Source organism: Haemaphysalis longicornis, unplaced genomic scaffold (genome assembly GCF_048455015.1).
Source record: "Haemaphysalis longicornis isolate Haplotype H1 unplaced genomic scaffold, Haemaphysalis longicornis Haplotype H1 scaffold_2, whole genome shotgun sequence".
NCBI lineage: Eukaryota > Metazoa > Arthropoda > Arachnida > Ixodida > Ixodidae > Haemaphysalis > Haemaphysalis longicornis.
Genome location: NW_027526295.1, coordinates 39,272,930 through 39,417,108, shown reverse-complemented (window position 1 = coordinate 39,417,108; position 144,179 = coordinate 39,272,930). Strand labels below are relative to the sequence as shown.

General features: G+C 47.1%; 2 protein-coding genes across 2 annotated transcripts; both read right to left on the bottom strand.

Annotated features, from left to right (window-relative positions):
- Nucleotides 1-12,306: 12,306 nt before the first annotated feature.
- Nucleotides 12,307-13,349, bottom strand: LOC144167915 (uncharacterized). The gene is made up of 2 exons (XM_077697046.1): nt 12,402-13,349; nt 12,307-12,345 (listed from the first exon to the last, which is right to left on the bottom strand). The coding sequence occupies exons 1-2, from the start codon at nt 13,347-13,349 to the stop codon at nt 12,307-12,309; spliced, it is 987 nt and encodes a 328-aa protein (XP_077553172.1).
- Nucleotides 13,350-53,758: 40,409 nt separating this feature from the next.
- Nucleotides 53,759-112,974, bottom strand: LOC144168836 (uncharacterized). Its single transcript, XM_077697819.1, has 5 exons — nt 112,902-112,974; nt 110,263-110,319; nt 99,373-99,479; nt 75,571-75,758; nt 53,759-54,922 (listed from the first exon to the last, which is right to left on the bottom strand). Exons 2-5 carry the CDS (start codon nt 110,286-110,288, stop codon nt 53,987-53,989), a joined length of 1,257 nt encoding a protein of 418 aa, XP_077553945.1. The 5' UTR covers nt 110,289-110,319; nt 112,902-112,974; the 3' UTR covers nt 53,759-53,986.
- Between the last annotated feature and the right edge of the window lie 31,205 nt (nt 112,975-144,179).

The following is a 144,179-nucleotide window of genomic DNA, read 5'->3' as shown; positions in this document are numbered from 1 at the left end:
TACATTAAGGATGCCTTGGTCCATAACCAGTTTTGTGGAAGAGTGTTTTTTGACATCGTGAAGGCTTATGACACCACTTGGCGTTACGGGGACCTCCATGACATCAAGTCATTCGGGGTTTCGTTCAAAATGTGTGACGGCCTTTGCAGTTATTTGTCCGATAGAACCTTTCGTGCGAGAGTTGGCAGTGCACTCTAAAAGGGTGCCACAAGGAGAACGTTTAAGATGCACACAAATCATAGTCGAGAATGGCTTTCTTGGGAGGGCATTGCCACCCACCATTTACCATATTATTAATGAAGACAACGTCCAGATATGTTTTACATATTGTAGTACGTCAATCTGTGAATGCCATGTCGAGCGTGGTGTCAGCAACCTTGGCCGCTCTTTCAATTTGAATCCTTGACAATCCCTGAGGTTGTGTTCTCCAGGAAGGGTGAGGTCCACCCGCGGAACAAAATTAGTCATAATTGCTTGTCGATTCTTGTGAACAAGGAACAGAAGTTTGTAGGTGTTGTCTTTGATTGCAAACTCATTCCTCGCGTCAAAGAGCTTCAGCGTAAATGTCCGAAACAGTGAATATTATTGCGGTCCTCTCACTCCAATCCTATAGTTCCGTCAAGAACTCTTGCTGTGCCTGTATACTTATTTGGATAGATGTCGCCTCCACAATGGGAGTTTCGTGTATGGGTCGGCGACAAAGACGGCATTGAGATTGCTTAATCTAGTGTTTCAATTGAAGCTCTGCCTTACTTCGTGTGCTTTCAGCACTAGTCCGGTCCAAAGCCTGTAGAATGCCACAGGAGCGGCCTAGAGGACGAACGAGCATACATGAACTTGCGTTATGCTTTCCCAATTTCATCATTGAAAAACAATCCGTCGAAATTTGTCGTGAATAAATAATCCACATAACAGCTGTTTGTAAACAGCCCATTCATTTCTTTGATGTTCTTACTTAGCGTTAGATGAGCAGAAGACAAGGAAAAGATAGAGATGTTCAGACCCGAAGGTATGAACATCTTCTGTTTAGACGTGAGTGATCATCTTTTACTGAAGTTTAATTCTACCTGCATACTGTAACTGGTCTTTCATAAAAATAGATAAAACCAGAATACCATGGACTTGGATGTCAGCATTTCTTGTCCTAACAGTGTAAATATAAACGGGCAGAGTTTGGCAGCGATGCTTCGAAAACCTTCACTGTGGTATCTTGTGCTGCGCATGAACTAAACGTTGATGCGTGCTAATCCATGAGCGTACTCACCACGATTTTCTCAGCAGAAGCATATGGCATGTTAATCAGCGCACGCAATATGCTTCAACAAAAAATTCCGAAGTCCAACATATATACAGACCATGTAATCAATATAGTATTTAAAGCTATCATGCCTGCGTATACTCATAAATTGACCTGGTCCTAAGCTCGGTTTGAGGTCACGCTGGTATAGCTGGCAGCCAGGTGGCGGGTAAAAGGGCCTCTGTTGCGGTACTTCAAAAAACTGTACCATTAACAATACTACCAGACACAAACCTCAAGCAAAATATAAGACATCGTAACAAATGGCAGGTACACTGGAGTGAACAGACAGACAACAAACTACTTGTAAGAAACCAACGTTCGCGATGATACACAACTGACTCCCACAACAGATTCACTGAGGTTATATGATGCATGTTACCGATAGTTCTCACACTAGCAACACACTAGATAGTTCTCACACTAGGGTGTGGGAACACTTATCCGCGATTCGCACACCAATACGATATAAGGCTCTCAGCCCAACACGCCACATACAGTTCTCACACATCTACAGACAACATATTCTCCCACACCCATCATACGGTTTAACAGATGATCACATGATTCCTATTCAGAGGGTTTCTAAGCATTTACTAAAAGTCAATTTCTTGCAGCTTATTTCATATCACATGTAATCACCGCTAAACCCTTGACACGGACTATCATTATAATCTTACTCTCTATAACTGACCTAGTTTAGGTTCTACACCACTAGTTTATGCCTCTATTTTCCGGTTAGGCCCTCTCTGCCCTCGTTAGCCTTGCGTCCTTAAAGGCACCCTGCAACACTTGCCATCGACAACTGGTAATGTATTTTTGGATAAAGTCTATTGTCCCAGAAATCTCCCGCAAGAATTATGAAAATCCGTTCAAAATTAACGAAACTACGCGCGATGAGAAATCGCGCATAATCGTTCCCTCTCAACTCGACCGCGGACAACACGACGAAAGCTGCGCACTCTCTCTCCCGGAGAGGGGGGCGGCTCGCGGCGTTCTCTTCGGCGGCCTTCGATATATCACATGCCGAGTAGTTTTCTTCTTTTCTCCGCAACGCGGAGGGGCCCATTTCTGGTCTGGTGCAACAAAAAAACAGGCATGGGTGCCTGTTCGCAAGTGCGCGCTCGGGCTTGTAGGGCGTTTTTGAAGCAATAAACGATTGTAGTGGAGTGGTCCTGTTGAAAGGGAAGTATTGAGCTCATCACTCAAACTCCGCGCGCACTCAAAACACAAAAGAAACGGCAAAACTGAGACTACAGGTTCAGGCATACAAGAGGTTCGTACGCAGTGATGACGACGACGGAAATGGAAGAATCTAGCCGCGAAGTTGACCAGTGACAGCCGATCGGACAGCCATGGCCTATTTGACGTCCCTTAGGCCATGCCAGGGGTTGCATAATGACGACAACTGAAGAGAGAGCGGTTGGTTTTTCCGCGTCTTTCACATCGATTTGCGCGCGCACCGCTTCACGTGCACGTGTAATATTTGGCTCAGGTATTCCTGGCAGTGTAATCTAAACGTCGAGCAGGTTTACTTGCACTGCTCAAAGAGTGTTGCAAGGTCCCTTTAAAATATAGTCATCATCAATTTCCAATTGAGCATGCTTGTTTGTCTATAAGCTGAATGAAACTTGTATTTACTCGAGCTTTATTCTAGCGGATAAACATGGGTTGTGTAGGCATCGTACCCGCCGAGGCATCTTACTGTTTGTTTAACACACCAAGCCCAACCCCTCGATAACGCTGGACAGCAGTCATCTCGCATTGCACCGTGAGATGTTCACGTCAAAATCTCCCACCAACACATCATCAAGGACAGCCTAGCTTCGCATTCATGTCACTCCCCCGTGCACGCATAACTGGACAATCGGCTGATGCGGGCCTACTTAAACCTGAAGAGGCTCGCTAAACGTCACTCACAAAGATATGCAAGCTCAACTAGAGTTATGTGCTTAAATCGGCGTTTCAAGCCAGCACCTTCGCCATTTACCCGCATGGGGGATGGACTCGAGCCTTATTCTAGCGGATAAACATGGGTTGTGGAGGCATCGTACCCGCCGAGGCATCTTAGTGTTTTTGTAACACACCAAGTTTGTGTAACACACCTTGCAGTGGGCCGTCAGTAGGACACGCTGAACCCATTCCTGAAGCAATTCGTGCCGCAAGGTGGTGAATAGTCTGGGCCAGCATAGGACTACGGCTCACTAACCGTAGTAACGGACTGCTTGAACGGCACCGGTGAGAATAACAATGGAAGCTCCGGGCCGCAAAGTGAGTGTGGTAACAGCCAGGAGAGCCTCTCGAATGGCTACAAGTTGCGCACAGAAGGATGCTGGAAGCTCCGCGACCTTACATCGGGATGTCTTACTGAGGGCTGGGTGGCTAGTGCAATGAATGGCACTGGAAATCAGTGTCTTCAATGCTGGCATTTGTATATGGACTTAATCCGTCATGATCGTCGGCAACGTTGCATACAGCTTCCTTACCTTCAAGTCTTACGCGTTTGCGTGAGCTTTCTTCAAGTATTTGTAAGACACCAACCTAAACCGCTTTACCACGGAGGGCAGCACAAAGTTCACATTCTGACTTGAGAAATTCCCCTCGGTTTCCCTGCAGCACATGAATATGTCATTCGCGAGGCCATATAAACAAACTGCTTATGCACTGCTTCCTTATGCACACGTAAACTGCCAGCCGCTGATGTGGACGGGCTTAAACATAAAAAACAACAGGAAAAAATGAAATATTTCTCCAGAAGGTGCTCGAGCCCATACCATTTCCTCACGTCGGCGTTTCAGCAGGCAAGTTGATTTTGATCCGGGAGGGACTCACAGCTACTCGATCACAAAGAACTAGAGGTGGCAGCGGTGGCTACTGCGGGTTTGGGGCTGCGGCTTTCCATTTTTTCCGCGCACCTCCGCGCTTTCATGCGTACAGCCCCTCAGAGCGAACGACACGCGTCCGTCCAATGGCGAGTAAATGCGATACTGCTGATATCTGTGCTAGTGCTGCCGCTGTCGAGAAGCAACCTTTGGTCACTGTCTACGACTGCGTCGACGTCAGGAGCAGCACCTTCAGAGTAGACCGTGATCATCACGCTTACGCGGTGTGGATGGGTGACATGATCATCAGCGATTCTAACAGCAGCACGGTGCTCGGGGTTCAATTCCAGCGTCATAGAGCACTCGGGGGAACAATTACACCATCTTCCCGTAGGGGAACCCTGAGTAGTATGCGAAGCATGCATGGGGTTGATTCAAAGTGCCCATTAGTTTTCACTTCGTAATTTCCGTGAGGTTGAGGTACATAGCTACCGTTTTACTTACTGATTGGTTTTCATGTTAATTACCGCACTTTTCACTTACCGGAACTACGAAATGAGAAATTGCGTTGACGCCATACCTGTTTCGCACACTACTCGGGGTTTCCCTACGGGAAGTTGGGGTAATTTTATTGGAGGGGGGTGAGAGTGGGGAGGCATAACGAAAGAGAGAGAGAGAGAAGTTGTACGTGGTACGAGTTTGTCTTTATTTATGCATTATCATCATGCTCTAAGTAGGTAACGTTGATCTGTGGTTGGCGTTCTGCTTTGATTATGACCGCCTTATGGTCTTGTAAATGTATAGTCAAGGGATGTTGTAGTCGATGAACCCTAAAGTTGCTGAAGATGAGGTCGATGCACGTTGCCCGGATGATTGTGGGCTGCTTGAAATCACGGCCCTCCGAGACTCGCCGACGCAGCCACTGCCGAAGACGTTGAAACGTCGAAGGCCCGTGAAGTGTGCTCGTCTCGTGCCGACCAAGGAAGACACCGGCAACACTGTCACTCCAGGAGGTCTTAAGGGGGAAGCGTGCTCGTCTTGTGCCGGCCCAGGAAGACACCGGCAACACTGTCACTCCATGAGCCATAGAAGGGTAAGACACCACCGGGCGTACAGCAAGCCGAGCATGCGCAGTGGGGTTGTGGACGGCACAATAACGACAACGACAAGGGAGGGACATAGCCCTGACTATGAGATGCTTCGCATCTAAAAGTGATCGACTTGGTCGGCAGATTGATTATTGCACCGATGTCCGCAGCAGGGTACACAGCAGGGTACGTCATTCCGTCTATTGTGACGCGTGATGTGCACGTTCCACTTGGCGTTACGAGATGGCCTCCTGCTATGCGTATGTGCGGACCGCTCCATCTGGTCGTAACTTTCTTCAGCTTAGATGCGAATTATCCGGTCATCACAGAGAAGTCCGCTCTCGTGTTTATGAGGGCGACTACATCAAAGCCGTCGATGGACAACTGGACGTCGCACGCCACCTTCCTACAGTTCCGGTTGCGTCGGGGAGTCGTATCTTGGCTTGTGCGTCTTGACGGATGAGCACTATGCGTTGTCGTTATCGTCGTCTTCTCAGCGGCAGGCTTGGTCATGCATCGCGCCGATTCGTTGTCGCCGTGTTCGGGAGTCACGTCCGGGTTAGATCGAGTCGTCGCGCTCAGGGCATGTCGTGAATCATGATCTTCGGCGAGTGGTTGCTTTGTTGGAGGGTTTTCATTTTTCCGCCGTTTTGCAATTTCACCTCCAGACGTTGCTGCTTTTATTTTCCCCCGCGTGGGCTGGGGGACCTTCTACGTGCAAACTCAGCGTTTCTACGGTGGTTCGGCGACTCGTATGGGTCCAGGGCGACGGCGAACGGTTGAAACGGACGGGTCCACGGCTGGGGTTGGACAGGTATACTTCCATATCAGATGGGCGCTGGCCGCGTCGGGTTCGTGGTGCTTCAACGGAGAACCCGCGCAAACGAATCCTCTTGGAGGGGCAGCGACGGTAGATGTGGTCCGCCTCTCCGAAGTCGAGCGTCGTGCGTTCGCCACACGTCGGTTTCCCTTGGGGCGGGGGGTTGTAACGCAGGTGGTCGGGCCGGGGTCAGGGGACGACGGTACGGAGGCTCGCGACCATAGGTCGCAGGTGCGCGAGGGCGACGGACAGCAGCCGCGTAGGCCATGGCGTGCCGCTCGTGAGGTGCTTTTGGCGTCGTTGAAGTTCCGAGCGCTTGCTGCCTATTTCTAATGACATCGGTCTATGAAGGGACATGTGGTTGTGGCCGCGTTGGGAGCATTTTCTGCAGCTCCTGTAGCGAAAGAAGACCGGCGTCGGGATTCCTATGTGGTGATCGAGTCGATTAGCGAGGCAGTGAGCGCCCCCGATCCTGCTCTTCCTTTCCTCCTAATGGCGCCCCCTGCCTGCCCATGCTGCCCAGCCTGCCTGCCTGCCCACCCATCCAGCTGCAATGTCTCCTCACTGCACGTTCCCTCTTGGTGTCAACCCGCCACCCTTGTATCAGCTACCGTCCATCAACGAGTCAACGCCATACGATGCTCCGCCTCCTGACGTCATGCTGCTGCTGCCATCTACCACCACAATGACTGTGACGTCATCGACTGTTCTTCTTATAAAGGAATCCTTGCACAGCTTTCACTTCAGTGGGAACGGCGGGTTCGGCATGAACATGGCCCTAATCAACCGTTTTGTCTGCTTCATGCAGGTCAGTCCCACCTACTGTTCCATAAAAAGTGATGGTCGCTTTTTGTTAGTCCTGCCGTGCCCACACCAGTGTTCTGCTATTGCATACAACAGTTTTTCTGTTCTCAAGTTATTTTTGTGCGGAGATATTGAGCTAAATCGAGGGCCTAACACGGAGCAAATGTGCAAGAAAATTTTGGAAGGGCAAAATGAATTACGAAGGGATGTGACTAACCTGCTTGCAAAAACGGAAAATCTTATAGCTGACGTTGGCAAAAGATTTCTTGAAATCGAAAACCATATCTCTGAACCTAAACTAAAGACAGCGAAGTTAGATGACCTGGACAACCTAATAGTCACCCAGAAATCTATTGATTTTCAAACAAGAAAACTTGCGGACCTCTAAGATAGGAGCAGACGCTCTAACGTGGTAGTTTTCGGTAAATCCGAAGATCCTGCCGAAAGTAAAGCTGATCTAAGGCGCAAGGTTATCACGGATACCTTTGAAATAAAGCTCAATGTAAAATGCGATTCCATAGCCCGGATTCATAGGCTGGGTAAGGCAGCTACTAGTAGACCTGTGATCATTTACTTTCAAGACTACAACGAAAAGACGTCCGTAATGAAGAACGTTAAAAAACTTAAAGGTACTAAAACCTTCATTCAGAACGATTATTCTCAGCAGACCCTCCAAAAGCACAAGCTTCTTTGGGAGAGCGCTAAGGCAGATAAATCCCAAGGCAAAACAGCTTTCCTTATTCATGATAAGTAATGCGTTGGCGACGACCTTTTCATCTGGAATGAAGCGAAAAATGAGAGGCAAAAAATTCACCGTAAAACCACTCCGAAGCCCACTGACGATTTGGTTAGCAATGCTGTTAACGCCTTCCCTGAGCAAGATACGGCGTGACGGTTATGTGACAACCGTTTTAGGCTTCTCAATATAAATGTCCGAAGTATTGTGAACAAGATAAATCAACTCTAAGCCGAACTTTTGTTACGCAGCCCGCACAGTGCTCTATCACAAAAACCTGGCTTCACAGTGCTATACTTGATGAGGATGTCGTTCCACCCGCTTATAAAATATATCGCAGGGACCGTGACACGAGAGGTGGGGGTGTTGCTGTCATTTTTAAACAAAATATGGACGTCATTACCTTGACGCAATCTCCGGACTCTGAATGCCCGTGCCTCAAGGTTACTCTTAGTGGTCGTGTTTTTATTTTGTATACCGTTTAGAGACCTCCTGACTCGAAACCTGATTTTCTTACAAAAATTCAAAATCACATGAAAAAATTCAACCACCAAAAACTGATTATCGCGGGTGATTTTAATTTGCCGGGCATAGTGTGGAAAAACCTCCGTTCACTTGCTGATTCTTCAACCGACATTAGTTCACTTTTCGACATTATGCTCGATAACAACTTAGTTCAAGTAGGGCAACAGCCTACTCGGTTTACCACCAACTCATGCTAATTACTCGATCTTCTGTTTTTACATCGTTCTATTATCGATTATGACGTTGCTGTGGAGCCTGGAATATCCGATCACGAAGTTGTAATGGTATTGTTACGGGGATAAGCAGGCGAGTAAGAGGCGAAGTGGGGTTTATTCACAGTAGTGGCGGTGGTTCACCGGAGAGCGTGCAGCCAACATCGATTCCGCCCGAAAGAAGCGCTTCGTTCCCTTCTTCATCGGCCGTGCAGCTGGCGGGGAGGATTTGCCCGTACAGTGAAGCAGTCCTGACATTTTGTGTAACATTTCCCCCTCCGCAGACGAAACCCCCTGGGAGAGTCATTCAGCAGCGCGCGGGTTGTATGTTTTAAGGCGTGCAACATGTACAAGCTGAGTCTTGCTTGCCCGGCGTCCGGTCGCAGTGAGACGGGAAATGACGTAGGTGACATCGCTGACACGATCCACAACGACAAATGGGCCAGTGTAACGGGACAAAAACTTCGTACACAAACCGCGTTTCCTTAGCGGTGTCCATAGCAACACCAGGTCACCTTTACAAAATGCAATACTGCGGTGGCGAGCGTCGTATCGGTCCTTAGAACGGCGCTGCGAGGACAGTGTACGTAGACGGGCTAATTGGCGGGATTCTTCAGCCAGGCAAAGGGTTTTGGCAATGGATGCCTCGTTGTGCAAGGAAAATGGTAGAATGGTGTCGATAGGCGTCCTAGCTGACCGGGCGTAGACGAGGTAGAAGGGACTGTAGCCGGTGGTTTCGTGCTGGGCGGTGTTGTAAGCGTAGGTGATGAATGGTAGTATTTCATCCCAGTTTCTATGGTCGGAGGAGATGTACATCGAGATCATGTTGATGAGTGTGCGATTCGTGCGTTCCACCAATCCGTTCGTCTGTGGATGGTACGGGGTAGCATGCCGGAACTGCGAAGTACAAAGCCGGAGTAATTCCTCCACAACATCCGCAATAAATTGGCGGCCACGATCACTGATAAGCACACGAGGGGCGCCGTGTCGAAGAATAAGGGCATGCAGCAGGAATACAGACACAGAGGTTGCTGAAGCAGTTGGAACAGCTGCGGTTTCCGCATAACGCGTCAGATGGTCAACACAGACGATAATCCAGCGGTTGCCGCCAGGCGTTCGTGGAAGTGGGCCTACAAGGTCAACCCCAACCTGCTCGAAAGGAGGAGTGGGTGGTTGCACGGGATGAAGAAGACCGGCAGGTATGGCGGCAGGACGCTTGTGACGCTGGCATTCTGTACAGGTGGCGACGTATTTTTCAGTCGTGCGCCGCATGTTGGGCCAGTAAAAGCGCTCTTGGGCGCGGTGTAATGTCCTAGCGTAACCAAGGTGTCCAGACATCAAATCATCGTGCATAGCGCGCAGTACGCAAGAGCGCAGACTCTCTGGTACAACCAAAAGAAACCGCGCACCAGATGCTCCGTAGTTTGCCTTGTAAAGCAGGCCGTCCCGAAGAGAAAAGCGATTAGAAGGGGCGGATGCACGAGCGCAGGTGAAGAATGGGGCCAGCTTGGGATCGTTCTGTTGCTCTCGTCGAAAGGTTTCCACGTTGGGAAATTCCTCAGATAGTGGCGCGAGGTAGTCGTCGAAATTGTCCGCGTCGCACGCAGTCGTTGAAAGTGGTAGCCGGGAAAGGCAATCAGCGTCGGTGTGACGGCGGCCGCTTTTTTAGGATATAACGAAGTCGTATTCTTGGAGTCTGAGAGACCAGCGGGCGAGTCGCCCGGATGGATCACGTAGTCCAACCAACCAACACAGAGAATGATGATCCGTGACAATCGTAAAAGGACGTCCGTAAATGTAAGGGCGAAACTTCTGCACAGCGAAGATAACCGCCAAACATTCCTGCTCGGTCACAGTATAGTTTCTTTCTGACTTGCTGAGTGTGCGGCTGGCATAGGCGATGACATGTTGGGCCCCGTGATGCCTCTGCACGAGTACTGCTCCGAGGCCGATGCTGCTGGCATCCGTATGCACTTCCGTCGAAGCCGATGGGTCGAAGTGGCGAAGTATCGGGCCAGAAGTGAGCAAAAACTTAAGTTGGGAAAATGAGTCCTCGCACTCTGGCGTCCAGTTGAAAGGCACATTCTTGTGCAAAAGATAGGACAGAGGAGCAGCCAGCTCTGCAAATTTAGGCACGAACCGGCGGAAATAGGAGCATAGCCCCAAGAAACTTCGAAGGTCACGCACAGACTGGGGCGGCTTGAAATGGCTGACGGCTGCGATCTTCTCCGGGTCAGGCCTAACGCCATGTTTGTCAACTAGATGGCCCAAAACTAGTGCTTGGCGTTCACCGAAGTGGCACTTTTTCGAATTCAACACAAGACCGGCCTTTCCTAGGCAGTTCAGGACAGTGTAAAGGCGTGTGTTATGCTCTTCAAAAGTACGGCCGAAAATTACCACATCGTCGAGGTAGCACAAGCAAATCTCCCACTTCAAGCCTCGCAGAATTGTGTCCATGAACCTCTCAAATGTAGCAGGAGCATTACAGAGGCCGAACGGCATGACGTTGAATTCGAAGAGTCCGTCGGGGGTAACAAAAGCCGTTTTCTCTTTGTGGTCTGGATCCATCGGAATTTGCCAGTAACCAGATCTTAGGTCGACTGACGAAAAATACGAAGCAGAGTGCAGGCAGTCGATGACGTCGTCTATTCGTGGTAGTGGGTAGACGTCCTTCTTTGTGATTGCGTTCAGGCGCCTGTAGTCAACACAAAATCGCCAAGAGCCATCCTTCTTCTTTACAAGAATCACCGGTGCTGCCCACGGACTGGCTGATTCCTGCACAACACCCTTTTGCAGCATTTCGTTGACCTGGTCGGCAATAATCCTTCTCTCGCTCGGAGAAACCCGGTAAGGCTTCTGTCGCACTGGCCGGGAGGTTCCGGTATCGATGGTGTGTCGCGAGCGGCACGACGGAATGTCGATCTTGGCGTCTCTTTGCGAGAAGTCAAACACCGATGCATGTCTGCAGAGTACACGAGCTAGTGCCTCCCTCTCGGTAGAAGAAAGACCCTTGTTTATCATTTGCAGGAATGGTCCGTCGAGGGTAGCCGAGCTCCCACCAGAATCACAATTTTCTTCGGTCACTGCTGCCAGGGATACTCTCACATCTTTTTCAAACGCCGCTAGTTTCATTCCCCGCGGCAAAACAGTACCAGCCGCTGAGCAGTTAACGGCCCATATAAGACTGCGCCTACCGTTTACCGAAATCAAACAATGCGGTAACAAAACATCTTTCTTGATGCAGTTTGATGCAATGGGCTCAGCTATAGCGCAAAAGGTAGGCTCACCAGCACCGCGGGCCAATACGGGAACAAGAGACGCTGAGCGGGCGGGCAGAAGCGTGTCTTCGGATACAACCAGAACGCGTTCTTCGCAGAGAGAAGGCTCCTCCGCGAGTGCTGAATGGAACATGCTGTTTATGGAGAGCTCGCCCGTCGCACAGTCCACCATAGCGCCACATTCACGGAGGAAGTCGATACCGAGAATAACATCATGTGTGGACCTCGGAAGCACTGCAAATTCAGCCTGTAAGTGTTTGCCGGCTAGGAAAACGTCAACCACACAAATACCGATGGGGCATAATGACTCGCCCCCAACACCTCGAAATATGGCACCACGGTCCCAGCTGAACATCACTTTAGGCCCAATACGCTCCTTAAAAACCCTACTCATAACGGAAACTGTTGCTCCAGTGTCAACTAAAGCCATCGTCTGTACACCATCAATAAACACTTCCACTTTGTTCTTGACCATAAAGACGGGCAGAGGTATGTTTCCTAGAGACTGTCCGGCGACCTCACCCCCATCGGCCGCGCCGGCTAGTTTCCCGGCGGCGGTGACAAGGGGCGCCGCCGAGGCGACGGGGATTGGCGTTGGCGTAGGGGCGGTGGCGTCAAACTCCTGTCGGAGGCGGGAGAGCCGTTGCGGGGACCATTAAGATGCTGGTTGTTGCCAGTGGGTGGAAATGGTGGCGACCAACGGTTAGGGTTATAATTATTACCCCTAGGCCAGGTAAACCGCGGGCCCGCGCTTGATCCAGGGCTGCGACGCCGGCAAAACCGCGAGATATGACCGGCGACCCCACATCGGTAACAAACAGGTGGCTCGCGAGGAGAGTCAAACCGCCCGGATGGGAATTGGCGACTGGAAGGGCTTGAACGCCGATAGTCGTCCGGGTGGTAGGCGTCCTGTGGACGATGGAAACGGCCTCGTGATTGATAGTAGCGATCTCGTGTCGGGCTAGTATACATGTCACCTCGCCGGTCGTCAACGAAGTCGGCCACGTTGACAGATGGTCGTAACGATTCCACGTGCCTCGGAGGTGCCTCGTGCCGTAAGTCGCTGTTGTGAGATGGGGTCCAGGGACGGGCAACGTCACTGTGTCGGAGCAGCTCTTCACGGACTATTTGCCGTATGGTCGACGCAAGGTCGACAGACGAGTTGACGTCCACGCTGGCGACCGTTGTGACGTTGGGTAGTCGACCAAACTTTGGCGTTATCCGACGCATCTTGAGCGCTTCAAACCTGCGACAGTGTTGGATTACGTCAGAGATGGTGTTCAGGTTGTCCTTACTGATGAGAAAATTAAAAACGTCTTCCGCAATGCCCTTAAGTATATGCCCAACTCTGTCGTCCTCCGGCATCCTAGCGTCGACGACCCGGCACAACTTCAGTATCTCCTCTATGTAGGTCGTGCATGTTTCCCCGGGAACTTGCGCTCTCTGAAGGAGTGTCTGCTCGGCTTTCTTCTTTTTCGCTTCCGAATCACCAAAGGCCTTCCTGATTTCCTCGACGAATCCGTCCCATGTGGTCAACTTTTCCTCGTGGTTTTCAAACCACGTCAACGCTGTCTTGTCCAAGGAGAAAACGACGTTCGCAAGCCGGTCCGCAGCGTTCCAGCGGTTGTACTTGCTCACTCGTTCGTAATGGGTGAGCCATTCATCGACATCTTCTTCGGGTTTCCCTTCAAACTTCCGCGGCTCCCGTGGCTGCTGCCAGCCGTTGGGCGGTGTCACCGAAGAGTTGCCTTGAGTCGGAGGGGCCATGTCTTCTCGGACGGGCGAGAGGCCAGCTACGCGACGGCTTCGACGAAGATCCAGTGACGCCGTTGTCCGCTGGGATTACCCCGCACCTCCACCAAGACTGTTACGGGGATAAGCAGGCGAGTAAGAGGCGAAGTGGGGTTTATTCACAGTAGTGGCGGTGGTTCACCGGAGAGCGTGCAGCCAACATCGATTCCGCCCGAAAGAAGCGCTTCGTTCCCTTCTTCATCGGCCGTGCAGCTGGCGGGGAGGATTTGCCCGTACAGTGAAGCAGTCCTGACATTTTGTGTAACAGTATGTTTTAGCTTAGGTGGAATTAGCTCTCAGGTTGTGCCTTCGCTCAAAAATTTGAAAGATTACTCGCGTGCAAATGACAGAGCTGTATTTGCATATCTTGAAAATAATCTTTTCGACTTTGGGCCTGATGATGTTACATTATTGTGGGACAAATTTAAGAATATCTGTTTACAATGAATCGACCACTTCATTCCTAGCAAAGTTAAAAAAACTGCGAAGTATACACCATGGATAACCATTTCGATTATACATCTGAAACGCAAGGCTAAGCGCCTACGTCGCAAATGCAAAACCTCCCCTAAGCTTACCGACATCCGCGCTGCTCTGTCAGATGCAATTAAACATGCAAAAGGGCACTATTTTAACACTACTTTGACTAGCTTCATAACAGATAACCCACATAAATTCTGGCGTTTCATCGCTGCTCGGAAAAAAAGGGTTAGCAACATTTCGCATAATGGTCACCTCTTTGCCGATCCCAATGTTATTGCTGACCACTTCAATAGCTACTTCCACAGCGTTTTTTTCACATTCTTCTCTGTCAGTCGAAAAAAAGCACGCTTTGTTTTCCTCCAGTTCCAAAGTTATCTCCTATTCTGGTGTCCTGAACACGCTTCTTAGATTGAAAACAAAATCATCCCCTGGTCCCGATCATATACCTAACGCCTTCCTTCAGCGTTATGCAGAAACCTTGGCTTGTTTTCTCGTTCCCATATTCCAGGCTTCACTTAGATCAGCTACTTTGCCTCCTGACTTCAAGATAGCCCTTGTTGTTGCCGTTAATAAAAAGGGTGATCCTCTTATCATTCCTAACTATCGGAATATTTCAATAGTCTCTTCAGCCTGTAAACTTCTTGAACATATTGTAGCAACTTGCATCTCTGATTTCCTGGACCAGCACAAAATACTGGCCCTTTCCAACACGCATTCTAAAAATGCCTGTCTACAGTCACTCAACTATCCACAGTAATTCACTCTATTGCTTCCAATCTAGATAAGCGCGGCCAGGTTGACGTCATTTTTCTTGATTTTAGTAAGGCCTTCGACTGCGTTCCACATGACAAACTAATTTATAAGCTACGTTTAATAGGCATTCCTCCTTTCCTTGTGGCATGGGTTTCTTCCTATCTCACTAACCGTAAGCAGTATGTGAGCTTCAATGACCACTTTTCCGATGTCCTCCCAGTTTCATCTGGTGTTCCACAGGGTAGCGTACTGGGCCCCTACTTTTTCTTATCTGTTGTAATGATATTGTTGATGTTGTTGCTGAACCTGTACAAATACGTCTGTTTGCCGATGATTGCCTTCTGTTTAATAACATCCACTCTTTAGATGACCAGACAGCCCTAAATTCTTCACTGAACAGTATTCTTTCTTGGTGTACGCAATGGGGTATGAGAATTAATTACGAGAAATCAGTTTATCTTAGAACTACCAATAAAACTCAGCCACTCAAGTTTTCCTACATGATTTCCAACAATCCCTTAGCCTAGGTTAATGAATATAAGTATCTCGGTGTTACAATTACTAACAACTTAAGCTAGAATACCCATATCAGCAACATTTGCGCTTCAGCGTTCCGTAAGTTATGTCAACTGAGGCATAAACGTAAAGATGCCCCCTCTCATGTTAAATACCTGGCCTACACAACCCTCATCAGACCTAAATTAGAATATGCTTGCACAGTTTGGGATCCGCACACTAAAGTTAACATTAGCAATCTCGAGAAAATCCAAAGAAGAGTTGTACGTTTCGTGTATTCCAAATATAGACGCCTTGATTCGGTATCTCAACCAATGAACACGAATAACATCCAAACTCTTGAACTAAGGCGCAAATTTCTTCGCTTGAAGTTTCTGCACCAACTGGTTAGTAAAAAGCTCGGATTAGATAGTAGTTTGTATGTGAATCCACTCTCAACCAAATCCCGTCACACCCATGAAAAATCTATAACCCAATTTTTTGCTACGACTAACATTTTCAAATTTTCATTTTTTTCCCCGAAATATTGAAGGATGGAATTCGTTACCCGTTTCTGCACTTCCTACTGTTGAATCCCTCGAAGCTTCTTTTACCCCAAATGCCACTGTGCTGAGCTAATGCCTTACCCTTGTTAAATGCATTGTTCTCTCTTTTATGTTTTTTTTTATCTTTATACCTTGTATTGTTCCATGCAATTGTGACTTGCAATTGTGTAGTTTCTTAACCACTCCTGCGTGGGCTGTCAAGCCTGCAGTATTGAATAAATAAAAATAATAATAAAATTTCTTAACAGCTTCTCCCTCACCATTTCGCGGATAGTCTCGCGTAGGCTATCTGCGGCAATGCACATGCTGACGACGCAATTCGCATTGGCCGTGCCAACAAAGGTGTGGTCATAGTGCTTAGCACGCATTTCGAAGGCTTTCTGAAAGTTGCTGGCTGGAAACAGTTCCTCCTTCACATCGCGCATTAATAGGCGTAACTTCTTTTCTTCCCTCATGCGGGGGTCAGCACGCCTGGAAAGCCTCTTCATGCCTCCGGCAAACACAACAAGGCTTTCGTTAGGGTGTTGTGTCCGCGTTTTCAGCAAGGCCTTGGCACCCTCTTTTCGCACAACCATGGTGAAAGTCGTTAAAAATTGCGTTCTGAAATCCTTCCAAGTATGTAGGGAGCTCTCATAGTTTACGAACCAGATACGTGTTGAGTCGTCAAGGTAGAAGAACACTTGCCTCAGCGTCTCTGGGTCGTCCCATCGGTTAAGCCGCCTGAACCGTTCTACTTGCTCCAACCAGTCTTCGGGATCTTCAGAAGTTGACCCATGGAAGCATTGTGGCTCCCTTGGTTTCTGAAGAACGAGGGCAGGATTGGAAGCACTGTTCATAATGCCTGCGTTGACCATGGTGGTTTTCACGACATGCTAATTTTTTCTTCACGTCAACCTGAAGCACTCCAAACCCTGGCTGGAGACCTTGGTGTCGGCGGCTGACACGAGTTGGTCTTGATTGTCGGCTTGACGATGGCTTAGGGTGCATGTATCCAGCACCTCCTCCAGATGTCACGTAGAGAAAGAGGACGCCGCTCTCTTAAAAGAAAAACAAGTTTATTGGAGCGAACTTGTGCTCCCCACACAACTCAAAGAATACACAGGCGGCGAAGAAGCAGTCAACAAAGCGACGTGCGTAGGCGAATCTTGGCGAATCGAATGCCGTGGCGTCAGCTCTGCGGGAATTCATCTTTGTGCGTGAGTTTCCGGAACCGTCGAATTACATCCAGAACAAAGAAGGTTTTTCTGGGTGGTTCACGTTAGTTCGGAACGGTCTCCCCATTAGAAGCGATAGCACGTGCGCATAGAAAAAAATAAAACACGCGCTTCCCTTGGCACACAGATAACAGAAACCGACGCCGCCAGGCGGTAAAAGCAAAACATAAATAAACAACTTCAATACATAGCTCACGGCAATAGCAGTGGCGGGTAAAGTCAAAGTGAGTTTTATTTAGGTTGCTATAAAAACAAAGCGGGTGGGCCTGGTCAAAAAGTGAAAAATTCACTTTAGGGACACCCGCGCCCCTCTGTACAAAGCATACAGCGAAAAACGTATAGAGCGTATATGAAATTATTATGTCGAATGTTTTTAGAACAACCCAATCTCAAATAAATTTACAAACAGCATAAAAATAAAGGAGGAACAACACAGCATAAAACTAACAGGGAAAAGGCTGAATGCAGGTATGCTTAACGAGACAAAGAAAAATATGTAAACACAAGATCACTAGATCACAACAGCACTTCTAAGGTCAACTAGTGAGCGTCTTTCGCGAATTACACCATTTGACAACAATGTATTCAAATGAGAGGGCAGGGTGCGTCGGAGCATCTGTTGTCCGTACAATGTACAAGAGAAAGGAATGTGCGTAATTTCTTTTTTGCGTAAAGAATGTTCTGAGAGGTTTTTGTCCGAGACACGGTGTGTGAAAAAACCTTAGTCGGTTGTGTCGGATACATCACTTATTTTATAAGGCTAAATATTAACTAAAGTTTAGGTTTGGGCTAGTTGGTTCATATTTAAATTGGAAACAGCGCTTTAAACAAGGACAGCGAAGAAGAAGACACAGACACTAGCGCTAAATATTAAAAAAGGCTAAATATTATTCATGCGTCGTGTTAATCGGTGATATAATAAACTGGTAAACAGTTATTCTGTGTGAGCAAGGTAGACAACGTTTGCAATATAGTGTACGGCTTTTTGCTGAAGCATGTATATTTAATTAATACCTATTTTAGTGGTGGCGCACCAAACCAAGAAACAGTAATTTAGGTGCGATACAAAAAGATAGTGTTCTCTTCGGTAAGAGAAAGACGTGGTCACAGCCACATGCAGCTTCAGTGAAAAGGAATGTCGAATAACCATCTTGGTATTCAGAGTGTTTTTGAAATTTCCTCGAGCTTTTAACCCTACCCACCGGGTTTGGAGGGGAATTTTACTTTGACTTCCTCTCCTGCACAAGTAAAGGCGCATTCCCACGGAGGGGGATTTGCCAAGCCTTGCGAGTGGTTTCGTTACTTAAAGATATTTGCCTTAGAGTTACATCCTGTTCGCAGCTATTTCTTGCCCTCTTTCGCCATTGACACTATTCACTCCCACAGGCAGATTAGTGCTCTCCCCGCTCTAGGATCCCCACAACCTGCATTCCTTTCCCCTCCTGCCTGTTCATCGAACGTGCCACCAAGTGCACTGGTCACGGAGCACAATTTACGTTCATTCCTCTTCCGTTGATCCAGCGTGTCGGCTTAGTGTTGCTCTCGTGACCCAGGTGAAAATATTACTCGAAGTCTTTTTTTTTCTCTACAGAGCAGTGACCATTTTGAAGTATTCGTCGTGACAACGAAAACAATACTACCACAGGCAATTTTTGCGTTTGTACAGACCCCTGAGATTTTGTCCTTTGTTATAGACGCACGACACTAATGCGACGGAATGGAATTGACCACGTATCCCTAGCACACCGCAGTTCATTATTACTGAAGTTGTACACATACACGGATCAGTACTTCGAGGTGAGCACGAGTAATTATACTACTGCCCGGAAATAAATGCTTGCGAAAAATCGGCCTGAATAGAGTACTCTTACTGCGGGTCATTAGGGCAAGTGGGATTGTCACAAGATGCCTAACCCCACTGCGCTGGCTTTACACCACAGAGCGAGGCAGCGTCGCAATGCCTCAGAACTGGCGCCCTGTACAATGCAGAATATTCATTTCCATTCAGCTTGTGCACGTGTGAGGAACCAGTTTAGCACCATAGATACTTTCGCTTCGCGGACATGCATCTTTATTCTGTATGACTGGGACACAAATGTATCGTCACAATAAATAAAAAGTAAAGTATCCCTTCCCATGCCGGGAACAGGAGTGCATGCGAATCTTGTGTAACCATGTGAAACTAATGCAATGAGAAATCCCTGCGAAAACCAAATGCCCAACCCATTTAGCTACCCATCGTTGTCGTTCCGCCTGTCGTTACAATTGGCTAAACTCTGGATTCGCTTTCAGAGCACATGCAGGTTCATGGGCCCGCTCCCGTTATTCTTTCATAGCTGCCTCCACTTCGGCGGTACTGTACAAATGCTGCATATCCATGGTCCAGCTGGCCTTGAAGTGTGGACAAACGGTGTGCGTGTAAAGAGCTAACCTTTCCCCTAGGCCAGAGGGTGGCGCCGCCTGTGGTCGTCGGGAAACAGGGCGAACTTCAGCCGCCAGCTGGTGGTGAGTAGTAGGAGAGGGCGGTGAAGAGAATAGTTTCGATATACGATGCCAAAAGAATTATTGACGACAACACAAGCCACCCCGTACAAGCTTCGCCTGAAGAAGCCGTATTGCCCCTATAATTTTGTCTACGGCAGCGAGAATCTCACCGTAACCACAGGCTCGACTGAACCATGTACAATCACCTCACGCGTATGTCTAAACCACTGCCCCACTTCCGAGTTTTTATTGAGGGCCCGGTTTAATGCGCCGACGCAACACAGGCGATGAGGGGCGCCGTAGTTCATGGCTCCGGATTACATTGACCACCTGGGGATCTTTAACGTGCGCCGAAATCTCGTACATACGGGCATTTTCGCTTTTCGCCTTCATCAGAAAAGCGACCGCCTCCGCAGAGAAACGTCGCCGCGTCTGTGGTTCCGGCATATGTGGATGGCATTCGCACCTACGATTGTGGTGAAGCTCCATTTTCTGGTGTTACACTAAGCTTTCTGCAGGTGGTTCAAGTTACCCTCGGGAAAAAAATTCCCCGCATTTCCCCGAGGGGGAGAATGTGAAAGTGCGAATGCACGAGTTGAATTTGCGCGGTTCGGTTGTGCTCGCGAAAGAGAGATCACACACACACACACACAACTACAAATCAAGAAAGATGCATTTATTCACAGACACCTATTTGTGTTGTCGTTGTACTTGATTGCTAGAGCGGATCTCAGCTTTGAAATTTCGTGTCTGTACTCCTTTAAGCGGGTGCATTAGCCCTTCTCACGCCCGATTCTTGGCCAATCCCCCACGTAGGTATGTGCCATGTCAGCGGCCAGGCAGCGCGCGCCCATCTCCCCCCGTTGCCAAGGAATGCGAGGAGATTCCTGGCCAATCCCCCACGTGGGTATGTGCCATGTCAGCGGCCAGGCAGCGCGCGCCCATCTCCCCCCGTTGCCAAGGAAGACGAGGAGCGCGCGCACCCGCAGCTGTTGCTATGCGGACCGCGGCGGACGCTTCAGGCTCGCTTAAGAAGTGCATTCGCACTTAAAACGTTCTCTGTCCACCTTGCACATCGAGTACTTCTTTCTTCCAACGACTGCAACAACCTCATCCAGTTGTCTCGTATCGTCCGCTTTTTCGGGCAAAAACGCGCCTTGTGTAAATTATGATCGATGCAGAGGAAAAGTGACCAATCGGTGCATTGGTCGTTGTCTTTTTTTTGTGAAACTGGTGAATTTCGTGTGTTTTTTCAGAGAGAAAACCACGCTGCTGAAGGGATAACTGTCGGGAACTTTATTTGTAGTAATTCGGTTAAGAGTACATTTACCTTCATTGATAGGGATGTTTTTGTTTCCCTCTTCAATGTGTACGTTCCCAAGTAAGTAAGCGAGGATTGACCCAAGAGCTCGTTTCTGAAACACGTTTTTGTTTTTATGTTCTTACTCATTAACAATGCAGAAATTATGCATTTCTAGTGTGTATTAGGACAACTAGGCCTGAAAATCAAATCATGTGAGAACCTCCAACTTTGAAAACAGTTTATCTTCCTTTATATAACCATTATTCTCAATGTGGCTTGCCTCAAACTTGGCGGCAAGTCAAACACCCAGTTCATTGCTGTCCTTTAGCGGTGTAGCGAAAACATTGATACCCTTCACGGATAGATTTGGTTGATGATTTGCCCAGTCTTCCTTTTGCGTTTCCGATTGGGCAAGGCACAGCTTCACCTTATTCGAAAAAGGACAATCAAGCAATTCGTCATATATGCCTTTGTGCAACTGAAACAACAAGTAAAGGTTCACATGGCCATCCTCATCTTTCATATGAATTCCCCAAGATAATAAATAGTGCTGTATAAATACTTTCTCGCCCATTTCCAACTCCTAACCTCTTTCTATTGCTTTTGCTTTGTGTCCTGCATATCCTGTTAGAGTCCACCGGTGTGTTTTCGGATTAATTACCACCATCGATGATCCTGACGATATCGCCCTCGTCATTGATTCTGTTTTTTCATTCAAAAGGGCTTTCACCTCACGTGCCTTACTATCCACAGATTCTAAACTGCTGGCGGTGGCTGCTCTCAATTTCGCCTGGAGTGCATCGTTGAAATTATTGAGCTTGTTACCTGCAATGTTACCTGCCTTGTAACATTGTTTTCAAACAATTCCAGTGGTTCATTTTACTTTTCGCCTGCCACGGGTGGTTTTTCTGGCACTGAATTCTCTAAGGGCGCCGTACATTTGAGTGTACATTCGTCGCGACATACTACGGTTTCAAAGCATAGGGAAGAATTTTGACGGGTGCTGTAGCGGAGAATAATTAGCGGCTTCTTCAGCTGGGAGGATTACTCGGCAGCCGCTGGTTTCGTCCCGGCAGGGAATCTGTGGAATAAAGAGAAAACGACAAAAGTTGGTATAGAACGAACGTACAGGTCCTTACTGTTTTAAGTACAGGCTGTTTGCAGGCACATCTTGCCTTGCGTTCGTGGTCTTGAAAAAGTACTTTTTGGCAGCGCCGGGCTTCGAAAAATAAAAGAGTGTAAAACGTTTCGAGGGGAGCTATTACAAAACGATTCTTTGCATATTTTTTTTTGCTGGGGGTGGGGGCGCTGAAGGAGGAAGGGGGGCTGGCTGTAACGTTACGGGGCTGGGATGAGGAACAAATTCACTGCCTGCACCATGCTAAATCTGAAGGTTCAGGAAGTTCGTGCATTAAAAAAAATAAAAGCTCAGCAGCCACGACGCAGAATACAGAATAAAAAGACTAAGTGCTCACTTAGTTTAATGCTCAACTAATTTAATTCAACAAAAGGCAATGCTTTTTATTCGCAAGCATTTAACCGAAGAGAAAAACAAAAGAAAGAAACACCGACGGCTGATTAGCGAATAATTCTGAACAAGAGCGCGTGGGTGGTTTCTACTTCAGAAATTAAAAGGCAACAAAACAGGGCAAGTGGTACTGATACAAAATTTTGAAGGCGAGCTAACTTCGGATATAGGTTGGTGTGAACATGCATACATAGATTATCTGCAAAATATCAGTGGCAAATACAGCCTAGTGTCACGTGAACGGATGGTGGGGTGGTCTTCACCAGCTCAGAGCAATGGACACAGGGAAGCCGTTGACGAGTTTGACATAACACACATTTAATGTACACTGGAAAAGCTCAAACGCAAAGCACTCAATAATTAAATTAAACACAAACGATAAACACACATCCCTAACTAACAATCCAAACATACAACTCAACTCTAAATCCGAAAGTCTCTACAATAAAGTTCTACACCATTCGTCCGAACCAACTAATTCTATCAACCCCTAGGTGATCTCGCTAAACCACAACTTCCTAGTTGTGTCCTATGCATGCGTGCCTATTGGACTGGCCGACCCCGGTCGTCGGCGCTGACGTGTCGCACACTTGCGTGGCCGCGACTCGGTGGTAGCCGTCGTCTCGCTTCGTCGGGGCCGGCGTTCGATGCGCGCGGTCACTTGTTGGACGGCGTGGGCTCCGCGCGTCCTGACGTTTCCTCTGCGGCTACTTCCTGGTATCCGCTGCCGCTGGATGTCCTTGATGCCGGCGTTCGATGCGCGCGGTCATCCTTCGGCGGCGTGCTTCCTCTGTGGCTACCCCCTAGTAGCCGCGGCCGCTGGAGGTTACAGGTAGGCTCGGCACGAACGTCGCCTTTCGGGGCCGTCGAGAAGAACGTCGACGGAGCGTGGACGCTGGCCGCTGGTGCCCGACCGATGCCGCTGGGGCCACGAAGACACGGGTTCGTGGTGCAACTAGGATGACGGTGCCGATGCGAAGTCCGCCCGCTCCCGCCCAGGCTCGGATGGCGTGGTCGATGGCCTGGCCGCGTCCCCCTGGCACGTTCGTTGAAGCGCACGTGCTCCGGACGCCTCCTGTGTTCTTCTGTTTCTTGCCTCCCCGTTCTCTTTGTGCGCCCCGCTTTTATACCCCATGGGCTCTCCCGTGGCGCACTCCCATTGGCTTCTTGCTTCCTCCCTGTCCTTAAATGGCCATCTCGCCACTTCTCACCTGCGTGGCCTTCCCCGATTGGCCGACCAGTGTGCTGCCACCTTTTCCCACGATTCCTTGGTGCGTCGGCGCTGGCGCTTGCTGATTGGCGCGCTCCTGGCGCGCACTTCAAAATTCTCGTTCCTTTGTTCTTTTCTTTCATTTTTCGGGGGGTTTCATGCATCCCCTCTCGGGGGGTACCCTGACACATGACACCTAGAACATCATTAAAACTAATTCTCGAAGTGTGCAATGCACTACGGAGCTATTAGCGGAGTCCCTTACACAGTCGACATTCCCCGGATGTTTTGTAACTAAACTACATCCAAACCCGTTACGTGTTTGCGTTGGCCGCTTCCGCACTACAGAAGTTTTTATCCGGCTCGCCGCTCCAATCGGAGGTCGCAGCTGCTGCTCTTGAGCAACGAACGATCGGATCGTTGGCGGCGGAGGCGACGGAGGCGCCGTGGTTTCCTTGACTCATCGGGCAGCTGGCCCGACCTTAATTCTATAGCAATTCCAGGCGCTCTATTAAGTGCGAATGCACTTTATAAGCGACCCCAAACCATCCAACGCCGGCGGCGGCGGCGTCCGCAGTGCTCCTCTATATTTAAAAAAGAAACAGCATCCGGCGCCAGGTTTCGATCCGAGGACTTTGCGGCCGCAGCGCGACGCTCTACCGACCAAGCCACGGACGCGACGGTGATGTCAGTGTTAGTGACGCGCCTTATATCTTTAACGCATTCAAACTACGTCGTCAGCGGCGTGCGTTGGCGACTCAGCGGCGTTATAGCGGCTTGATAACTGCGTGGTGTACACGTGATACTACAAACCCGATGGAAGAGATGGAAGAGAAGGCGGCGAGGCGGTGGGCTGCGGGGGCCGAGCGCAAGCGCCGCAAGCGGGCCGACAGCCGTGCATTCGCACTTTCACATTCTCCCCCTCGGGGAAATGCGGGGGAATTTTTTTTATTGTTTTTTATTACGCTGAACTAGAAAAAAGGCCGGGGACACGAAATGAGCACTGAGCGCGGTCGCTGCGCACATGTTGCCACGGCCGCGAAGTGCGCAGGCCAGCTGAGTTAGCACGAGTGATAGCTAGTTACTGCAGCACGAATTGTGACCCAAGTCCCAAACATTGCAGCACATATGAGAAATGAGTTAATGATGCGATGGCAGGTTATATTAAAAATCGTCATCCGCCCCGCTTACGAGAGCGGCAATCGAATATCCTCCGGAGTGTTAAGCTGAACACATTTGTAGGCGGACCTGTAGGCCGACCGACCGGCTGCTCCGAGCGCGCGTCTCCCCAACAAACGTCTCGAGTGTCGCGCGTCGTTTTCGAACCGCGCAGCAATGTGCAGTCGCAGCTAGAGCGTCACGTCCATTGTAGCTTTTTAATTAAGCGGCTCACGAGATCAAGACGCGGGGCATTTGCAGAAACTACCGGGGACGCGGATTCGACAATGCTACTGCAGCTCCGCTCTGTCATACCCGTCCGACGGTCACGTGGACAGCTTTGTTTATAGAAAATCTCACGTTTCGCGGCACCCGCTCAAACCCAAACTGTGACTGACCGCATTAAAACGCATCTAATTACACTACTGTCACAAGCTTAAACAAAAGAGGTTTCCACACGTGATAAGTAAGTCATTTGCAACTTATCAAAAAAAGCGAGATGCAATATTTTTGTGTCAGTGCCCCTTTAAGATAAAAACAGTGGATTAGTAGAACGGACAGTGAAGAGAGCTTACAATGAAAGAGAACAGAATGCACATTTAAACGTTAGTCGACAGTGTTCAGCTGCAGGAAATGCGCTCATTTTACGAATTGTTTATGTGCGGAGTACTTTTATGGCCTGCGTGGTCGTTAGCTCGCCCAACGGAGCACGGCATCATGATGTCACGAACCCGAACAGAGGCCTCGTACAGAAAACCACTTCCCCTCGTCTGAATAAAACGTCGTCCCTCGGGACTCGAAGATAAATCCTATCTCATTGCACCAAAGAGGTACAAGGTATCATTTCCACAGTGTTGGGGGTGATCATTGCACTGCACGGGCCCTTTGGTACTCCACAAATGAGCAGACAGTTATAAAAATCATGAACCCATCATGAATTAACCCATAATTACCCATTAGTATTGAAAACGCCATTTCGTGTTTTTTTTTCAACGCTAAACGGACAACGAAACTAATTAAGCCAGGGCGCCACAGGTGCTCTGAGGAATCACTGCTCCAAGCATGAGAGTTTTCACATTGAGGTCGATATTGTTCAGCTGCTTTTGGTATGGCCGAGAATCTAAATATACTGTTCTCGCAACTATTAGTTGTACAAGGTTGAACACGCCAGAAACATGAAAACAGGTGTCGACGCCCCACCGTACGCTTTAGAGAGAGAGAGAGTTAGAAAGAGAAAGAGAGAAAGGTTTATTGAATTCTGAAAAGTTTGTGCCCCACAGAAGGGACAATAGGAGGGAGAAGTAAATGAAATCAGTTCGGAAGATCGAAAAAGTTTACAGCTTTAGGAGGAAAATAGTATATCAAGGTCCAAGAACCTCAAATAAACCGGCCTCAATCAAAGAAGATATAAGAGCATTTGTTCCTTTAGCAGCGTCAGTGGGATTTTGCCGCGGACCAAAAAAAGTGGTGCAGTTGCAAACAGTTTTCACGTAGCATTCGTATGCACTACATTTCGGGACGTCTTAAAAGTTTGGAACCCCGCGAGCTGATTGGAGAAGCAGCTATATATGGTTTTCCTAAATAAATGATACCTATATACTTTACTACGTGAAATAAATTTAAATGAAAACTTTCCGCGAGCTGATATATTCTACAGGTTCGGCCATTATGGTTTCAGCATCATTTAAAACAAGCACTGGTGTGCTATACTCGGTGACAACTTAAGAACGGCACCAGGAGTTGCCGCTGTGCCTTATCACCGTAGCCGGATGTTTCTCCGCGCGGTGCAAGCAGGGCGTTACTGGGAATATTTTGAACATGGCGTGAGTCGTTCCCGTGATTTTTTGGACTTAATATGCTTATAAACGATTCCAGTGACGACAAACAAACTGCGTGAGACAAGGCAGACGATATCACGCATTCATAGCAAACCCCTTTCAAAACGCGCGCGCACTGACGTCACGGGTCCGGCGCTTTGGCGGAGTGATACACTACAGGAGGTGGTGCCGTTCTTGAGTTGTAACCGAGTATATTAGCTAAGTCAGTAACCTACCACGGTGAATTCACGAACTTCTGTAAGCAATAAGCCCGACAGGAAGCACTAAAGAAACAACATGGTCTGCAGGGGGTTACGCGACCCTCCTAAGCTTCTAATCCGTTCTCCGCGCGCGAATGCTACTATCGGTACAGCGTGACCGCGCCCGGATCGAACCTTGCTGCCCTTCGAAGCTTAGGCTACGTACTGCAGGGGGCTATCCGACCGATACGCAGTTGCCATCTTTCGTTTCACGCGAGCTGGTGTTGATAACTCCTCCCTAATTGGTGTATCCCTATCTGTACCCTTGTTATGTTTTGGCAGGGCGGAACCGCGGACTCGAGGACTAGTCGAGACGGCTGCGGTAAGCGAGTGTATCCTGCACGATAAATTAGTGTATCGCGCGAGAGGAGAGAATATAAGATGAGCGTGAGCGCCAGACGACGTGATATGAAGGCTCTCGCTTGAGCGACGCCTAGCTGGGCAGCTGCCCTTGCCGGATATTTGAAACTGCGCTGGTCGCTGCTTCGCTCGTGGCCGGTGTCATGGTGTTTGGGTGGCCGGTGTTGGAGGTCACACCAATCGCTCGAGCGGAGAAAAGCAGTTCTCGTAGGTAATAAATATTAAAGGGCAAGCCAGCCTTATGAGTCGAAGAAACGTTCTTTGGGGTCAGCTATGGCCTGGTGACGTAAACGCTACATTGCCAGACCAAGAGCGCCTAGCGCCTACCGGTTTCGGCTTACACAACACTGGTACCTCCTTCCTCCTTTGTGACGCGATGTCTACGTCACAAAAAACAAAATAGGTGAGGCAGAGAGAAATTCCAACAAGTTTCGTAGAAAATAACGTATTGCTGCTAGTCGAACAAAGGATGAGAGTGCTAGGAAACCTGTGATCTTTCAGTTGAGACAATATTTCATTCGGCCTACAGTGTCCCTTTAAAGATCTTGCGACGTCGAACGAAAAGTGCCTCGAGGACGTATCTAGCAAACTCAAACACTTCTACCTTCAATGAGCTACATTAGCCAATTCCTTTCGAAAGCCGATAAGCATTTTGATCCTGTCAGGAATCCCCATGTGGACGTTAATGATGGCGGTCTGTCTACAAAAATCATACAATTAGCTGAGGAACATTGAATCAAAGCAAACATAAGCCGAGTCGTGTTTCCTTCAGGCAAGTACGACTTCTCCCATAAAATCCTACAACCAATTTTTAACGTGCACCACTACGCGAACTGTAAAAAAATAGGTATTCTAGAATACAAATGAGTGCGTACAAAACTTGGGTGTTCTTTCGCTCGGTCTGATATAGCGCGCTACAGAGTATGCCATTATACCGACTAGATAACATAATACTAAATCCCTGTAATATTCTAGCAACAATTTCAACACAATTGTGTTGAAATTGTTGCTGAAATTGAAACATCGACCTGATAGACAAATACCAAAAAAAATCGACCAGCACACATACGTGCTTGGCTAAGTGCCCGTACTTTCGCGAGGCAATGAAATATCATTCAGAAACTTGGCGTCCGGTGGCGGTTCGACCTTGGAAGCATGGGCTTGCCACGACAGCTCGTTCTCCAAGTCAACGCCGTCGTACTTTGCAGTCGCCACTTGATTGTACGGCTCGTGGCTATGCCGGCCCTCCTTGTTTGCTGGGGGGAGAGAGTTCAGTCAGGCCAATGCTACTTTTTCTAGTTTCGGTTCTATTATTGCGCGCCTAGAGGCAGTGGCGCTGGGGAAACGGGAAACACTCCTCCTCTCATTTTTTTTCTTTCCGCTTCTTTCCGGCGCGACTGGGGGCGCGCATGCGCGATAACAGCATAACGGTCACCGAAGTTGCTGCTTCCGCACGGCGAGCAGCGAGGCCGACGCGCGTCTCGTGTAGTGGGCGACTTCTCGTATGTGCTCCCTCGGACATTACGGTGCTGCAAATGGGACGCCAAGAACACCAGGATGAATCGTAACGCGAAGACTCTTTGAGTGCTGTTAGCAAAAGGTGAGAACGTCGTTCGTGTGCCGCACGTGAAGCTGAGCTGAAGGATAGGACTTGTGTCGTGCGTGTGCTGTGCTTGAAGACAGACAACCTTGTCTGTGTTGTATTGGTCATCGGTGTTTCTCGCCGCACGTCGCGTTCGCGCACGTAACGCGAATAAAGTGTTCAAGTGATATTCGAGCTGGCGTCGTTACTGCTCAAGCGGCGTGGCTTCGTGCCGTCGGAGCTAGGCTTGCCCGTTGGAGGCAGCGGGGTGGCGACGGCGGTTGCCGGGTGGGAATGGGGGGGACACGGGGAGGGGGGGAAGGAATCCAACCGGCATGATAGGGGAGAGGGTTACCTCTCCCCCACGCAAGCCGCGCGCTCTCGCATTGTTGCCATGGCAATTACAACGCCTTCAAGGCCAACATGGTGGTGGCGTTGCTAGGGCAACAACGCAGTAATGTTTCCCCAGGCTCACCAGGGGAGAATATGCCGCATGAGTCGCAATTACCCCGGACGCTGGGTTGAAGGCTAAGAGTCCGCCTCCTGGTTCAGTATCGTGAATAAAGACGACATCGTTACACTGCCCCAGATGTGTCCTGGTTTGCATTTACTTGAGTCAACAATAGGGTTCATGATTCCACTTAAGGAATGGTTCGAAAGAGATGCAATAAAACCTGAAAAATAGACCCCTACTTCTGCTTTGTCGAAGCTTTATTGCAAGAAAATTGTGTTTTGTGTACACATTCTATGCGTGCTTTTCTTGCTTTGCTTGCAAGGCCACTTTATTTTCAAAGCCTGCAACGATTGCTGCATTGGGGGTTTCGGTTTCGTCATCTTGTCAGCCTGGGCGTTGTTAGCGAAGGTTTCGCAGCTTACGGTACGTTAATTTTATAATATTCCTCGATGTGGCAGCTCTACTACAGAATAAGGTTTTGTTAGCAGATTATAGCTATTGTGAAATAGTGAAAGCAAACATCTCAAATTAGTTTCTTTAAGAATTCAGAAAAGACGTGCTAGGCGCTGCCTTAATCATATAAGCGAAGCTTTTGAGAAATATTGTAATTTTTCGGGTGCCTTTGTACAGAAAGTGATAAATCTTAGAAGCAAGCTTCTTCAACGTTACACAAACAGTTTGCTGCCAGAGAAAAAGAGTGAACTTCATTGAGAAAAAAGGAAAGGTACAATCACTACCTTACTCATGCGTGATAAGGGCTAATTGAGCTGTATAGTTTATATAGTTCAGTGGTATTCTAGGCACATCCACAAATACGCGATAACATCATTACATTTATAAGGAATAAAGATAAGAAACATCCAGTCATGATGCACAATTCTATGGATATGGAGGGGGGTAGCATTTATATCGTAAACCGCCGCGGTGTACAGCGGTGAAGGCGTTTTTGCGGCTCAGCACGAGGACGCGGGTTCGATTTCCGGACGCAGGCGGCCGCTTTTCTGATGGAGGCAAAAAGCAAAAAAAATTACACCATCTCCCCATGGGGGAACCATGAGTAGGACGCGAAGCAGCATGCGGGTTCAATGAATTTACCATTTGTGGGTGCCGTTGGTTCGGGGATATTAGTTCCATCCGAACTCATCCCACAGCATCGGAGCAGAACCGGCGCACGCGGTGCCTCGGAGCAGACTGAACGCCGCGCAGGGCGCGGACCGGCGTTTATACAGCTCGGGAGAGTAGAACGGAGGATAGGCACGCATGCGCAGTGGTATGCAGCTGGAGGAGAAGAGAATGGAGGAGAGACGTGCATACGCAGTGTTGTGCGGACGGCGCACGCGGGACATATCAACCGCCAGAAGCTGCTCCGCATCTAAAACGCCCGTGCGTAAGAGATTTCGGCGCAGATTGATGATCTCCAAGTGGTGAAAATTAATCCGAAGCCCTCCACTACGGCGCACCTCATCGCCTGCATTGAGTCGGCCTATTCAACCGTAAAATCAATGAATGAAAAATGGAAGGAACCAAGAGCGTGAATATGGGTAGAAACTGATTTTTACTGCGTTTTCTAGTCTTTTCTTTCATAAACCTTGACAGAAACAACCAAAAATGGTTTGAAGGAAACTAATTTATCACAGGATATGTGAGAGATATGAATACCGCCTGTCAATGGCATAGCGTTTTTGTTTTTGCGTAGAAGTAATCCACTTTCGTAACAAGAAGGGCCATGCGTACAGAGGATATTGAATTTTAACTTGCGCAAGAGCTACCTTAAACTAACAGCTACTGAGACCAAAAAAGTTGATCCGTTTCTAGGAGATCCGTTTCTTCGCTGTTCTCACTTAATGTCAGAAGAGAAGAAGTCAAGAAAAACAAAGATGTTCAGACCCGAAGGACTGAACATATTCATTTTAGACATTTCGAGATCATCTTGTACTGGTTTTACCTGTCTTGGCAATTCTGCCTGCATACTAAAACTTGTCATTTGTCTTTGAAGAAAATAGATAAAACCAGAGTTCAACGGACTGATATTTTGCAGCACTTCTTGTCCTACTAGTATAAATATCATATGCGCAGAGTTTTGCAGTGATGCTTTTAAAACCTCCCCTGTGGTATCTTGTGCTGCTCATGAACGAAACATTGATGCCTGCAAATTCATGAACTAACAAATCACATTTTTCTCAGCAGGAGCACTTGGCATGTTAATCAGCAGACGCAATATTATTCAACAAAAAATTCGAAATCCCACCAAATATTGCCGCGAACCATGTATGAGCTTGCTTATTTATTGTTTATTCTAACTGCCGGGCCACGCCCGGCTGTGTTATCTGCGTTCCAAGCAAAGCGCGTCTTCCATTCTTTATTTTTATGCCGCACGGGCTATCACATTCTGATAAGCAAACTGTTTCGCCCTAACCTCGCTAGCCCAGAATAATCGTATGTGATCTACAATGTTCTGGATGTGAATCGACGGTTCCAGAAACACTCGCGCCGAAAGATAAAAAGCCTGCAGAGCAGACGCCTCGGCATTCGATTCAGCGACGCTCGCCGCCGCAAGTCACTTTGTTGACCGCTGCTTCGCCGCCTCTGTATTCTTTTGAGTTGTTAGGGCAGCACAAGTTCGCTCCAATAAACTTGTTTCTCCTTCATAACAACTGCGTCGTCCTTGGCTTGGTTACATGTGGTAAGTGCGGGGTACTCACTCTTTATGCTCTCTACGACATCTGGAAGCCGCCAAGACAGCCCAACCAGATAAAGCCGCCGACTGCAAGGATTGCTACCAGAGTTCGGTTTGATGCCAGAATGGCCCAAGAAAAGGAACACTACAACCGACACCACGGTGCAAGAAACAACGTCGCCAATCGTCCTGCAGGAGCCACGGGAACCGCCATCGTTCCGGGGAGCCCCCGCTGAAGACCCCGAAGAATGGTTGTAGAAGCTGGAGCGCGTCAACATCTTCAAGAGGTGGGACAACGAAGAAACTTTCCGGCATGTCTTCTTTTACTTAGAAGATGCTGCTCGAACTTGGTTCGAGAACCATGAGAGTTCTTTGGCCGACTGGACTCAATTCAAAAGGGAGTTTCTTAGGGCCTTCACTACCGTTATGAGAAAAGAGCGAGCTGCGCTTTGGTTGAAACTCCAACGCAGCACCCCAACGAAGGTGTCGTGATCTTCGTTGAGGAGATGAAGCGACGTTTTCGCCGTACGGACCCCGAAATGACCGAAGAAAAGAAGCTGAGGTTTCTAATGCGAGGAGTGAAGCAAGACCTTTTTGCTTGTCTAGTCCGTAACCCGCCGAAGACGGTGGCTGAATTCGCGTCTGAGGCGGCCGCGATTCAGAAGACGCTAGAAATTCGAACGACGCAATACGACCGCCCTGTCAACGCGCTGTTCTCGGAGACCATCGTTGCTGCAACTGGAAGCTCCTATATATTGCGCGAGACCATTCGAGCAGTGGTCATGGAGGAGCTTCGGAAGCTTTTTCCAACAACGCCGCAACCTCAAGGGGCTTCTCTGACTAACGTCATCCGTGAAGAGGTTCAACAGGCACTGGGAACTTCTATGCCTTCAGAAGCACCCCGTCAGCGCCAAGCGATGACCTACTCCGCAGCTCTTCGTCAACCCCGCCCTGTTCCAACCCGTCGTCAAGTGGCCCAGCCATACCGCCGTTCAATGCCGCCCGCCCGACGCCCTGTTGACCAATACCAGACACCAAGGAAGACTGACCTGTGGCGAACGCCCGATAATCGCCCGCTGTGCTACCACAGCGGAGAGGCCGACCACATCTACCGTCGCTGCCCTTACAAGAGGCTTGGTCTGCGAGGATTCCCCGTCGACGCACCACGCCCCCGACCCGGCCAGCGCACTACTGAGATGTACGAATACCTGTCCAACACGAACCGAGGACCTGCCCGCTTCAACCGTTCGCCGTCGCCCTACCGGTACCAGTCGCCGAACCGCCATAACACCGCTGACTTCTCACGTGGAAGGTCCCCCAGCCCACGCGGGGGAAACTAAAAGCAGCAACTTCTGCAGGTGAAGTTGCAGAACGGCGAAAAAACGAAAACCCTCCATTGGCGCATGGCCGCACCAAACACCGTACCTGCAGACCAACGACTCGATCTAACCCGGACGAGACTCCCGAACCCGACGACGACACGACGCGACGCGACCCGTACCCGAAACGACAGAGCCTGCCGCTGAGAAGATGACGAGAATGACAACGCATGGTGCCCGACCGTCAACACGTACAAGCCGAGATACAACCCCCCGAGGCACCAAAAACTCCAGGAAAGCGGGCTCCGACGTCCAGTTGTCCATCGACGGCTTTGAGGAAGTCGCCCTTATCGACAAGGGAGCCGACTACTCGGTAATGAGCGGCTCATTCGCGTCGAAGCAGAAGAAAGTTACGACAACATAGGACGGTCGGCACATACGCAAAGCAGGAGGCCATCTCGTAACGCCAAGTGGAACGTGCACATCACGCGTCACGATAGGCTGAGTTCGTTATTTTGCCTAACTGCTCCCGCGACGTAATTCTCGGAATGGACTTCTTGACGGACAATGGCACAATAATTGATCTTCAGACCAAGTCGCTAATTTTTTCCACCGATCACTCCACGACGCCGCAGCCGAACCCCGATCACCGTGCTGCTGTCAGGATCGCCGACTATTACATCACCCTGCCACCCCGCGCAAGCTTGATAATCGCCGTCTACTGTGAGGACGCTGCTTCTGACATCGACGCTCTGATAGAGAGTGATCGAAGGTTGCTTCACGACCGCGGTGTCTCCGTCGCAAGAGGCATTGCGCACTTTAAGCAACGGCAATTTTACGGTTTGGTCACTAATTTCACCGAAGAGTACCAGCATTTAAACAAGGGAGCTGCAATTGCGTTCCTCGAAAAAACGCAAGCAGCAAGAGACGTGATCGCGGTCGCCGACTTTTAACGCACAACCGATGACTCCTTCAAGCTTCCGCACCCCTTCGGCGTGAATCCGGCGCTACCGCAAGAAAACAGAACAAATTATTGGCTTTGCTGCGTCGCTACAGCGAGTGTTTTTCGTCGAGTTCAAAATTACGTCAGACACCCTTAGCGAAGCACCGTATTATAACTGAAGATGGAGCCCGACCTACCCTGCAGTCACCATACCGCGTCTCTTCCCACGAAAGCGAAGCCATCCGGATTGAAGTCGACGACATGCTCAGCGACGACATTATACAGCCATCCAAAGGCCCCTGGGCAGCGCCGGTCGTACTCGTAAACAAAAAAGACGGCACATTAAGGTTCTGCGTTGACTACCGGCGACTAAACAAAATCCCCAAAAAGGACGTGTATCCCCTGCCACGAATCGACGACGCCCTTGACAACCTCTGCCATGCCAAGTACTTCTCATCGATCGATTTGAAGACCGGCTACTGGCAAATTGAAGTGGACGAGAGAGACCGAAAGAAGACTGCGTTTATAACCCCGGAAGGCCTATACGAGTTCAAGGTGATGCCTTTTGGGCTGTGCACGGCGCCGGCAACGTTTCAGAGAGTCATAGACACTGTGCTAGCTGGCCTGAAGTGGCACACGTGCCTCGTATCGCTCGACGACGTTGTGGTATTCGCCCGGAATTTCGACGAACACCTTGCAAGGTTTGAGTCTACTCGAGGCCATTCGTTCATCGGGGTTAACGCTGATCCTGAAAAGTGTCGTTTCGCGTATGAGGAGCTGACGTTCTTGGGCGACGTCGTCAACGCCGCGGGAGTCCTACCTGACCCGGCAAAAACTTCGGTCATTGCGAACTTCCTAAGGCCGAAAGACAAGAAGGGCGTGCGAACATTTCTCGGACTGTGCGCATACTACCGGCGCTTCGTCGCAATATTCGCCCGCATTGCAGAGCCACTCACTTGGTTGACGAAAGATTGCACGCCTTTTAGCTGGGAAAACGACCAAGAAAAGGCATTCTGCGAGCGTAAAAACGCCTGCAAAAAACCTCCCGTGCTCGCTCGTTTCGACGAAACCGCCGAAACAGAAATGCACACCAACACCAGCGATATAGGCTTGGGTGCCGTTCTCGTCCAAAAGCAAAGCGCTGGCGAAAAAGTAATCGCCTTTGAAAGCCGTGGTCTGTCGAAGGAGGAGACAAATTACTCAGCTTCTGAAAAAGAGTGCCTCGCAATTATATGGGCCATTTAAAAATTTCGCCCATACGTATCTGGTAGACCATTCAAGGTTGTCACAGACCACCATGCGCTGTGTTGGCTCTCCGATTTGAATGACCCCTCTGGCCGTCTTGGGCGGTGGAGCTTGCGCCTGCAAGATTTGGACGTTACAATCGTCTACAAAACCGGAAGGAAACACTCCGACGCCGACTGCCTGTCCTGCGCCCCCTTCGACCTGCCACCACTAGACTGCGATGAAGACAGCGCGTTCTTCGGAGTCGTTACGCAGAGCGACCTAGCCGCCCAACAGCGTGCCGAACCCGACTTGCGCGTCATAATCGACTACCTCGAAGGACGAAATGTCGCGGTGTCTAGGTCGTTCAAGCGGAACTTGCCAGCATTCAGACTCAAAAACTCAGTCCTCGTGAAGACGAATTTCAGCCCCGGAACGAGAACGCATTACCTACTTGTGATCCCTGCAGAGCTCCGTGACGAAATTTTGGAAGCGCGCCACGACGACCCGTCTTCCGGACATCTCGGCACAGCTCGCACTATTGCAAAAATCAAGGCTAAGTACTTCTGGCCCCGCCTTACATCCGACGCCACCCACTACGTTCGGAGTTGCCGTGACTGCCAGCGACGAAAAACACCGCCGACACGACCCGCCGGCTTTCTGCAACCGATCGCCCTCCCGTCGAGGCCCTTTCAACAGATTGGAATGGACCTTCTAGGCCCGTTCCCTACGTCACAATCACAGAACAAGTGTATTGTCGTGGCGACAGACTACATGACGCGCTACGAAGAGACCGCCGTTCTTCCGAGGGGCACTGCACAGGAAATCGCAAAGTTCTTCATAAGCCAAGTTGTGCTGCGACATGGAGCCCCGGAAGTCCTAATCACGGACCGCGGAACGGCCTTTACTGCGGAGCTGATGCAAGGAATATTACTCTACAGCAGCACGGATCACAGAAGAACGACGGCGTACCACCCCCAGACGAACAGACTAACAGAACGTCTCAACAAGACAATCGCAGATATGCTGTCAATCGACGTTGATGTTGAAGATAAGACTTGGAACGAAGTGTTCCCGTATGTCACATTTGCGTACAACACGGCTATCCAGGAGACGACGCAACTGACGCCGTTCGAGCTTGTCTACGGAAGACGGCCAACTACGATGCTCGACGCCATGCTTCCGCACGTAGAAGACGACGACCTCAACACCGACGTCCAAGGATACATTAAGCGTGCAGAGGAGGCCCGCCAGCTGGCTCGAGTTCTTACTACGCGCCAGCAGCTCGTGGATGCCGGGCGCTACAACCTCCGACGCCGGGACGCCGAGTACCACCAAGGGGACCGTGTTTGGGTTTGAACTCCCATCCGACGACGGGGACCCAGTGAGAAGCTTCTGCGACAATATTTCGGACTCTACCAAATTCTATGACCTGTCGGCCAACTTACCTACGAGGTGATGCCCGATGGTGATTCCGGAACATCACGACGACGCACGCGGCCCGAAGTCGTCCACGTGGTTCGCTTGAAACCTTCCTATGCAAGATGACGGACTTTTTTTGTTTTTTTGTTTGTACGGACTGTCCTTTATTTTAGCATCGGGTCGATGCACTCTTAGAGGGGTGGTAATACCGCGAACCATGTATGGGCTTGCTTATTTATTGTTTGTTTTTACCGCCGGGCCGCGCCCGGCCGTGTTATCTGCGTTCCAAGCAAAGCGCGTCTTCCATTCTTTATTTTTATGCTGCACGGGCTATCACATTCAGATAAGCAAACTGTTTCACCCTAACGTCGCTAGCCCGGAATAATCGTCTGTGATCTACAATGTTCTGGATGGGAATCGCCGGTTCCAGAAACACTCGCGCCAAAAGATAAAAAGCCTGCAGAGCACACGCCTCGGCATTCGATTCTGCGACGCTCGCCGACGCAAGTCCCTTTGTTTACCGCTGCTTCGCCGCCTCTGTATTCTTTTGAGTTGTTAGGGGAGCACAAGTTCGCTCCAATAAACTTGTTTCTCCTTCATAAAAACTGCGTCGTCCTTGGCTTCGTAACAATATACAGACCGTTTAAGCATCGTCGAGTACTATCATCTCAGCAGCCTAACCAAAACCCCGTAAGCTATCTAGTATTTAAGGCTAGCAGGCAGCTGTCTGATAAAAGGTCCTCTGCTGCTGCACCTCTGAAGACTGTAGACATAACAGCACTACCACACCAGACCTCAAGCCACACATATGACATCTTCGTAACAAATGGCAGGTTCAGTGGAGTAAACAAACAGACAACAAACTACGTGTAAGAAACCGACGTTCGGGACGATACACAACTGACACCCAGAACAGATTCACTGAGGTTACATATTATGCATGTTGCCGATAGGGCACACACGTGTAACACACTAGCACCTGCTCATTGGATCTCCAAGACCCCTCAGCAGAGGGTGTGGGGTACCCTTATCCAAGATTCATACAGTATTATAAGGCTCTCGGCCGAACACGACACGAACACTTCCCACAACTCTACGGACAACATATTCTACCTCACCGATCACACGTTTTAACAGATGATTCCATGTTTTTTTACTAGACGTGTTTTTAGGTATTTATTAGAAGTTATACTTCTTGCAGCTCATTTCATATCACATGTGATCACCGCTCAACCCATCATACGTACTATCATTATCATCTTACTCTGTATTACTGACCTAGCTTTAGTAGTACACCACTAATCTATACTTTTATATTCTGTTTTACTGCTATCCGCCCTCTGTTGGCCTTCCGCTATTAAAATACAGTCATTATATATTTGCCATTGAGCATATTTGTTTCCCTATAAGCGGAATGAAACTTGGATGTACTCGACCCTTATTGTAGCGGATAAAGATGGGTTCTGGAGGCTTCGTATACGCGAAGACATCTTACTGTTTGCGTAACAGACGAAGCCTATCCTCTCGAAAGCGGAGGACAGCATCCAGCTCGCATTATGCCATGAGATGTTCGCGTTCGAAATCTCCCACCAACACATCAATAAAGGCATGGGACTACCTAAGGTAAGGACGCGTACCCTAGCTTTGCGTGGATGTCCCTCTCCAGTGCACGCACAACTCGACAATCGACTGATGGGCGCCTACTTAAACATAAAGACACTGGCGAAATGTAATTAACAAAGCCCTGCGAGCTGCACTAGATTTATAGGCTTAATTTTGCGTTTCAAGCCGGCACGCTGGCCATTTATGCATGGGGGGCGCAATCGGAACTAAAAGATAACATTACACTTGATGCGTCAACATAAGCAGCTATACGCTCTGTGGCACCAGCTTTGCATCATTTCAGAGCCCAATAGCGCTTTTGCGCGCTCCGACACTCCTTCAGTTCTCGCTCTTCTTCTCCCAAGCCAATACCAGCCGTCCGTTCCATAGCAGAATAAAACGTGGAAGGACAAGAGCTATATCTAGCAGAAAAACATGGCGCTTCCCGTGTCGATCCCGCATCGTAGTCACCATAGCGTTTTAAGAGTGAAACTCTTTAGCAAGGCGCAATTTTCCGTGTCTGCAGTTAAAACTACCAAGAAATTGCCGAGCATGCGTAAGTCAGCGCGGGCCTTGCGGCGACCGAGCAGCAGCTAATGAAACCAAGCAAATGCGTAGCGTTCATGCGCCTCTGCTTCACGACGATCGCCCAGCGTCCCCTGCGCATGTTTGTCAAGCCAAGCATCCCTTCTTAGAGAAATTGGACAAAATTGTCGCCACCGCACGGCAGTTAACGAAACCAAGAAAATGCCCAGAGCTCGTGTATTCCTGGCTCGCGAGGACCGCCCGGCGTCCCCTGCGCACGTTAGTCAAGCAGAGAATGCCTACTTCGGGAGATTGGTCAAGGTTGCTACGACCGCGCGGCAGGTGAACATCCAAGAAAATGACGAGGGCTCGTGTGTACGTGTCTGCCGGCGGCAGCCCAGTGTCATCGGCGCACGTTTGGACTGCAAACATAATTGGCCAAGATTGGACAAAAAAACTCCAGCGCTCGCCTTTATCGTGGAAACACTTGCTCGGACCGAGTAAGACAGGTCATAGCATACGCCCCTCCAAGGTGATGTCCAATGATTATCTCTACCAAAAATTGAAGGAAGCTCGCACTTATAGCAACAATGCTGGAGTAAAGGTCGTTGCGGAAGAGACGAAGCAAATCGGCAGCACTCATGGACTTAAACCGTCGTGATGGTCGTGAACGTTGCTTACAGATTCGCTACCATCAAGTCTTAGTGCGTTAGTGTGAACTCCCATCATGTTTTTGTAAAACACCATAAATCGCTCGAACACGGAAGACAGCACGCAGTTCACCTTCTGACGAGATATTCTCGTTTGTTTCCCACCAGCACACAAATATGTCATTGGCGAGGGCATGTAACCTCGCTGCCCTTGGACTTTCTGCATTTCTATACACGCATAAACTGAAAACCGCTGTCAAACATGGAGAACACAAGGAAAAAAATTACACCATCTTCCCGTGGGGAACCCTGATGAGGATGCGAAGCATCATCGGGGTTCTGTGTGGTTTCTTTGTGTTGCCGTTATGTTGAGTGAACTGGTGTTAAGTAGCGCCAGACGGAATTCCACGTCCGGGTCCCCACCGGTGGCAAAGGCCCGCAAGTACTGTTGTGTTACGGTGAGTGGGCGGTGGCGCTCGAGGCGCCGAAACTCGTCCATCATGTTCTTGTCGATGTCGTCGTCTCTGTGGTAGAATCGGTAGTCTCCGTCAACGTTGGTGAGGTAAAGGTTGTTGACGTTGGTGCACTGGCTGAAAGCAATGAACATGCCCTCATCTTAGCAGCTTTGTTGTTGTTGTTGTTCCTTCACTATAATGGCGCATACCCAATCAGGGCATCGGCCACACATCAGTCGCTAATTCGAATGAGATTGCTGCCTAGGTAGATGATTCGAGGAAAAGTTAGAAAATTTTGGAAGCTTTTTCCTTCTTGTGTTTGAGCAATCGAGATCGGAAGTTAGTCAATATTGAAACAAAGTAAATAAAGAAAGAAAGAAAGAAAGAAAGAAAGAAGAAGAAGAAGAAGAAGGAGCAGGATGATAATAATAGTAATATAATAAAAAAACGGCAATAGATACGTTTGGAGGGATCTGGTGGGGTTCCAGAAAAAGATACGAATTAGGTTGTGAATCTTTTGGAATTTTCTATGAAGCGCAGAAAAGCAGAAAAAACATCCCGGTGGCCATACCCAGTTTCTGAAGCCCCAAATGATAAAAGAGCCGGCACTGATAATGCCAACCCCAGGCGATGAAGCGGCACCTCAAGGAGCTGACGTCTGAGGTTTGAAAATTGTCGACAGGACAAAAGGAAATGGTCGACAGACTCTTCTTCATTACAGTAACTGCACATGGCAGACTGCGCCAGACGAGACCTGTGGAGGTATCTATTCAACTGGGGCACACGACATCGAAAGCTCGTTACTATCACCTCCAGGTCGCGTGAGGGGCACCAATTCAGTTTCCAGGAGAATTTTAGATGACAAAAATCTCGCATCGAGAATAGGACTGATTCGTGCTGCCTTTGCAGTTTCAACAATCTACGCAACCTTGCGGCGGCTTTGTCTTCTCCTCCTTCTTCTTCAGTGGTTCTCCTACAAGAAGATGACGACGGTGATTGAACGCGAAGCTATCTTGTGATGAATTCTTCGGTTGGCCAATCCCTCGGGTCATTCTTGCAAAATCTTCATCAGAAGCGCCACGGACGGGAAGAGAGCAACGCACACACCCTCCTCTTCGCAGCTTTGTCTTATTCTCCTTCTTCGTCTTCAGCGGTTCCCCTACGGGAAGATGACGACGGTGGTTGAACGTAAAGCTATCTCGTGATGGATTCTTTGGTTGGCCATTCCCTAGGGGTATCCTGCCACAACCATCATCAGAGGCACTGCGGACGGGGCACTGACACGGGACATCCCCCTCTAACGTTTTCAGTTTGTTTCCGTTGACGTTCAGCTTCGCGTGCCTTCGTTGTATCAGTAGCTTCTTGACGTAGTTTGAATGAGTCGACGACATAAGGTGCGTTCGTAAGACTTGCTCCAGTCTCGGTTTTCTAGCACAGTGGGAAGAGCGCCGCGTACCTCTCGTTACGGCCAGAAGGTCGTGGAATCAAAACCGGGCGCCGCTAGTTCTTTTTTATATAGTGTAGGGGGAGAGGTGCGGACAACGAACGGACACAGGACATAGCCCCGAGCAAGAGATGCTTTGCATCTAAAACTGTTGCTCAAGCTAAAAAAAATTTCTCGTGTAGCCGTTCCAGCAGGTAAGTTGCTTTTAATCTGGGAGGAATTCACAGCTACTCGATGATCAAGAACTAGAGGGGGCTGCCGTGGCTACAGCGATAATTGCGGCAACGGCTTTCCTTTGATTTCGCCCAGTTCCGCGCTTTACGCGCACCGTCCTCTGAGCAAACGACAATCATTCTTCCAATGGCGAGTAAATGCGAAACTTCTGATATCTGCGCTATCGCCGCGATCAGCCAATAGCGCTACTTGTGGAAGAGGAATCACTGGTGGCGATGGGTTTAAAACATGTGAAAAAAGAGTCGCCGGTACCTAGGAGCAGACAAGCGGTGCTGAGTAAAGCGGCTTTATCGTATTGAAAACCGAGTGGTTTAACCACGTACACTTTCCGTGTACAAAGCGGTACAGATACCATGCCCACACTGTTTTACCTATTATACTATACACATCCATGTACAGTGCGTTAGTAGGTAGAGATGTGCTGAAGGAAGTGAAAAAGGTGCAAGTACCGGGTTAATGTTCAACTATTTTAAACCGTTTTCTTGATGGGAGTGATGACGCCCCTGACGAAAATGAATGCATTTCCACACAGACTGCATTTCCTCATTTCCCTCTAGTTTGAATAAAAATGAGGGAACATCATTTTAACGCGTAAGATTTCAAGATAGTGAAGCTCTACGCGAGCTTCATGACCATGACCGCGTTTTAGTCAACAATTGCCGCTGATTCGCTTTTTCTTGGCTGCCGCAATAACTTTCGCTCCATCATTCTTGGCTGTGAGGAGGCGCTGCTCAACGGACAGGGGTCGGCAGGTCGGAGCGAGGAAGACGAGGTGTGTGCGAAGGCCGAAGAAGGGTGCGAGAGGGAAAGAGAAGGAAGAAGAGGTGGCGAGCGCTGGAGGCAGGAAGCAGGTGGTTCCAGAAGCTCTCGGCTGGGCGAGAACGCCTAGGGGGTCTTCGTCACGGAGCCGCACATTCCTCCTGGAAGCTCTCAGCTGGTCGTCAACGCCCAGGAGATCTTCAGACCGAGCAACACCTGGTCTCTTCCAGTCGAGTCTGTCCACGGAACACCCGGGCCGAATACGACGTGTTGTTCATCGGGCACAGCACCGGCATCGACAAGGGCACCGAGCCCAGCGCACCGAGCCTTGCGCACCGAGTCAACTCCCCAACTGTGACCTACACGTGAGCGCGAACAATTTGGAGTGGGACTTTTCGCAGGGGACTTTGCTACCATAGGACTGTTGTGATTAGATTAGCTGGATTTCATTTGTGCGCGTTATTTTGTAATTTGTCCCGTCAATATAACTTGGTCTTTGTCCGTAGCCAAATCGTCTCTACTCTTGTCCGCCCGGTAAATTTTAACCTCCTCATCCACAAAACAACCTGCATCACATTGGCATAAGCGTGAGATTCCTTCGATTGAATAGCGAAGCTGTTTTGCAAATCGTAATTTATGCTGTGCGAAGTAAAAATACCAAGAAATTTCTGTGCGCCCACACGTACGCGGGGGACTCGCGGTGACAAAACCAAGTTAGCGAAACCAAGAAAATGCCTTGCGTGCGTGTTTGCGGGCCTCGCGGTGACCGCCCAGGGTCCCCTGCGCACCGGTGGCAAACCAAGCTTACCCACTTGGGGAGATGAGCAAAGGTTGCGCCGACCGCAAGGAAGTTCTGACCAAAAAATTCTGAAAGAGTCAGAAAAATTCTGACCGCTCGCGTGTGCGTGTCTCGCGGCGACCACCCAGCGCCATCGGCGCACGTTTGCTGGCCAAGCATACCCACTTCTGAGGCTGGTCAGGACTGGCCAGAAAAAAATGTCCAGCCTTCACCATTATCGTAGCAGCCCTTGCTCGGAACGTGAAAGACAGATCATAGAGCAGGCCCTTTATGGTGATGTCCCATGATTATCACTTCCAAGTGAGTAAAGCTCACACTCATTGCAACAGTGATGAAGTAAATGCGTCCTCTTGTTTGTTGTGTCCTTGCACATGTTAAAACGGTGATTCGAAACCACTTTGCCCCGATTTCATATTTCCTCCACACACATCCGTCGTATTCCCGCAAAGCATTCAAAAACCATATAACATGATTTTGGTAATTCCAGGGGTTTCATCCGCATACAAATGCGCCATTACGAAATGTCGGCTCTTTTTACCGTCAATTTTGAAGGGAGACCAGTAATGATGAAGAGAAAAGGTATGTGCGACGAAGTTCCAGCTCAAATAGAAAAGCAGAAAGTGAACTGATTAAGGGACGCGGAGAGAGGACACTACGCTATATATTAAAATAACGAAGTTGCTGCAATGGCGGTATGTAATACGGTTTGTGGAGATGTTCAGAAATTGTGAAAAGTGATAAAGTAGATCACAGTAGATGATTGCAGAGATTATTCAAGGAAGAGCAAGGAGGAAGTAAGTGAAAGAGTGCGGAACTTTATTGAGACGAGCTTAAGGCAGTAATGGCTGGGCACCCAATAGGTTGGAGCGTCTTCTAGTCCGGGAGGACCTGGTTCGCGCTGGCTGGCCTGGCGCTGTCCACCAGCCTACGCTGGATCGAGAGATCGGTGCTGGCCAGCTGGAGTGCCCACTGCTCGTCGGTTGAGTAATGATTGGGGGTGAGGGATGACGTTTGCACACCCCTGTGCCATGTGGTACAGGTTGCCCGGTCTGGGACATAATTACAGATATGACACAGGGTACATGGCATGGAGGTGAGCGCTGCGAAGATAGTTCATGTGAACTAGGCCAAAGCCAGTCGCCTTGGCTCTGGATAAATGGTGATGTGGTAGAAGGAACTTTCGTCGTTCGTGACAGCACTGCGATAGGATATTGGTGTTTCATGAAAGAGATATATGCTTGGTTGCGCAAAGGGGCTATTTGTAGCCGATTTTTTGAGAAACGGCCTAAAGGGAAAGAACGCCGCCAGCGGCATGTTCCGCCTCGTTTCTATCGAACGGCTCGTGTCCAGGGATCCAGAAGATGTGTGGTAGCCGGCAGGGAGTACACCTTTCGCCGACTTTAGAGGCCCGCCCGTGATATGCCACCGAGGAGGAAGTAGCGGCAAGAGGCTCTGTAGTCGTTCCTTACAGTAAGGTAATCGGTACCAGTGGTGGCGGCCAAAGCAACGGCGAGTTCTTTTGCTGCCCGAGTGAATGTTGGAGTAACTGTACTGTACGTCAGTTCTGCGCCGTTGTCGTCGGTTACAAACATTGCATATGCAGGGCGTAGGTCATTGTTGCAGTTGATCATACGTTCAAAGCACTTCTGGTATACCTATGCCCATCCACTTCATATTTCATTTTATATATCTACCTACATGGACCCCCACGACAAGCATCCCAGTTCGCATGGTTTTTATCCTACCCCTTCCCGGACGGTACGACTAAACGCACCAGCGGCGCTACATCAGTATTGGCTGACGGCCGGCGTTTTAAGCAGGCACACTTCTCTTCAGTTGGGACGAATTCACAGCTACTCGACGGGAGCGAACTTAAGGATGCCCCAGCGGTGGCTCCTCATGCTCTTGTGGCGGCTTCCCGTTGTATTCGCACTTTTCGAACCTCTTTTCGTTTACGCTTCTTCAATTATTGCTCTTCTCCCTCCAAGCGGAGGAAACACTTTCGTCAGAGAGCCAGTTACAAGTGCGACTACTGATAAAGGCGCTAGCAACGCTATACGCCGATTGTTGTAATTGTGAAAGAGATCTTGGTGGTTCCGAGGAGCAGTTTAACAGCAGTGACGAGTAAAGTAAAATTCACAGCGTGTTTTATTTACATCGCCCGAAAAACGATGCGGGGAGGCCCGGCCGGAAAGTAAAAAATTCACCCGCATTTCCCCGAAGGGGAGCATGGGGAAGTGCGAATGCACCGGTGATGCTATGAGGGGGAGTTGTGTTGAACTGTGTTGGCATTCGCCCGTTAGTTGCATTTAACACCCCGCGTGATCAAGTGGGGATTCACACACCCCGTTAGTCCCTCTCTGGAAATCTTGGTGAATTAAAGTGTATGTTCCAGAGGGAATGAAATCGCACGCACGCACGCACGCACGCACGCACGCACACACACACACACACACACACACACACACACACACACCCACACACACGCACGCACGCACGCACGCACGCACGCACGCACGCACACACACACACACACACACACACACGCACGCACGCACGCACGCACGCACGCACGCACGCACGCACGCACACACACACACACACACACACACAAGTAAAGTGCCACAGTATTTATTTCCACATCAGCACCTACCGGTGTTATCGATGTACTCGACCGCCACGAGCAGCGCTTTATGGTCGCTGATAGGCGACCGATCTCGACGGAGGCGCGCGCTCGACTGAACTGCCGCGTGGCGCGCCGAAGAGCGCGCGACAGCAGGCGAGCGAAGGGGAGAGAAGGCGAGAGTGCACGACGTTACGTGGCGTACTACGTCATTGCGCCGTTGCTACACACGCTCCCCTCCGCTCCGCGCCGTTGCCATGGGCGAGGAGGCGCGCGATAACACCTGTGCTGCGGACGGACGGCGGTCGACGAAATTCAGGGTCGTTTATAAAGTGCATTCGCACTTAAAAAAATCACTTCAGGGACGACCGAGCCCCCCCTGTATCAGGCATATAGCGGAAAACGCACAGAGCGTAGATGACGTTATTATCTCGAATATTACAGGAACAACACTACATCAAATAAAGTTACGAACAGCATAAAAACAAAGCAGGGATAACATAGCATAAAACTAACACGTTAAACGCTGAATGCAGGTATGCGTAATTAGAGAGGAAGAAAGAAAGAAAAATATGTACACAACATCATATTTCAAAAGGTAAGGTCAACTAGTGAATTTGTTTCGGGAATTACACCCTTTGACTACAATTTATTCAAAAGAGAGGGTAAGGTGTGTCGGAGCACTTCTAAGGTCAACCAGGGAGTTCAACTTTTTTTGTGCTTAAGCTTCTTCAATTACCGCTCTTCTTCCTCCAAGCGGACGAAACACTTTCGGCACAGAGCAAGTTACAAATGAAACTACTCATATCGGTGCCAGCGACGCTATATACCGATTGCGCTAATTGTAAAAGCGACTTCAGTGGAGCCGGAGAGGAGTTAATAATGTCACGTAGACAAAGAGGACGCAGCTGTCCTAAAGGAAAAACAAGTTTAATGGAGCGAACTTTTGCTGCCCTAACTACTCAAAGAATACACAGGCGGCGAAGCATCAGTAAACAAAGTGACCGGCATAGGCGAATCTCGGCGAATCAAATGGTTCGTCGTCGGCTCTACTGGAATTTATCTTGGGGAGCACGTGTTTCCGGAACCGTCGAAAAACATCCAGAACAAAGAAGATCATTCCAGGCGCCTCACGTAAGTTCGGAACGCTCTCGCTATCTGAAGAGATAACACTGGTGGCATAGAAAGAAAGAATGAAAAAGGCGCTTTCCTTGGCACACAGATAACAGAGATCGACGCAGCCGGGCGGTAAAAGCGAAACATAAACAAACCCAATGCATGGTTTGCGAAAATTCCCCTCTAGGAGTGCATCGACCCGATTTTAACATAAGCGGCAGTCCGAACAAATAAAAATAAACGTTTATCATCGTGCGTAGAAACATTTTCAGCGAACGACGTGGACGACTTCGGGCCACGTGCGTCATCGTGACGTTCCGTAATCACCATCGGGGATCACATCGTAGGTAAGTTGACCAACACGTTGTAGTATCCGGTAGGTTCCGACATATCGTTGTAGAACCACGGCATCGTATGAGAGTCCAAACCCACACACGATTTTCTGGGTGGTACTCGGCGTCTATGCGTCGGAGGTTGTAGCCTCTCGCATTCACTATAGGTGCTGGTCCGTTAAGTGAACTCGAGCGAGCTGGAGGGTCTCCTTCGCACGCTGAAGGTATCCTTGGACGTCGGCGTTGAGGTCGTCTTCTTCCACGTGCGGAAGCATGGCGTCAAGCATCGCAGTCTGCCGTTTCCCATAGAAAAGCTCGAGCGGTGTCATATGCGTAATTTCCTGGATAGCCGTGTTGTACACAAACGTGACATACGGTAGCACTTCATCCCCGGTCATGTTCTACGTCGACGTACACAGAGAGCATATCCGCGATCGCTTGTTCAGACGTTCCGTGAGTCCGTTCGTTTGGGGGTGGTATGCCATCGTTCTTCGGTGATCCATGTAACTGTAGCGGAAGATTGCTTGCATAAGATCCGCAGTGAAGCCAGTTCCGCGGCACGTGATTAGGACTTGAGGGGCTCCATGTCCCAACACAACTTAGTTTATGAAGAACTTGGCGACTTGTTGTGGAGTCCCCCTCGGAGGAGCGGTGGTCTCTGCGTTGCGCATTATCTAGTCTCTCGCTACGACAATCCACTTGTGCTCGGATCGGGACGAAGGGAACGGGCCCACGGGATGCATTCCAATCTGTTGAAAGGGCCTAGATGGGACGGCGATCGGCTGCATCGGCACGTCCGGCGGGTCGTGTCGGCGGAGTTTTTCGTCTCTGGCTGTGACGGAAGCTTCGAACGTAGTGGGTGCCGTCGGATGTAAGTCGGGGCCAGTAGTACTTCACCTTGATTTTTCTAATGGTGCGTGCTGTGCCGAGATGTCCGGAAGACCAGTCATCTTGGCATCCTTACAAAATGTTATCACGAACGTCTGTGGCGAAGACGAGTAGATAATTCGTTCTTGTTCTGGGGGTAAATTCTTCTTCATGAGGATGGAGCTGAATGCTGGTAAGTTTGGTTTCAACGCCCTAGGCACGGCGATATTGCGTCCTTCGAGGTAGTCGATCATGACGCGTTAGTCGGCGTCGGCACGCTGCTGGGCGGCTAGAGAACTCTCCGTTACGACTCCGCAAAACGCGCTGTCTTCATCGGAGTCCTATGGTGGTAAGTCGACCAAAGCACGGGACGGTAGTCGGCGTCAGAGTGTTTTCTGCCGGATTTGTAGGCGATTCTAACATCGAACTCTTGCAGGTGCAAGCTCTGACGCCCAAGACGGCCAGAGGGGTTGTTGAAATTAGCCAGCCAACACAGCGCATGGTGGTCTGTCACAACCTTGAGTGGTCTAACATACCCGTTTAGGTAAAATTTGAAAATGGCCTATATTTGAGAGGTACCCTTTCTCAGAGGGTGGGGAAGGTTTTTCTCCTCCATCGACAGATCACAGCTGGCAAAGGCGATCAGTTTTTCGCAACCGCTTTCTTTTGGACGGGGAAGGTACCTAAGCTTGAATTTCTGACACCCGTGTGCATTTCCGTTTCGGCGTTTTCATCTAAATGAGCGAGCACGGAAGGATTTTGCAGGCGTTGTTGCAGCTCGCCGAATGCTTTTTCTGGGGCACTTTCTCAGATGAAAGGGGTGCTATCATTGGTCAGGCGCGTCAGTGGTTATGCAATGCGTGCAAAGTGTGCGACGAAGCGCCGGTAGTATGCGCGCAGTTCGAGAAATCTTCGCACGCACTTTTGTTTTTCGGTCTTGGGAAGTTCGCTATTGCTGAAGTTTTTGCCGGGTCAGGCAGGACTCCCGCGGTGTTGACGACATAACCCGAAAACGTGAGCTCCTCGTAAGCGAAGCGGCACTTTTCAGGCTTCAGCGTCAACCCTGACGAGCGAATAGCTTCGAGTGAAGACTCAAGCCTTGCAAGGTGTTCATCGAAAGTCCGGGCGAATACCACAACGTCGTCAGGTATACGAGGCAGGCGTGCCAGTTAACGCCCGCTAGCACAGGACGCATGACTCTTTGAAACGTTGTTGGCGCCGTGCCCAGCCCAAACGGCATCACCTTAAATTCGTATAGGCCGTCCGGGGTTATAAATGCAGTCTTCTCTCGGTGTCTCTCGTCCACTTCAATAATCCAGTAGCCGGTCTTCAGATCCCTCGATGAGAAGTACTTTGCATGGCAGAGGTGGTCGAGGGCGTCGTGGATTCGTAGCAGCGGATACACGTCCCTCTTGGTAATTTTGTTCAGTCGTCAATAGTCAACGCCGAACCTTAATGGGCCGTCTTTTCTAGATGCGACGCTTAGAGGAGCATCTCTTTCCGGCGGCCCTTTCCTGCGTGCGTCCGTCGTCTACGTCCGCACAGCTGCGTCTCTCCTCCCCAAACCTCCTCTCCTCTCTCCAATAGCGAACACTCTCTCCCAACATCTGCAGTCCCGCTGCGCGGGGCACCGCGCGCGGCTGCGCACTGTGTGCATGTGCAGTACTCTCTCTCTCCGCGTTCTCCTCTGCTTCGGGCGCACTGCGCATAGAAGCGAAGTGCCGCGCTCCGGCCGGTCTCTTAGTCGACGGTCGTCCGTGCTTGCGCGTGCGCTTGATCTCTTGCCGTACACGACGATTGCTTGATGCGACGCGAATAGAACCACCTTCAGCGTCGCATCACACCAGGGTTCCCGCGAGGGGAGGTGGGCGTAATTTTTTTTCTTCACCAGTACGACCAGCGCAGCCTGGGCGCTTTGTGATGGCTGTATAATGTCGTCACTGAGTATGTCGTCGACTTTGCTCTGGATGGCTTCCCGCTCGTATGAATAGACGGGGTATGGTGTCTGTTGGGTAGGTCAGGATCAATCATCGGTATTATTTGGTACATCGCTAGAGGTGCCTTACGTAATTTTGATCTCGACAAGAAATACTCGCACTACCGACGCAGCAAAGCCAGTAATTTGTTCCGTTTTTCTTGCGGGATTGAGGTATTCAAGTCGAAGGGTTGCAGAAGCTTGAAAGTATCTTCGGATGCGCGTTGAAAGCCTGTGACCGCGATCACATCACTTACTTCTTGCGTTTATGCGATGAACGCAATTGCATTGCCCTTGTTTTAATGCTTGTACTCCTCTGTGAAATTATTTGCCAAAACGTGCGATTGGCTTTGCTTAAAGCACTCAATGCCTCTTGCGACGGAGACACCGCGGTTGAGGAGCAACCTATGGTCACTCTCTATGATAGCGTCGACGCCAGGAACACCATCTTCAGAGCCCATCGTGATCATCAAGTTTGCGCGGGATGGCAGGTTGACATGATCATTGGCGATGCTAACAGCAGCACGATGTTTGTGGGTGGGTTCCGGCAACATGGAGCCTTCGGCCGAAAAATGGATTGACGTGGTCTGCAGATCAATTATTGCACCGTTGTCCGTCAAAAAGTCCATTCCCAGAATCACGTCGCGGGAGCAGTCAGACAAAATAACAAATGCAGCTCGGTACGACGTGCTGTCTATGGTGACGCGTGATGTGCACGTTCTAATTGGCGTTACGAGATGGCCTCTTGCTGTGCGCATGTGCGGACCGGCTATCTGGTCGTAACTTTCTTCAGCTTAGATGCGAATGATCTGCTCATCACTATGTAGTCCGCTCCCGTGCCTATGAGGGCGACTACATCAAAGCCGTCGATGGACAACTGGACTTCGGACACCACCTTCATCGGGTTGCGGGAGCGTCGGGGGGTCGTATCTCGGCTTGTGGGTATTGACGGTTGAGCACTATGCGTTGCCGTTATCGTCGTCTTCTCAGCGACAGGCTTGGTCATGCATCACGCCGTGTCGTTGCCACCGTATTCAGGAGTCATCCCGGGTTAGATAGGGTCGTCGGGCTGAGGGCATGTCGTGAATTATTATCTTCGACGAGTCGTTGCTTCGTTAAAGGGTTTTCATTTTTCCGCCGTTGTGCAACTTGACTTCCAGAAGTTGCTGCTTTTAGTTTTTCCCCGCGTGGTCTGGGGGACCTTCCACGGGTAAACTCAGCATTGATTCGTCGGTTCGGCGACGCGTATGGGTAGGGCGTTTGCGAACGATTGAAACAGGCGGGTCCACGGCTGGTGTTGGACAGGTACACTTCCATATCAAATAAGCGCTGGCCGCGTCGGTGGCGGGGTGCTTCGACGGAGAACCCTCGCAAACGAAGCCTCTTGTAGGGGCAGCGACGGTAGATGTGGTCGGCCTCACCGCAGTGGTAGCACTGCGGACGATTGTCGAGCGTTCGCCACACGTCGGTTTTCCTTGGGGCGGGGGGTTGCAACGCAGGTGGTCGGGACGGGGACAGGGGACGACGGTGATGACGGGGATCGACTCTACATATGTATTTTTTCGAAAGACTGTTTCTGAATTTATAGATTTGTTTTTTTGTTGTCATGACATATATTAAGGGCACTATTTTTTTCGATGAGCAGTTCAGCTTATCACTAATATCTGTATGCACCACATCGGCTGTAAGTAAGTTGTTCGGGATATTAGTTAATGAACACATCAAGTGGAGAACTATACCAATCGTAATTCAAGAAAAGATTTTTATTACATTACTTAAACCACGTCCATTTATGGTAGACTGGAAGTCTCTCGGTACGTTTGTATATGCAAGCATGCATGCCAATAAACGGCACCAGCACGTTAACCCTGCATATTGCAGACGAAATACCGATAGCCATTTGGACAGTATACACTTCGGATGCTGAAGTATACGACCTCTCTGTTAATGCTATCGCGGTAAAAGTTACGCCAAACGTTTCAAGTAGTGTTGCCATGTCATCTACTTTATCTGTCAAAGACCGCACGTTTAAAAAAGAAAAAAGCAAACGACATAGTGGGTATTTTCGTGTTTACTAATGTTTGGATTTCGGTCGGTTGAATTCCCAAATTTTGGTTCTTGCTTGGAACACACGGAATATGCGTTCCGTGCGTTCCAAACAACATGAGCGAGATTTTTAGAAACAAAACCGGAAAACGTCTTGTGTTTTGGAACCATGCGTGACTACAAAAAAGAATACTGCTGTGCAGTAAATTCACTTATGCATCACCCCGGGCATAATCTCCGTCAAAAATTCAAAGCACCAGTAACTACCGTAAATGGCACCGGTAACTACTTCTACCGTTCACCTGCATTGGTGTGCGGTAACTGTTTTATTAAACATCACACACAGGCTGCGAAGGCCGAGTTCTCGTCCTCTGCACCCGCCCGCGCCAGGGAAAACGGCGAAACGGCGAAAACGGCGAAACAGCCTCTTCGGAATTACGCTCTCTCCGGGCGATTGGAATGGCCGGAGCAACGGCGCACCGCCGGTAGTTGATCGCGGAGGCCACGAGTGAGCAAACATTTTTACTCGGCGAGAGGATGGCGGTGCTTGTTGTCGTTCCGGTATATGCCGACATCCGGCCGCCAGCTGGGGCTGAGCAGTAGAAGAGTGCGGTGAAGGGGATAGTTTCGACATATGATGCCAAAAGAAATACCGACGACAACACGAGCCACCCAGTATAAGCTTCGATTGAAAAAGCCGTATTGCCCTTATAATAGCGTCTACGGCACGGAGAAGCTCACCGCAACCACAGGCTCGACTGAACACTGTATAATCACCTCACGTGTATGTCGAACCCACTGCCGCGTTTTTATTTATTGTCGGGTTTACCGCGCCGAGGCAACGCAGGCGATGAGGCGCGCCGTAGTGTATGGCTCCAGATTAATTTTGACCACCTGGGTATCTTCAACTTGCGCGGAAATCTCGTACACACGGGCGTTTTTGCTTTTCGCCTCCATCAGAAACGCGACGGCCGCTTGCATTTCAGTTCAGGCTTATGCGGATGGCATTCCCACCCTCGATTATAGTGAAGCTCCATTTTCTGGTGGTGGTGGTGGTGCCAAAAGAGATGGCTCATACCCACTCAGGGGGATTGGCCAGGAAAGGGGCGCTCACAGAGAGAAATTACAAGGTAATTAAAGAAAGACATTTAAGGAGGTAAATAAAATATGAGGGAAATATATACAGAAAAAAAAAAACTGCTCAAACATGAGACGTAGCAACAGGAAGTGTTGAAACCAACATAAAATAAAATAAAAAAATAAAGGAAAGAAAACATGAAAAGTACGTAGAGAAATAAAACAAGAAGGGAAGCTGGCGAAGGAGAGGCAGTGGGCGGGAAGGCACTGATAGTAGCGATCATACACGCAGGGATCTTTTTGAGGGAAGCCCGGCATGGCCTGGGGCTAGCACGGGAGACGGCCAGATTCTGTGTTACACTCAGCTTACTGCACGTGGTTCAAGTTATCCTTGGGAAAAATTTCTTCTTTCACCTTGCCCGAAAAGTACTTTTATTTTACAACGACTGCAAGGACCTTATCTAGTTGTCTAGGATCGTCCCCTTCTTTGGCCCTAAACGCGCCATGTGTATAATATGATCGATTCAGAAAGAAATTGACCAATCGGTGCATTTGTCATTGTCTTTTCTGTTGGACTGGTGAATTTTCTGTGTTTGTTTTCAGAAAAAAAAACCACGCTGCAGAAGGTATATTTGTCGGGAACTTTATTTGAAGTAATTCGGGGCAGAGTACATATTCCTTGTTTAATGAGATTGTTTTTGTTTCCCTTTTCTGTGTGTGCGTTCCCAAGTAAGCCACGATTGACCCAACAGCTCGTTTCTTAAACACTGTTTTGTTTTTAAGTTTTTCTTCATTATTCATGCAGAAATTATAAATTTTTGGGAAGTATTAGCAAAAAATAGGGTCTCAAAATCAAATCATGTGAGAACCTCCAACTTTAAAAATAGCTTATCTTCCTTCGTATAACCATTCTCCTCAATGTAGCTTGACTCAAACTTGGCGCCCTTTAAATAAACCCGTTCATTGCTACCCTTTAGCGGTCTAGCGAAGAATTTGATATGCTCCCCGGCTAGGGTTGGCTTATGAGTAGCGCATTCTTCCTTTTGCGTTTCCGGATGGATAAGGCACAGCTTCAACCTATTCGTAAATGGCCAATCAAGAAATTCATCGTTTCTGCCTTTGTTCAGCTGAAACACCAAGTAAAGGTTCACATGACCATCCTCAGCTTTCATATAAATTCCCCAAGATATTAAATAGTGCTTTAGATATGCTTTTTCCCCCATTTCCGACTTCCTACCTGTTTCTATTGCTTTTGCTTTGTATCCTGCGTATCCTGTTAGAGTCCACCGGTGTGTTGTCGGATTAATTGCCACCGTTGATATTACTGAGGATAACATCGTCGTCATTGCTTCTGTTTTTTCATTCAAAAGAGCTTTCACCTCACGTGTCTTACTGTCCAGAGATTCTAAAGTGCTGGCTGTGGCTGCTCTCAATTTTTTCTGGAGTGTGTCGTTGAAACGGTTGAGCTGATGGCCAATTTCTACAAGTTTGTTCTTCTGGGAATCAAGCTCCTCTATTAGCTTCGCAAGCTTTACGTCTAGTGCGTCAACCTGGCTTGTAACATTCTTTTCAAACTTTACCAGTTGTTCACTTTCCTTTTCGGCTGGGACGAGTGGTTTTTCTGGCACTGAATCCTCAACAGGCGCCGTACATTTGAGCGTACATTCGTCCCGACATACTACGGTTGCTAAGCATAGGAAGAATCTTGACAGGCGCAGTAGCGGAGAATAATTAGCGGCTTCTTCATCTGGGAGGATTACTCGACAGCCGCTGCTTTCGTTCCGGCAGGGAATCTGCGGTATAAAAAGAACGCGACAAATGTTAGTATACAAAGAACCTACAGCTCCTGACTGGTTCAAGTACAGGCTGTTTGGCAGGCATTTCATGAATGCGTTTGTGCTCTTTAAAAAGTTCTCTTGGCAGTGCCGGGCAGCGAAAAATAAAAGTGTAATACGCTTCAACGCGAGCTATTACAAAAAGATTTTTGCATTATTTTTTATGCTGCGGAGGTGGGGGCTGGAATGTTGCGGTGCTGGGATCAAGAAAAAAGTTACTGCCTGCACCTTACCAAATCTGAAGCTTGGTCAAGTTTGCAAAATCAAAAATAGAAGCGCAATAACCACGACGCACAAGACAGAACAAAAAAGTGCTCACTTACAACTCAATTATTAAACCGGAGGCAACGCTTTTTATTCGCAAGCATTTACCTATAAGCAAAGCAAAGGAAAGAAACACCGAAGGGTGTATACCAAATCATTCAGAAGAAGAGCACGTGGGTGGTTTGTCCTTCAGAAATAAAAAAACCACACAACAGGGCATGGAATAGTAGACCGAATTGTTGAGATAGCCCACAAAGCAACAGAACAAACTACGCCTTTTTACGTCAGTCGGCAGTGTTCAGGTGCCGGAAATGTGCGTCTTTTCCTGAATGTTTTATTTGCGGGGAACTTTACGGGGCCGCCTGAACCTGCTAGCTCGCCGGTAGCCGCGCAACCAAACGGATCAAGGCATCATGATGTGACGAATTCGAACAAAAGCCTCGTACAGAAAACCCCGTCACCTCGTCTGGTTAGAACGTTGGTCGCTCGGGTCTCGAAGCTAAATCCTATCTCATTGCACTGGAGAGGTACACGGTGCGATTTCCACTCTGTTGGGGGTGATCTTTCCACTGTATGCGACCACTGGAAATCCGCAAACAACAAGAAAATTATAATAATCATGAAGCCATCTTGAATAAACCCGTAGTACCCATTTCTATTAAAAACGCCCTCTAGTGTTTTTTTGTTTCACTTCCCAGTAGCTGCGGCGTGGCCTCTGGACTACTGTCGAATTCAACGCTGAACTTATACTGAAATATAATTAAGGGTGCCACAGGTGCTCTAGAGAATCACTGCTCCACACGTGAGAGCTTTTACGTTGAGGTCAGTATTGTTCAGCTGCTTTTGCTAAGTCGGAGTAAACGCTCCCTGATAGAAAATAAGCAATTGTCACGTGCGTACGCGGTGTGCGATTACCCGCACCGGTCATTGCAACAGCGCACAGGGAACAAAATATAAATTCAGCATGCGTACAGGTATCTCGTGAATGCTGCAAAGTTTCATAAGTTTTAAGACAGATGTCGCGGCGAAAAGTTACGAGCCGCTGGGCAGAGCCAATGTGCAAAGGCACACGGACGGGAGGGGGTGCGAATCAGGAAGAGAGCAAAGGAAAAGCGATGCGGCAGGCGCTGCTAGGACATTATCTGCACCCGAAAATGTTTTCTTCCGGGCAGCAGTGAGCGCTTGACTCTGTCTTGCTCGGTGGTGGAGACCCTATCTAGAGTTAGCGTATCATGTCCAGGTCATGCTTATGGTTACATTTTAAGTGTCTGCTACTTGGCGTCGGCCCATGAAGACCGTGCCCGGTAAGTCGTGAACGCTATGGTTCACTGTGTTTTAGCCCTTGTGTTTGTCTCGTCTTTGCCCTCTACTGTGCAACATATGGTTAGGTTGTAGAGCTTCGCGTACAGCATTTTCCAACCCCTTTATTGTGTTTGAAATTTGTGTGCGTGCGACTGCGCGCTAGCCCCACCTCGAACGATTGTGTTACTTTCTTGTCGCTCATCCCCTGTAAATGACTATAGTAGCGTAAATCTTACGGTAAGTGTTCTCTGGCCTGCCTATGTGTTACATGGCTTATATTAACCCTTTTCTCTTTATCCAAATTTTGAGCATGCGTCAATTCTCTCTCACTCCAGTGACATCGGAACACCTGGTCTCACGTGGGCGGACCAACCTTGCAAAGTATCAAATAAGGCGTTGAGCACCTCTTGTTTGTGTATGCGAGGTGGAGGATGTGACACTTTCTTGTTAGAACTGGCCTCTAGCAAAGTATGCACACACTGTTAATGCGCAGCGCCTAAGCACTTGGTCCGGTAGTTTCACCGCGCGTCTTAAGTCGTTAGGGCCGAGCGAACGAAGGGGACACCGAAGACGAAGGAAATAGTACGAGCGCCAAAGCCAAAGGAGTAAAGAATGTCTATAGTTTGAGGGAGAGGGTGCTATGCCAACACCACGCGAGACATTCTCTCCGGCGGCGTCGCGCCACGAGAAACCGAGAGATCAAAGAGGCCACCGAAGATAGAGCGAACAGAAAAGCTGTGGATCAAAGCGTGGCGAAAGGCACGAGTAATTGCCCCGCCTTGGCGACGAGCTACGAGAGAACGGCAGAATACTGTTATGGTGCAGCCTTCCTTGGCGAAGTGGTGAAGCCGCTGCTATAAAGGGAAATCCCCCTGCAAGACATGAGGCCAATCGTGGAGGACGAGAAAGACGACAATCGGTGTGGCGCCCGGCAGGAGCTAAAATGGTACACTGCTGTGTCTCTGATTTTCCCCGTTTGCAAATACCGTAAATAGCTCTAATTCTAACCCCGTCTACACCGTCTTATCTTGGTGGAGGTGCTACAAAGATTCCGTGAGGCGACGAAGCTTTGGAGCGGATGCCAGCTCTCTCAGGACACCACGCCTACCGGTTCTGGGCAGCACTATCAACCGGCCATGCCACCATCTATTGTGTTTACCTACCCCCGCGATACTGGATTTTTCTACGGCACCGGCGACGTCTACGTGGACGACTGGCTCACCACGTATGAGCGTGTAAGTCGCCATAACGACTGGGGTCCATGGATCATGCTGGCAAACATCGTTCTATATCTCAAGGGGATGGCCGTCGCGTGGTATAATACCTGTGAACATGAGCTCACTAGCTGGGATATGTGCAAAGAGAGGCTAAAGCGGGTGTTTGGGACGCCCCTCGGACGTCAGCTCAGTGCCAAGCAAGAACTTTCCACACGTGCTCAGATGTCCAAGAAGCCGTATGTAGCATACATACGAGATGGCCTTTCCCTTTGCGCCAAATTTGCGCCAAGGTCGATTCCACAATGTCTGAGTCCGACAAGAGAGGCCATATATTGAAAGACATTGCCGATGGCGCCTTTATCTTGCTTGTTATCAAGAACTTCTCGACCATGACAGAGTCCTTGCTGAGTGCCGACGCTTCGAGGAGGCGAAATGCCACCGCATTGTACAGAACTTCACTAGGTTCCCCAACACAGAAGCCACGTCGTCCTGCGAGAGCTCACCACTTCTTCGCCCGAAAATGTGGTACGCATTGTGCGCCGGGAACTAGAACCAATGGATCCGCCAACTTTCATTTCCCCACCAGACCACGTAACGCCCACACTATCCCTGATCCAGACCGTAGTACGCCAGGTACTTGATAATCACGGCCTCGGTTTGTTGTGCTCCCTAAGTTGCCCTTGCACCCGCGATCTTCTGCCCACCAGTTATCTCCTTACCCAGTACATGCACCCTCGATACCGCAACCCGGATGAATGGTGCACTCATGACGACAAACCAATTTGCTTCACCTGTCACCGCGTCGGGCATGTTTCTCGCTACCATACAAGCCGATGACCACCATGACCCTGTCCCGGCTTTTATTGCTACCAACACCCAATCACGACCCGATCTTTTGTCCCTCGCCAAACCCAGGACGCCGCGGATTCCCGCTCTCCTGTCGAACAACCTATTGGCCACCACAGTCGCTCACCGTCCCCTCGCCGTCGCCTATCGCCGTCGCCCCAGCCCCGCCGTTTCTCTTCTCCCTCTATCCTCTACGCTCCATTCCGGAAAAATAGACGATGCAGCGCCTAGCGGTGATGCCGTATTGACGACCCCGCACGAAAATCCTCTTTTGACCTTTGCGCCCCGTCCTAACCTTATAGAGATAACTGTCGATGGTGTATGTATTCAGGCGGTAGTGGACACTGGTGCGCAAATTTATGTAATAAGTTCTGACCTTTGCCGACGGCTCAAAAACGTTCGCACTGCTTCTTCGTCCTGTATAGTGCGAGTGGCCGATGAGGGCACGCCAGCCATTCCTGGCACGTGCACCGCTCGTATCACCATCGCAAATCACCAAATCCCTGTATTGTTTCATGTCCTACCGCACTGCCCTCCCGATATCATCCTTGTACTCGACTTCCTTACAGAAACTTCTGTGCTCATCGATTGCTCCACGGGTGAAGTTCGACTTGCCCTGCCGATTTCTCATATCACTCATGAAATAGAATGTCGACTTCAGTCAGAGAAGTTTACCCGTTTGCCACCAAAACTGTCACATACGTTAATCGTTTTTCTACTCCTGCCATGCCCGATGGTTGGTATGTCCTTGCCCCGATCACTGACGTTCTGCTGTTATGTCAGGTGAGTCTTCCTCATTCCCTCGTTACAGTCACCAAATATCACGCCAACCTTGCGCTTTTGAATTTTGGTTCTTCCCCACAAGTCGTCTACGAATGAATGGCCTTGGCGAACTTGCGTTCTCTTGACCACAGCCACATTCTGACCTTAACGACTGATGGGTATTCCGATTTCCGGGATGATATTCCGAACCGCGAGGACTGATTTGATGAATTCGTTAACATGATTGGTCCTGATCTAACACCACATCAAATTGACAACCTTTAGACCATTTTGAGCTCCTTTCCAAATATTTTTGACTTCGACGACCACCCTTTAGGCCAAACCAACTTGGTGAAACAACGATTCAACACTGGTGACGCCAGCCCCCTCCATCGGCGGCCATGTTGTGTTTCCGCCCCTGAACGCCAGGTCATTCAAAAGGAGGTCGATGAGATGCTTCAAAAAGACATCATTGAGCCTTCATCCAGCCCTTTGTCTTCGCCGGTTGTCCTGGTCAAGAAGAAAGACAACACCTGGAGATTCTGTGTCGACAATCGTCACCTCAACAACACTACTAAAAAGACGTTCACCCATTACCCCGAATAGACGATGCCCTGGACTGTCTCCACGGCGCCAAGTATTTCTCCTCCACCGACCTTCGCTCAGGCTACTGGCAAATCGCCGTCGACACTTGGACAAAGAATAAACTGCTTTCATTAAACTGGACGGACGTTATCAGTTTAAGGTCATACCGTTCGGCCTTTTCAATGCACCAGCGACATTCGAGCGCATGATGGACTCACTCCTTCACAGCTTCAAGTTGTCCACATGCCTCTGTCACCTTGACAATGCGATCGTTTTCTCCCCTACTTTCCAGACTCATTTTTCTCGTCTATGGGTCATCCTTGCCGTTTCCCGCAAAGCCCACCTCCAGCTTAACTCCTCGAAGTGCCACTTCGGCCTCAAAGAAATATAACTACTGCGGGAAGCTGAAGATGAAAGTCTGATAATGGATTTCACGGAGGAGATGCTTGCCGTACGGTTATAATTGAATTGAACGAACCTAGCAGAGGTATTTTATGCAATTTCAAGAGCATTAATTATATCATCGTGGCAGGGGTCCGGCACTGGAGCAGCATGCTGTATTTTTGACCTGATTAGTGTTTTATAAAGCAAAAGTTTCAATGAGGTTGGGAAGTTCGAGAAGTTTGCGCAGATAACCCTGCATGTGGTTAGCTTTGCTAATTATATGTTCCTGGTGTAGCATCCAATTTAGGTTAGCTGAAATGTGGAAACATAGGCACTTAAAATAATGTAGAAACGCTACGAAACTTTGTTCAAGTAGTATAGAAGGGCGCTGTTAATACTCTTCGATATGCGCATCACTTTACATTTAAAAACGTTTAGTTCTATAACCCATTCATGAAAACAGTTTGTTACCTTGTCAAGATTCGACTGAAGTAGGTTTCCGTCACTTTCAGTGTAATTACGCGAAAAATAACACAGTCATCTGCAAATAATTGGTTGTTTGAAGATGCGAGAGACGAAGGGTTGTTAATACAGAAAAAAACAGGAAAGAACCAAGAACCGATCTCTGGAGAACTCCAGAACAAAGAGGGCACAGAGAAAAATTAAAATTGTTCACAGTGACGAATTGTGATTGTTTGAGAAGGAAATAGTTGATCGACTTAAGCACGGTAGGGTAACGTTTTAGTCGACTTAGCCTAAAAGTAACAGCAGGCAACATATCTTGTGAAACGCTATGAACCAATTGAAAAAAGCCGCGTACAGGGAAATTCGAGTCAAATCCTGCCGTATCCGGCATGTAGTAAGTGAAACGATCCTGGCCAATCCCTCCAGTGGGTATGCGCCACAAACTGCGCAGGAGGCCACCTGGTTCTTGCTGCGGCAGGAAACTAAACATCCCCCTCGCGAGGGGCACCATCAAATGCAGAGAATTTCCGGGGGTTACATTAATGTTGTTGCACTTGTTGCTGTTGGTTGTTGTATTGTAATTAAATGAGGAGACGTAATTACGTGCTCACGTGACATTATTTATTAGCAGGTGGGTATGATTATTGTAGCGCAGTGGGAAGAGCACAATGTACCTCGCGTTCCGCCCACAGGTAGTGAATGCGTCGTATCAGCAGCTTCTTGGCGTAGTTTGAATGAGTCAAGGATATAAGACGCGTTCGTAGCCCTTCATTCTATGTCGGCTTTGTGGCTCAGTGGGTGAGCACCATGTAACTTGCAGCCAGGTCCGTCGAATATACGGCACTCGCCGTCCAGCAGCTCGAGGCTGCTCTCGCCAGGCAGAAGCGGAGCGAGTCGCACACGGGGGGGAAAGGGACGAACTCCCGAGTACCTTTCGCGCACCGCTCACGCCGACGCCGGCGGGGCCTAGTCCCGAAGATGTCGTGAACGTGGGTGGAATGTGGAGGCTCTGCGCATCCCGACCTCCCACTCCCTGCTGGCCATAAATAAAGTCTTTCTCTCTCTCTCTCTCTCTGTAACTTGCATTCCGCTCGCAGGGTCGTGGGATCGAAACCAGGCGCCGGTAAGTATTATTTTTTTATATAGTGTAGGGGGAGTGGTGCGGACGACGATGGACAACTAGAAAGGGTGACATCGTGAGGTAAACAAATGCTCTGCATTTAAAATGGAATAACATTGAGAATGTCGGTGTAAAATACCATCGTACTGGAGAGTAGACGGTATAGAATGACACTCACACAAAAACGATTTTTGAAACCAATGTTGTGCTGAAGGAAAAAATAGCTTAGAATTAAAGACAATTTTTAAGGTTGGTGAAAATTACGTGTTCAAACAATTTGCAACAAGTACTTGTTAACGAAATGGAGCGGTAATTCAATGGGAAAGAACGTTTTTGCTTTTTTTCAGTGAACCAATTTCTATTTTTTTCACTTGAGCATGAAAACTAGATGTATTGAACGATTGCTAAAACATCTTGGTCAGTATATCAGAATAAATGAAATTGTTTTTTTAGAAATTTTGCATCAATACAGTCTTGTCCATTAGATGAATGGTGTTGGAATCTGTCAATCAACGAAGTGACGCCGAGTGCTTATACAAGCGCAGGTAGGATTGCGATGTGAAGAAAGCAATCTGCAGTATGGTACACAATATGAGGGCATATACCGAAGGATTTAACAAGTGAGGGACTCAACACAACTCCGGATTGAGGGATTGAAATGGTACTGCCTGATGAATCTTCTAAGACTATTTTCTCTTCAGGGGCGGGGTAGCTAATGTAGAGATTTTTAAAACGTCAGTGTCCAGTGTGGATGGGAGGGTTTTCAACAGAAATTAGTAGCTTTACAGCTGACACACAAACGTTGGAAGCGGTCCTATAGGCAGCCCAACTAGAATTACTAGGAGTCCGTCATGCTGAAGAAAAAAGGCTTTTCTTATTACACACATATCTCAAATGAGAATTATGCAAGGGTGCCAATGGCTTTAACAAAACAGCGCTAAGAACAGAACCAAGGTAAGGCGAAGACTGCACAAGCGCTGTGTAGTCTTCGTCTTCCTTTAGTCCCGTGCTTAGCGCTGTTTTGTTGAAGTTATGTACCAACTTGCCCAAATACAAACCCTGGTTTCAATGAATGAGCAGTGATGCTGTGTTGCGGAATATATATTATCTGTTAGTTCATTCACTTTAAAGGAAAGACATTCAAGTTTTTTAACGCAGCGTCCGTCAAAACCTGCCAAGTAAGCGTCAAAGAAGGATGATAGCGTTAGGTTAATTGCTTCAACATTCGGTTTCTTGTAGTCGTGTCTGGTTTCACCTGTTTTGTATCTCTACGCAACGAAATCGCATTTGAAAAGCTGAGTATTGAGTTATCGCTGATTCCTGGCACGGACGTATTCGGCAAAGGAAAATGGGGATGTTTTGTCAGAATCAACTCAAGAGCGCCGGCAGAACTAGGTGATATTCTGGTTGCAATAATTTGTAATTGAGAGAAGAAAAAAGGTAGAGCGAAAGTTCCAAAATTCCTCAGCTGGTCCAGGAAAGGTTAACACCGAAACAGGTTTTGGAGTGCAAAGTATTTTGTGAAAATGGAAATCACCCAGCAAAAAAAATGGATTAAAAATAATGCTATGCAACAGTGTTAACAGCGTCGTGAAGTTCATTTACAAATGAGGGGGTTGAAGAATGAAGCGTTATTTGCTAGGAAGCGGTCCAACATTGTAAGCAAAGCTAAAAAAGACCCTGCGCAGCATTGCACAGTAAATACGAATGAGAAGTAACTCTAAATAAGTTGAGCGCTACGTGAAAAACGCCGTGTCTATACCTGGCTAGGAATAAGGATGATGATCCATGGTGACCCAGGTAACACGGCTTAAATTCGAATACCTTCACAACTCCTTGGGGCATAGAACAGTTAATCCACTTGCTCCGACCGCCCGAGCAATGGCTAACTATATATTGTCGCAGTATAGAGGAGAGCTCGGTTTATTGGAGATCGTTATTGTTGTTTGCAGGATACAGACCAGAGGCAACTGCCACAGAACCACTTCTTCTTTACGCAAAAGACCATGCCACTAGCTTAAAGAGTGGGCTTTATAACTGCCGGCGCATACCTCTGAGTGGTAATTGACCTTTGTAGTGTAGCACTACCTCTTCCCCCTCTACGAAAAGCATCTCCCCGATGATATGAAGAAAAAAGAAGTAATTCTGAAAAACAAAATACACCCTCTTCCCGAAGGGGAACCATGAGTAGTATGCGAAGCAGCCATAGGGTCGACTGAAGTTCCCATTAGTTTTCAGTTCGTCGTTTCCGTTGACGTTCAGCTTCGCGTGCCTTCGTTGTATCGGCAGCTTCTTGGCGTACTTTGAATGAGTGAAGGACATAAGGGGCGTTCGTAGCACAAGCTCCCGTCTTGGTATGAAGCGCAGTGGGAACAGCGCCACGTACCTGCCTTTGCGGCCAGGGAGTCGTGGGATCGCAACCGGGTGCCACCTAACTATTTCTTTTTATAGTGGACTGCGCTGACGTCAGCCCAAACGCTGACGGGGCTCAAGAGACGCGCACGCGCAGCAAAGTGCGGACAACGGTCGACAAGGAAGGGAGGGACACAGCCCCGAGCATGAGATGCTCCGCATCTAAAACAAAACAAATCATATTTGTATACAATTCCCAGGCCGAACAGGGAGTGTACTTGGAGCGTTCACTGGTGGGCTAAATTGGCTTGCACTCGGGGAGCTTGCGAGGAACGTCTGTGGCCAAAGTAAGTTACATGACTAACGCAATTGAAGTCACCACCATCAATAAATGCGAATAGTAGGGCTTCATTCTAGCAACATAAACGACTTCGGTAGCAGCCCTTCGGCGAGATTGCACTGTTTCTTCTTGAAGAACCTGGTAGGTAACTACTCAGTCAACGCACGACTTTGTAAGGACCAAAGTAACGCCGTAAATGTTTTTCTGAGCACCCGTAGAGACGTACAGGTTTTCAAACCCATACTTGGTCACCGGACTGGTATAACATTTCTCTGTAACGTTTGTTATACCAGTACGGGTCGACAGACTGTTGGTGGCGCATTCGCCATCGTGCAAAAAGCCGAGCTGTTTCGGCACAGCGAACGAATTCTTTAGTGCCTGGATGGAGCGCATTCGTTTTATTGGGTAAAAGCATGCCATTATACATAGTCGTTTCTTCTACACCGTGAACTAGACGGCAATGGAAGAAGCCTGATGTTTCTTGGACCGCCGGGTTGTATGCAAATAAACGTAAACTAATACGTCGTCTTGTTGTGTTTGACGTTTACAAACATGGAAATTATGTCCGCGATGGTCGTGTGGAACGCCCCAATCAGCCCATTTGTTTGCGGATGGCAAGCAGTTGTTCTACGGTGGTCGGTGCAGGCAAAATTCATCAATTCTTCGGTAAAGGCCGAGGTAAATGCTGCGCCCTGTCAGTGGTTACGACGGCCGGGGCACCATGTCGAAGAACAATACTATGGATGCAAAATTTCGCAATCTCAACTGATGTTCAACTGGGTTGTGCGTTTGCTTCACCGTATCGTGTATGATAGTCGTGTGCTACCACAATCCACTTGCTGCCAGTAAATGAAAGAAGATATGGGCCCAGCAAATCCATGCCAACCTATTCTAACGGCAGGCGTGGTAGATCAATCGGTTGCAAGAAGCCGGCTGGCCTAGTAGGTGGTTTTTTCGACCCTGACAGTCAAGGCACGTGGTGACGCAATGCTTCACTATCGCTGCTAACTTAGCCCAGTAGTACATTCGTACGAGGGTGTGAGGTGACAAGCATATACGACGTCATCGAGCAGGCATTTTGGCACCACAACAAGGTGGGATCTTGTGTATGGTGGAAGCTCCTCTTGTAGAGCACACCGTTCTTGCATCGGGAACGACAAAATAGAGCGTCTAAAATGTTGCGGGAAATGCGAGCTACGCCCATCTTGGTACTCGATGAGTGGCTCGAGCTCGGGGTCATCTCTGTTTATTTGGACTGAATCTGTCAACTCCAAGGCTCCAGGAACGTTGTATCGTCTTCCGACTCAACAGGATCACGCTCAAGCGGAGCTTGGGACAGACACTCGGCGTCGTTGTGCCGCTTCCCAGATTTTAAGACGATGGTCACTTCAAACTCTTCGAGCTTGGCGCTCGAAGAGTCTGATGTGAAGAACAGTTTGAACAAGTCGCCCCGAACGATATGTGAGGCTTGCGGGCCAGCACACGCAGTGGTCATCGCTTCCGACGCGGAATGGTCGGCCGTATAAGTAGGGTCTGAACTTAGCGACCGCCCATATTACCGCCAAGCACTGTTTCTCCGTCGTTCAGTAGTTCGCTTCCGCTCGGGAAAGAGTACGGCTTCCGTACGTCATCATTCGCTCGACTCCACCCTGCTAGTGCACCAAAACGGAGGCGAGACCCACGTTGCTCGCATTGGTGCACACTTTCGGCTCGGCATTTTCGTCGGAGTACCCGAGTACAGGGGTGCATTCTAGGCACATCTTGAGTTCCTCAAAAGCCAGGTGCTTCGCTAGTACCGCAGCGAAAGGCGCGCCATCCTAACGGAAACGTGTGAAGGGATCCGCAAGTTTGAAAAATTGGCACAAAACTTCGATAATAGACGCCCAGGCCAAAAAATTGACGTGCAGCCCGTTTGTCCGAAGGCGTCAGGAAGGAGCTCACCGCAGCCGTTTTCTCAGGGTCGGTGCTGAAGCCCTCATGGTTCCCTACGTTTTCGAGAAACAGTTTTTCGAAAGCGAAGTGGCATTTCTCTGACTTGAGAGACACGGCAGCTGCACGTATCCCGTCCAACACTGGCGGAGGCGTTCCGGATATTTTATGTTTCAGCGAGAAATATGGCGTCATCTAGACATACAAGACAAGAGCGTCATTTCAGTTGCTAGAGAACACTGTCCATTTATTCTTTGTAGCGTAATGGTGGCAGAGCAAAGGCCAAAGGCGAGCCCTTTAAACTCGTGAAATCCATCTGGTGTAATAAAGGCCGTCTTCTCACGGTACCCTGCCTCTGCTTCGATCTGCGAATACCCGCCACCCAAGCCGATGGACGAGAAGTCCCTGGCATGCCGTAGTCCATCTAGTGAGTCGTCGATGCGGTGTAACGGATACCCACCCTTTTCAGTGATCTTGTTTAACTTGCGGTAATCAGTGCGAAATCGCAGAGTACCATGTTTTCTTTGCAACAAGGACAACAGGTGATGCCCACGGACTCCTTAATGGCTGTGTCACATCACCGCGTGACATGCTTTGACTTGGCGTTAAATAACCTATCGCTCTTTTGAGGAAACCTTCTGCCATTGTTGGCGAAGCGGCATCTCTCCTTCATCGGTAATGATTCGGTGTTTGACTAAAGCAGTCCGTTTGACTTGTGATGAGCAGGCTAAGCAGTCATGAAAGCAGCTAATCAGAACCTAAAGCAGGTGCTTTTGCTCTGAGTTTAAATTGGGGCTGATTTCCGACTGAATCGACGGCTAGGAAGTGGCTGTAGTAGCAGAAACTTATGAGATTTCTAATTGATTACACCTCAGGGGTATGCGCCGGCAAAAATGAATCCGGGTAGATAACCAAGTGGCAAAATGTATACAATTTTTCTGTGGAAAACACGGAAATAGTGTCTTTGCAGCCTTGTCAAGGTCACAAAGTATCCGGATTTTAAAAAGCTTAGGTTTGCGTCACTTTTACTCATCCCTTCCACCATTTCAGCGTTGTTTGCGGAACGCACAATAAACAGTTTTCTGGTGAGAACGGTATTTGAAATGTGAGAAAAAGTAATACAAATTCAGCGGCCTTTTTCGCCATCTGGCTAGCCATTTGGTAGCTACACACTTGAGCATGGCAGTGGTTTACCTGTAGATTTCATCAGTTATCCAGCGCCTCCGGTTATTTCGTCAGAACCGCGCGTATAAAAAGCAAAGCTGACTAACGCTGGCTCTATATCACCGCAGGCGTGCGCGGCAACGCCGTGGGCGGGAAATGTCTCTCGCTGTCTCGCTATGTTTTGTTTTGCTCTCCCTTACCGACCCATGGATGTATGGAGGGCAGCGTGATTCGGTAGCAATGATTATTCCCGATAGTAATGGGGCTACACACGAAAGATTGAACTATGTTAGTAAGGCATTTAGGGACATAAACAGCACTCTCACAGAAGAGAAGTATCTGGCCACCATGATGTAGTAGTTTGCGGCTACCTCCCATGACCAACTGAAATTTCAGCCCTCAGTCCGCAGGGGATCAACAGCACCGGTCCGCGGCGGCGGTGAGAACAGCGATATAGGAGAGAGTGCTACGAATCGTTGAGTCCAGACAGGTGCCTTGGGAAATTTACCCTGACAAAGTTCAACGCAAGCACTTGTCTAGTGAGGGAAACTTCGCGTATATTAGACGAGCTCTCGGATATCACGCGGGGTATAATAGGGTTAAGCGGAGTTATAATGACAGGAGAAGTATTTATGGGGCCCACAAGCAGAAACATTATATGGTACAATGGATGTCAAGGGAAGGAAGAACACGAGATGCGATTTTTATTCAACAGCAATAGCAGTCGAGGAGATACACTCGTGAAATTTGCGGATAGAATTAACCCAAGCTTGATGAACACGTCCTTCTACAAACGAAAGAATGGAAATAGGAAAACTGCCGAAGGTACAAAAAACAACCAAGTTGACTGCATTTTGAAAGACAACGCAGACATCGTACAACACAGAGGTGCTAAGTAAGGTTTCGAACAGCGACCACAGGATGGTTGAATGCAAGCTAAAACTTAATCTCAAAAGAGAATGAAGAAAACTCGAGACAACTCGCGTAAGGAGTGTGTCAGAGCCAGGTTGCATGAGTTTAAAAATTACTTCTGAAAACAAATTCGCGCTTCTAAATGAGGTGACTGTAGAAACGCTGCATAATAACCTTAGGTCGGTACTCACTTAATCAGCCGCTTGTGTTGGAGACAACATGAAGCGACCAAACTTGACATCGGATTAGGAAAATGAAGGCACAAATTGCCAAAAGTAAGAACATAAACGTTTCAAGCACGGGGGACCGGATAGAATCAGACGAGCTGTAGAAATTCATTAACAGAAGTAACATAAACGACATTCGTGCATGCAACATGCTGGTGATCAAGGAAACGGTACAAATCGGGGGAATCTAAAAGCAACTAAGAGAAAGCTAGCCATCGGCAAAGACATGTTGCCTGCACTCAGAGACGAGCAGGGTAGCATTATGCACAACTTGCACGAGATAATTAGGCTGTCAGAACAATTCGACAGCAGACTGTACGCCTGGGATGTAAAACCATGGGAAACTACTGAGAGTACAAGGCCAGCTTTCTATGTTCTACTAGTGACTAAAGAGGTTGTTGGAAAGGTACTCATGGCATAAAAATAGGGAAACTGCAGGTACGCCGGCATAAATATGGATTCTGTAAAATCGGGATTAGATATTCTGCTGGAAAATCTTGCTGTATTATTTTCATAATGCTCGAAGAGTCAAGTATTGCCGATAGCCTGGAGAAACGACAGCATTACTTTGATTCATAAGAAGGGGGATCCGAAGGACTTCAAGAATTACTGGCCCATCAGCCTACTATCAGTTGTTTCAAAGCCAATTACCAAAGTTATAGTTACCCCCATTGGTGACAGCCTGGTTTCCCATCAACCCAACTCAGACTTTAGCTGGGTTATGAAAGGGTGCTCATCCACAGATCACATCCATGTCGCCAATCAAGTGATAGAAAGATCCGCAGATTACGCTTAAACCCCTTTACATGCAATTTATAGATTATGAGAAAGCGGTTGATTTCGTATTCACCGCAGCTATGCCAGAAGCACTAAAAGGCCACAACATACAGGAATCATATATAGGGCTTTTCAATGTATAGTTAAGGAATTCACCGGCAAGATAACCCTTCACAAACACAGAGATAAATTCCCGAACCGAAAGAGAGTAAGACAGGGGGATACCATTGCGCAGAAACTATTCACAGCATGTCTCGAGGGGCCATTTACTAAGGTTGACTGGGAAAATATGGGTATTAAGGATAAATGAGGAGTAATTGAGCCATTTTAGGTTGGCGGACGGCATAGTCTTGCTGAGTGAGACTGCAGAAGACATGTACACAATGCTTTAGGAACTAAAATTGCAAAACACGGCCTTGAGGCTAAAATTTAACATGAATAAGTGTACAATAATGAGAAATAAGCCTGGTAAAAACGTCCTTCAACTTGGGAAACGAAAAGATAGAATGAGTAAAAGACTGAAACTACCTGGGACAGATAGTTGTAGCCGACCGAAACCACGAGAGAGAGGTCGTGCAATGGACAGGTATGGGTTGGGAAGCACTCGCCAAACGCTCTCAAAAATCCCAAGCATTTCCCTGAGGGTGAACATGGTTAAGTGCGAATGCACGGGGTGATCCATCGCACGACCCGCTCTCGACGGGAGACTGAGAGAGAAGGCGGGCGCGCGAGAGAGAGAGGGTGCGCGCGCAGCTGCAGCCAGCGAGGAGAGCGGAAGAGCGAGCGAAGGGGCAGGGGGACGCGCGCAGCGGCGTTAAAGATATAAGACGCGTTACTGACACCGATATCAGCGTCGCGTCCGTGGCTTATTCGGTAGAGCGTCGGGCTGCGGCCCGCAAAGTCCTCGGATCGAAACCTGGCGCCGGGTGCTGTTTCATTTTTAAATATAGAGGAGCACTGCGGACGCCGCCGCCGCCGCCGACGCCGGCGGTCGATGGTTTGGGGTCGCTTATAAAGTGCACTACTTTTTATTATTAAGTGCATTCGCACTTAATAATAAAAAGTAATCTACATTTCCCACCCTAAATAAAAATCGACAATCAGTGCACGCTGCCTGTGATGACATACGAAGCTGAAACTTGACACCTTACTATACAACTAGAAAGCAAACAGGTCAGTTCTACGGGCCAGGGAAGGAAGGGTATTAGAACAGAAAACGAGCCACCTGGAGAAACTAGAGCTGAAGATATCATGGTTTGAATAAAGTAAAAGAAATGATCCTGGGCTGGTCATGTAGTCAGACGAACCGACAACCGGTGGACGATTAGGGGGAAGCAGTGGATAAAAAGAGATCGGTCTAGAGAACTGGGACGCCAATAAAAGGTTGGAGGAATGAAATACTGAACTTCAGGGGTAAACTGTGGACTCGAGCCGCGAAGGAGAGGAGCGGTTGGAGGTCAATAAGAGTAGCCTTCACCCTGCAGTGGAGTCAAGTAGGCTGGTGATGATAATACATTTCGTTTATGTTGTTCTGGATTACCTTTCAGTTGGGTAACTGCATTTATTACTTGAGGTTTGCATGCGCGGCCGGGCGGAATTTTTTTACCTGACGTTTCAGACTGAATGCCTTAGAGACGTCCTGGGATTCCTGAATTTTTATTTTGAAATTGAAACCTGTCGTCTCGCACTTCTCGCATCTGTAGTTCAGCTGCAACGCACTGCAGCAAAGCTAAATTTCTCCGACGTGGACGATGATCGTGCCTGAAGTGAAGAAAAATAACACGCTTCCCGTGGTTTGAAGCGAACGTGGGTCCCGCTTGTAAAGAATACGCCGTCCCCCCCCCCCCCCCCATTGCGCTATTCCGACGCGGTCGAGGCAGTTTTTATTTTGAGAGCGGTTGGTCGACGTGCAAAAGTATGCCAAAAATGCACCCATCTACATCAGTCCAACGTACATTACACCTAAGGTAGGAACCGTGTTATAACCCACACTGATCAACATAAAATTAGGGCTCCACGCGATCCTGGGTTGGTTACTTCGTCGCTGAAAATACCGCAGTTAAATGCCCTTAATGGGTACATACAATTGCCTCATTGGCAGTTAACTGAATAAAACAGTAATTCTCAAGTTATATCAATATTTCAAGTGAAATATTTAGGTCTCATTATATAAAAATTTGCTGTCCGCTTCTCCACAGTACCGCAAACATTATGCACCAAGTTTTCTTCGAGTAATGCCTTTGCCCTTTTTTTGTAAATCTTGGGGCATGATAGCTCGGACACCCGGTATATCAAGGACTTTAAAAATGCTGAACCGCATGCGCAAGGGGTATTTGAATGATGGCAACGGACTTATGGATATTCATGGTCAGATATTACATCACGAACTTTTATGTCAAAAACTTAGCTTGAAAAATGGCCACTCAGAAGTACCAGGTCAAGAATATTGCCCGTTGTTTCTTCTATGAGCGATGCCTGTGTACTTCGACTAACCGAGAATCGTGTTCGTTTGACATTCAGTCAGTGGAAAAGATAGTCGATGTAAACAGGGTGCGTAACCGTGAGGGAATGGCGCTGGAGTTCCACATTCCTAAGGCTGCACCTCTACGTCGGCGTCGGCGGTGTATTAAAACACAGAAATCGGCGCGTGCCACTAGTGCACACCGCGTGCGAATTGCCTTCATAACGACCATTTCGCACCTACTCAAACACCACAAGGAAGCTCGGCCTGATTCCTTAGAGCTCATTGCAGAAAGACATTCAACGGCACTCACACAGTCTGGTCAATACTGCTTTGCCGGGTTCGGTGATAATTCTATTATCAATGGAACTTCATTATTATTCTAGCCGGGCCAAAATTTTCCAAATTGTAGATGGGCACGACTGCTTTACGTTATTAAATATTCCGATCCATGGAGGCGAAAAATCCCCACTGAGTACCTTGACATGCCTGGTGATTACTGCAATACCTTATTCGAAGAGGTTATTTTGTTTGTCCCAATCGCTGTGCCCGTAATAACCGTCTTCCGCGGCTTCTACGCGAGGGTCTTACTCGAAATCTGAGCACTGGGGGACCGTTCTCAATGGTCCTCTTTTATGTTGCTCACTTTCTTATCTGTGCTCGTGAGGGTGGAACAAACCCCAGGCCAGAGAAATTGGAACGTGTTGACACTTGTTAAAGGTACACTAAAGGGTGGAAACCAGTTAGCCTGTATCGAAGTATTACGGTGCGGAGAATCTAAATATACTCTTCTCGCAACTATTAGTTGCTCAATAGGGCAGAAAACGCAATAAACATGAAAACAGATGTCGATGCCCCGCCCTATGCTTTAGTGAGAGAGAAAGAGAAACAGAGAAAGCTTTGTTGAAAACTGAAAAGGTTGCCCCCCACAAAAGGGAGAATAAGAGGGAGAAGCAAATGAAATCAATTCCAACATCAAAAAAGTTTACAGCAGTAGAAGAAAAACCTCGGGATATGAAGGTCAAATATCCTCAAATAAACCAGACTGAATCAATAAAGTTAAAAGAGAATTTCTCCCTTTAGTTGCGTCAGTGTGATTTTGCGACGGACCAAGAAAGGGGTGCCGTTTTTAAGCGTTTTGGCGTAGCGTTTGCAGGCACCACATTTTGTGACGTCACAAAAGTTTTGAACGCCGAGAGCTCATTGGAGAAGCATCTATAAATGTTTTTTCTTAAACAAATAGTACATATGTGGTTTAGTACGTGAAATAAATTAAAATCAAAAGATTACGCAAGCTTATATAATCTTCAGGTTCGGCCATTATGGTTTCCGCATCGTTTTCAACAAGATTGGTGTGCTATTAGTGAAGCCAGTAACCAACCACGGTGAACCCACGAACTACTGTATGCAATAAGCCCGGCAGGAAGCACAAAAGAAACCAGATTCCCTGCAGGTGGTTAAGCGACCCCCCCTGAGCTTCTAATCCGTCCTCCGCGTGTGGATGCTACTATCGGTGCCCCGTGACCAAGCCCGTATCGAACTTTGCTGCCCTTGAAAGGTTAGGGTACGTACTGCAGGGGGCTATCCGACCGATACGAACATGCGATCTTTCATTCGCCGCGAGCCGGTGTTGATAACTCATCCGTAAAAGATGCATTTGTACCTCTACCCTTGTTATTTTTTGGACGGACGGAACCTTGGACACGAGCACTACTCAAGATGGCTGCGGTAAGCGAGTTTGTACTTCACGAACGTTTGCTGCGTCGTGCGACAGGAGAGAATATAAGGTGAACTTTACCGCCATACGACGTGAGATGAAGCCTCTCGCTTGAGCGATGCCTACCTGGGCGGCCGCCCTTGCCCCATATTTGAAACTGCGCTGGTCGCTGCGTCGCTCCTGCCAGGGTCATGAGGTTTGAGTGGCCGGTGTATGAGGTCACACCTACCGCTGGAGCGGTGAAAAGCAGTTCTCTTCGGCATTAAATAATAAAAGTGCAAGCTAGTCTAATCAGTCGAAGAAACGTTCTTGGGGGTTGGCTATGGCATGGTGACGTAAAATCTACCGTTGCCATCCCAGAAGCGCCTAGCGGCTACCGTTTACGCTTTAGACAAAACTAGCGGCATTGTTCCTCCTCTGTGACGCCATGTCTACGTCACAAAAAACAAAACAAACAAAACAAATCAGAGAGATATTCGAATCAGTTTCGTGAAAAAACAATTGGCCGCGTATCTGCTTCTTTCGTTGCAAATGTCGTCACAAGATGATAGCCTTTGTATACATTTGCCAAGGAAATGGCCCCCTTTGCTTTCCCGCCCACCTCACATGCTCCTCCTGTACCGTCGCGCTCATTCAAAGGTAAATACTGTAAAAGTTTGCGCAAGGTGATTTGAATTTGCCGCGTTCCGCTGCTACAGGCCGGGTTCCTCAATGCCAGCGCTGCATTACGGCGGAGACGCGCGTAAATGGAGGCCGCCGAATACCAGGTTTATACACTCGCGTGGCCGTACTTCACGTGCGTTCCAAGCAGAACGTGGAACCTAGCTAGTGAAACTTTTCGTTGCTGTTGCCGCGTGATTTTTCATATGCCGCCTGGAGGCGGTGGTTTTCTGCAATAGATGTAGAATATCATTTGCAATCGAAAAACCAAGCATCCATGAATTTTTTAATAAATAAAAACTGTGAATATCCATTGTGTACTAATTTCCTGTGTTTTATTTGGGTAATGTCTTGTTCTTGTTCAACAGCGTTGACATGTATGAACATATAAACTGGGCTTAGACATTTACCTTTGGCTGTGAGTATATAAGATATATAAGTAAGAATCTTTGGCCAGGTGGCTGAATCGACTCACGGACAGACAGACATACAGAGAGACCGAAATTTCTCTGTTTAAGTAGCCCACGAAAGACTATCATCTTTAATAACGCATTGCTGCTCCTCAAACAATTGATTAAAGTGCTAGGAAACCTATGATCTATCGGATAAAACAAAATTTCATTCGGCCTACATTGTCCGTTTAAAGATCTGGCGGCGTCGAACGACAAGTGTCTGGAGAACGTATCTGCAAACTCAAATATCTCTTCTTTCAGTGAGCTACATTAGCCAACTCCTTTCGGAAGCCGTTAACCATTCTATGTCAGGAATTCATGTACACGGTAGTAATAGCAGTGCGGTCTACAAAAATAATTCAAACAGCTGAGGAACATTGAATCAAGGCTAACAGAAGCTGAGTCTTGTTTCCTTCAGGCATGTACAACGTCTACCATAAAATCCTACAACCCATTTTTATCGTGCAACACTAAGCAAGCTGCAAAATCTAGGTATTGTACAATAAAAATGAGTGCGTAGAAAACATGGTTTGATATAGTGCGCTACAGATGGTGCCGTTATATCTACTAGATAACACCACACTAAATTTATGTAATATTCTAGTGACAATTTAAACACAAACATCGACTTGGTAAACAAATACCACAAAAATTTGACCGGCAGACTTACGTTCTTGTCTAAGTACCCGTACATGTCGCGAGGAAATGAAATATGATTCAGAAACTTGGCATCCGGTTGCGGTTCGACCTGGGGCGCATACGCTTGCCACGACAGTTCGTTGTCCGTGTCAAGGTGGTCGTAGTTTTCAGTCGCCACATCATGGTACTGCTCGTGGCTCTGCAGGCTCGCCTTGTTGGCTGGGGGGAGAGAGTTCACTATCGTGAATAACCACGACATCGTTCCACTACCCTAGATGTGTCCTGGTTAGCATTTACTTTAGTCAGCAATGGGGTTTATGATTTCTTATAAGGAATAGTTTGAAAGAGATGCCATAAAACCTGATAAATAGATACTGACTTCTGTACTGTCGAAGTTTTATTGCAACAAAATTGTGGTTTGTGTAGACATTCTATGCATGTTTTTCATGCTTTGTTTGCAATGCCACTTTATTTTCAAAACGTACAATGATTGCTGCATGCACGGGTTTGGTTTCCTCATGTCAGCCTCGGCATTGTCACTGAAGGTTTCGGTGCTTATGGCATTAAAATTTTATATTATTCTTCAATGTGGCAGCTCTACTACGGAATAGTAGAGCTTACGGCATGGTGCTTACTGTTTCGTTAGCAGATTATAGCTGTTTTGAAATAGGGAAAGCCAACACCCCAAATTATTTGTTCTAATAATTCAGAAAAGACGCGATAGACGTTGCCTTAATCATATAAGCGACGCTTTCGAGGAATATTTTAACTTTTCGGGTGCCTTTGTACCCAAAGTGATAAATATTTGAAACAACCTTTTAACATTACACAAACAGCTTGCTGCCAGACACGAAGAGTGAACTTTTTTGAGGTAAGGGAAATGTACAATCACTACCCTGCTCATGCGTGATAAAGGCTAATTGTGCTGTTTTGTTTATATAGTTTTGTGATATTCTAGGCACATTAACAAAAGCCCGGTAACATCATTATATTTAAAAGGCTGAAAAATAAGAAATAGCCAGGAATGACGCACACTTGTATGGATATGGAGGGGGATAGCAATTATATCGTAACCCACCGCGGTGTTCAGTAGCTAAGGCGTTGTGGGGCTCAGCGCGAGGACGCGGGTTCGATTCCCGGACGCAGGCGGCCGCTTTTCTGATAGAGGCGAAAAGCAAACACGCCTCTTCGTAAGAGATTTCGGCGCACATTGACGATGCCCAGGTGGAGAAAATTAATCCGGAGCCCTCCACTACGGCGCGCCTAATTGCCTGCGTTGAGAAGACGCATTCAACCATACTATCAATCAATTAAAAATGGAAGAAGCCATGAACTCGAAGCTGAGTACAAAATTATTTTTATTGCGTTTCGCAGTCCTTTTTCCATTAAAGTGGAGAAAAAACAACCATAAATGGTTTGAAGGAAACTGTCATTTATCACAGGGTTAATGAGAGATATAAATAACGCCTGTCAATGGCTTAGCGTTTTTGTATTGGCGTAAAAGTAACCGAGTTTTCTAACAAGAAGTGCCACGCGTGCAAGGACATTGAATTTTAACTTGCACAAGAGCTAATGAAAAGTGACTAGCCTGGATACGGAACCAACACCGCTGCATGCCGTATCAACCTTTATTTAACGGTGAGGCTTTCTGCCCCAACAAGCGAATCCCGTTTTCTGAGAGGGCAACGAATGGGCGTTACACATCACGTAACTTTTAATTTCGGTGGCATCTATGATTTTCCGCAAGATTTGTTTGCCTGGTTTTCTTATCAGAACTCTCTGGTCAAGGAGCGGCTGATATTTGCTATCGCAATTGCGACAGTGCGCGGGTAGGCGCCCACGGAATGATGTAAAAACGTCGTTATGGTGTTTCCCCAATGTTTCACAGAAACATTGATCACTTTGGCCGACGTAGTGTTTCGCTAACAATAAGAGGACAGAATATACAACTTTTGCTGCGCAGGCAACAAACTTGTTATGGTGTTTTGTTGTGCAATTGATTCGCGTCGCTTAGCGCGAGCTGGCTTTCCGGCACATTTAGGACAGCTTTAGGGTGTTGTGTTGTTCGTTTCCTTTTTTTGTTGTTGTTGCCTAGGTATGTAACAAAAACGACTGGAAAACGCAATCAAAAATCAGTTGTTTGTAAGTACCGTGTTTCTGGCTGTTTTTTTTGTCCTGGTGCTACTAAGCATATTGTACCAACTCGCGTAGTGGTCAGTTTAGCTTGATGTTGACCATTGCGCCAAGGCACAGCACATAAAATGTTTTCTTGAATAAGACGTAAGGTTCCCCATAACTCCATCCCACACCTCGGTAGGATCGGCGTCTCGTTGGCTGTCATAGCAGAGCTGCAAGTGGTGAGGGGTATGTTGTACAGTAGACGTGCACGATGTCCGGAAGTAATTTCGTTCTTGGCAACACTCACTTGGCGTTGTACACCGTAAATATCCGAGTATCAAGCGAGGAGGTTTTCCGAGCGCTCTACCCTGCGCGTAGTGCACCAGAGTTGCACGAGATATACAGGTTGAAAATGGCGCGTACTGTGTCTGCTCTTCTGAGAATTTGCGACAGAGTCGAGGATGCTCCATGTGCCTGGCAAAATGAGCGCATGAGATGATATCTCATGTACATCCATAAAGTAATACAGTTTGCTCACGTGATGTTGGCAATGTTTTGCAGCTGGTTGTTCGCAGTGGCAATGTTGGCTCTCGGTGAGAAGGGAAAGCAGAGAGGGGTACGTTCACCAATAGTACGAGAATGTTCATCAACATTAATTACATAAAACTAAACAACATCCTAGTCACGAAGTGCGTGAGAAGCGTGCCTTGGGAGGATTTCAGTCCAGTCCCGATTAAGCCGCTGCACCAAGCATTTATATTATGGATGGCGTGAAGCAATGAACATGTTCTATGCCGCGTAGTAAAGGAGGATGTCTTCAACCACCCACTACACGAAGTATGTTTTGCGGCCAATATAAAGGAGGAGAGAAGTACCGCTGTGAATGATTACGTCGTACAGAATAACATACGTGACTTTGGTAGCCTAACTGTTTGGACGGACCCCGGTGAATGCTTGTCGTGTGCCGCACTCAATGGGCAGAGCTTTCCCAACTATTTCATGTAGCGAGGGAGGAAAGGGGCCAAAGACATTTCAGTCGACGCGGAAGAACGGTGCAACCGTGTATGGGGCACAGAAGAATTCCGGTGGGTAAAGCCGTTGACATATTTCTGTGTCACATGCGCCACCCCAACAGCGCAGCGGTAATGCCAAGGCAAGAAGTGTCGTCGCACGTAGCCAATGTCTGAAACCCATTGCAGGGCCAGCCGTTTGCTGATTATGAAGCTGGTACTGGGTATTCAGGCAAAGGGGCTCAGTAACGACGAAGCGCACCTGCGGCCCATCCTGGTGGATGTTCTGACAATAAAAAACACTACCCTTGTTTTGGAATACACTCACTGAAGGACCGGGTGGCGAGGTGGTTATACTGTAAATTATTCGTCGTACGGAGACGTCTTGGTGCTGGTTCCCAGCACCAAGTTCCCAGAAAAGAATAAAGAAATGCAGATCAAGGGCGCAACACTGTCCTAGCGTGTAGGCTTGTGAGATTCGAACGGGAGCGTGAGAAACAGTATGCGTCGTCATGCTGGCGACCGCATTTTAACCTGATAGCGTTATTGGGCAAATTTTTATATTTTGCCTGGGACCGCATTTTAACCTAATAGCGTGATTGGGCAAATTTTCATATTTTGCCTGGAAAGGTAGCTTCCTCTACCACGTTTCAGTGCACCTTTCTCTCTTTCTCCTCGCTTCCAATCTAAAGCATATGTCACCACCACCGTAACCTCAAGTGCTTGAACAGTATATAAACCACTTCTATTCTGTAAGATAAAGGACGGTCCCCGTCCGAAACGTCGAGTCAATAAATACTGTTATGTTTCCATTGTGATCTTTGATCTTCCATTGGGATCTTCCATTGTGATACTTAGTCTGGGAGTCCCAATCACAACTGTTGCGGTTTTGGTCTGCGGAAATTTCCAGATGATGCTCTGGATGATGCAGTATTTGTATCATCACTTCGATCCCCTCTGCCCTGGACCCCCCGCTTTTGTTTCTCAGCCTGGCGCATGCATTGCTGACGCACGTTCACTGATCTTCTTTATCCCTCCCTCGACCACTACTGTTTTTTTGCGTGTTGATACTAATGATCTCAGCTCTACCTCCGCTGAACATGCTTTCTCTGACTACCGCAGACTGACCTCATTCTTGAATATCGGACGAACATTTCCACTATCTACGCCAGTCTCATTCTTCCTCGCTCCACTACCCGCCGTCGCGGCTACCACATCTCTCGCTTCGCTCGCAGCTGTAACGAAAAGGCACGCCGTTTCAACTCACTTCTCCGAGAATTTTGCCGCCCCTGACGCTTTGTCTGATTTGTCGATGATGGCTTTCAGAACGTTCCGGCCTGCCGAATACTCGCTGTTGATGGCTTTTTCCCGAGCTTCGAGGGTGTGGCCTTCCTGGCCGGCCACATTCGTGCACTCTGCTTCATGCAACAGCTCTGCAATCCTCCGGGGTGGCACGACTTTACATGCACTACCAACCCAGTAGCATCCCCGGCTATCTTGCCAAATGACCGCGACTTTCCAACACTGCCTCCAATTCTATCCAGAGTAAGGACCCTGGAGCATTCTCGTGCCAGCCGCTCACCGCCACCGCCCCCCAGATCCACTGCACCCACGGCCCCCGGGTGGACGCCAGGGCCCCATCCCCGACGTCCACGGACGAGCGTCGCGCAAGCGGCGTGCCGCCCCCAACTGCCAAACCTGCAGCGGCCACAACGCCCCGAGGGAACGCTCGCGGCGACACTACGCAGATCCCCGACCAGCGCCTCAACAACAGCATGCCAAGCACTACCTCCACATCTCCAACGACCGCCGAGCCCACGGAAACCAAGAGCAGCGTGTCCGCCTGACCTTCCTGGGTCCAAAATCTAGCCCTCCGTGCTACATGTCCTTACAACCTTAGGAAAAATCAGCACAGCAGCCACTGACTACAACACAAAAAAACAGATAACGCGGCCTCCTTTTTTTTAAAGCTACTGAAAATCACTGAAAAGCATGTACGTTCCGAATTCCAGGTTTCCGCTCTTGCACAGTATTTGACTGCCGCGGTCGCCCCCAGGGGTCTTAGGATTAGAATAAAACCTGATACTACCGAACTCTCCCTGTCCAACATGAAAAAGTGGAAACAGGTACTCGATAAAGCATCTTTACAATTAACCGAAATAATCCTCAATCATTATTAAACAACGGCCGATTGTCTCCGAAAGAAAGAGGAACTACTTAGTGAAGAACTAAGCCTAAGGGAGTAGAACCTTTAAAGCAACAACGAATCCTAGATGGCCTCTGTCATATTTCGAACAAAAGGCCGGAAATTTACCCGGGATAAGATTTGTAACATTGGCCACACGCGTAAGAACCTAACAACCTCCTGCACTAGCAATTGCCCCCATTCTGACAATACGACCGATAATGTCACTACGACTGTAATAAATGCTCCGACAACTGCACCCCAACCAGTTTAGTTAAACCCCTGTACTAAGAATTTTCCCTCGTCTGCCCTCACAAAAGAAAATCTTACCGGGAATGTAACGAACCTTTCAAGTAAAGCCCTCTCCCCCGTTCAGATGGACGTCTTGTCAAAGGGCCTAAACGTTTGCCCGGCAACTGGTGATTTTGATGAATTTCAACTTTTTAAGGACTTGGATAATTTCGCCAGAAACATGAGGCTACGAGAATACTTCTACGATCACCCCGCGACAGAAGAAGCCCGCAGCACCCTACCTAGCTATAAGCACTGGACCCCACCCACACAGCGTGATAGTTGCCTCGACATTTACATCAAAGCTGTCCAACGCGATGTGCGAAAAGCATAACAAACACCAACTTCTTCCCACCAGAACATGACTACCAAGGAAAAGAAAGCCCTGGAGGAACTCGCAAACTGTCCCGAAATAATTATTACACCTTCCGACAAGGAGACGTCATCGTAATCCTTGACAAAACCGACTATTTTAATGAGGCCAATAAGCAACTATCGGTATCGACCTTCTATAATGCACCACCCAATTTTCCCACTCAAGAATATAAGAAAATTGTCAACGATAAACTTGGTGAGCTTGTTCAAAATAAAACAATGAATAAAACCACGGCTTGTTTCCTGATCCCTTTAAGCCCAGTAGCCGGTAAATTCCACCTTCTGCGAAAGATTCACAAGGTGAACAATCCAGGGCGCCCCATTGTTTCTGGCATTGGCACTGTTACCGAAAACCTCTCGCGCTATGTTGATAATCTCATTTGTGACATTCCGCCCAGCTTTCCCACCTTTATTAAGGGCACCAATTACTTTCTCTTAGACATCTCAAAAATTCAAATGCCTGATAACTGCCTCCTAGTCACCCTCGATGTTGCGTCCCTGTATACTAACATCCCCCATGAAGATGGTATCGCCTCTGTATTCCTTGCATATGAGCAGTCATCTTGCGACAAACCTATCGATTCTTCTGCTCTCCAAACCTTCCTTAGGCTTATTCTTGAACTTAACAATTTTGTGTTCGACGGAGTTCATCACGTGCAAGTCAGTGGAACGTCAATAGGAACTCAAATCGGACCTTACTACGCCAATATCTTTATGGCTTACCTCTTATCAAACTTTCTTGACACTCAAAATAAAAACCCACTGTTCTATAAAAGGTATATTGATGACATATTCATGATCTGGCAACCCGGTGACGCGGAGCTCCTCACCTTCATTGAGGCAATCAACGTAGCCCATCCTAAAATTGCCCTTGCCCATTCCTATGCGGGACACAGTGTAAACTTTCTGGACCTCACCGTTACTACCTCCCAAGGTCGGCTTCAAACTAAACTGTATCGAAAACAGACAGAAACGCGGCAGTATTTGCACTTTCAATGTAGCCATGTCAGACACTGCAAGACACCAATACCTTACAGCCGAGCCCACCGATTTAGGAGAATTTTTTCATACCAAGATGACTTTCACTCAAACTGTCGATAACTCAAGACCGCCCTTATGAATATAAATTACCCGGAACAAGTTATCGACGACGCTGTTGTGCGAGCCAACCAATTAGACCGTAAAGAAATCTGTAAGAAAAAAGCCCCGAACGGTAACCCGCAAACTAACCTAGTTTTAACCCATTGATCCTCAGTTCCAAGTTCGTCTACTGTACTAAAAACATCACAATATCCTAATGCAAAGTGACCGCTTAAAAAGCATAATCCCTGAAACCACCACGCGTTGTCTACCGGCGTAATGAGAATTTACGCGACGTTCTTACTATATCTCGATCAACCGACCGGAAACTACTGGCGGCATGTCCTGTAATAAACCCCGATGTAAAGTATGCCCACACATGACCACTACACAGCGCGCCATCAGCACTGCTTCAGACTACTATTAATTATATAAGGTAACTTTAACTGTGACTCCGCAAATGTCGTATACCTTCTAGAATGCACTGTTTGTAGGCAACAATATATCGGCCGAACTGAAACGCCCTTCCGTATACGGTTCAATAATCATCACTCTCATGGAAAAATCTGCAATTATTTCCCCTGTCAAGACATGTGAACAGTCCCGAGCATGCATTTGACAATCTCCAAGCAAGAATTTTAGAATCCGCTTTCAAAACCCACCACGACCGCGAGGTTCGGGAATCTTATCTCAGTTATAAGTTTGGGTCAGCGACGCATGGTATCAATGAAAGTCACGGAAATCTAACGTGCTTATCCCTCGAATAAAATTGGCGACCTCATAATTTCTATAACAATGTTCAATAATCCTACCCTTGAGTTTCCCACCCGAATTCGCAGAACCTCTACAAATACAGCAGCTTTATTAGCCTCATGCGGCTCAACAAAGGCATTTGTCCTTGGAAAGGAAGCCACGTTCCCACCACCACCAAGAATTGTGTAACCCTTTGTGATCTATGGAGCCTACCTATTTTTTATTCAGTTGCTAGCTCCTGTGCAATGTTCTTTCGTGCGCTGTATCTGTTTTCTCAATCCGCGGGAGGCACATTCATCTTCGCTTCCGCCCCAACCAGTCTCCCTACCCACTGAATACCTTACTAATACTCTTCCCTCTCTTTTGAAACCACGATTATCCAGTTTCCTGCATTGTCTGTCAGAGCTTGCAGCCCGCGTCGCGTACCTTGCGCCGTCGTGGTGCAACCTTGAGCGCTGCTTTGTTAATATGACCCCTTTCTCTCTCTCGCTCTGTCCTTTTTTTGTTGTTTGTTGCTGTTGTTGGTGTAACATAGGCGTGGCCCGACTGCATGCATACTCTCCGTTTCCTAAACACCTTCCGCTCCTTCTCACAGTTTTTTGCAAAGCTATATAAGAACTGTGGTCCAAATGTTTGTGACAGCAAAATCATGTAATTGTACTCATATGAACGCAAGTTCCGTTGCCAGTACGTAAGTAAACCTTGTTTTCATTGTTCTTGCTGTGTATCCGACTATTTAATTATACTATATATTTATATATATATATATATATATATATATATGCGGTATAAGACGAACACTGTATAAGATGTATAAGACAAGACGAACGGGTACCGAACTGAAAGTTTCACTTAAATAACATTTTGGCTTGGGTCAAGCCTTCTTCTGGAACGTCAGTAAAAGGTTAATCAACGTTAATTACCCGAAATGGTTATAAAACTTTAAATGATGTACTGTTACATGATTGTCAGTAACATCAAGTAACTGTGCTCTGATGAAGGCAAGTCCCATATACGCTGAGTGAGTAAATATCCTTTATTATTATTCTTGCTGTGTATCCGACTGGTCATTCATAGTACTTCTGCGTGCTTTTTTATCTATCTATTATCTATATATATATATACATATACAAATATATATATATATATATATATACATATACAAATATATATATATATATATATATATATATATATATATATATATATACACAGTGAAAGAGAAGACTAAAGGGTAACGAACGAAAAGGTATTAACGTTTCGGCTTCGGAGAAGCCTTCATCAGAATAAAAAGAAATTGCAAGTGAACTGGCTTATAAAGCAGCAGGAGCCAATCACAGTAAACATGGTGACACGTGTTGTGTTAGGCAGGACGACAGCAGTTGATGAACAAATGATTTCATATCAAGGCTAACAGAATTTAAAAAAAACCAGGTCACTAACACTGGCAAGATACAGTGACAGCTGTGCAAAAAAGGTAGATAGAGTAACGGGAAATGGGTGTAGGAAAAGGGCAGTGGATGAAAAACAAAAGTTCTACTTAACAGCGGAGTCAGCAAAAATATATACCATGCAGAGCGGGCAAAAAAGAGAAAAAGATAATACAGTAACATCTGAACAGTCAACCTGTCGTAAGGAATGCAGTATAGATAGCATCACTTGTCAGGCTAATGCCGAAGCTAAGACGGAAAAAATGATAGAAATGCTTAGTTGGTGGCACGCGCGCAACCATATACACGAGGGCCAATGCAAACACAAGTATATCTATGTAAACGGCAGTAAAAACGTTACACAGACGCGATCAGTGCGACAAGAAAGCCAGCGCGCCAACGCTTTCATTTAAACCCGATTTCATAGATTTGAGTTTGTGAATAAGATACGATTCCCTGACTTCCCTATCATGATGTAAGAGGAAACCGGATTCAAGAATTGTTGCTTATTATTTTGTTGAATGAATGACCAACTACGTTGACATGTTGGGACAACGGCAGGTTCGGGAGGGTCTTAATATGCGACTTGTGAATATTAAAACGAAGTCTAAAAGACGTGCAGGGTCTGGCCAATATACTGAAGCCGGCATTCGGTACACTCGAGCAGATAAATCACGTTTTCGGTTTCGAAAGTAAAATTACCTTTTATGTTTAGTGTGAAATTGGAAGCTGTACTGCTGGCTGTGGCAGTTGTCGTCATTTGGGGACAAATTTGACATCGCGGTTTTTGGCAGGGTTGGCAGCCAATGCAAGGTGGGCGAGTGGTCTTAGACGAAGTGAGTGAATCGCGTAGGTTCGGTGCTCGTCGATAGACTACGCGAGGCGGATCTTGAAAAATGCGTTGGAGCCTCTGGCTTTGCATAAGTATGTTATGGTGCTTCTTAAGAATTGATGTTACTTTAGGGGCTGATGATGAATAACTGAGTACCAGATTAGTGGTTTGCTGAGTGCGAGGCTGTGTCGTCGGGAGCAAAAGTGCGTTGCGATCAAGCATGCTTGCTCGTGTCACTGCTTCGTCAATAATCTGGGTTGGGTATTTTTGTCTAGTCAGGGCGGCACGGAGTACTGCGCAGTTTTGATTGAAGTCGGATTCTTGCGAGCATATCCTTTTAAAACGAACCGCTTGGCTGTAAGGTATACTAGTTTTATTATGTTTTACATGACTGCTCTCGAAGTGGAGGTACTCATGGCGGTCTGTGGGCTTTCTATAAAGATTTGTACTTAGTTTCGCATCCTTAACTGTCACTGTGACGTCAAGAAAGTTGATTACTTCAGCCGAGTACTGGTGCGAAAAGGAGATACGGGGGTGGCAGTTGTTAAAGCCAGAGATAAAGGAGAGAAGTTCATTTTCGCCATGTTGCCAAATTATAAAAACGTCGTCTATGAAGCGTTTATAATGAAGGGCTTGAGAGCGCATTTGTCCAGGTATGCTGTTTCGAGGGAACACATGAAAATATTAGCATAGCTTGGTCCCACCCTCGTTCCCATTGAAGTACCATTTATCTGAATATAGGGTGCATTATCGAATTCAAAGTTATTTAGCTCGAGAATCAGTTTTAACAACGTTGCCAGTGTGTCACCATCAACTGGACTTGATTCGCAGAAGGCTTCATAAGTTTCAACGACAGCTCGTATGCCATCATCGTGAGGTATATTAGTGTACAATGAGGCTACGTCCAAAGTCACGAGCAGCGAACCGGGTGGAATGTCGAGTTCCACGATATCATTTAAAAAATGGTTTGTGTCTTTTACAAATGAAGAGAACTTAGGTGGGATATTGTTTATAAGTGAGTCTACATAAAGGGATAGTTTTTCTACCACTGTGCCAATTCCGGATACGATCGGACGACCTGGATTATCTTTTTTATGTATTTTTGGCAGTAGATAGAATCTACCTGCTACCGGACTGAGTGGAACAAGGGATTTTATTGCGTCTGGTGCTACTTTATTAGCCTGTGCCAGAGTTTGAAGGGTTTCCTTGATAGTAGCATTAATTTCTTCTGTGGGATCGGCATCGACACGTTTATAAAAAGAGCTGTCGGATAATTGTCTCAGGGCTTCGTTTATATAGTCAATTTTATTCATGACAACTATGGCGCCTCCTTTGTCTGCTGGCTTAAAGACGATTTCAGGATGTGTCGCTAACAACTTGAGCGCGTTACTTTCATCCGCCGAAAGATTCTTACGATATGTGGCCTGCTTTTTGTAGGACTCAAGTATGTCCCGCGTGACGGCAGATATATACATGTCTAAACACTTATCGCGCTGTGTCGGGGGAGTCCAATGCTTATGAGGGGGTAAAGGGTCATGCGTCTCATTAGGGCTGGGGCGATCATGGAAATACTCTCGAAGTCGTAAATTGCGGCAAAAGTTATCCAGGTCTTTAAAGAGGGAAAATTCGTTAAAGGCACCGGTTGCCGGGCAAAAACTTAAGCCACGAGATAACAGACTCAATTCAGCAGGAGAGAGGGTAGCGCAGGACAAATTTACAATGCAAGACTTTTCAGGACTAGGGGACTGCAGTATTGGCTCGCATTCTTTGCTGACTCCAGCATCTAACCGCTGTTGAACCGTAGCGGGCTGTGCAATACCATCGCGGCGAAATTTCTTAGATTTCACTAAACCGATTTCTTTACTCTTTTTATCTTCGCATTCCTGTAATAAGCCTATATCGCGCGAGGACAGTTCGGATGACATCCTTATCTGTTTTTCAGTGTTGCGGAACGATTTTTCGGAAGACTCATAGTGATCAATAAGAATTCGTGCGAGTTCAAGTGACGCATTTTTTAGAACACTCTCCCACCTAGCGATGTGATGGGCGGACATTTTCGACGTAGCTGGCTTTAACATAATCTGTAGGCCCTTAGGAGCTTTAGATGCTCTGACGTAACTTTTGAGGGAGGAGGCATGCATCTGGGAACGAATGCGTTTGTCGGCAATTTTTCTCAAATTGAGAAATGTTTTAGAAACTTGCCGGGAAACAGAACCGTTTGATGCTGGCCTGGGTAGTCACTTTTGCAACGAAGGTTTGGCGACGTCGGCGTACTTGCGGAGGGGGTATCTTGGGGCCTCGGTGGCGCTGGAAGCGGCGGAGGGAGCGCTGGAAGTGGGTAGACCGGTGGGAGCCCTACATCTTTGAAGGCTCGAACCACGGCCAGACGATGGTTCTGCTGGGTTGCTAGTCGGATGCGTAGGAGAAGCCAGGGCGGCTGCAGATGAGTCCGAGTGGCTGGCGCGTGTTGGATGGGTTTCTGGGCGGCCTGGTACAGATTGGGGGCTCGAACGCAGGCACTCATGTGGGTGCACTATCTTTCCATTGGGGGATGACTTGGTGGCTGACACTGGTTCTCCAGCGTGACCAGGTGGTGGGTTAGGTGGTCCGTGGGCCACCTGGGAGGCATTAAATGGGATGGGGCGTTTTACGGGCTCAGTTTCGAGGACACGTGACTGGGGGCTTGAAAGCACGCAATCCTGCTGCTGGCAAATCGGTGCTGAAGTTATGGCTGGCGGCGGGGCTTCAGGTGACGAGTCTTGTGGGATGGTGCGTTCGGAATCACGGTGATCGGGCCGCGCAATTAGCGGTTTCGAGCCTACCGGCAAACTGTCAGTTCGACGGCCAGCTGAAGGATCGTTTCCTGGGGCAGGGACGCTTGCACCGTCAGCCCAGTGTGGTGAAGACGAATTGAAGCACAGCTGTCTGATGTGGCTGGCCATAATTGCGACACCCTCGTAGCTGGGGTGCAATCCGTCGGCCGCAAGAACCCGGGGTGCAGGCATCCATTCTAGTTCATGGTTCAAGGTATGCACAAGTTTTGACTGTCGGCAAAACCGATGAAGAAGGTGGTTGAAGTACCACGCCTCTCTGTTGAATTTTAGGATGAAGGGTAGGTTGCGGTGACCTTTACGGCGGTTGCTGTTTCGTGGCAAGATGAAGGTGGCGTAGATGCGTCTGATCTTGGGAAGCTCTTTTGCGATGTAGTCGCATAAGGCTTGGTACTTGTCAAAGGTCGAGCGTCCTGTTCCAGAGCTGAGATCGTTGGTGCCTATGTGCAGGATTAGGGTTGTAGCGGTGCAGGGGACAAAGTCCAGCAAGGAGCGAACGTCTCCGATGACGGCACCAGACTGTGACACAAAGGCAGGGGTGCCATTCTGTTGCGGGTCAAAGTACTGATGAAAGTACTTGGCTTGTGAGTCACCTAACACGACAGTGTTGGTGGTTGTCTTCGGGAACTTTACGGAGATGTTCGTACCCATAGTCTTTCCGGAACCCATAGTGGAATAAAGCGTATGAATGAAGTACAATGGGGCCGGTAAAAAATACAGTGAAAGAGAAGACTAAAGGGTAACGAACGAAAATGTATTAACGTTTCGGCTTCGGAGAAGCCTTCGTCAGAATAAAAACAAATTGCAAGTGAACTGGCTTATAAAGCACCAGGAGCCAATCACAGTAAACATAGTGACACGTGTTGTGTTAGGCAGGACGACAGCAGTTGATGAACAAATGATTTCATATCAAGGCTAACAGGATTTACAAAAAATTTGGCAACACGGCGAAAATGAACTTCTCTCCTTCATCTCTGGTTTAAACAACTGCCACCCCCGTATCTCCTTTTCGCACCAGTACTCGGCTGAAGTAATCAACTTTCTTGACGTCACAGTGACAGTTAAGGATGCGAAACTAAGCACAAATCTTTATAGAAAGCCCACAGACCGCCATCAGTACCTCCACTTCGAGAGCAGTCATGTAAAGCATAATAAAACTAGTATACCTTACAGCCAAGCGGTTCGTTTTAAAAGGATATGCTCGCAAGAATCCGACTTCAATCAAAACTGCGCAGTACCCCGTGCCGCCCTGACTAGACAAAAATACCCAACCCAGATTATTGACGATGCAGTGACACGAGCAAGTATGCTTGATCGCAACGCACTTTTGCTCCCGACGACACAGCCTCGCACTCAGCAAACCACTAATCTGGTACTCAGTTATTCATCATCAGCCCCTAAAGTAACATCAATTCTTAAGAAGCACCATAACGTACTTATGCAAACCCAGAGGCTCCAACGCATTTTTCAAGATCCGCCTCGCGTAGTCTATCGACGAGCACCGAACCTACGCGATTCACTCACTTCGTCTAAGACCACTCGCCCACCTTGCATTGGCTGCCAACCTTGCCAAAAACCGCGATGTCAAATTTGTCCCCATATGACGACAACTGCCACAGCCAGCAGTACAGCTTCCAATTTCACACTAAACATACAAGGTAATTTTACTTTCGAAACCGAAAACGTGATTTATCTGCTCGAGTGTACCGAATGCCGGCTTCAGTATATTGGCCAGACCCGCACGTCTTTTAGACTTCGTTTTAATATTCACAAGTCGCATATTAAGACCCTCCCGAACCTGCCGTTGTCCCAACATGTCAACGTAGTTGGTCATTCATTCAACGAAATAAAAGCAACAATTCTTGAATCCGGTTTCCGCTCACATCATGATAGGGAAGTCAGGGAATCGTATCTTATTCACAAATTCAAATCTATGAAATCGGGTTTAAATGAAAGCGTTGGCGCGCTGGCTTTCTTGTCGCACTGATCGCGTCTGTGTAACCTTTTTACTGCCGTTTACGTAGATATACTTGTGTTTGCATTGGCCCTCGTGTTTATGGTTGCGCGCGTGCCACCAACTAAGCATTTCTATCATATTTTCCGTCTTAGCTTCGACATTAGCCTGACAAGTGATGCTATCTATACTGCATTCCTTACGACAGGTTGACTGTTCAGATGTTACTGTATTATCTTTTTCTCTTTTTTGCCCGCTCTGCATGGTATATATTTTTGCTGACTCCGCTGTTAAGTAGAACTTTTGTTTTTCATCCACTGCCCTTTTCCTACACCCATTTCTCGTTACTCTATCTACCTTTTTTGCACAGCTGTCACTGTATCTTGTCAGTGTTAGTGACCTGGTTTTTTTTTAAATCCTGTTAGCCTTGATATGAAATCATTTGTTCATCAACTGCTGTCGTCCTGCCTAACACAACACGTGTCACCATGTTTACTGTGATTGGCTCCTGCTGCTTTATAAGCCAGTTCACTTGCAATTTGTTTTTATTCTGACGAAGGCTTCTCCGAAGCCGAAACGTTAATACATTTTCGTTCGTTACCCTTTAGTCTTCTCTTTCACTGTATATTTTTTACCGGCCCCATCGTACTTCATTCATACGCTTTATATATATATATATATATATATATATATATATATATATATATATATATATATATATATATATATATATATATATACATTGAAAGAGAAGACTAAAGGGTAACGAAAAAAATGTATTAACGTTACGGCTTCGGGGAAGCCTTCGTCATTCTCAGGAAGGCTTCCCCGAAGCCGTAACGTTAATACATTTTTGTTCGTTACCCTTTAGTCTTCTCTTTCACTGTACATTTTCACCGACCCCATCGTACTTCATTCATAGGCTATATATATGTAAATATATATATATATATTGCCGCGAACCATACATTGGGTTTGTTTATTTGTGTTTTGCTTTTACCGCCCGGCTGTGCCGGTCTGTGTTATCTCTGCGCCAAGGAAAGCGCGTGTTCAATTCTTTCTTTCTGTGCCGCATGTGTTATCTGTTGTGATAGGGAGAGCATTCCGATCTAACGTGAACAGCCCAGAATAATCTTCTTGGGTCTACTATGTTCTCGATGCGAATCGACGTTTCGAGAACCACGCGCGCCAAAAGATAAAAAGCCTGCAGTGCGGACGCCGGGGCATTCGATTCTGCGACGCTCGCTGACGCAAGTCACTTTGTTGACCGCTGCTTCGCCGCCTCTGTATTCTTTTGAGTTGTTAGGGGAGCACAAGTTCGCTCCAATAAACTTGTTTCTCCTGCAAGACAACTGCGTCGTCCTTGGCTTCGTGACATCTGGTGGAGGTGCTGGGTATCGATCCCCGTACTTCTCGCAGAGAGACCGAGAGAAGACTGCATTTATAACCCCAGACGGCCTATACGAGTTCAAGGTGATGCCGTTTGGGCTGTGCACAGCACCAGCGACGTTTCAAAGAGTCATGGACACTGTGCTAGCTGGTCTTAAGTGGCACACCTGCCTCGTATACCTCGACGACGTAGTGGTATTCGCCTGGACTTTCGACGAACACCTTGCAAGGTTGGAGTCTGTACTCGAGGCCATTCGTACGTCGGGGTTGACGCTAAAGCCTGAAAAGTGCCGTTTCGCATACGGGGAACTCAAGTTCTTGGGCCACGTCGTCAACGCCGCGGGAGTCCTACCTGACCCGGCAAAAACTTCAGCGATTGCGAACTTCCCAAGGCCGAAAGACAAGAAGGGCGTGCGAAGATTTCTCGGGCTGTGCGCATACTACCGGCGCTTCGTGGCAAACTTCGCACGCATTGCAGAGCCACTCACGCGCTTGACGAAAGATAGCACCCCTTTCAGCTGGGAAAACGACCAAGAAAAAGCATTCTGCGAGCTGCAAATACGCCTGCAAAGCCCGCCCGTGCTCGCTCATTTCGACGAAAATGCCGAAACGGAAATGCACACGGACGCCAGTGATATCGGCTTGGGTGCCGTCCTTGTCCAAAAGCAAAGCGGCTGCGAAAGGGTAATCGCCTATGCCAGCCGTGGTCTGTCGAAGGAGGAGAAAAACTATTCTGCCTCTGAGAAAGAGTGCCTGGCTATTATATGGGCGATTTCAAAATTTCGCCCATACGTGTATGGAAGGCCATTCAAGGTTGTAACAGACCACCATGCGCTGTGTTGGCTCGCCAATTTGAAGGACCCCTCTGGCCGTCTTGGGCGGTGGAGCTTGCGCCTGCAGGAGTTCGACGTTACCGTCGTTTATAAATCCGGCAGGAAACACTCCGACGCCGACTGCCTGTCCCGCGCCCCCGTCGACCCACCACAAGACTCTGATGAAGACAGCGCGTTCTTCGGGATCGTGACGGAGAGCGACCTAGCCGCCCAGCAGCGTGCCGACCCCGACTTACGCGTCATAATCGAGTACCTCGAGGGATGCAACGTTGCCGTTCCTAGGACCTTCAAACGCAGCTTACCAGCATTCAGCCTGAGAAACTCCGTCCTTGTGAAGAAGAATTTCTGCCCCGGAACAAGAGCGAATTACCTCCTCGTCATCCCAGCGGACCTTCGTGACGAAATTTTGGAAGCGTGCCACGACGACCCGTCTTCCGGACATCTGGGCACAGCCCGCACTATTGGAAAAATCAAGGCGAGGTACTACTGGCCCGGCCTTACCTCTGACGTCACCCACTACGTCCGGAGCTGCCGTGACTGCCAGCGATGAAAAACGCCGCCGACAAGACCCGCCGGACTTCTGCAACCGATCGCCGTCCCATCGAGACCATTTCAACAGATTGGAATGGACCTTTTAGGCCCGTTCCCTACGTCACGATCACACAACAAGTGGATTGTCGAAGCGACAGACTACATGACGCGCTACGCAGAGACCGCCGCTCTTCCGAGGGGGACTGCACAAGAAGTGGCGAAGTTCTTTATAAGCCAAGTTGTGCTACGACATGGAGCCCCGGAAGTCCTAATCACAGACCGCGGAACGGCATTTACTGCAGAGCTGATGCAAGGAGTATTACGCTACAGCAACACGGATCACCGAAGAACGACCGCGTACCACCCCCAAACGAACGGACTAACAGAACGTCTGAACAAGACAATCGCAGATATGCTGTCAATGTACGTTGACGTTGAACATAAGACTTGGGACGAAGTTCTGCCGTATGTCACGTTTGCGTACAACACGGCTATCCAGGAGACGACGCAGCTGACGCCGTTCGAGCTTGTCTACGGTAGAAGGCCGACTACGATGCTCGACGCCATGCTTCCGCACGTAGAAGACGACGACCTCAACGCCGACGTCCACGGATATCTTCAACGTGCGGAGGAGGCCCGCCAGCTCGCTCGAGTTCGTATAAGGGACCAGCAGCTGGTGGATGCCGGCCGCTACAACCTCCGACGCCGAGACGCCGAGTACCAACCAGGGGATCGTGTGTGGGTTTGGACTCCCATCCGACGACGCGGACTCAGTGAGAAGCTCCTGCGACGGTATTTCGGACCCTACCAGATTCTACGACGTGTTGGCCAACTTACCTACGAAGTGATCCCCGATGTTGACTCCGGCACATCACGACGACGCACGCGGCCTGAAGTCGTCCACGTGGCTCGCTTAAAACCTTTCTACGAGCGATGACGAACTTTTATTTTCATTTGTTCGGACTGTCGCTTATGTTAGCATCGGGTCGATGCACTCTTAAAGGGGGGGTAATGCCACGAACCATACATTGGGTTTGTTTATTTGTGTTTTGCTTTTACCGCCCGGCTGTGCCGGTCTGTGTTATCTCTGCGCCAAGGAAAGCGCGTGTTCAATTCTTTCTTTCTGTGCCGCATGTGTTATCTGTTGTGATAGGGAGAGCATTCCGATCTAACGTGAACAGCCCAGAATAATCTTCTTGGGTCTACTATGTTCTCGATGCGAATCGACGTTTCGAGAACCACGCGCGCCAAAAGATAAAAAGCCTGCAGTGCGGACGCCGGGGCATTCGATTCTGCGACGCTCGCTGACGCAAGTCACTTTGTTGACCGCTGCTTCGCCGCCTCTGTATTCTTTTGAGTTGTTAGGGGAGCACAAGTTCGCTCCAATAAACTTGTTTCTCCTGCAAGACAACTGCGTCGTCCTTGGCTTCGTGACAGTATATATATATATATATATATATATATATATATATATATATATATATATATATATATATATATATATTGTAGAACAGAGACGTACGGGACGAGGGATTCCGTAAGGACACATATCAAAGTTGCAGTCCTTATTGCCAGTGCTGTTTGGCGTTTTAACAGTGTTTTTTTATATTGCCCAAAAGGATATCATTGCTTTTTTAATGCAGGAATAAATAATTGAAAATTCAAGTCGAGAAAAAATGCGCCGTTTTTTTCCGGAAGCGGGAATCGAACCCACAACCTCCGCATAACGCGTGCGGTGCTCTACCATAGAGCTAGTTCCGCGGTGACTCCCCTCTCGACTATACCGCGGGGTTTTGTATTTACGACTGCTCAGAGCCCGTTCAACTAGCACCGCCCCTCGATCACCGCGGGAAGACGTAGAACGTCTTCCCGGAATCCCTCGTACCGCACGTCTCTGTTCTACAAAATGCACTACGAGGGTTCTGGCTTGAGCAGTCTGAAATGCCTTTGGCTATCCCGGACTTCCGACCACGTCTTACGTGCGGCCGCTGGGAAAAGACGTTCTACGTCTTCCCGCGGTGGTCGAGGGGCGGCGCTAGTTGACCGGGCTCTGAGCAGTCGTAAATACAAAACCCCGCGGTATAGTCGAGAGGGGAGTCGCCGCGGAACTAGCTCAATGGTAGAGCACCGCACGCGTTATGCGGAGGTTGTGGGTTCGATTCCCGCTTCCGGAAAAAGCGGCGCATTTTTTCTCGACTTGAATTTTCAATTATTTATTCCTGCATAAAAAAAGGCAATCATATCTTATTCGGAAATATAAAAAAAAACACTGTTAAAACGCCAAACAGCACTGGCAATAAGGACTGCAACTTTGATATATATATATATATTTATATATAATATATATATACATAGCAGGTAACACCCGCCGCGGTGGCTCAGTGGCTAAGGCGTTGTGCTGCTGAGCACGAAGTCACGGGTTCGATTCCCGGCCGCGGCGGCCGCTTTTCTGATGGAGGCGAAAAGCAAAAACGCCCGTGTGTACGAGATTTCGGCGCACGTTAAAGATCCCCAGGTGGTCTAAATTCACCCGGAGCCCTCCACTACGGCGCGCCTCATCGCCTGCGTTGCGTCGGCGGTTAAACCCTACAATCAATCAAATATAGCAGGTAAGAAGTTCCGGACTACCGTAGTAATATGTAAAAACTTGGGTGCACGCACTTGGAAAACATTGAACAAGGGTTTTATTGTTCCCAACAGTTGCGAAAGGAGAACCTTTCTTCTTCAGGGGTTATTTTAGAATACACGGAGAAACGCTTATTCACTTTGCCTCCGAGGGCTTCCCTTTCTCCTCACCCTCGTCAATGAGAGCTATCGGGGAGAGTAAAAGAGTGGGAGAGTAAGAATAAGATGTCGTAACTATACTACAGAAGGTGGGAAAAAGCAAGGAAAGAGGAAGGGAAAGAGGAAAGTTGTAAATGGGAAGGAGGCACTGTTGCGGCATTGATAGACAGAAAACAGACGCATAAAGTTAAACCAGTGTGTGTCTACACCGTAAACGGCGTGCTGCGTCTGCGTGCGGAAAGAGAGAGAGAGATACATAAAATTTGGAGAGTCGAAGCTCGAAAGCCTGAAGGAAAAGTCTGTGGATGGCAGAGAAGCATGCCAACCTCTGCCTACTGGTGATGAATGGTAAAAAAGAACGAAAAAGAGGCATTTGTTAACGGCGGTTTGAGACCGTCGTTAGACAGAGACAAGAACCACATGGCCGCAGGTGCCCGAAGGAAGCTGATCGGGAAACGAAACATTCGTAGGCAGCCTTGAAAAAAAAGATCAGTGAGTCCCCATAGCGCGGAGGCTCGTGCGGGTCCGTCTGAGTGAAATGGTCCGGAAAGTTTGCGTAGAAAACGATTTACGCCTTGGAAAGAACCACACGGGGAGAAAGATTTATCACCTCACCACCGCCGGAGGGGCAGTCCCCACGCCAACGGTCCCGCACCGCCACCCGCTTCCCGCTTCCCCCCTCCCCCCACCGACCCCCTCGCCACACAGATGCTGGCACAACGCGGTTAACCACAGGGGCAAAGGGTGTGCTCCACGAACTAAAAAAAACTATGGGATGATTATTCGTTTTGCCCTCCCTCAAAACATCTCAGGGTGGTTACGTCAGTTTCAAAAGCAACTCAATCTCCCTTTGGTCTCATTTATTCCTTCGGCAAACGTCCGAAGTTCATGTATAAAGAAGGATTCTCTTTGTACCCGCTTGTATGTGCTGCGGAAGCCGGTCTGAATTAAGGCGGCCTATATTTTTGCAAACGAGTGACCCGGGAGTCGGAGATGCCTGGACAGCGGAAGATCGGGGAGGCCCTTCACGTGTGACTTGTGGTTATTAAATCTTTTGCGGAAAGATGTTTTTGTTTGGCCGATATATTCCTCCTCACAGACAAGGCAGTGGAGTTTGTAGATTACATTAGGGGTGTCACAGTTGAGGTTGTCTTGGATTTCATATTTAAAGGTTGACGTGGTGGCCTGGGAAACGTTAGTGGTCTCCATGTGGGGATAAAGTTTACAGCGCGGTTTGCCGCATGGCCGGCAGCCTAGAGTTCGCTCAGGTACTTCTGTTTTTGCCCTGACCAAAGGTCCTTCAAGTTTCTGGCCCGTCTGTACACAGCACGGGGGGGGGCCGCTGAAAAATAGCCGACAAGCGCTCACTCTGCCTTATCATATTAAAATGTCGTCTCAGGATGTTGTTTACTTGGGAAGTTTTGGACGAGTACGTAAGGACCAAGTTAATTTCATGGTGGGTATCTTTTAGGGTTTCAATCAGAATGTCTTCTCTTTGTAAATTGCGTGCTCGGCTAATCGCATCGTCAATCATTTCTTCTGGATATTTTTGACCAATCAGGGCGGTCTTTAGTTCCTCAGCATGTTTTTCGAAATCGTCCCGTCCAGAGCATATCCTGCGGTACCGGTGTGTTTGTGAGTAGGGTATACTTGTTTTACAATGGCGGGGATGGCTGCTGTAGAAGTGAAGATATCGTTGGCGGTCAGTGGGTTTCCTGTACAATGTTGTTGAGACTCTCCCTTGGTCCAATATGTGCGTGACATCCAAAACATTTATGGTTTCTGTTGATATTTGATAGGTCAGTTTGATTGATGGATGCAGAGAGTTGATTTCTGAGATAAATTCCCTGAGGTTTGCCTCATCATTATTACAAATGAAGAAGATGTCATCGAGGAATCGTTTATAAATGACAGGTTTTGGACAGCAGTTTGCAATGAACTCTGTTTCTAATGACGCCATAAAGATATTGGCGTATGTAGGTGCCATTTTGGAACCCATGGCTGTGCTGTTAATTTGGAGGTAGTGGCTATTGTCGAATTCAAAGTAAGGACGAGGTGGAGGAGGGTTTTCAGTGTTCCAGGGGTTACGTCCAAGCAGAAATTAGAGTCACCGTAGCATGAGACTGCGGCAAGGATGCCATCGGAGTGAGGAATGTTAGTGTACAGGGACGTAACATCCATGGTGACGAGAAAACGTCCCGTTGGGACCTCGAGGCCTGAAACCTCGCGGAGAAAGTGACCTGTATCCTTTACATATGAGGGAAAGTCTGCGGGATGTCTTTAATTAGGTGGTCAATTAAAGTGGATATTTCTTCCGTTGTCGTTCCATTGCTGGATACAATTGGACGACCAGGATGGTTTTCGTTGTGTATTTTAGGTAGGAGATAGAAACGTCCTGGCTTAGAATTTTGGGGTAGCATAGCTTCATACATCCGATCGGTTATTTTCCCATCACGCAGCAAGGACTTTAGTGCATCCACAATTTCAGCTTCAAATCGCAATGTTGGGTCGTCTGTGAGCTTGCGGTAGAATGTCTCGTCAGCTAGCTGTCGCTGTCCCTCGTTTAAATAGTCAGTCTTGTTCATAATTGCCACAGCCCCCCCTTTGTCTGCAGGTTTTATTACAATGGCAGTGTCCTCACTCAGGCACTTCAGGGCTTCACGCTCGTCACTAGCGAGGTTGCTGCGGATGGGCAACCGTTTTTCGAACTCTTTGATTATATCTTTTTGCAGGGCCGAAATGTATAGATTCAAGTGCTTATCCCGTTGCTCATTTGGCGTCCATATATATATATATATATGTAGTAAGGAAATGAGGGGCTCGTTGAGAAAATACAGAAACATAGGTCGGCAGTCTACAACGCCAAAGGAGGCATTGGGGTGTGGTTAGGCTCTATTTTTTACTACGGTTAATGAAGATAAGATTTTTTTAATATAATGAAGGAATAAAGAAAAAAACACGCGCCTAGAGTGGGGACCGAACCCACGCGTGGGTTCGGTCCCCACTTTGGGCGCGTGTTTTTCTTTCTTTATTCCTTCATTATATTAAAAAATCTTATCTTCATTAACCGTAGTAAAAAATAGAGCCTAACCACACCCCTATGCCACCTTTGGCGTTGTAGACTGCCGACCTATGTTTCTGTATATATATTTATATATATTGATGCAGTAGTATATCTTATCCGTCAGTTTACCCCGTGACATTGTTAACACAGGTTTAGTTCAGAGAGACGTACTATGTACGAACTGTGTTCCACGTTTCAGCGTCTGTATCTGGCAAGTTGTACATTTTATGCATTTGTGCCTCCGTCTACCGCCCCCTCTCGCACTTTCTCGTTTTGATACCTACAACCACGTAGGCAATTTTTGCGGTCATTCTTTACATTAAAATACAAGCATTGCAGCAAAGCATTTTGTTCGGTTGAAGTTCTCTCATACCAACAGCCGGCGGCGTGCCTTCAACGGGGGGCTGAGGATGTCGTTCTGACTTCAACGCAGATCCAACCACTACTGCCAGCATGGAGCTAAACAGCAGTGCCGAATACCTGTACGGGTAAAGGACAAAAAGCTACCAGTCAAGCATGCAATGGTTTCGGTTCGGGTCTCTAGGTGTATGTGCCACATGGAATGAATGCATGCAAATCTCCAGTTCAGGCATGGTCAGCCGTAGGTGGCGTCATCACCCATAAAGGACTGTATCACCTCCCAATGCTCTAAATGCTATATCAAGAAAATTTTCTTTTTGAGTGCACGTCGTGACACCTTTATCATTCCTCCGCGGCTTGAGCACACCACCCGAAGATATGGGGAATTATCACGACATGACCAGGATACCATTGAAATTGTTGCTTATTTAGAACGTACGAATTATTAAAATGCGCATTAATTTCTTGTGGTGTTAAACCATCCTTAAATATACAAAAAATATTTGCCGTTATGTTTTGTGCACCGTAATCGTTACAAGAACAATGGCGTGTAGGTTCGAGCTAGTTGTACGAATCCATTGTACGAATTTAATCCGCAAAAAGTTAGACAGAAGACGAACAGGAATAGCATTTGTCTGTGCCCCGTTCGTTCCATGTTTGAATTTTTGCGCTGGAAATTTGTGAAAAAACAACAGATCTCCAACATTTTTTTTGTGCTCTTGTAAAACAATCCAAGCATATTACATATGCCCGAATAGGCTAGGGCTGATTAGATTTTGAATTGAAATCTCTGCTTTTTAGAAGGTGATATTCGCTTCTATTTGTGTGACCAAGACTGCGTATGCTAACGTCTAATGCAGATTACTGCACAACTTCCAAAAATGAAATCACAAATATCACTGAAGAACTAAGAAAGTTGCTTTTGAAATTCGCGCTTATTACGGTGTACTTACGCTCTACAATGAAGGCAGGAACAAAAAACCGGCCACAAACAAGGTGATCCAGTCACATATGAAATCAGCGTTTGCAGAATAGCATTTTGTGGCTTTTTTTCTGAAGGGTGTAAAAAATTGGAAACAAGGCCGATGAACCGAGAATAGCTGAGAGATTAGGAGCGTTGAGGGGCACTGTTGTGTTCGTGCTCCCCAGCGGAAGCACAGTTCTGTGTCAGCCCCTCCCGGCAGCGCACCAATTAGTGTCCCTGCGAGTGGCCCTTTCCTTCGACAACGCCGCACTCGACTCCGCGGGAAAATAGACAACCCACAGGGCGATGCTGTGGGACCTTGCTTCAGTTCAGTAAAAAAAGTGGAGTTCTTCTTGGCTGAATAAATGGTATTTTCAAGTGTGCCCGTATGTCACCTTGTCACTGACGGCGAGCAAATAACAGTGGCAAGGATAAAGTATTTGTGCGATCTACGTTGAATAGCAGGACGAAAACCTGAATTTAATGGCACCCCCTGGAGATCATGGCCTTTAATTCTACTTCGAGGCCAACAACATCGTAGCCCTAGAAAGAAGAAGGCACACCTGCTCACGAAATGTGGGGAGGAGATGTACCCTACCCTCTGCTCCCTGGTTTAGGCTGTTTCCTCTAAAACTGTATCCTCGCTCTCGACATCAAGAGCGCGTTCGATAACGTTTCCCACGACGCCCTACTAAATAGCCTGGCCACTCTCCACGTTGGGACACAACTATACAACTACGTGAGAGCCTTCCTTATCAACCGCACCGCTACAGTGGGGATCTCTCATTTACGCACACCCTCCTTCCCAGCACTTCCCCGAGGAACACCACAAGGCTCCGTCATTTCTCTTTTGCTATTTAACATAGCTCTGAAAGATCTGCCTCCGCTACTGGACACCGTTCCATCCCTCCACCATGCCCTATATGCCAACGACCTTACGATATGGACCAACTCAGGTTCCATGGGCGAACAACAAGAATCGCTTCAACGAGCCATTGACATCACTACCATATATCTCTCTAAATGTGGTCTTACCTGCTCCCCGGAAAATTCCGCACTGCTAACCCTTCAGCAGACAACTCGGGGATGACACACGGCCCCGACGCCGGACCCGGCTCTTACTATAGAGACTCGCCCCGTTCCTGTAGTAACCCATCTCAGGGTACTCCGACTGACAATCCCACGAGATAGCTCCAGCTAGCACACCATCCTCGCACTTCAACGCACAGTTACTCAATGGGCAGAACTAGTTAAGCGCATCACCCACCAACGTACTGGTATCAAAGAAGCTGAAACTGCCCGTCTGGTTCAAGCTTTTCTCATCTGTCGCCTTACATTCGGAGCTCCTTACCTGTCCCTCAAACCAGCAGAGCACAAAAAACTTGACATTTTTATTAGGCAAGCCTACAAAACTGCACTCCGCCTCCCCACTAACACCTCTACTGACTTGTTTTTAAGCTTGGGAATACATAATACTTGGACAAAGCAGTGTGAAGTTCAACGAACTTCGCAATTCCAACGCCTTAAGATTACACCGACTGGCAGTAGTACTTTAGCACGCCTCGGCTGTCCGACCCCGACTCAGCCTCACCGCCTGGCACGTCTTCCCCCCCTTCTACGCACTCGCATTAAAGTCGCCCCGCTATCCCGGAACATGCCCCCAGGCATCCACGATGGTCGTCGCACCACGCGAACCAGCTACATCCCCACCCACTACCAGCATCTGCCGGACACGCTTTACGTCGATGCATCCCCATATCCCAACCGATCGACGTACGCTGCCGCGACTGTAGATAGTCAAAAACGTACCGTCCCCACTGCCTCCACGCGAGTCTCAACACAAACTGAAGCGGAAGAGATAGCCTTTGCGCTGTCCCTTACCTCCACTCGTCGTGACTACGTGACAGTAATCACGGACTCGCAGGAAGCCTGCCGACACCTTCAAAAAGGTCAACTCCCTCGCACTGCCGTACGCATCATTGAACACTCCTCGTACGTCCCTGAGGAGTGCCACATTTTATGCACCCCTGGCCATTGTGGGTTGGCCGGCAATGAAGCGGCGCACGACGCGGCCCAAGAAGTGGTACACCGGGCCATTGCCCCCGACCCCCCTCCTACTACCCTGGATGCCCACCCCCTACTCACCTACAATGACATACTCACACACTACAAGCTCTCTCGTCGCATCTTCCCTCCACCTCACCTGTCTCTAACAAAAGCCCATGAAATCACTCTCAGTCAACTACAAACCCGGACCTTCCCTCACAATACACTTTGCATTTGATTTTCCCCACCTCTCACTCACAACAGTGCAAGTTTTGCCCCGAAAGGGGTACACTTTATCACATCGTATGGGAATGCTCCCACACACCCGACCTCCCTCCAAATCCCCACCCCTCACCTTCACAGTGGGCGGCGCAGCTGTCAAGCTCTGAACGCGGCTTCCAGCTTAACCTGGTGAGACGGGCCCGGACTGCCAGCCAGAGCCAGGGACTCCTGGACTAAGGAGTCTCCCCACTGGTCTGCCTCCACACACGGAGTCAGATTGGGCCTGAATAAAAGTTTATTCTTCCTCCTGCTCCCCTCATACTTCGTACTTTTTTGGCAGTACCCCAAGTATGTGAGCCCAACGAACGAGGAACAACGACAGCGTTTTTATTGTGGCAATGTGCGAAGGAAGCAAACTAGGTAGAGCACTAGACTACTACTTAAAAGACCTGAGTTCAATTCTTATCCGATTACACGTGATTTTCCATCCTTTGTAATGTCGCGGCCATGTTTTTCACTAGAACCTGCAACAGCAACGGGCGAGAGTGGGGCAGTTAAGAGCATACAGAAGTGACTCATGAAGATTGTGGGATTACTTCGTAAATTGTAGGCTGGACTTTCTAGTCTGTATTAGCCCAGTGCGGCTGCATTTATGCGCACTAAAGTCTCCGTGCCCCAGCTATCATGCCCCAACATTTTAAAAAAGAGCAATGGTGTTATTTGAACGAAACATTGCATATAATGTTTCCAGTGCAGTGAAGTAGTGCACAGTAATTTTGTTAGAATATATTTACTTAAAACGATTTTCTAAGTCGGAAAGTACTTGCCTAATCGATAAAGTAACAAGAAGACACTTCAAAGTACCGATGAAAAGAATCTAACTGCGATATTTTCAGCGACGAACTAATTGCGTAATCATTTCTTCTCGCTGCTAAAGGAACCCCGCAAAATAAAAAAAAAATAAAATGACAATACTTCTATGCCCTTACGTGGTATTTCTTATATTCTGGTAACACAACTCGCACTTCTCCAATTCCACCCGGACCAAAAAACGCTGGTAAGAAAAAGATGCTGTCCTAGGAGAAGATGAGCGGGCACTGCGGAGGCAGGAAAATTGAATTGCATTGAACAAGAGCGGAAAGCGGCCCCACACCCCCTCTCGCGAATAACTACTCCGCACTTGTCAGCGTTCACGTTGGGTTGAACTGTTTTTTATTTTTTACAAGTTTTGTTGCCTTCTAATGTCTCCATAAAGCACGCAGACCAAAATATATTTGACGCTACTGGGTTTGGCGTGGTCGCGGCGGTCGTGCACCACCTACTGGATTTTAGTCAGCCGCTGCGTATGTAAGGTGCACCCCCCCCAGCCATATGTATCATAAGTACCATATGTACCCCTGGGAAATAGTACCTAATACAACCTTAAACCTTAGTTTTACGGCCGCCCAATATTTTTCGGGACAGGACATCGCGCCCCTTACATAATTGTAACGGGACTAAGGTGGGCAATGCCTCACAGCCTCTTGACTCAAGAACGATTACGACGACGACGACGTTCCTGGCGCGCATCTTGCGCGAGGTCAGTGTTATCGCCGCTTAGCCACTCTGTAAATAAATCGCTTCACCCCATTCCATCGTTCGTCTCATCTGTGTCCTGCCACCACGTAACATTTTGGTGAAGGTGCGGGATCATCCCCATCCTGGCCTCCGCATCGCATCGTCTCGGCCTTGGGCGAAATCGTCGAGGGAGCGCCGGCCATGTCGGGCTGCCGAAGCCCACTGCGACCTGAATTCGAACACGTACCCCGCCCCGTGTTCCCAGCCCGTGTGCAGCCGCTGAAGATCAGCCAATACAAGCCGACAACAAACCAAAGAAGACGCCGTGTCTCCAGCCCTTTCGTCCGACGGTTCAAATTCCGCCGACTGTTCGTTCCTGCTTGAAGACATCGCTTATGTGGGGCCAGGCATCAACAGGGACGTCATTTTCATCGGTGGCGGCTGGTAAATCTCCACTGTATGTTTTCATCGAATCGCTCACTGCATCGCAATCCTCACATTGCCTCGGCATCGACCAAGACGGTCGCCCTCGATCCAGGGAGTGATGTTACCGGACTAAGGTGGGCAATGCCTCACAGCCCCTTGACTCAAGAACGATTACGACGACGACGACGTTCCTGGCGCGCATCTTGCGCGAGGTCGGTGTTATGGCCGCTATGCCCATTCGGTAAATATATCGCTTAACCCCATCCCATCGTTCGTCTTATCTGTGTCCTGCCGCTACGTAACATTATGAAAGTGGTCGCTTTCAGCGTTTCGCCTTTAGGTTGCAGTGATGCCTTAACTCTGTTATCGAGAGCGGTGGCTCGAAGAATGTCTACGCTGGTGTACTCTTCCTCTCACCTGTGGTCGTCCCTAAGGCCTCTCTAACCACCCAGGGCAGTTTTATTGCCCGCCTTTCATTATCTGGCATGACAGCTGAGCCGCGCAAAAGCCTCTTGCAATTCCTCAGTATCAACACCTATATCAAACTTTTCGGCGGTTTAGGAAGCCCCAGCCCATCGAGATCCACCCAGTCAGTTCCTTTTACATTATAACTACCCCTTACACCGTAGCTGCATCTCCAAAGACCGGCTGTGGCTTCTAGTAATTCATTGTCCTTTGTGCCTTACTACCTCCTATTTTATTACCGCTGTCGTAAAGTGTTCTCACGACGTTAAGTCAAGACGGTAGAAAACAATCAGCTGTGGTATGACTTAGACAGAATTTAGGGGCTTCGTTGCAAAGTTTCTCGCCCCATCTTTAATTCCAGGACAAAAAGTTGGAACCTGACCTAAAAGCAGCCGCTGGGAAGCTGTTGGCATGACCAGCCAACAATTGCACTTCTAACGTGACTTTGTTCAGATAACTTTTTTTGAGAGCTTGGGATAAAGTGATAATTTTATTTGCTGTTGATCACCCCACCAGCACACAAAACTTCACGGTAAGCATTGAGCACAGCACTAGAAATTAACTCCTTCCTTTTGCGTCATTTTCTTCTGCTTTGAGTTTCGGCGTGATTATCGTTCAACAACAGAGGCCTTGTTTCAATCTTAGTTTAACGACGACGTCCTGGCTGCGTGCAGCGGCACTGTACACCCCAAAATCCGGCACTATACACTTTAAACTTGGCACCTAAATTCTACCACTATACACACTGCAAGCCAGAATTTGGGGTATTACCGAACGCGTGAACTGTAACTTCTGCGGTACGGTGGCCGCAAAAATCATCCTATAATTATAAATGGGGTCCTGTCATGTGGGTGAAACCAGCCCCTGTGATAAACCCGGGGATATTTCCTTAATTTTTTAAACCTTACAGACACTGACGCTTGCTGCACACAATGCCACACTATAGATCTCACTCCTCAGAATACACGCTCCCTTATGCCGCCACGTATAATGCAGATAATTACGGCAGCTTTTGCCAATACATGCACCGAAGCCTCAACCGGTAGAACAGCTCGGTCGGGCGGAGTTTAACAAATCTAATGAATGTGTTCTCACTAGACCTTATGGCAAAACTGGCGCCCTCTTGCGGGAACCGCAGGTGCTTCCGCCATGTTGGGGGCTTCCCGGATCTCCGGATACCGCTGTGTACATGATAGCCCTGGGTTAGCGACGCGCACGTCGGAATTTATCTTTGTCCAAGATGCCCAAATACTGCCGTGTAACTTGCTGTCCACAAAGATAATACGAGGACGACAACGTAAATAGCGTACACATATTTTGTTATTTCTCAACGGAAGCATGACTCGAGCCTTGCGTGAAGTCGCTTGCGGGTGTCGACTTTCCTTCGCGCAGTAATATTATAGCTAGATCGCATCCATAGCCACGAAACGAATAATATGTGCAGGACTGAAAAGGTCCCAAAGTGACCTATTTCCGAGCCCTGTATTTGCCGCGGAACACTCTTCCCTGCTGGTAGTTAAGGCGCACTGAAACGGTCAGCTCGTACTTTATCGTGCGGGTAGAGTTTTCAGTCGGCCGTTCGTGCTTTGCGCGCCCGCGTATTCTTTTTATTTTGGACGTTCAGTAGGCTTTGATGGAAGTACTACGCATACTCTCGTTTGCCAAACGTTACAGAAAATATTGGATCCGCGAGAGTTGCAACCTTCACGTAGCGCCATGAGTAGCGCAAGTAACGTATGTAGTAATTCCGTGTATCGGTCATTTACCGCTCTTCGCCTGCTGTTCGACCGTAGCCTATTTTCCCAAGATCAAATTTTTCGCGCGGAATTTTCTAAGCGGTAGTGTACACCCAGTTTTGTTGCCAACGGCGTGAGCAAAGAACTCTCAGCGATCGCCGCCAAGCGCGCACTCACGAGCGCTGGGCATTTTCTCGCTCTTTAAGGTTTCACAGTTTTTTTTTTGCTAAAACCTTTGCGTGTGCTGGGATAACTCGGCGGTGGCCGCGAGGCATGCGCTCACCAGCGTTCGGCAATTTCTTGGTACTTTAATTATTCATTGCTAATTTATTGGTAATTTATTGACAATGTTTAACGCGTTACACGCCACACACGTTACGCGCTCCACATTACGGCCAGCTGCAACAGCTCTGCTCTTAAAAATGCCAGGTATGCAATTTATTTTGTTAAGTGCCTTTTTTTTCTTTTGCAGGTTTCCTCTGCGTCCCAGAGGATCATTGACGTATAGCTATATCGCGAGGGTCCCCCCCCTCTCCCCCATCTCAACCTCAGGACAGCCCGCAAGTTTCGAACCGTTACAGGAATGACCTCCTGAGAAACCAGCAAGATGTGAACCAACACTGATGTACTTTCAATGTTTGCGTTCTCATGGACGAGTCACTCGCTAATGTCGTAGGCCGATGCTACTGCCCGTTTGTGAAGCAGAAGTGGCTGATCCAGCATGTTAAGGCCTGGCTCCGATCTGTGGAAGAGGGCTTATCGGGTGTGCTCAGGTGACGCTCAGGCAGCCAGCAGCGGTGAAAACATCTGACGCGGGACAAAGTGGTGGCACGAATGCATTCCGTAAGCAAAGCGCCTGCTGTCAGTGCGCTGCCCTAGGTGCGGCGACGCGGAGCTTTGTTGCTATCTTCGCGCACTCGGCATGTTGCAGCACAACTTTTTGTTCCAAATTCAGCATGAAGATTTCCTTTATCTGCCAATTTGTACACTGTTAGTAACATTGACGCTTCGTTCAAAGTAATTATAAATAGCACCGCTAATTGCTCATTTAGCTCCATTGTATGCTCTCCATCGTCACTGATTCATTGGTAAAGATGCCTATGTAGGTAAAAATTATGGCCATAGCTTAATTTATTGCAATTGATGAGTTAATCTAATACTCATTTTATACAATACACTTGGCAGAATCATTGAAAGCTTCAGACAAATACTTAATTAATTAGGTGTTTCCGATTATTGTAGCTCCCTTGCTCCTCATACACCATATGTTCAAAAATCAGGAAAAATGGGACGAATCTGACAGATAAAATAATTAATATAACTGAGAGAAACGTAAGAAATACAATCACTGGGTAGTGTACGATTTATCTACCGATACGTTTAATGACATTTAAAATAGCTCAAAAAGAATTCAAGCTCCAATGCAGAAACAAAGCTATTTGTTGGGCATAATGCAAGATGATAAAACTGCACTATATAAACGGTGTCGTGTTTAAAATTGCTCCAGCAACACAGATAATAATACAATAAAGGGTGACCTAAACAAAACAAAAAAGGTTGCTGCAAACATAGGACTACAAAGAAAGCATACTACTTGATCCACTTTTCGGCTTGCCAGAATCAGGTCAAACCAACTTCACGAATACCAACTGGGGACAACTTCCGCGAGACATGTCGACACCGCCTTAAGAGAATCGTTTGCATATGTCCTCGAGAAAGAATTATTAATAACTGGCGACCAATGCCAATATTTTACTCAATAACGTGCATCATAAACAACTTGTTTAAGAGAACTTGAATATTTGAACTAAATATCACTTGTGTATTTAAACTAAACCATTTCCTTCATCAACGGCCTCTGGGAATTGAAAGTAGAGTAATAAACAACTACAAAAATAAATCCTGTCCTCTTTGATTAGCGAACCGCAACACCTCTATACGACTAGCGGTTTCTTCTTCCATATATCTATTTTATTTTTCTTTGTTTGTAGACCTGCAACTTGCGTTTGAAAGCACTTATCAACTATTATCACGCAAATCGATTCAATCTAGAGGCTTTTTTCATTTGTTTTTTTATTTATTGTTCCCGCAATAGTCTTGAGTGGGTCAAACTAGAAGTTTTTTTTTTCGAAAACGGGGCGGTAGATGTAGGTGTTCTGCAAGGAGGGTTGCCAGTAAATATTTTGTTGGGCATTTTCGTTAAATAAAATGTAAAGACGTGAAGCTTACATACATGCTGCCCACACAGCCTTAGCCCTACCGAATTAGTCGTAAACAAAGTCCTGGAAAATATTTTAACAGATATATGCTATTTTTCCAAGTAAGTATTGCTTTTTTACATGATATTTACCAATAGAAGCTTCCATTGCTTTCATATTCCAAGTAAACCTCTCATACTATGAACGACCGATTTTTACGTGACAGCGACAGTTTTAGGCGTCCCTGTCAGGTATTGTCAATTCAAATATGGAGATGTAGTTGAAGCACCGTGGGCGAGCTGAGAATGCCACGCTGGCGAGACATTATCACTGGATGACACTTTCAAGAAGTAACAAGGCGTTTACAGGCAGTGTGCAGTTACATGTGTTTCTTGCGATTTAAGGCGCACATTTTTTACAAGAAATGGTATACAAAGCTTTCGAAGCATCAACATTAAAATACGGTACAACAATTTAGGACCATGCCTCTCATTAGCGACCAAACATAACATACCGCAACATAAGAATATCTCGCAGCATTTCATGTGGGACATACTTTCTCTGAGAAGGCAGACCTAATCATACATAAACGTAAAGTTCTGCATGTGAACAATCTGTTTATACTGAATGCACTTCGAAGAAAATATTTTTAAGTATTTTAAAGTTGACGACATAAAACAGAAATATCTTTGTTGTTTTAAAGAAGTCATTATTTGAGTTTAAATAAACTACGGGAGAGTAAGATGCAACACGGCCCTATTATGCGCTTTCTCTTTTTAAAAACTTGAAATAGGCGCGGCCTTTCCTAGCTTTACAAAAACAAGCTGTTTGCCATGAGGGCCAAACTTAAACCCTTGATAATTTATTAGCGCGCTTATTAAAACTCTGCTACCCACATCTTACAAATTTCATCAAACGTTCTGCATTTAATATTTGTTTTCACTGCATTATATCGCGTTAGCATCAAGTATTTTTTGTTTCCGGTATTACTTTCTCTGTATTAAGTTTGGTTGCATTAGTATATTTTTAGTTATAAAAATTTTTTACTCCTGTTATCTTCATATATTTTTTAAACATAATAAACTTGGTTTGCCCAGACTGCTCTCAATCATAACTGCTTACGTGGGATCAATAAATATAGAACTGCATGGTATTCGGAGAGCTGATCTGAGTTGACTGCATATTCCGCCCTTGGTATTTTGGGCCAAGCTGGAATTTGCTGAAATTCGCCATACGTACGCACTTTTCCATGTAAATGAAGAACATGAATATTTTCCAACATCACTTACTTTGAAGTACAGGGTGTCCTCGTCATTTTTGCCAGCACGTCAGGCCCACAGTGAACACTGTAATGTTCACGGAAAAAACACACGTTTACAGAAGCACAGGTACATACCTGAAAGTACGAGAGAGCACAGAGCGTACAACAATATACCCCCCTTTTCTCGCAGGCGGCCAGACAGTACAAAACATCATCATCAACATCGGCGAGCTGAGAATGCCAGCAAATTGCAGTGACTGAGTCATCTGTGTCCCTTACATATACGAAAGAATGCAATACCAACGGTAAACTTCGCCGCCTAGCAGATTGTTCTATATGTCTAAATACGCGTTTCAACAATACACCAGCGCTTTCGGACTCTATCGAGGCCCAAAAAACTTCGCTATCTGACACACAAATGCAAGCCGTCACGAGAGAACTTTTAATGTAAAAAATTCAGAAAGCTTTCTCTAACGCGTAAGACTTGAAGGTAGCGAAGCTGTACGCAACCATCACTATCGTCACACACGTTTAGGTTCGGGATTTCAGCCGATGTACTTCTTCGCAGCCCCAAAGAGCTTTACTCCATCATTGTTGCTGTAACTTTGAGCTTTGTTCACTTTGTTGGAATTCATAATCATTGGACACGAGCTTGGAGCGGCTTACGCTATCACGTGACTTGGAGGAGTGCTTTGACGGCACATGCAGCGGCGTACAGTATTACAGGGTACGCACCATATCGTTTCCCCGGCGACTTGTGCATTCTGCGGTACACCGCATATCCTGTTCCACAAGGTATAAGAGAACTACCAATCACAACACATGACCCTAATGCAAACCAGAGTGACTACAGTGGGCGGCCCAGCTGACCAGTTGTGAGCAATTCATTAAGCGAGGCTTGCTGTCAAGCGTCTTGTCGCCATAAGGTTTCTCACAGCTGTTATTTTAGCCACGGTGGTGGTCGGTATGCACTTGCACATAGGGCACCTGGTCTTCACAAATGAAGGTCACCCACTTTTGAATGAATTCCTACTTTCGGCACGTGGAAGCTGCTCCCTAGTAGTTTAGAGTCGCCTGTATAAGGCTAGTGGAGGAGCGGGCAAGATTCGGTAACCTTGTTCACTCTGGCATACCATGTTTTATTGCGTTTTCAAAATAACTCTTATCTTCTGCGAATTACCTCCCATTGTAAAAAAAGTACAGGCTCTTTTAATATTTTTTCTACTGTTACAGAAACTGTTGCCGATCAAGCTTTGTGCTGCGGAAATGGCGTTGTTCAAAGTGCGTGTATTGAAAACGCAATTTCGTACGTTCTTCGCTCATCTCCGTTTTTACCATTGCTATGCAACACTGCCAGCCCGTATGCTAAAACGGCATTCCTCTCGTATCTCGCAGCAACGCTGCTGAGAAAAACGCAATAAACACGCAACAAACAATGCAGTAACCTAATGGCACGCTTGCATTGCGGGCGTGGGGGCATCTGGGGAAGCCTGCACGAAGTCAAGTTGTCAGGCCTGTGAAGGCGCACAGTTTTTGAAAAGAAGTGCTTTAAATCAATGAAGTGGGTGAGGGGGCGCTTAGCAAACAAGAGGAGTGCGCTCCCTGCAATAAACTATTGACTGCTCTCAGCGGAAAATCCGCACGTGTATCGTCAGAACGATGCCAAACGAATAGCTGGTTGAAAATTCAGTAGAACAATTTAGACAATATCACCTTTATGAAGAGGCCGTTAAAACAACATGCATCTTGGTTAATTCTAGAACAAATAGCCCTTGGTAACTAACTCAGCTTGAATTCAGCCAATAGATAGGCTTTTAGGGCTTCAAATTACCAGAATAATTGAAAAGTTTTAAACTTTGCTACCCAGTGACGCAATATGAGCCAGAAACAAAACATAATTATCATTGTGGTAATCGCACGTTACCACGTTATTATATAAAACAGTACTAGAGGCCCCACTGCGATCGCCCACATGAGTTCTTTAATGGTTCCTCTGGCCTAGCCTGGGTAAGCCAATCAAATCTGAAAATCTGTCTCTTCATGTAAAATCCTCACCAAAGTTGCTGAAAAGTTTCCATAACTCCACCGATTTTCCTCTGGTATCTCTGAGTGTTCTTGCAACCTTTGGTTCAAGATTGACTTCAGCTTTCTCGGAGCAACGCAAACAATTTTCTACACCCGACGTGCACTTTTTAGTGTTCGTTTTAGTATCTCGGTGTTAACAATTATATACAGAGGAGAAGTCATGATAACATTTGTTAAATTTGAAGGCGGTAAAAAAATATTGGCAGCCCTTTTGAGCAATCACAAAAGCCATTACTTTAGCGCAGCCGATACGAATCGGGAATTTCTTTTTAACAGAAATCCTTAACGCTTTAAAACAAAACTTTATTAAATGTGTTTCGGGATCATATCAGTGCCCGCCAAAAGATCTTACACTTTCAATGGGCATGAGACTCACATATTCATCTGTTTTTGTTTGCAGTGCACTCTAGTTGAACTCAACAAATTGAGGTTGTCGTCGAGAAATGGAGGCCAGAGACCCAACGCCGCCACTTTACAACCACAGAAAAACTTTCGCATGTTTAGTACGACATCGCAGCGATAGCATTTTTCTGGTATGATCTACAAATTCGTATCAAGTACTATTTCATTATTTGAACAAACCTGTTGGAGCAGAACTTGGGTCTTCTCCCGTCGCCCTTGCTGGTGGTTCTGCGGGGTGGCAGATGTGGTCGCGCCGAATATATATCGAGAGGGCGTCTCTCAATGGAAACCCCCAAAGCCAACTTTTTCATAAGTTCCTGATATCGGGCGCTGATATCGCCTAGGGCTGCTGTTCATTTCGTGATCATGGTCACGCTTCCCTAGAAAGCACTGAAGCCATGATTATACAGCTGTAATAAAGGGGAGATAGCCAGCGTTCTTAGAACAAAGATTTCATTTTGCAGTGAAGGGTGCAATATGCGCTATAAACGTCCTTTCGTAGACACAAAGAGAGGTAAATTCTATCTGCTATGGCTCTGGAAAATCGACCAGCTACTAAAAGTAATTAGAGAAATCACAGAATACTTTTGAGCTTAAGAAATTATTCGAAAAAGTCTCGTGCTGTATACAAAATAAAAAGAGAGAAAAATCCCAGTAATTTTGATAGCCAACAAAGATAAGATTGCAAATTCGAGTTCTCATTAGCGTAAATGTTGTCTAAACGTAAATATTTGGATAAAAACATGCTTTGCTGGGAAATTACGCCGAGAAATGTTCATTTTTTCACTTTAGACGATTTATGCGGCCGCTAATTGTATAAAGCCATGCAGCGAGATATTACCATTAGGAGCGCATCCCATTCATAGAGCGTTTGGTAAGCAATTGTTCCTATAATAGTCATCTTCATTCCAAAATACCCAGCGGGTAGCTGATGCATCAGAAACACACGTTCGGGATCAAAAAGAAGAAAAATTAACATTTTTGATTGAGTTTTCTCTACTTTGCCCGCACCCGTGGTGGCTACCAAATTGAAATGGAAGGAATCTGAGGGAACCAGAGAATTCTCCACTGATGCATCCGCATGTCGCTTGTGCAGAGTGTCACTTATCCAAAGCCAGATTTGACTATGAGTATCCAAGGACGTTGTGTTATGTTGTTCATTTTAAGTTTTTGTTTTCCTTTCGGGAAAGATATATATTATAATATTGTAAAGGTTGCTGCATTTTATTCAAGAATTTGGAATTTTTTGCATATGCGAAAAAAAGCCCAGTCTAAGTACAGCAAAATCGCAAAGTCGCAGTACAGTGTTACCCATGTTTGCTGTTTATATAAGTATTTCTACGTGCTTTTGCCGACTTCTTTTGTTTAGTCTTCAGTGTCTATAGAATGTTTATAATGTTTATAGTTTTCACACCGTGGGAATAGTTTGGTAGACTTTTATTTTCACAATTTTCTAAGTTCTGCGTTTTTCAAAATTTTGCTCGACACATTGTTTGCATTTACACTACTATGTGGTAAAATGTAGATTTTCAGCCAGTCATGCGTTATGGTAAAATACATGGCCTTAGAAGGTTTGCTTATTTCCGGTATTGTCTTTCGCATATTCAGCATTCTTCCCCGGCTTTTTTTTCTTCGTTCAAGATTTATGCAAATCATATTTTTGGTCCGTGCTTGAGCATTGTGTAATACATTTAGTTTTATTCTTATTTTAGTTGTTTCCTAGAATATGGTTAACCAGTTATCTCTATTCCGGCATTAAAAAAATAAATTTTGTTATTTCGGTCGATTCTGCATTTTTAGGAAAAACAGGTTATTACGTGATTGTTTTTTTTCATATTTTTTATGGTGAAGCTGTTAATGCCCACGGATTTTATGTTTTGGTGCGTGTAACGCAGGCGCACCGAAGTGAAGTGGCCACAGCTTACTAAGCGGAGAGCAAGTGCAGAGTGCAGGTAAACCATGCACAAGAATTTCTGGAACAGACCTTTATCTAGGCAAACTATTTCTATGTTATTCAATCAGGTGGGAATTCTCCCACTCGTGAAATGATTGAATGAAAGCAAAACATTAGGAATATGTGATGCAAGTTATCAATACCTAGGTCATTTTACCATTGTTGATTTATTCAATAGGCTGCTTTATTCTTCCTATACAAAATAAAAAAACCCGCCTTTGAAAAACGTTTTGACAGAAAATACACAACAGTTACTTCATATAGTAGTTGCGAAACTCTCCATAGGCCTCATGCATGAAATCAGAAGCATCCTCAAATAAAAGGTGCATTGGGATAGCGCCAAGTATAAAAAGAAACAAGGCAAAAAGGTTACGTTAGTGCACGACAAACTTATCGTCGATGGAGAAAAGTTTGTATTTGATGAATAAAAAACTCAAGAACCGAAATTGGCAGTTCCCAGCCTAGTAAACAAAAACTACGTCCCGAACGCCGTAGCCCTAAGCAGCTTCTGCTTTTAAACATTAACGCACGCAGTATCGTAAATAAATCCGTACAACTGGAGTTTATTCTTCTTGGTATTAGGCCACATATTGTCCTGATAACTGAGAGTTGGATCGGTGACAAATTCACGGATGACGTTGTTTTGCCCCCTCTTTTCATGCGTATAGCCGTGATAAAAACCGTAGGGGGGGGCGGTGTGGCCGTCCACGTATAACTTCCTCTTGATGCGGCACTTTTGCATCAGATCGACAATCACGAAAGCCTTACTTTAAAGGTATTCTACTGTGGACGTTCCTTCCTTATTTTTGCTGTCTATCGTGCTCCTGATTGCCTCCTCGGTTTCTGCATGACTTACATGAGCACATGGTATCATTTAGGCATGACAGCATATTCCTGGTGGGTGATTTTAATTTGCCTGGCGTTAATTGTGACTCTCCTTTCCCTACTCTTGTAAAATCATCGCACGCTTCATACCTTCTGGTTATTATCATGTGTCATAATTTGCGTCATGTAGTAAACTATCCAACACGCGTCGACGTGACCTGTGCTTCTATACTTGACCTTGTTTTTTCCAGTAATTCAATTGAAAAATTTTCTGACTCCGTTGAAAATAGTCTTTCTGATCACTGTATTGTGTCATTTTTATGCCCTGTTGAAGCTGTGTATACCGCTGATCGAACTAAATGTATCCGCATAAAGGATTTGTCTGATGGTCAGGATGAAACTGTATTAGATTTTATGGAACTTCACCTGAGCAACTTTCAACGTTCTGATGTCTTTCAAATGTGGGAGACATTCAAACACTTGTGCTTGAATTGTATTGATAATTTTGTTCCGGACGAGGTACAAAAGACGTGTAAACCAACACCTTGGGTCTCTCGTGATAATATGCATTTGAAAAGGAAATTAAAATGCCTGAAGCGAGGAGCGTCATCTCGAAACATTATTCAAACCACCCAAGTAGCCCCATATCAAGCCGTGGCAACTGCGAAACGTAAATATTTTTTGAACACAGTTGCCCAACTTTATTAAATCTGCCCCACAAAAACTTTGCAATTTATTGTCCAACAAAAGAAAACCCATCGAAAAATTGCGTATTGGCGACGCGCTCCTAGTTGAGAAGGCGGACATCGCTGATCATTTTAACACCTATTTTCATGGTGTATTTTTCTTAGCTACTGAGCCAATGCCTGAACTTGTTTCTCTTTCCAGAGCTAATACTGATATTGTGTCCATGTCGGGTGTAATTTCAATGCTGCTTAACTTAAAAACGAAGTCATCAACTGGCCCTGATGGGATACCAAACGTGTTTCTGTCTTGATACGCTAAAATGTTATCACATTTTCTTGAAGCAGTTTTTAATGCTTCGTTAACTTCTGATGTATTACCCTCTGACTGGAAAGTTTGACGCATTGAACCTCTGTTTAAAAAGGGCGACTCCATGATTCCTGGTAATTATCGTCCCATTTTTATTAAGTCATCTTGTTGCAAAATTTTGGAGCACATTATAGCTAACTACATTACTAAATTTATTAACGACAAGGGCATATTATCTTCCTTCCAGCATGGCTTCCTAGAAGGTTTTTCTACAGTCCCCCACTAACATCTATATTTCACAGTTTTGCAAGCGTCCTTGACAAGTCCGGGCTGGTTGACGTAATTTTCTTAGATTTCCGTAAAGCTTTTGACCTTGTTTCCCACGCACATATTGTGCGCAAACAGCAGTCAATTGGACTTCATGTGTTCATAACTACCTGGATTTCTTACTATCTGCCCAACCTCATGCAATAAATGAATGTTGAAAATAGTTGTTCCAAATCGTTATCCGTGACATCCGGCGTGCCGCAAGGCACCGTACTAGGTTACTTATTGTTTTTAATATATAATCAATCAATCAATCATCAATCAATCATGTTTATTTACGTGCCCAGGAACAGCCAGAGGCCTGAGTGCTGGCGCACGAGTAGTTACATGAAAACAAAATACAAGAAACATATAGCAAGAAACAAACAAGCGAGAAGACACACACAAAGTGAAGTAGTGAAAATGACAGAAATAAAGCACAGGCGGAGCCTGGGTACAGGTAAAAAATAAAAAAGAAGATGCCTATGTTGCTCTGCCCGTCGTAAAGGCCACACGACAGGCAGAGCAACAAAGTTTGACAGTAATACAACAAAAACAACGGCAAGAGTGTAGAGACAAATGAAAAAAACGAACAAATGACAGTAAACAGTTTCAAAAATACGCAACTATCAGTTGGATAGACACAACCGCAGAGAAATCAAATTCCAGAAAAAAAAGAACGACAGACATATCATAGGTGTTTAACATACTGTATTCAACAGCGTTGTACGGTAAACTGTAAAGGATTTCTGAAAGATGTCAAGGCGTTCAAAGAAGCGGTTGTAACAATTCTGTATTCTGCGCACAGGAGAATGATTGGAGTTGCGCGCAGCGGTCAAGAACGGGCGATGCGACCTGGTGGGCCTTTGTGGTACACTAAACTCTAAACAGTTAAGCAGGTCTGCGCAAGAAAGGTCACCATGAACAATTTTGTGAAGAAATGTAAGGTCTGCACGCATACGTCTGCAGTTCAAGGAAGGGATGGAAGAGACTATGGATAAGTTAGAATCAGGATGAATACTGTGATTGTGATGACGGTGCTTAAATATCGATAAAAACTTCTTCTGCACACGTTCTAATAATTCACTACTAGATTTGGAGATGCCGTTCCAGGCAACAGAAGCATATTCTAACTGTGGTATACAAATTGCATTGTATAGCTTTAGAAATGGAGCTGGAGAAGAGAATTCCTTTGTAATCCGACACACATTTCCAAGGCTTCGGAGTGCTCGCCGGGTGATGAACCTAATATGAGGAGAAAAAGAGAGGGTACTGTCGAAAAGCACCCCTAGGTCCCTAATCTCCTCAACCCTTTGCAGAGGAGCTCCCTCAATAATGTAGGAAAACAGCAGACGGTGGGTTTTCCGGCTGTAGGTGACAATCTTTGTTTTAGTGGGGTTTAAAATTAGGCAGTTTTTCCTGCACCAGACCGATAATTCCGACACATCCCTCTGCAAGGCACAGCAGTCCTGAACACCGCTAATGTGCCTAAATAGTTTGACATCATCAGCATAGAGAAGAAAAGAAGAGTTTGTTAACACTGTTGAAACATCATTGATAAAGACAGAAAACAATAATGGACCCAGCACGGAACCCTGGGGTACACCACTTGTTGCAGGGTGAACACTAGACTTTTTGTAGTTAACATCTACATAAAAGGACCGGTCATGGAGATAGTTGGACAACAAGGCAACAAGGCTTGCGTCTACACCAGACTTAGCAAGCTTGTTTATTAATAACTGATGGTTCACCACATCAAACGCCTTACTGAGGTCAAAATAAATAACGTCCAACTGGCCGTTTTCACAAACTGCAGCCGAAGCCTGTGTCATAAAGCTTGCAAGATTTGTGACCGTCGATCGACCCGAGAAAAAGCCGTGCTGATTTGGTATCACAACGTTCTTGACGCAGGCAGCAAGAACTTTGTGCAGAGCTGACTCAAAGAGTTTTGAGGCGACACAAAGGAGTGAGATCGGGCGATAGTTAGAAATGGCTGACTTATCACCAGACCTAAATATTGGAAAAATTCGAGCGATCTTCCATGCACGAGGAAATTTACCTAAAAGTAAGCAGTTATTATAAATGGAAGTTAAGACAGGCACAAAAATGTTCTCGTAAGCTTTCATGAGGGCTGCTGGAATTCCATCTGCCCCACAAGAAAATGATGGTTTCATCCGTTGAAGGCTATCATTGACAATTTTTTCATCGAACCTAAGTGTGTTAAAATTAGAGTTATTAAACGATAGGCGTTCGTCGTTGCCATCTGGCAGTTGAAAGACAGAATGAAAGTACTGAGCAAAACTGGTGGCAACATCCTCAACCTCTTCACCATCGGAATTAAGCAGGCTAACGTGTTCTTTAGACGCCTTAGAACGGCCGCGTACATACCTCCAGAATTCAGCCGGTTTCTGAGACGCAGCAGCCTCTAACGATTCTATATAGAGCTGGTGGTCACGCCGGTAGAGGATTTTACAAAGTGAGCGATACCGACTAAACTCCGCTTTCCACTTGTCAAGCCCAGAACGCTTGGCCTTTTTGTGGGCGCTATCCTTAAGTTTAAGCGAACTTCGAAGTTCTTTAGAAAACCAGTGGGGAAATTTGGAAGGAACAGGCTTATAACAAGGGATATACTTTTCCATGCCACTTCTGACTATTTCGGTAAAACGTCGAACCTGTTCGTCAACATCATTGACATCCAAAACACTAGACCATTCAGCAGATGAATAAAAGTGATACAGCCCAGCATAATCTCCACGCTTGAAAGCATATCGCGGGACTGAACAATTGTCAACACCGCCAGAGCGATGCTGGGTCGCGACCGAGACAGAGACAATAAGAGGGGGGTGAAACTTGTCGGGGTGCACAAGGGATATTTCGGAGGCACACACTTGTACGTTTTCTAAGTTTGAGAAGCACACATCTAGAACATTACCACAAGAGTTTTCTATGCGGCAAAACTGCTGCATGGAGGTGAACGACTGAAAATCTAATAGCATGCTGCATTTCTGCGCTGCATAATGGTTTTTGTGCTCAAAGGAAAGACTGTTCCAGCGAATACCTGGGGTGTTGAAGTCTCCAAGTATGATGAGCTTATGGTTGGAGTGTGCATTTGAGACATTTTCTATGGATGTGAGTGTTCGATTATTTTCAGAAGGTAATACATCCGGGGATATATAGAATGCACCGATAAGTAGCTTCTCGCCCTTCGTGAGGCCTACCTCAAGCCAGACTGATTCGTCTAGGGTCTCGAGGTCAGCACGCCGCATGCAATGCACTGAATGATCAACGGCAACGAGAACCCCGCCACCTTTTTGTTTAGGTCCAGTTAATTTTCTGTCGCTTCTAAAGATTTGATAGTTAGAACGGAAATAGTCGGAAGACGAGATATCATCGGAAAGCCAGGTTTCAGTAATGACAACAGCAGAAAATTTAGAGCATACAATATTTCTAATAAATTCAGAGGACTTAGTTCGTAGACCTCTAGTGTTTTGATAGTATATGTCGAAACTCTCGTACTTACTGATCATTTTCAGTTATTTCAGAGCTGTGCAGCATACCAGGGTGGACCTTGCCTTGAAACGGCTTGAAAAGGCAGCCTTTTGGCCACATATTACATTGGTAATGTAATCGATCACCCAGTTCAAATTAGATCATTTGCGGACGATTGTATTCTGTTAAACGAAATCACTTGCGCCGAAGACCATAAAACTTAATTCGAATCTTCTTAACGTTCATACATGTCGCAAAAAGTGGAATATGCAGTTAAATGCACGAAAAATTCGTTTATGAAAATTACCAAAAAGAAACATAGTTTGTCGTTTACGGATGAGTTCCCAGGACAACCGCTTTTCGAGGTCACTGCGTATAAATACCTTGGTGTCACGATTATAAACAAATTAAGCTGGAACGAACATGTTTGTAACATCTGTACTTCTTCATTTCGTAAACTTTGCCTTCTTAGGCATCAACCTAAAGTGGCTCCATCAAGTGGTAAACTACTCGCATACACCTCGATGGTAAGACCAAAACTTGATTACGCCTGCTCAGTCGGGGACCCCCACAAGCAAAAAGAAACATTCAAGCTCTTGAAATGATACAGCGCAAGGCTGTTCAATTTATCTACTCGAAGTAGATAAATGACTGATTATCTCACTAATCTGATAAAGAAAATTGCATCCAAACATTGCAAGCACGTCGTAAAATAGAGAGACTAAGATTTCTTCACCATCTCAAGACCAACAAACTTTGAATTAACCCTGACCAGTATATTCAACCATTGATGGCTCGACGTACACGCCATCGATACAGCGCATCACTAACCAGATACAGTGCCAGGACAAACGTGTTCAAATTTTCTTCCTTTCCGCGCACCATATCTGAGTGGAATGATCTGCCCATATGTGTTATCAGCTGCATAGATGAAATCGATCATTCGGAAAGTTGAAGTGATGTGTCTGTGTGTGTGTTCTTTTTCTTTTTCCTCTGTTGCTATATTTGACCCTATGTTGTCAGTGTTTACTCTGCAGAGATTCCGTCCATCCTGCTTGGACCCCTTGTGGGGTCTGCAGTATGTCATAAATAAATAAAAAAATAAAAGTGGTTCACGATTCGTCCGCTGTTTTGGATCTTGTTTTACAGTGGCCCCAACTTTTCATGGGAAAATAAACTAGGCAACCTGCTTCGCCCTCGACGACCTGGGCGAAAAGCGGTAGTTGAGTGCTTACGTAAATTTGTTATGCCAAAAGAGCCCAATCTGCTCAACTATGCAAGTGTTTTATATTCATACGAAGCAAGAGCAGTAAAAAGAAATGCAACCATGGAGTCAACCGTCGCTTGCGCAATGTCGTCTCCTGAGTGACCTGTTCGGTCTTCTGGCAGCAAAAAATAAATAGGGCGCTTCGACGGCTTAATGGAAGCTGAAAATTATTTAGAGCCGCTTTATCGGCTACTGGATTAGCTTTGGCTAACAATGTGCTGTAGGTCAAATGATGACTGCAAATGTAGTACTTCAGGTCAGACCTATGTTGTGCCGTAGTGCCGGCACAAGCGCTAATGGGTCGAGACAGTTGCGTGGACGCAGAAACAATCGCAACCTAAAAACCAGCGTTGAGATAGAAATGAATAACGTATGACAGCCCAAACATAAAGAACTATGCACTTCAAAATACAATATAATGTAAAATTGTAAGTTTTAATAATTATTTGGTTTTTTTTTGGATAGTGCATGCGCAGGCCGCAGTGGCGCCACCGCACACAAAATCCAAAGCAGGGGGGGGGGGGTGCAGGAGCGGGGCGTTTTTTGAGGCGCAGTTTCACAACGCCTACATCGAAGACCTTTGAAATCCACCAAGAACTCCCTGCAGTACTTCTGGCAGTGTTCCAAGATCAAAAGCAACAAAATGTTAAAATAGATGATGCGAGCCGTAGACAATGCCAAAACTGAATGGGGGGGAATGGAAATCGAGCTACTGGTAGTGAGAAATTATATGACAATCACTTAATGGGATTTGCGAGGCACAACCAGCTTCATTGTTACCACCAGCGTTCGCCACGTTAGGTCAGCGAAGCTGGACTAATCACAATGCCTATCATTCTTTCCATGTAATCCCACAGCTACAACCGTGCAAACGCCCTGCATGCGCAGAAAATACAGACTTTCTTGAAGTAACAGAACTACTATTTCTAATAGCATAAATGAAGTTAATTGGAGGAAGAGACATTCGAGAAAATAAAAATAGGTGAAATAGAAAATATAAACTTTTCACGCAAATGATGTGACGAAAGGAAAAATATGCACATTATACATCTCTCAGAGAAAACAACCACTAAACAAGAACGCCAGCAAAACAACGTTAGAAAACAGGAAAAGCATAAATGAGCCACGAGCGTAAATCGCTGATTTTACACTGAAATTTATCACTGGAGAAACAACGACATTTTATGATTATGATAGTGTTAATTGAGATAATTCGTGAAACACAATTTCAGAAACCAAAATATGTGAAAATCAAGACAAATAAAAAATTTACAAATTTTTCTTGGGAACTGAAAAATGTCCATTCTGTACACATCTTCTAAAAACGGAAGAATAATAAAAAAACTCGGCACTGGAAGATTCGCAATTCGAAATTAAAACTTAGCGAGAATGCGCGAACCATTTAAAGCATTTTTTTTCAACAAAAAACACAAACGGCGGTTCTTCATAATCTACATTTAGTCTGCTTAGTAGCACACATAAATATGATTGACCAAATAAAGTTTGAAATACCATAAGTAAATCATCAAAAGATTCTGACAAATGACCAGTCAAACTAAAAAATACGATTCAAAATAGAGTCTAAAAACTAAAAACTAAACATGGAAACCCTGGAAAAGCACGTTTGAAATGGGAATGAAAACGCCGAAAATGTGAAAGCCATGTAACGCCCTTTCTTAGCACAAAAAATGCATAACTGCCGGCAGCAATGCATCTGATTGATATGATAGAATAAATAGAGGAGCACCATTTGGATAAACCCAAGAAATGTAAACAGAAATATTACAATTATTGCAAAAATGATCTTCCGTACTCAGTGGTATTGATTTATTACATCTCATCCAAAATCCGTCAAAAAAGCAAAAAGATGACAGACGAATATTCAATACGAATAGACGTAGCAAAAATGACTAAAGTGTGTAACAGCCTTAATTTACATGAAAAGAAATACTGGCAAAATAATTGTAGGAGACGAGAAATTAAGATAAATAAAAAGAATAAAGCGCTACCAAAATGAACAGAACAAGGTGAACCATGCGTTTTATAAACCAACAAAAAGCGAAGACTAAGCAACCAAGCCTGCAAAACTACATTAAAAAATAAAAAACGCAAACTTAGCAAACCGTGTAAGCCCATGCATTGCCGTAAAATTGCAGAATTGGCGGAAATAACATAGTTTATCAGTATGACAGTGAAAAATGGGATCTCTTGGAAGCATTATGTAAGGGTTCCAGGCGCCAGTGACGCTGCAAAGTCGAATGCGTGGGAAGCGGCGGTTCCGAGAAGTGGGGATGGATGACTTTATGGCAGCCAGCTCGTTAAGAGCAAGCGGTCTGTGGGTCATGCCGTTCGCGGAAGGACACATTGTCTGGGGTCGCAGCTGTGCTGTCGCGTTGTTTTGGCCGGAGTACGTGGTGTAGCCGTGGGAAAACATTGGTAGCCTTGCGACTCAAATGGCACCCCGGGGGCATGGCGGCCGCTGACTCGGGGCTCAACGCGGTTTCCATTAGCAGGTTGTAAAACCATTTGGTCCGTCGCGCGGCTGGAGACGGGGAGCGTGGAGCTGTCAACTGCGGTTAGACAGTGGCCGATTTACGGCGATAGCTTTCCTTTTGTTGGCCAGTGCGCCCGCGGAGCGGAGGTTTGCGAGGGGGCGCGCGTTGCGGCCTGGGATGGGCTTGGCAGATACGACGCCTGAGCCGGCCGCCGTGTCCTTTTGTCCCTACGCGCTGTTTCTGGCCCATGGTCCAAATAACGGGGCATCGCGTGCCAAGGGCGGAGAGTCCTGTCGACTGCGCCAGTAACGGTTTGGTTCTATGTTGTTGTCTGATGTTGTTGAAGATGATGATGATCTGCGTCGGTGCCTGATGGTGACGGCACTGATGACACGACGACGATGGTTGATGGAGGGTTTTTCAAAACTATATATTTACACGAAAAAACATATACAGGATATTTACAGACTGAAGATACACCGAGTAAGAAATAAAATGGGGTTCTAGGTCAGCTAAAACTTTGTGCACACGGCACACGACAACATCGAACCAAACCGTTACTCATTATTTTTTAAAACGAAGGGTTGAAAAAATTTCGTAATAAAGATGCTAGCAGTGACGTCGTGATATCAAAAACATGCATACTGTACATCACCACCAACACCCAAGGAGTAACCGCAAACACCGCACTACATTGTTCAAAATACCAACACAAATAACGAAAATACCCAAAACCGTTAGCAAATCAGCAAACCCTGTATTTTCAAATAATTGTGCGAATCGAAGAAGTAGCATATATTTCATTATTAATATGACAACGGAGATCATTCGTGGAACAGAATTTTGAACTACAATCAAATAACGAAGTTTTCAGAATACCTTACAGACCAGCGCGCATTAAAGCTGCTCTTTAGCAGCTTCAGTGCACCCAAGCACACGTACAAGCATGGTTAGCAGCCTCCACCTCCTCTCCCTTATAACAATTAAATCAGGGACAGGGCAATAAAGCCACCACACATTCCCATACCGCGAATTTCTAAACAAAAATAACCGCCGAAATCAACACGTGCCGAAGAAGCAGAGCACATATGGCCATCTTGCCCGCCCTGCCATCACCACTTTTTCTCTTCTTTTTCGCCTCTCTCCCAATGTTACCGTTATGGCCTACGACTAGTCTGTACGCAGTATATTTGACTTGCACATTGCAATAAAGGCGGCCATTGGTGTTTTGCCCTTGTCACCTCCTGCCTTTGCCGGTCTCCGCAAACAACGGACCCCTACGCAGCCAACGCTCGCAAGGCATGTTTGCTGAGCGCGGATGGCTGCAGGGTGGGGAATAACTAGTTTGTGAAATGTAGAATCCCATACCGGGCGCCCGAATGTGAGTCCTTGTTTTCGGAGACGAGCAGGAGGCACGCCAGCATATTTTGTTGGGATGATCCGAGCATAGACAACACACCTGAGGCCTAACTGATTGTACCGACTGAGGCCTAACTGATTGGACCACAGAGGAGGACTTTGCTGAGAGTGAGGCGAATTATTTATTTTTGTGATTCGTTTTTGATTTGTTAAGTGCCGACTTCGCAGAAATCGTGCAAATGGCAGGACAACGCCGCCAGTTAACACGTGCTGCCCGAATTTTACTCAGGACATCGTTGCTTATGGAAACGTGGGTTTCCTAGTTTGTATCCACACGAGGCCAAACAGCCCTCGCCCTACTGTCAGCCCGAAGTGAGACAGAAGCTGCAATTTCGATCCGAGATTTTTTTCATGTTTCTTTTTACTCCGGGAGTGGAGCCTCTCTGTGCCATGTGGCCGGTCCACGTGTGCTGGAAAAGGCTAGCTGGTATTGGAGCCTGGCACAGGCGCTCCGATACCATTGACTGGGGTCGCTCTGTTCGCTCATATGCTCTTTGCGTTGCAACGAGTGAGTAGGATGGTAACCAAAGCAGATGTCTACTCACAGCTGCACGCACGGGCACTTCTGGGGTTTATTTTTCTTTGGGCTGTTTTATTTTGAGGTGTTTTTGGATGCGATTCATTGGCCAAAGTAAGCGACCTAAAGGCTTTCACAGCCGCTGACCGGTCCTCCCCGTAGCGAGCGTGACCGTGTAGAGAGTGCGAGGGCACAAGGTGCGCTCTCTCTTTTGTGATCGCCTCGCGCGAAAGGAATTTAGCCCGCCTCAGAAAAGACTGTTGCTTTGACCCCCACACTCCGTGAAACACTCCTTATTTCAGCAACGTAGATGTGTTTATTGTCACCCCCCGTGGGCGACGGGAATGAAGGCGTGCCTCATCCCTCCCTGTTTTACCCTAACGTGGAGGATTACGCGGGGCAAACCTTGGGCCGCTAATTGTTGCGTCACAGGAGCGCTCTTGTTAAGCTCGAGGGACCAAGCTCTGGTCACATGAACAAAGCGCCAGTGTGTTGAAACGTACTTCTGCATTTTCATGTAAGCGTTGTGCGTATGTGTGAACATTGTTGTTAAACATTGTCATTGAACATTGTGTGTGAATATTGTCGTTGGGAGGAAATACTGTTTCCGCTTTCATGTCTGCTACTAATGCGAGCAAATACTGCTGTTGCATTTCTGAAGTTAAGCATCGCACCGGTTGGCCGATGCGATCGTAAAATATTTGTGCCCTGTACTCTACAGGGTCAGAGCAGGTTCTCTAGCTCTCTTGACATTTCGAGACTGGTTCATTGATAAAAAAAACGTAGCAGCTGAACCAGCGGATTGTGTGACGCTACTGATGCAGTCGAGTTTGTATTCTCCCTATACTACACGCTGCAGAGTTAGGACAAGTTGGATAAAGATCCCCAGGTAGTCAAAATCAATCCGGAGCCCTCCACTACGGCGCGCCTCATCGCCTGCGTTGCGTCGGCGCGTTAAACCCTACAATCAATCAATCAGGACAAGTTGGCGTGCTTTGTTGCCGTTAACAGGCTGGTAGCGATACCGAAGCTATTGCAATTGTGACATTCGACATCGAACCACATGATAATAGGATCGAAGGGTTACTGCAACCTCTTTTTCCTGTCCTATACATTGTAGGATGTGGACAATTTATTGGGCTTTGTTGACATAAACAGAGCGATGGGAATGCTGAAAACTTGGCAATTGTCATTAGGATCGCGCTACATAGGCGTGCGTTCGGTGAGATACTTTGCTGCCCTACACTGAATGAACGGGGAGTTTCTTAGTGCAGCTGAGCCACCCAGGCTTGGTTCACTTGACGGAGCGTGTTTTTGCTGCTGAGTACTGTTCCAGACGAAGGCTCGTCAGCACCTCGCGAGCCTGGTGAAGCGGGGCGGTGCAGCATGCCGCCGCCAGCCTGGCCGAGGGAGTCTGTATTCTGTGGTCACTTTGCGGCCATGGGCCATCACGGATGTACCGACACTTCATAAACGCTTCCTTGGGCTGGCTGGTGCGACTCTCCCGGTACCTACCTGCCCGCAGACATCAGTGGGTGACTCCAGGGCGTGCTGGTGCACCGCCACCGGTGGCGTTGGACGAGGGCATCCTGGCATTGGCAACACGATGCAGTGAATAATGGTTTAGTCGACGAACAAACTTTCCATCGCCTCTAGTCCTGTAGTCTGCTCTCACCGGCGGTCGCAAGGAATTTAGAAGGGAGGGACGTGGAGATCGCTACTTTCACGCGAACCCTTTTCTGGCTAGTCTCCTATTGCGGCCGGCGTTGCCCAGCCCGCCTCCCAAGCGCGACGGCCAGTGCCACAACCGTAGGGTTTGTTGTCGCAGGGGTGGAGTCGGCCTTTTTTCCCTCTACCTTACCGAGAACCAGTTCTTCCTCCGTACTAGCGCCACCGTTTGGCTAGGTCTGGCGAAATGTAGCAATACTACAGGCCGCTCTCGTCTTGGGGATGCCGTAGCGCGTGGTCGTTTAGTCGCGCTGGTCCAGAGCGCGGGAGCGTGCCATAAAGGGACGCTTACGGGTAAGCTCGAACGCTTCAACAGGGCTCGCACGCGCGGTGTCCCGCTTTTGCGGTATTCCATCGGTGAGTCGAACAATTTCTATCCCTAATGTTGCTTAATGCCTCGTTCCCAATGTTACCGTTAGGCCAACGACTAGTCGGTACACAGTATTGCACATTGCAATAAAGGCTTGTATTTGTGTTTTGCCCTCGTCGCCTCCTGCTTTTGTCTGTCTCCGCAAACAACGGACCCGTACGCAGCCAACGCTCGCAAGGCATGTTTGCTGAGCGCGGAAGGGTACAGGGTGGGGAATAACTAGTGTGCGAAATGCAGAATCCCACAACGTTTATTAACAAATTGTGCCTTGCATTTGCCTAACAAGTTCTTTGGTTGTATACGCTTCTTTTGATTAATAGAAGCAGGTGAAAGTTCGATATTTCAACGCACTTTGCAATTGTCGCTCCGCCCATTTGTTGGTGTGATAAATATCCCCACTGACAACCTGTGCCATAGCACAATATTCATCCACCTCTTCCAAATATTTGAATAAATACAACAAATATTGGGTTACTTCGCCCCGATTAACTTTTAACTGTCTATTTCTCCGTACGCGTCATTGTTTCTGTGGAATGCCGACTGCAGTTTCTTAAACATACGAGCATTTTTTATTCGTTTCCTTAGTTTACAGAGCAAAATACACTCGTTTGCAAATCAAGGGTGGTTCATGTACTGCCTATATCTGGTTTAAAAAAACCCGTTCCCTCATTTTAATGCAACTGCTCATAGTACTTTTCTTCGTTTTATTGGGTATCATGCAGTATTAATTTATATAAGAAGCTTTGCCATTCCGGTAAATGAACCCAGCAACACTTCCGATATAGACGTTTATTTTTTTCTCCTTGTCTGATGCACTGTGAAGGCCATAGTTGAGCACTAGCACGTGATATCACCCACATGCTCCCGTTTGTTGTTGTTCAATGGCCCCATTGTAGCTGCTGTCACGTGATATTGATAGCAGCCACTGCGTGCTACTCGCTTTGAAGTATTGTTAGAAATTGCGCCTTTCCCAATAACCCTGGCGAAGAAATGAAAATGGTGTTTCAACTGCTCTAAGATAATCATCTGCGGTAGTTTGACGTTAATAAATAACCTTAATAAACGAGCCAACCATCTGCGTACTCGCTTACCGAGGAAATGTCGCAAGGTCAAAGCTAAACTGGCAACTTTTAAAACAAACGAACTCCTTCTTTAGAAGAACGGGCATTTGGAAGAAAGTGAAAACACTTCAGCACGGCATCGATCGTTAAAACACTAATCAAATTTGGCAACAACTTCTCAAAACCTTTTTACTTTCAAAGCACAACCCCAAATTGCACCTAGCCGCCAAATCTACATTTACATTTCAGCAACAAACTGCGCTGAGAAACTCTTTTTAAGTAGCGGTAGCTCTGGTCGTTCTCAGTACGCTTTAGCACGAGGGTCGTCGCCACAGGTGCCCGCGATATGCAGCGCTAGACCAGGAACGCCTTGTGTTTGTCTTTTATTCAGAGTAAGCCTAAACCGTTACTTTGTTTCCAGGTATCAGAGACCTCCCAGTTCATAATGTTTGCAGGCAGGCAAGCTTTAGAAAAGCCAAGCAAACACGGGAAACGGTTGGCGACTACAAAAACTCCCTTTCATGCCATAAATGACGAATTGTCTGAACTTTGTGAAGTTTTCGTGGCCAATTTTATTAACCGTCTCGTACAAGGTAACTGAAATTGAACAAAATTTGTTGAGGGGTAGTTGGTTCTAGATTCTTAAATATGTTTAGCGCATAAGCCAAAGACGGTAGACAAGACAGGAGACGGTAAAAGCGCTAACTTTCAAATGAACTGTAATCACCGCCGTACAAGGCAGACACAAAAAAAAAAACTGGATCATGCGCAGCACGCGCCGCTGTAGGATATCACAAGTACGCAAATGTGTCAATCGTCGATACGCTCGAAAAAAGATTTTTCGGAGTTCAAAAGGACCACCGTCGTATCACTGATACAATTATTGCCCTTTTGCATGATATAAAAGCTTCCAAGAGTTCCTGAGAAGTCACATCTCTGCTCGTATCCAGAATCTTAACCTCCCGCAGAAGTGTCTCACACTTGCAGGCATCGCAATGCGAAGGCAAATGCGCAGTTCCTTTATTCTTTTCCGACTATTCATCTTCTCGTGCTCGGTCGTTGATACATCGGGTGGTGGGGCCAAATTAGACTTTCCCGCATTTCAGTAGAATCTGATATACGACGGCTATAGCGATGTCCACAAAGGTCCTAACATGCTCGCTGTGGCATCCTAGCTTTTTTCTACCTTTGGAAGAAGTGCGCGCGCAAAGTCAGGCCAGCTTTCACGGCGCCGAGAACAGGATCGGACTCCCATTTCTGTTGGCCACCTTCTTGAGGTGATGGTTGACTTTGTGGATATACGGCACCACTTCGGGTTTTGCCGTACTTTGCGCTAGCCCAGGCGTGCTTCTGGAGGTGCCTCCTTTAACCGTCTTGAGGAGTGCCTCAACGACTGAGTACAAAACAGAGATCAGAAAAACGACTGTAACAGCCTTTCAATTTGCTTATGAAAGGTGCCTGCATATAGTGGGACATGATTTGGAGAGAGCCGACTCCAGGCACGAGTGAGCGATTTGTCTTTTCCCCGTCTTGGAGTGCGTAGAGCAGAAGGGAGGGGCTCTTTTTGTGCACGTAGGGAATAACGCCAGCAGACATGCTGGCTAAATAAATGAATAATAATATCTAAAGAATAAAACGAGTTTTGTAAAGAGAATTTCGTGCGTAAAAACAAAAACCCGTCCCATGGCACCGAAAAGTGGCTAAAATAAACTCAACAGATTCTGTGTGTGTCAGAGTGCTATCATTGTTTAAAACTACCACAAATATTCCGCATATATAAAAACATTCAAGTATAACTTGTCATGTTATATTTTATGTAAGGCACGGTCTACGGCGGCTAAAAATAAATTAGTGCACAGGGGCCACACAGGAACCAATAAAAATTTGTCTTCGCAAAAACAGACCGTTGTCAAAGGGGCAAAAGTAGACGTCAAATAAAACTCAAGCAACAAAACGAAGTGGTCCACTGACGCACCAGCCGAGTAGTGAAAACCAACGGCAAAATTTTCATCAATCCACTCTCTAACTGAGTCGAACAAACAAAACACCATGGACCACAGAATAAAATAGGTCCTCAACATTCACAGGAAACGAATAGCTTATTAGTGCTCGGCCCTTGATAAACAAGTCACCTCTATTGAACTCTTGGTAGCAAAAGGATCCGCAATTGCTAAACAGTTGAGGTTTCTGAACAGGTATCTGCCAAGTACTCACTTCACTGATGATAGAGTGAAGAGAGAGAGAGAAAAAAACTTTATTGGGAGAGGCTGGTGATCCAAGGCGTCGGCCAAGAGCCCTTGGGCTCTAGCAGCGTCTTCGGCCAGCTGGATGGCCCAGACTTGATCCGCTGGGTCATGGCGTAGCAACAGGGTTTCCCATTGCTTCTAAGTTGTCTAAGGATATTAATGATTCTTATCGCCATGCTTTTGATGTGTTCTTCTCGGTCAAAACGCATGAACAAAATTTCCCATTTCGCTCGACCATGGCTACAGCCGCGTGCAGAATCACTCGGGCTGAGCAATGATCGAGCGAAACGGGAAATTTGACCGAGAACACATCAAGAGCATGACACTTGCAACCAATAATATCCTTAGCGAACTTCAATTCAAGGTCCCTGCACATTGCAGCGGCTTTGCTTTTTTTCGCCTGAGGAGCTTGCCTTCACAGGAACGAAATTCTTGTCTATCGCTTGACCCGCCTTCTCGAGCAACATTTTTTCTGGCATGGCCAAAAAACCACCTTCTTTGTCAGCTTGTAGCAGTGGCAGGTTATTGGGTTTGAAGAATGGTATCACTCTGGCCTTACAGTTCCTGTGGTTAGAAATAACGGCAGGGTTGGCTGTATGTGAAAAGCCGTCCACACCCTCCAGCAGCAACCTATCTCTATCTTCCTGTTACACCCTCCTTGAGACGCGGCGATATGCTGCCAAAAGTTCGTACGTTGGCATACACTGTAGTTCGCTGAATTTGGGCCCTTTCTTCAAGAGGCTCGCCACGTTGTCGGGGACAGTCACGCCTCTCAGCACCAACAATCCGCTTTCCTTCTTGTTGTTGCTCTTCTTGGAAGAGCATAACGCTTCTTTGAGTGAATGAGTCCACCAGAGTTCAGTCCCTTTAGCCCCGTAGAGTAAGACCGACCGTAATGTAACTGCTGCGAGCCGGGCGGGGTCTACGGCGTAGCACAAAACTATCAACCGGTCTTTGAATCGACGAACTTGCCGCCATAGTTCCGACTTGCAGCTTGCAGATCTGCTTGAGGAGTCCAAACGACGGGTTCAAGTAACAGAAAAGAGCACTCACGTCAGCTGGTATAAGTCCCTTTCGGAGGTTGAAGGCAATTAACCTATCGCGGCACGATGGAGCGACGATGAACACAGGTGCGTTGGCTTGAGAAGAGCAGAGGAAAGGGATACGCCGGAGCGACAGGTAACCTCAGAAAGTGACAGGTAACTTAACAAACCTTTTGGGGGGGCTGGGTGGTACATGCCTCTTAAATATGTTTAGCGCAAAAACAAAATACGATACACAAGAAAGGGGACAGGACAAGCACTAACTTTAAACTGAATTTTCATCGGTACTTCAGCCCCTGGTAGTCAACGAAAAACCTTAATGGGTAGTCTTTTTCTTTACGAGTATGTCCAGCGCACCCCAGGGGCTTTTCGATGGCTTTATATTATCGTCGCTGAGATGTCTTCTCCTGGTATCCGAATGGCTTGCTGCTCGTGGGAAGACACGCGGTATGGTAACCGTCCTGTAGGTCTGCCTCTAAATTCGAGTATAATTCGGTAGTTTGCTAGAGGTGCCTGATGTAATTTTGAGTTCGAGGAAAAAGCGATGAAGCAAAGCCAATAATTTTTACCGTTCCTTTTGCGGTGGCACCGGATTTAGATCGAAGGGATGTGGAAGCTTGAAGGTAACTTCAGGTGCGCGTTCAAAGTCGACGACCGCAATCATGTCACTTGCTTGTTGTGTTTCTTCGATGACCGCAATTGCAGCGCCCGTCTATAAATGCTGGTAATCCTCGGTGAAATTAGTGACCAAACGTGGGATTGGGGTTGCTTAAAGCGCGGAATGCCTCTAGCGACGGAGACACCGCGCGCCGAGAAGCAACCTTTGGTCACTCTCTACGATTGCGTCGACGTCAGGAGCAGCACCCTCACAGTAGACAGGGATCATCAAGCTTGCGCGGCGTGGCAGGGTTGCATTATCATCGGCGATCCTTACAGCAGCATGGTGTTCGGGGTTCGGTTTCTGCTTCATGGAGTGGTCGAAGAAGACATATCTGTTTTTTACACTAACATCCGCAGCCTAAGAAGAAATATAAACGGCCTGTCTGCCTTTATTGCTGAACAGAATTATCAGTTTACCGCTTTAGCTATTGTAGAAACGTGGCTAAAAATACACAAAGAAATATCGCTTCCTGATTACACGATGGTCTCTAACCCGCGTGATTTGCACTCCCGTGGCGGAGGCGTCGCACTTTATCTTAAAAACAATTTTGCCTACTCAGTTCTAACAAAAATTACATGCTCTGTACCAGAGATTGAAACACTTTTTATCTTGATGGAACATGGTATCATTCTTGGCGTGGTCTATCGGCGTCCTAATTCCAGTCTTGACGATTTTCTTGAGAGACTTGAAAATGTTTTTTCATGCATCACCAGTGAATATAAAAAACCTACAGTCATTGTTGGTGACATAAATATCGACACTATGAACTCATCCAATATAGATTACACCAACTTGCTCGAGTCCTATAATTTTCGTAATTTAACCACAAAACCGACACGTGTTACAAGTTGTTCGGAAACCTTAATCGATCATGTTCTAACAAACATTGATGCAGGTGCTGACGCCGGGGTTTATAGTAGTCCGATCGCAGATCACTATCCTGTTTATGTGACCATTCATGACTCAGGAACTACAAAACGTAAAATTACAAACTTCGCTAATATTCTGGATTATGGCGTGATACGCAAGCACCCCCTTCCACTGAATCCTGATCTAATATACCGTATTGATGTAAATGAAGAGTTTGAAAACCTCATTGAGACTCTTACTAACATAATAGCCAGCAGTAGCCGATATACACGTGCCCACTCAAGCGACAAGCCAATTTGCCCTTGGATGACTAAACAAATTTTAGATGTTATAAAAAAGAAAGATTACTGGTATCATAAATGGAGACATAACAAAAGCAATGAATATTATTTCCGTCAATTCAAACACACCCGCAACAAGACTGTTGCTCTCATGAGGACTCGTAAAAAGGAATTTTATTCGAGTCTCATCACACACGCCTCTGGCAACACTAAGAAAATATGGAATATTTTAAAAGAAGTTATAGGACACTCCCAGAAGGTACACTTAGCCCCTGACAATGTTACTCAAACAACGGTTGAAACCTTTAACTATTATTTCACTAGTGTTGGCCCTGACTTGGCGGCCAAAATTTGCACAAGTAACACACACAATTCTATCCTTACGCCAATAAGCAACAATTTTGTTATGGAAGACATCGAATTGAATGAAATTGTGGCGATAGTTAACAGTCTTCCCAGAAACAAAGCCACAGGCCTAGACGGTATAACAACCCGCCTCATTCAAGAGAACATTGACATACTTGGCTCCTTACTATGTAATCTATTCAACCACTCTCTCCTTGATGGTATATGTCCATCACGCCTGAAAATAGCAAAAGTTACTCCTGTATTTAAGGAAGGTGACCGATCTGAGCCATCCAGTTATCGACCAATTTCCTATTCTAAGTGCTATCAATATTATTTTCGAAAAATTAATTGCAAAACGCGTCCACAAGTTTCTTGAAAAGTACCGCGTCATCTGTCCGCAACAGCATGGATTCCGCCCGCGATACTCTACATCAACAGCTGTGCTCTCACATACGCAAATGCTTAATACCACCCTGCTTAATAATAAACCTGCCGCTGTAGTATTCTTAGATCTTCAAAAAGCTTTTGATACAGTTGATCACCGTATTATGTTGGATAAGCTTAAAAATGATGGCTTCCGAGAGAAAACCTTTAATCTATTTTCCAGTTTTCTTACCGACCGTGAGCAAAAAGTTTCCGTTAACAATATAACGTATTCACTACGATACATAACAACAGGTGTTCCACAAGGGTCCGTGCTTGGGGCCTTACTGTTTACCCTCTATATAAACGAATTGTGTCAAATAATTTCTTCTGAAATGCTCATGTATGCCGATGACACTGCTGTCATATTCACAGCCGACACTGAGGATGAACTTCAGGATAAACTGAACATAGAGCTAGCTAAAATATCATACTGGTTTTCAACAAACAAATTGACAATCAACACGAAGAAGACTAAATACATGATTTTTCACTCTCCGAGAAAACTTGTAAATTACAGCATAATTTAAGCGATTATTAACGATAATGCACTTCAACAAACCAGTTCCTTCAAATATCTAGGTATTATCTTTGACAGCAATTTAAATTGGAAGAACCAAATTCCGCATGTTTGTTCGAAGGTAGCATCCGGATGCTACGCCCTTTTACAAGCTCGTGATTGTTTTGACGCAAACATCCTGCTTATACTTTACCATGCCTTTATCAGCAGTCACCTGACGTATTGTTTAGAGTCCTGGGGTTGGACGTTCACTACGTACCTTAACCCCATCAGACGATTGCAAAAACGTGTGATTAGAATTAGGAATTTCGCCAAATACAATGAACACAGTGAGCCTTTGTTTACTCAGCTTCGACTATTAACTTTTGATCACATGCGTGAGGATAAAACGGCTCGAATCACATACAGCATAGTAAGGAACAATCATTAATTTCCTGTCTCCTTATTTAATAGTCTATTACGGCACACAAGAAATTTCAGCCTTAACAATTTCAATCTTCCCCTTACTCATATTGTTTATGGTGTGCGACTTATACAGTACGTTGGTGCGAAAGTGTGGAATAAAATCCCTGTTGACTTGAGGAATGACCATAACTTCTGTAAAAAACTGAAAAATCATTTTCTGTTGTTATATGCCCATGAGTGTCCCCAACACTAGAAACGTACTTGTTTTTTTTTCTTTCCTTTTTGATCGCAGCACGATCACCTGCGTACAGTCGCAAAGTTCGCGGCGTTTCTTCTTTTTTTTTCTCAAATAGTCAACACGTGTTATGTTGGTATTGGTTGTATTGGTATTGGTTGTATTGATATCGGTTGTATTGTATTGGTTGTAGTAATTGGTATTGGTTGTATTGGTATTGGTTGTATGTTGGTATTGGTTGTATTGGTAGTTACTGTAATCTGACAGTATGTTAATACACTGATTGATAACAATGAGACTGCTTATAACTATGTATTTCCGAATTTTGGACCCACAACTAGCCTTTGGCTAAGGGTTCAAGCACTGTTTGCAAATATTATGTACCTATGGTTGAAATAAACCAATGATTGATTGATTGATTGAAGATTTCTTCTGAAGATCAATTATTGCACCTATGTCTGTCAAAAAGTGTATTCTAGATTGAAGTCGTGGGACCACTTAGGCAAAATTCTGAACGCAGCAGGGCGCGTGGTGCCGTGTATGATGACGCATGATGTGCACGTTCCTCTTGTCGTTACGAAATGGCCTCCTGTTGGCCATATGTGCGGACCGTCCCATCTTGTCGTAACTTTCTTCTGCTTAGACGGAAACAACCCTCTCATTATTAAGTAGTCGCCTTCCGTGTCCATGGGGGCGACTACATCAAATCCGTCAAAGCACACCTTGACGCCAGACACCGCTTTCTAAGAGTTCCGGCTGTGTCTGGTCCCCTTGTTTCGGCTTGTCCGTGTTGACGGTAGAACCCTATGCGTCGTCGCTGTCGTCCTCTTCTCACCAGCAGGCCCAGTCATGTCGGGTACGCATTGCACCGTTGGGGTGTCGTTGTGTTCGGGAGTCCCGTGAGGGTTAGATCGGGTCGTTCTAGTAGGCTGAGGGCACGGTGTTCGGTGCATCCTTGCGTCATTGGAGGGTTTTAGTTTTCCGCTGTTGAGCAACTTCACCTCCAGAAGTTGCTGCTTTTAGTTCTCCCACGTGGTGTGGGTGACTTCAAAGTGTGAAGTCAGCATTGCTACGGCGGTTCGGTGACTGGTATGGGTAGGGCGACAATAAATGTCTTAAACGGGCTGGGCCGTGGCTGGTTTGAAATAGATACTCGTCGCTCTCACGTGGTCGTTGGCTACGAAGTGGACGTGGTGCGTGAACGGAGAAACCACGCAGACAAAGCCTCTTGTATGGGCCGGGACGGCAGATGTGGTCGGACTCTCCACAGTGGTAACAAAGCAGACGATTAACGGGAGTTTTTCACACGTCCGTCTTCGTTTGCGTCTGCTATTCGACTACAAGGGGTCGGGCGGGAGATAGTGGACGGCGGTACGACGCGGCCTCTTGACGACGTTTTGGAGCCTCTTGACGACGTTTTGGTCGACGAAACGATGTGGAGTAGGTTATAGCTTGTGGCTTGCAGGGTTCTTCGGATGGAGTTGGAGTCACCAGTGCCCATTGAACCTTTTCTCAGATAACGTCAGTCAGGGAAGCAAAAAGTTTCCGACGCTCTTCCCTGACGACTGCACTGTTTGTCTCGCGTAGTGTATCGGAGCTAATAGCCCGGGCACCAATCTTCTCTAAAGCAAGCGCAGTTATGTGGTGGTCGTACAGCCTCGTACCAATTTACGGCGTCTTCTCCAATGCGGCAGCCTCAGGTGTAAATTTGACCACCGTTTAGGAGGGTTGCGGACAAGGCAAGCAAAGAGTTCTTCCTTCACTCCTCCCATCAAAAACCTGAGTTTCATTTGTTCCGTAATTTCGGGGTCCACGCGGTGAAATAGTCGCTTTATCTTCTCAACAAAAATGCGGAACACGTCTTTAGGGCGAATGTCAACTTTTTAATACAAATTTCAACTTTTTAAAGACTTAGATAACTTCACGAGAAATATGAGACTGCGAAAGTACTTTCATGACCGTCCCCCAAAGACGAAGCCCGAACTTTATTACCTAGCCATAAGCACTTGACCCCTCCCACGCAACGTGATACATGCCTCGACATGTACATAAAGCCGTTCATCACGATGTACGAGCAGCATACCAGAAGCAAATCTCTTTCCGCCATAACATCACAAGCAAGGAAAAGAAAGCCCTGGAGGAACTCGCAGGTTGCCCCGAGGGAGTAATCAAACCAGCTGTGAGGAGGCGCTAATCATCGGACAGGGGTCGGTAGGTCGAAGCGAGGAAGACGAGGTGTGTGCGGAGACGGAATAAGAGGCGAGACAGAAGGAGGAGGAGGAAGAGGTGGCGAGCGCTGGAGGCAGGAAGCAGGTGGTTCCAGAAGCTCTCGGCTGGGCGAGAACGCCTAGGGGGTCTTCGTCCCGGAGCCGCACATCCCTGCTGGAAGCTCTCAGCTGGGAGTCAACGCTCAGGAGATCTTCACACCGAGCAACACCTGGTCTCTTCCAGACGAGATGGTCCACAGAACACCCGGGCCAAATGCGACGTGTTGTTCACCGGCACCGGCACAGCACCGGCATCGACAAGGGCACCGAGCCCAGCGCACCGAGCCCTGCGCACCGAATCAACTCGCCGACTGTGACCTACACGTGAGCGCGAACAATTTGGAGTGGGACTTCTCGCAGGGGACTTTGTCATAGGACTGTTGTCATTAGATTAGCTGGATGTTCATTTGTGCACGTTATTTTGTAATTTGTCCCGTCAATATAATTTGGTCCTTGTCCGTAGCCAAATCGTCTCTACTCTTGTCCGCCCGTTAAATTTTAACCTCCTCATTTACAAAAACAACCTGCATCACAAAAATGGCGTCCATGACAGGACTCTCTGCGTAACTTCCAGAGAGTCGAGGAGGGAATTTTCGCGTGGAGAGGAGAGCACTTGGCGCCGGAATGGACATGGACAAATTGCTCGCAGTGGGAAAAGAGTTAGGCCTGGTGGGCCGTGAGCTGAAGGAATGGGTCGAGAGAGAGATGGAAAAGAAAAGACAGGAAAGACAGGATGCGAGACAAGAAAGAGCGCTCGCGAGACAAGCCGAAATGTGCAGGCTTGAGCTCGAACGCGACGAGCTAGATCGTAAAATACAGCTGCAAGAAAAGAAGTGCGCGACTCTAGCTTTAGATCTCAAAATTGCACACAGAGCGCCGCGTCTCCGAAAAAGGATGGAAAAAGAGTTTGGAACTCCACGTACGTGCGACAGAGGGCATGCCGGCCAGTGGCAGTGATGAGGCCGCGTGCGGAAAGGAAGAAAAAATAACAGATTCCGAACTGCCGCACGTACAGGTGAAAGACTTGTTCCAGGCACGAAACGGTGCACGTGTTGAGTGTGGTATGGAGGTATCCTTGCAGCGTGCAGGGAAGCTCTTGGGGGTAGATAAAGAGCTTCGAAAAAAAGAGAGGGACTCACTGCACGAGCTCGTGGGGCCCGGTAGAAAGCTTTTGCAAACCCAGAGGGACCAAGCTGTAACAAATTTTTTTGGAGCATAAGTGTGCACCCTCCAGCAAGCCTGCGGATAAGAGGGAGGTGAACTGGTCAAAGCGTCGTGTTGTTGATACAGGCGAGGGTCGACCTGAGTTGAAATGCAGGCCAAATAAGCAATTCGTGCCAGTAGCGCACAAAAAGAAACAGACATGCAGGCGACGGTTCCAGATAACAGGAAAGAATAATTATCCGCACTGTCGAGGAGGTCAGAAAACGCAAACTGGCGAACTACTACCTGAATTGTCCCGCCGCGTGCGAGCTTACAAGTGGGCTTGAAGAATCGCTCGCGCGCGAAAGGTAGTGGACGAGCTAGTAAAGCTCCGGTTTCTAGCGGAACCGTTTAGGCAGGCTTCGTGCCTTAGGTGCTCCCGAAGAGCTCGCTCTCAAAAGAAAAGGGATCGTATCCCTAAGGGTGCAGAGTGGACGCTTCGGAAGAAGGTGAAGATGAAGTGACGTGTGAACAAACAGGACTGAAGACACGATTTCGACATGGCTAGAAATCTCATGCCTAAACGAGAAGAACAGGTTTGAAAATTATTTTATGAAGAAAAAACTGGTAGATTGTTGCATGTTAGGTTCATCGCTTGTACTCTGTTAACTGTGTACGGGTTACTCGAGCCACCTTGAACGACGGCCGCCCGTATACAGTGCTGGACGGTTTTGCGCGGTGGTAGTTTAATTATTGTTTGGTATTGTTTAAAACGTCCGTGACTCCTTAGTTTGGTTGGAATAATTCTGGTTCTATTATTCAATACTTATTTTGGGTGGTTTGTGTAAGCCGTGACTTAGGAGATGCAGTTTGTTGTATTATAAGTATTTGTATTTGAGTTTGATTGTGGGCTATTTGGATTCATTCTAATGCAGTGTTTTGGAAGTGTTACTATATGACGTGAAAGTGTTCTGGTGGTAGTGGTGATACGTGGTGCCTTGCGTGTAAGCGAACTGAACTTCCCACCGTGACCATCGACGGACTTTTCACCGGAAGTGTTTCTTCCCGAAAACACTTCTTTCGATGGGGGCAATTGTGAGGAGGCGCTGCTCATCGGACAGGGGTCGGCAGGTCGAAGCGAGGAAGACGAGGTGTGTGCGGAGACGGAAGAAGGGGCGAGACAGAAGGAGGAGGAGGAAGAAGAGGTGGCGAGCGCTGGAGGCAGGAAGCAGGTGGTTCCAGAAGCTCTCGGCTGGGCGAGAACGCCTAGGGGGTCTTTGTCCCGGAGCCGCACATCCCTGCTGGAAGCTCTCAGCTTGGCGTCAACGCTCAGGAGATCTTCACACCGAGCAACACCTGGTCTCTTCCAGACGAGACGGTCCACAGAACACCCGGGCCAAACACGACGTGTTGTTCACCGGCACCGGCACAGCACCGGCATCGACAAGGGCACCGAGCCCAGCGCACCGAGCCCTGCGCACCGAATCAACTCGCCGACTGTGACCTACACGTGAGCGCGAACAATTTGGAGTGGGACTTCTCGCAGGGGACTTTATCATAGGACTGTTGTCATTAGATTAGCTGGATGTTCATTTGAGCACGTTATTTTGTAATTTGTCCCGTCAATATAATTTGGTCCTTGTCCGTAGCCAAATCGTCTCTACGCTTGTCCGCCCGTTAAATTTTAACCTCCTCATTTACAAAAACAACCTTCATCACACCAGCCGATAAAGGAGGCGCCATCGTGATCCTCGACAAAGCTGACTTTGTCAACGAGATCATAGACAACTATCATAATCTACGTTCTAGAGAGTACTCCCTAGTGATCCCACTAATGATTATAGGCTAATTCTCAAAAATAAACTCACTGAGCGTGTTCAAAATCAGAAAATACCTGAAACAACTGCTCCTTCTTTTATCCTTTTAAGCCCAGTAGCAGGTAGATTCTACCATCTCCCTAAGATTCATAAAAATAACAACCCAGGTGGCCCCATTGTTTCCGGCATTGGTACTGTCACCGAAAACCTCTCGCGCTATGTCGGCTCTCTCATTGGCGACATTCCCCCCAGCTTTCCATCCTTCAAGAAGGATACAAATGATTTTCTCCCAGTTATTATGAACATAGAGATTCTTAACTGTTCACTTGTTACCATGGATGTCGTGTCGCTATTCACTAACATTCCGCATGCGGAGGGAATCACCGCTGTATCATGTGCATATGAGCGGTCGGCGGGCGCAGACCTATCGAGTCTCTCACCGTTGAAACTTTCCTTCACCTTATACTTGAACTTAACAATTTTGCTTTTGAAGGTGTCAAAGAACCTTTTTTCAGTAGCGATCTGCGCATGCGCGGGCTGTCGGTCCGCCATTCTTGGCAGGCGCCTCGGGCAAAATAAACAAAAGGGCGTCCCTCAGTTCTCTGCCCAGGGAGCGGCTGCAGGTTTTCTTTTTTCTCTCTCTTTCGACACCTCGTGGTGGGTTCGTACGTGCACACAATTGCTGTGTAAGAAAAGACGCAAAGACATTTGAGGCTGACCACGCTGCCAGCACATGGCTGCCAGTGAGGGGGTAACGACAATGAAAAAAAAACAGAAAAGCGGCGCTTCGAACACTGCAGATTAGTCACGAGAACGTGCGCCTGCTTTTATGACATTCATGTGAAAGGTAGGGGTGACGGGAGTATGCGGGAGAGACTGCAGGACCAGGATATTTTGTGCACGAGTCCTCCGAAAGCTTAACATTGTTGGAGTCCTGCCTTACAGCCATTTTTAGTTCGCCGTGGTGGCCGCTAGAGGGACCGGTACTGGAAAAAGGCCCATTGCGTGCAAATCAGCGGAACGTCAATGGTCACCAAAATCGGACCCAACTACGCGAATATCTTTATAGGATGGCTAGATTCAAACTACCTCAAAACCCAAAATTTGAAGCCACTGTACTACAAAAGGTATAAGGATGATATATTCATGATATGGCAGCACGGTGAAATGAAACTTCTTGCGTTTATTGAGGCTTTTAACCTTGCGCATCCTACTATCTCCCTCTCTCATTCCTACTCTACGTACAGCATAAATTTCCCAGATGCTACTGTCACAGTTTCTCAGGCCAGGCTTTAGACTAATCCCTATAGGAAAAATACGAACACGCGCCAGTATTTGCATTTACACAGCAGCCATGTCAGGCACTGCAAGACGGCAATACCTTACAGCCAATCTCACCGTTTTAGGCGAATGTGCAAAAGCCAGGCGGATTTTGATTCTAACTGCAGAGAACTTGAAACCGCGCTCTTGAATCAAAAATACCCAGAGCAGGTGATCGATGACGCGATTACACGAGCTAACCAGTTGAACCGCACCGACATTCTCTGTAAAAAAGCTCCAAAACCCAATCCACAAACAATCCTCGTTTTAATCCATTTGGCCTCTTCTCCGAAAGTTGCAGCCATACTAAGGAAACATCACAATATCCTTGCTCAAAGTGAACGCCTAAAACGAATACTTCCCGAGCCACAACGCGTTCTTTATTGACGCAGCAAAAATTTGGGCGACGTTCTCACTAAATACAGCATCAGCCGACCACAGACTACTGGTTGCATGCCCTGTAACCACGGTGTAAGGTATGCCCACAAATGACAACCAGACAGCCCGCCGCCAGCACAGCTTCAAACTATTATGTTAATTTAAAAGGGAACTTGAACTGTGATTCCGACAACGTCGTATACCTACCGGAATGCACCCTATGCGGCAAACAATATATCGCCCAGACTGAAACTCCCTTTCGTTTGAGGTTTAACAATCACCGCTCTCATGCAAAAACCTGCCCTTCTTTGCCTCTATCAAAGCATGTTAACACTTCCGGTCATTCTTTTGAACAACTGAAGGCCACAATTCCTGAATCTAGTTTGAAAACGCATCACGATCGGGAGGCTCGTGAGTCCTACCTCATCTATAAGTTTAAGTCAGCATCGTTTGGCATCAATAAAAGTTGTGGAAATTTGACGTGTCTTTCCTCCGATTAAAATTTCGGCTGCATTTCTCAGGCAAGTGCTATGCCTATTCATTTCTTTCGCTCGATGATATTCTCCCATCAGTTGGCGAGCCACCTTAGATGGTAATAATTTCGTGCTAGCACCGCGTTTTTAGCACTATGGCTACACTAAACCAAATGGCAAGTAAGTCTGGACATTGTGTTCTGGGTAGAAGGCTGCGGTACCATTGTTGGCTTTGACACTCTCACCTTGCAATCAATTTGCGCACGCGAGCGTGATTGCTTTGCTCTCCCCTTTATTTTCTGTATTGCTGTTTTCTATATTCGCTCCTGACCACCTCGGAGTTCCCTGAACTGGTACCAAGCCGCGCAAGATGCATACCGCCCGTTGCCGCGTCATACGCGTGCACATGCCTTAAGTTTTCTTTCTTTTCATGACTTATTTGACCTTGCTTTTTTTCTCTTCTCCTCTGCTCTTTGCATTCCAATGTACGCTCTTTTCCTGTCGAAACTGCCTGTATTAGTGCTTTTGGGCGCGACCCTTGCCTCCCAGAAACAGGAACCAAGTGTCTCATGTTTCAATCGCCAAACTCCGATTCCTAGAACGA

Excerpts from the sequence above, each read along its gene's own strand:
- LOC144168836 (XM_077697819.1), bottom strand. The coding sequence starts at position 110,288 with ATGACGAGGACACCCTGTACTTCAAA. Across the intron at positions 75,759-99,372 it reads AGGCACGCCGCCGGCTGTTG|CCAACAAGGCGAGCCTGCAG; the intron begins GTATGAGAGAAC and ends CTCTCCCCCCAG. Across the intron at positions 54,923-75,570 it reads ACGGGTACTTAGACAAGAAC|ATTCCCTGCCGGAACGAAAG; the intron begins GTAAGTCTGCCG and ends TTTATACCGCAG.
- LOC144167915 (XM_077697046.1), bottom strand. The coding sequence starts at position 13,349 with ATGGCCCCTCCGACTCAAGGCAACTCTTCGGTGACACCGCCCAACGGC. Across the intron at positions 12,346-12,401 it reads ACTCTCCTCGCGAGCCACCT|CCCTGGATCAAGCGCGGGCC; the intron begins GTTTGTTACCGA and ends CCGGCGTCGCAG.